The 121768-nt window shown below is 46.5% G+C and overlaps 20 non-coding genes across 20 annotated transcripts; 10 read left to right on the top strand and 10 right to left on the bottom strand.

Moving 5' to 3' along the window:
• Nucleotides 1–352: 352 nt before the first annotated feature.
• On the bottom strand, nucleotides 353–426 carry TRNAN-GUU (transfer RNA asparagine (anticodon GUU)). Its single transcript has one exon. It is a non-coding gene; the product is annotated as a tRNA-Asn (tRNA).
• A 4237-nt stretch (nucleotides 427–4663) lies between these two features.
• Nucleotides 4664–4827, bottom strand: LOC138390926 (U1 spliceosomal RNA). The gene has a single exon (XR_011234595.1). It is a non-coding gene; the product is annotated as a U1 spliceosomal RNA (small nuclear RNA).
• Nucleotides 4828–11656: 6829 nt separating this feature from the next.
• LOC138390925 (U1 spliceosomal RNA) lies at nucleotides 11657–11820 on the top strand. Its single transcript, XR_011234594.1, has one exon. It is a non-coding gene; the product is annotated as a U1 spliceosomal RNA (small nuclear RNA).
• A 5380-nt stretch (nucleotides 11821–17200) lies between these two features.
• LOC138390927 (U1 spliceosomal RNA) lies at nucleotides 17201–17364 on the top strand. Its single transcript, XR_011234596.1, has one exon. It is a non-coding gene; the product is annotated as a U1 spliceosomal RNA (small nuclear RNA).
• An 8105-nt stretch (nucleotides 17365–25469) lies between these two features.
• TRNAQ-CUG (transfer RNA glutamine (anticodon CUG)) lies at nucleotides 25470–25541 on the bottom strand. Its single transcript has one exon. It is a non-coding gene; the product is annotated as a tRNA-Gln (tRNA).
• An 8496-nt stretch (nucleotides 25542–34037) lies between these two features.
• Nucleotides 34038–34108, bottom strand: TRNAG-CCC (transfer RNA glycine (anticodon CCC)). Its single transcript has one exon. It is a non-coding gene; the product is annotated as a tRNA-Gly (tRNA).
• Nucleotides 34109–36864: 2756 nt separating this feature from the next.
• On the bottom strand, nucleotides 36865–36936 carry TRNAH-GUG (transfer RNA histidin (anticodon GUG)). The gene has a single exon. It is a non-coding gene; the product is annotated as a tRNA-His (tRNA).
• Nucleotides 36937–38012: 1076 nt separating this feature from the next.
• Nucleotides 38013–38086, top strand: TRNAN-GUU (transfer RNA asparagine (anticodon GUU)). The gene has a single exon. It is a non-coding gene; the product is annotated as a tRNA-Asn (tRNA).
• A 10827-nt stretch (nucleotides 38087–48913) lies between these two features.
• On the top strand, nucleotides 48914–48985 carry TRNAH-GUG (transfer RNA histidin (anticodon GUG)). Its single transcript has one exon. It is a non-coding gene; the product is annotated as a tRNA-His (tRNA).
• Nucleotides 48986–56998: 8013 nt separating this feature from the next.
• Nucleotides 56999–57070, top strand: TRNAE-UUC (transfer RNA glutamic acid (anticodon UUC)). The gene has a single exon. It is a non-coding gene; the product is annotated as a tRNA-Glu (tRNA).
• Nucleotides 57071–62463: 5393 nt separating this feature from the next.
• On the bottom strand, nucleotides 62464–62537 carry TRNAN-GUU (transfer RNA asparagine (anticodon GUU)). Its single transcript has one exon. It is a non-coding gene; the product is annotated as a tRNA-Asn (tRNA).
• Nucleotides 62538–68513: 5976 nt separating this feature from the next.
• Nucleotides 68514–68586, top strand: TRNAV-CAC (transfer RNA valine (anticodon CAC)). The gene has a single exon. It is a non-coding gene; the product is annotated as a tRNA-Val (tRNA).
• A 2287-nt stretch (nucleotides 68587–70873) lies between these two features.
• On the bottom strand, nucleotides 70874–70946 carry TRNAV-CAC (transfer RNA valine (anticodon CAC)). Its single transcript has one exon. It is a non-coding gene; the product is annotated as a tRNA-Val (tRNA).
• Nucleotides 70947–77264: 6318 nt separating this feature from the next.
• On the top strand, nucleotides 77265–77338 carry TRNAN-GUU (transfer RNA asparagine (anticodon GUU)). Its single transcript has one exon. It is a non-coding gene; the product is annotated as a tRNA-Asn (tRNA).
• Nucleotides 77339–82724: 5386 nt separating this feature from the next.
• On the bottom strand, nucleotides 82725–82796 carry TRNAE-UUC (transfer RNA glutamic acid (anticodon UUC)). The gene has a single exon. It is a non-coding gene; the product is annotated as a tRNA-Glu (tRNA).
• An 8007-nt stretch (nucleotides 82797–90803) lies between these two features.
• Nucleotides 90804–90875, bottom strand: TRNAH-GUG (transfer RNA histidin (anticodon GUG)). The gene has a single exon. It is a non-coding gene; the product is annotated as a tRNA-His (tRNA).
• Nucleotides 90876–102540: 11665 nt separating this feature from the next.
• On the bottom strand, nucleotides 102541–102614 carry TRNAN-GUU (transfer RNA asparagine (anticodon GUU)). The gene has a single exon. It is a non-coding gene; the product is annotated as a tRNA-Asn (tRNA).
• A 1076-nt stretch (nucleotides 102615–103690) lies between these two features.
• TRNAH-GUG (transfer RNA histidin (anticodon GUG)) lies at nucleotides 103691–103762 on the top strand. Its single transcript has one exon. It is a non-coding gene; the product is annotated as a tRNA-His (tRNA).
• Nucleotides 103763–106504: 2742 nt separating this feature from the next.
• On the top strand, nucleotides 106505–106575 carry TRNAG-CCC (transfer RNA glycine (anticodon CCC)). Its single transcript has one exon. It is a non-coding gene; the product is annotated as a tRNA-Gly (tRNA).
• Nucleotides 106576–115135: 8560 nt separating this feature from the next.
• Nucleotides 115136–115207, top strand: TRNAQ-CUG (transfer RNA glutamine (anticodon CUG)). Its single transcript has one exon. It is a non-coding gene; the product is annotated as a tRNA-Gln (tRNA).
• Nucleotides 115208–121768: the final 6561 nt, after the last annotated feature.

Genomic DNA, 121768 nt, shown 5'->3' with positions numbered 1-121768 from the left:
AGAATGAGTATTTCCACCCAGAACTTGAGGCACCACCACAAGACTGGGGTTATCTTATTTTCTATCCTTGGAATTTTCAGGTTTCCAGGGATGTACCAGTTTCTGGAAGTGGGGGAACATGTGCAGTGGTTCCGGGGGTAAGGTCTGAAACCCCAGACACGGGAACTATTGAAAAATCACTTCTGCTGAAATATTCCTCCTTTTAGGAAGTTTTGTGGAACTTGAGTCTTCACGCATCTTATTTTGGCATCTGATTTACAACCGACAGATGTCCAGAGGATTAAAGTCTTTAACAGAAAGCCTGAAGTTGCTTTTACGTAGCTAGAAAGGACCTTGAGCAAGTAAAAGGCCACGTCCCTGGGTGGGCTCGAACCACCAACCTTTCGGTTAACAGCCGAACGCGCTAACCGATTGCGCCACAGAGACGTCAAGACCTGCCGTATTTTACTCAATTGTCGATCCCATAAATTTATTTTTAGCCTCTGGCTGCAGATATCCTTATATCTTTGTGGCCTGTCCAACTCCGTGCCTTCGAGAGACCAGGGACGCGGAAGACACTGAGGCCAAGAGTCGTGTCGTTGGGCACGTTTGGATAATATATCGGGCCGGAGTCAGCTGGGGTACTCAGACAGCCAAACGCCAGAGCCACAGCCCTCCCCGCCACACCCCCCACCCCCCACAGGAGACAACCGACTGCAGCTTCTCCTGCCGAAGTCACTCACTTTCCCCTTCTTAGCTCCGCGTCACTCCTCGTGTTCACAGGTATTCTCCTAGGCCTGGGCAGGCGGACGCGCGTGGGAAGGACCAGAACTGGCGGTGCGGGCACCGCACCACCCTCGGGCCTTCTGAGGTCGGCTCCACCCCGCAGGAACCTGGGGTTTGCATATGGTGCAGGCAGCCCTTCACCCAGAGCCAGCCTCGCACCTAGTGGGTGTCCAGTAAACGCTCGATGAATGAAGCCATCCCACCGCAGGGTTTTAGGAGAACCAAGAATTCCAGGGTAGGCTTTAAGCTTCTGGTCCTACGAGGAACTCCAGAATGTGAAGACTTGAACTGTTGCTCAAAGGCAGCGGTTCTTGTATTCTCGAAGCTGACTTGGAATCCAGCAAAGGCCCCAATTTTGAACACATGAGCCCTGGGACCGAACTGAGCTCCCCACCCTGGCCAGGGCAGCAGCCTCAGCCTGGGGTCGTCGGTCCTTGGGGAGGGAGTGAACAGCGAAAGCTGAAGAGGAGGAGAGGAAAGTGGGTGGGAGTCGGGACAGCCTGGTGAGGGGGCAGGGCACGAGGTGGGTACTAAAAAGGCCGACAGAAAACGAACATGCCACGAGTCTCTTTTCGTTTAATAATTTCGATCAGGGCCGGGCGCGGTGGCTCACGCCTTTAACTCCAGCGCGTTGGGAGGCCAAGGCGGGAGATTTGCTTCAGCCGAGGAGTTCGAGATCAGCTTGGTTATAACGAGCTTGTCGCGCGTGATGGCGAGTGCCTGCATTCCCAGCTACTCGGGAGGCTGAGGCAGGAAGATTGAGCCCAGGAGTTTGAGCATGCAGTGAGCTATGATGACACCACTGCACTGCAGCCTGGGCGACAGAGCAGTCTCCAAAATAATAGTAATAATAATTTCCATCACTCTCCTTCAGCCTCCTGTCGGGCTCGCCGGATAATTATGTGTGATTGGTGCTCTAGAATCTGAAAACAGATGTTCCTCTTTTAAATGTTTAATTAAAGCTGGCAATGCCTTGAGATTCAGCCTTTGGATTTGCACCTGGCGACTGCCGGCATGCAGACCTGGGCCCGCGGGGTAGAAGGGGTGCACAGAACCTGCGCTTCAGCGGCGGGGAGAAAATACGATAAACCACTGACGGGGAGGGACTGGGGCGAGGGACTGCGACTCCGCCACAGCCCACGCCGCCACAGCCCTCCCCGCCCAGGAGCCGGCTGCGCCCTGTGCCTTACAGAGGACTGATGAAGACTGCGACTAATATGTTTGCATTGTCTCAAGTAGGTGCACTGTCGCTGCATCCGTAGCAGGTACTGACAAAGAATTCTGAAGAACTAGAACGGCAGTAAGCTTAATAGCATTACTGGCACAAATTGAGTAATGCTGTTTACTAAAAGTAGGATAATGTATAACAACCGTAGCTTTAATTCCATATAAATAGTTGAAAGTCCGTTATAGCCTTGGAGCTATTTTGATTTTTTCCCTCAATAATAAACTTGGCTGATTCTGTACTTATCAATATGCATGTCCTGTGGGCCTACTTTTCTTATCTTCTCAACAGCCTCCAGAGAAGAGGCAAAGAACTCGCGGGGCTTGCTTGAGGAAGGGAAGAGTGGAGGCACAGACTATGCTCTTGGGCCCCGTGAACTGTCACTTGTGCCTAATGACTGAAGAAAGGCACCCACAATTGTGGGAAGTTCGAAAATTTCAGTAGCAGGACTAAGCGCGTAGATCCATGGTAAATCTCAGTGGCACCTTTTAGGGTAGATTGAAAAAGACTCTTTTATCCTGGACATTCTTTCTTTCCATCGAAGTCTGGGGTTCTGTCTAGGTGGAAAGGAACACAGAGAGGCCAAGAGGCCTAGGAGAGAATAGAGTTTCTCCGCTAGCCAACCCCACCTCTGCGCAACAGTTTCTATCCACTACCCAGGTCTCTCTTACTGATCAAAAGTAGTACGATCAAGCCTGGGTTGCGTGGCTCACGGCTGGCACTCTGGGAGGCGGAGGCAGGAGGACTGCTGGAGGCCAGGAGTTCAAGACTAGCAAAAGTGAGACTCTGTCTGAACAAAATATGGAAAAATTAGCCCGGCTGGTGGCAAGCACCTGTAGTCTCAGCTACTTGGGAGGCTGAGGCAGGAGGATGGCTTGAGCCCAGGAGTTTGAGGCTGCAGTGAGCTATGATGAGGCCACTGCACTCTAGCCCAGGAGACAGAGAGAGACCCTGTCTAAAAAAGAAAAAAAGAAAGAAAGAAAAAGAAAGAAAAGAAAAAAGACAGACAGTAACACGTGTTGCTGAAGATGTGAAGAAATCAGAACCCTCATAAACTGGAATCTTATTTACAACAGATACAAAAATTCATATTGTAAAATACCTAGGAATATATTTAACCCAGGAAGTGAAAGATCTCCACAAGGAAAACTATAAAACACTGATGAAAGAAATTTCAGGTGACACAAATGGAAAAACATTTCATGCTCATGGATCAGCTGTAACACCATTAAAATGACCACACTGTCCAAAGCAATCTATAGGTTCAATGCAATCACTATAAAAATACCAATGTCATTTTTCACAGAGTTAGAAAAACCAATTCTAAAGTCCATATGGAACCAAAAAAGAGCACTCAAAGCCAAAGCAATTGTGAGCAAAAAGAACAAATCTGGAAGCATCACACTGCCTCACTTCAAATTATACTACAAGGCTATAGTAACCAAAACAGCATGGTACACATAGATCAATGACACATAGGTTAATGGAACAGGATAGAGAACCGAGAAATAAAACCATATACTTAGAGCCAACTGGGTTTTTTTTTTTTTTTTTTTTTGAGACAGTCTCACTCTGTTGCCCAGGCTAGAGTGCTGTGGTGTCAGCCTAGCTCACAGCAACTTCAAACCCCTGGGCTGAAGCGATCCTACTGCCTCAGCCTCCCGGGTAGCTGGGACTACAGGCATGTGCCACCATGCCTGGCTAATTTTTTCTATATATATTTTTAGTTGTCCAGCTAATTTCTTTCTATTTTTAGTAGAGACAGGGGTCTCACTCTTGCTCAGGCTGGTCTCGAACTCCTGAGCTCGAGCAATCCTCCCGCCTCGGCCTCCCAGAGTGTTAGGATTACAGGCGTGAGCCACTGCGCCCAGCCCCAACTGGTCTTTGACAAAATGAATAAGTACATACACTGGGGAAAGGACACCCTTTTCAATAAATGGTGCTGGGAAAATTGGAGTGCCATATGCTGAAAAATGAAACTGGATCCCTATCTCTCACCACATACAAACAGCTCAAAATAGATTAAAGACTTGAATGTGGGCTGGGCGTGGTGGCTCACGCCTGTAATCCTAGCACTCTGGGAGGCCGAGGCGGGTGGATCGTTTGAGCTCAGGGGTTAGAAAACAGCCTGAGCAAGAGCGAGACTCCCGTCTCTACTAAAAATAGAAAGAAATTATCTGGCCAACTAAAACTATATATAGAAAAAATTAGCCGGGCATGGTAGCGCATGCCTGTAGTCCCAGGTACTCGGGAGGCTGAGGCAGTAGGATGGCTTGAACCCGGGAGTTTGAGGTTGCTGTGAGCTGAGCTTACGCCACGCTACGGCACTCTAGTGGGGGCAACAGAGTGAGACTCTGTCTCAAAAAAAAATCCTACAAAATTAGCCAGGCATTATGGCTCAGAACCAGAAAATGAGGCCCTACTTTAAAAAATAAGAAAAGAAAAACCATAAACCGCAACAATAAATCACAGGTACAAGAAATATCCATTCTTACGAAACAAAAGACAAAACACAACTGAAGCGCCTCTACTAGTTGACAAAGACATCCCCCAAACAAAACAAATGGCAACAATGAGTTTTTCCACTTTAGTTATTTTCCAAGTTTCGTTTAACGGCAAAAGCTCGCGAGACTTTGTGCATAGCTGGAATCTGCTCTTAATACCAAAGACTGTCAGGGGAAAGCGCGAACGCAGTCCCCCACTACCACAAATTATGCAGTCGAGTTTCCCACATTTGGGGAAATCGCAGGGGTCAGCACATCCGGAGTGCAATGGATAAGCCTCGCCCTGGGAAAACCACCTTCGTGATCATGGTATCTCCTCTGCCAGGTAAGTATGAGCTGCTCGCCTTCCGCCACCACGCACCCTCACACGCCTCACACTGTACACACACGGTCACTTGCCTCCGCGCGCTCCCCCGGCCCTCCTTCCCCTGCCACACGCCCCCTACACTCGCTTCCCAGAAACGCTCCTGGACTCGCCCCCACACCACGGGAACCCGATCGCGTTTAAGCCGCAGGTGCCCACGCGGCAGCCCCCGCGCTGTCTCATCTGCATAGCATACGCTCCATCCGTGATGTCACACGGGCGGCCCTGCCTCCAGCCCTGGCCGGTCCCGGCGGCGCTCCTCCGCCCCACCCCCACGCCGCCCAGCGGGCCAACCGGCGCGCCGACAGTGGGGGAAGTGACGTCTGCCTCTCGCTCCTTCCCTCCCGCCGCACCGGGTTGGGGCGGTGCGCCCAGTCGGGGCCTGCTCTCGCCCAGCTAATTGAGTTCTTAAGCTGTGTCCCGCCCTGGACGCTTTTGGCGGCCTGCAGAAGCCCGTGTACCCCTCATGAAGTAAACGATTTTCTCACATAAAATAGAATGTTTAGCATGACAAAGGGAACCAGTGTTGGGGGGACAGTTTGCACCAGGTGAGACAGATTTTTTTAGACAACGTTTAGGATACAAAGAAGCATAAAGTTAATTTTACAATTTCTGTGAAGAAAAGGAGGGCACACAGCACCAGAAATAAGAGAGAGATGATGGGCTGAGACCAAATGACTCTGACTCTGACTATTAGGGCAGGCTGAGGGAGGAGTAGGGGGAAATTTATGATCATAGTCCAATTAGCAGAAGACTGCTGAGTAACTGTTGAGTTCATCCTCTTGTTTTTCACGTAGCAGATTGATAAGAGAAATTAGTTTTTTCTTTTTTCTTGATAGCAGGAGGCATCTGGTGTTTCCCCCTGACGAGGTGGGAAGCTTGTGTCTGTGTTGTCTGTCCAGGAACTCTCCGAGGCTGTTTAAACAAACTCAAAAAAACTTTTTACAGGCAGTGAATTTTAATGACAGTTGATCAGGTTGTTTACCTGTTTTTTCTCCTGAAGACTCTTCTCCCTTTTAGAATGTGAATTGACCAACTTTGGCGAATAGAAATGATGATTTATTCTCTTTTGTTTGTTCAGCTTTTTTAAATTGTTAGGTAAACATCTCTGTAGGAGAGATATTTATGTTACTAATGTTAGAGGCAGAGTTTGTATCACTCTAAAAAGACTGTCAGTTAGAAATTTATTTTTCTTGTTAGTATGTGTTAATGGAAAAAAAGCCAAACCCTGTAAAATAATTTTAAAGAGATTTATTCTGAGCCAATTTGAGGATCATGACCCAGAGCCACGCCCAAGAAGCACTGAGCAAGTGGACTCGCTGTGGCTGGGTTACAGTTTGGTTTTGTACATTTCAGGGAGACACGGGTTACAGGTAAAGTCATAAATCCATACATGGGAGGCATACATTGGTTTGGCCCGAAAAGGTGGGCCATCTCCAAGGGGGAAGGGAGCTTACAGGTTATAGGTGGGTTTAAAGATACTTTGACTTGTAATTGGTTAAAGACATGAAGCTTTGTCTAAAGGCTTGGAATGTTTTCACATAAGGAGCTCTTTATCGGGGATAAACCACTGAACATATATTTGTTGTGTAAATTGAGGACCTGCAGGTTTGTCTTGAATACCCTTATGCCTGTTAATGGGTTACAAAGGATGTCCCCAAGAAGGGAAATGGGCATGATGAGGCATGTCTGACCTCCCTCCTCCTGGCAGGCAATTTAGTTTTAGGACATTCCTTTGGTCATGAGGGGGTCCATTCAGTCAGCCGGTGTGTGTGTGGGGGGGGTGCCTTAAGATTTTATTTTAGTTCACATCTGTTAGCAAGACTGTCCTTTCAACTGGTTCCTTCCAAATATGGTTATCTTTATGAGGTGGCATTCCAATTAAAATTTGAAGCCATCCAATGTCAGAGAGAAAACACATTTATGAAAGGAGAGAGAAGGCTCAGTGAAAGGTGGCCTTGCTAATAACCAACCTAACAGAGAAAAACTATCAAACAGAAAGAAAGAGAAATAAACTCACAGCACATGATTGCCCCCTTGAAGAGAAAACTCGCAACACAACTACACTACCCCCTTTCTTTAATTAAAACACCTGTGGCCTAACTCATCTCTAAGTTTCCTTTTCTCAGCCTGAAGAGCTTTAAATGGACAATAGGGGCAGGAAGTCTCTGCTTCAGTTCTTCCCAGGACCAGATTCCAAGGACTCTGATAAGCCAGCCTCACAGAGAAAAGAGAGAAAGTAAAGAACACCTGCAACAGCTTTGCTGGGGCTTCTCTTATCAGTTTGCTAAAGCAGAGGGGGAAAAGCCATTTGTACCCTTCAAAACTCTAAATAGCTTTCCCTCAGCTGCTTGGCATTTCTATTTCTTCATTTGTGTGCCCTGGCTATTCACGCCCTCTGACTCTCTCTCTCTCTCTCTTTCTTTCTCGGGAAAATAAATAAACTTCTGTATATGCTGAACTCTGTGTGAGAAATCTTTCTCCACCTGCTGTGAGCACCTAGTGAATTTACACCCTTTCACTCAGATGACTGCAAACCAGCCATCCCTACTGGTTTTACCACTAGTGGTGTTATAGAGACTGTTATCTAATTTCATGAGTTTTATAATGTATACAGCATTATACAAAACTGCTGCCCCAGGAGAGATGATTGGACAACTCTCAGGCATGGTGTGGGACTTTGTCATCTCCTCCATGGCCATACCTTAGTGCTTACCTTATGTTAGCACTTTGTATTCTGCAAAGGCAGAAGCAAATCATCCAAATTTGACAAAAATATCTTGGGGAAATTTTATTTGAGGACTTAATGGATAAATAGATCACCTTCTTCTATCTATAACTATAATGCACAACACTGTGAAGGTAGAGCAAAATTGGGATCTCCAACTCAAAGACTATTTGAACATTTATAAGTAGATTATTTTGTTGCTCAAATCACAACATTTAATGGAGGGTTTTCCTTTGGAGACCATAAAGCAAAGGTCTGTGGCATAGTGGCCAGTTAGGCCATTGGAAGACATGGCAATCTATTGAAAATGAGAGATTAGGTGAAAGTGCAGCAACTGAATGCTGAATGTTTGTCGAGGTCCCATTTCCTTAATACTGACAGAGACTCATTGTCAGGTAGTAGTGGAGGAATACTTTCTGGAGAATCTGACCAGCTTGTGTGGAAAGACCTGGCATCATTCCGCAGAGATTGGACATTTGTTAAAAACAGGAGACATCCCTGGTAGTCTAGTGGTTAGGAAAAATAAAAATAAAATAAAACCAGGAGATATTTTATTCTATATACTGTAGTAGGAGTGAGAGATTTCAACATAGAACTGAGCTTAACTCCAAATATAGCAAAGAGAGCTGGGGATTTATAGATAATAGGCAGGATGAGGGTGTCAGTGGACAGAAATTACTAAGAGGAACTTGATTAGACATCAAAGGTTGGAGAATTCTTGCTAAAGTGGGCTCAACAGGATTCTTTGCTAAAACTGTACTTGGCAAGCCAAAGACTAGGCTTTATAGAGAAGAGGGCTCAAGGAAACTAAAGTTTGGTCAATGAGGAGTCCTTGTCAACTCTACATTGAAGCTTCTGCAAATAAAGGAAGGCCAACCAAGTGAAACAAGCAAAGGCTATTTACTCTGGGCTTGTGCTTTGGCAGTGATGGGACTCAGAAAACGGTACCTCAAAATGAAGGTCTCAGAAGCAAAAGTTCTTCTCTGAACTTTCCTTGTCCTCCTGCCTCTCAGCCCCATTCTTCCCTGAGGCTAGCCATAAAAATTAGAATCCCTCTTCCACAAGGCAGGTCATAAAAGCCAGAACCCCTTTTCCCAAAACCCATCCATGAAACCTGATTTTATTCTATGTAAGAACTGGCCATAAAGTGATTATCTGACCTACTTTGACTATAAGAACCCCATTCCAGAAAGGGCCATGCGCACACCCAGAAGGAAGAAATACACGCTCAGAGAGGCCAGGCAGAATCTAGACCAACAGGCCTTGCTGGGTTTTGCCACTCAGCCTGTTAGTGTTAGAGCATACCCTTTTTGTCCAATCATGTTTCTACATGGATGCCCATACATTGTTTAACCTAAGCATAAAAATGAACAATTTCCCCTGTATCTTTAGAGTTTTCATTCTGAAGACATCCATGTATACATATTAAAATAAATTTGTAACTTTTCCTATTAATCAATCAGGCTCATGTCCGTGATTTTTTTTTCAGTGAATCTTAGAGGGGCAAGAGGCTTGCTCCTTGTAGCAGAGACTGGAAGGCAGTCAGAGGGGTGAGAAAGTTTTACTGTGGGAAAAAGGGAAGGCTTCGGGTGTGCCCTGGTTGAAGGCTGTCAGCATAAGGTGTAGTCAGGCTAACCAGAAGTGTCAACCTAAAAGGAAGAATCTGAGGCAAAATTAATATGAGTAGAGAGTTTATTTGGCCCAGGCTTGAGTAATGAAACACAGGAGCATAGATTCAAGGGGCCCTGAATATACACTGATTAGCAACAGTTTCAAGTGGATTTTTTAAAGGCAAAAAAAGGGAGACAGGGAGTGGACTGACACAAAGCTCTTTGTCAGGAATTCTCAATGGTTGGCAGAAATAACACTGATTAGTGATTGGCTCTACATTAAGTTATAGGGTGCAAGTTATAGTGTCAGATGTAGCATTGTCAGGTTAATTTATTCAGCTACTCATGGCAATAACAAGCAGTTTCCATAGGTCAAGGAAGGAGTGTTACTGAACGGTGGGCTTGCTGCCCAATGCACATTAGAAGTCTATACTATTGAGGCAGGACATTAGGATAGGGAACACAGGTGGTGGAAGGAACTCAGGTAGCAAAGAACAACAGGAACAAAATTAGGGTTACTGGTCAATGAAAACAAAAGCTGTGATTGAGCTGCAATTGTACCCATTGTATTATAGATACATTTTGCTTGCTCCAGTTTGGGGAAAGTTCTATGGGAGGTGCCTGTGTAGATGGGGAACAAGAGTTTCCTCAGATGAATCTGACTTCATTTTACTGTCATTATCATAGGTTAGCATTGCAGCTTGCCTCCCTCCCCAGTGAGTTTTGGAAGCCATGACTTCCTGCAAGAAGGATGGGAGGTGATAACATTGTCATTGGCCAGAGAGACAGTAACACAAGAATCGGGAAGTCAGAAGAAAGAAAAGGAAAGACCCAATGAGACCCAAGTGTCACTGTCCACTGGGACTTATGCCCACTCCTACCCCTATTATGGAGTAAACTGTCACTTGCTAAATCTTTGTTGACACTGCCCACCCCCCATGTCTGGAGGTGTATACTTACTTAATAAATTTCTTTCCTTTTGCTCTGGTGCTTTGGTGTTTGCTTTGGAAAAGATGTCAAAGTCTGTAAAATAATTTAAAGAGGCTTATTCTGAGCCAAATTTGAGGACCATGGCTCAGAACCATGCCCAAGAAACCTTGAGCAAGTGGACTCACTGTGGTAGAGTTACAGTTTGGTTTTATATATTTCAGGGAAACAGGAATTTCACGTAAAGTCACAAATCAATACATTGGTTTAGCCCGAAAAGGTGTGACATTTCCAGGGGGAGGGTGTTTACAGGTTATAGGTGGGTTTAAAGACTCTTTCACTTGCAATGGGTTAAAAAATGAATCTTCTGTCTAAAGGCTTGAATGTTTATTAATCAGAGATGAGCTATGTATATATACTCGAGACATATGTTTGTTGTATAAATTGAGGACAGGCAGATTTGTCTTGTAGCGTTAGGCCTGTTAACTAGTTACAAAGGGTAAATCCAAGAAGGGAGGGGGGCATGATGAGGCATGTCTGACCTCCTTCCTCTTGGCTAGGAGGGGATCCATTCAGTCACCTGGTGTAGGGGGAAGCCTTAAGATTTTATTTTAGTTCACAGGTTTCAATTCTTTCTTGGCCAGGCTCGGTGGCTCATGACTGTAATCCTATCATTCTGGGAGGCCCAGGCGGGAGGAGGGCTTGAGGTCAGGAGTTGGAGACCAGCCTGAGTGAGACTCCCCATCTCTACTAAAAGTTGTTAAAATAGTCAAGTGTGGTGGTGCAGGCTTGTAGTCGCAGCTACAGTTACTCGGGAGGCTGAGGCAAGAGGATCGCTTGAGCCCGGGAGTTTGAGGTTGCTGTGAGCTAGGCTGACGCCAGGACACTCTAGCCCGGGTGACAGAGTAAGACTCTGTCTCAAAAAAAAAAAAAAAAAAACAAAAAAAACAAAAAACAATCAAAGATAAATACAGAATAGCACATCGAAAAGATAACCGTATTTGAAAGGAACCAGTTCCCTTTTTTTTCTACGAATGAGACGGCATTATTTCAAGAAAGCCTCCAAGAAGGCCTAGGTCAGGCCACAGCTTAAGAACTCAATTAGCTGGGTGAGACCAGGCCCAGGACTGGGCGCACCGCCCCAACCCGGTGCGGCGGGAGGGAAGGAGCTAGAGGCAGACGTCACTTCCCCCACTGCCGGCGCGCCGGTTGGCCCACTGGGCGGCGTGGGGGTGGGGCGGAGGAGCGCCGCGGGGACCCGCCAGGGCTGGAGGCAGGGCCACCCGTGTGACATCACGGATGGAGCGTATGCTATGCAGATGAGGCAGCGCAGGGGCTGCCGCGTGGGCACCTGCGGCTTAAACGCGATCGGGTTCCCGTGGTGTGGGGGCGAGTCCAGGAGCGTTTCTGGGAAGCGAGTGTAGGGGGCGTGTGGCAGGGGAAGGAGGGCCGGGGGAGCGCGCGGAGGCAAGTGACCGTGTGTGTACAGTGTGAGGCGTGTGAGGGTGCGTGGTGTCGGAAGGTGAGCAGCTCATACTTACCTGGCAGGGGAGATACCATGATCACGAAGGTGGTTTTCCCAGGGCGAGGCTTATCCATTGCACTCCGGATGTGCTGACCCCTGCGATTTCCCCAAATGTGGGAAACTCGACTGCATAATTTGTGGTAGTGGGGGACTGCGTTCGCGCTTTCCCCTGATTTTCTTGAAGTTAAATAGTAGATGTGTGCTATACGTGTTTGTGATTACAATAGCCGTTGTTTTCATGGTTAACAGGCTTATTGTTGACATTGTGAGAAAAAACATGCTGGGCTTGCGTTTTTCACGGTTTTTTTGTTGTTTTGCTTGGTAGCTGACCTTCAGTGTGGCTTTTAGGTGTCTTTGGAAATAAAATGCTTTCCTGCGTGTTGATAAAGGCTTTTTTCTGACACATGCTGTGCTAGCAAGCACCGCCTTCACGGGATAACTTTTTGTGCTGTTTTGGCGATACTTTGTACACTTTCATGGACCTAAGTAGTAATTTTGTCTGGAACTATTTAAGTTTTGTCTTGGGGAGAAACTATCGCTTCCTAGGGCTGTCGGTGTCCCCCACTCTGTTGTAGACGTAAACCGCTTACTTTCGTAGGGGGAACATCTTTGCTGATGGATTACCTGGTTGATCTTGCGCATATTCACCGAGGCCCCTCAGGTCAAAACCGCAGTCTCACGTAAGTCCTGGGGCCCTGCCCTGCCGGGCTCCCTGGAATGTGAAAAGGGAAGTCTTGTGAGGAGCGGGACCGGTTTCTCATCTGCCTCTCCCTCTTGCGGGAGGCTTGTACCAGGCCATTTCCCTACCTACCTTTTGCCATTTATTGAATCTTTCCTCAGACTTCCTTTCGAAAGTCACGGCTGCTTGATGTCTTGCATCCACATCCTACGTCCATTGCCAGAGAACTCTCGTGGTGTTTGTTTGTTTGTTTGTTTGAGACAGAGTCTCGCTCTGTTGCCCAGGCTAGAGTGCCGTGGCGTCAGCCTAGCTCACAGCAACCTCAAACTCCTAGGCTCAAGCAATCCTCCTGCCTCAGCCTCCCGAGTAGCTGGGACTACAGGCATGTGCCACCATGCCCGGCTAATTTTTTCTATATATATTTTTATCTGTCCAGATCATTTCTTTCTATTTTTAGTAGAGATGGGGGTCTCGCTCTTGCTCAGGCTAGTCTCAAACTCCTGACCTGGAGCGATCCACCCGCCTCGGCCTCCCAGAGTGTTAGGATTACAGGCGTGAGCCACCGCGCCCGGCCGCCAGCCAACTCTCCATACCACCCTGACCCATCCTTCTCACCCCAAAGCCGCGCCTTCACACTCTGGCTCTGTTTTCCTCCCCTCTGCCTTCCCTCAGACCCTCGCTCATCATCTTCATAGAAACACTACCTCGCTCTCAGCCTCTACTTTGCAGCTGACATGCCTCAGCAGCCTGTACCCCTACCAAATTAGGGGAACCCTTAATACCCTTCTCAGATGGCACTAGGAATGGCATCTCTTTTTAACTGCCAGAAGTACATAATTTGTGTTTTCCCCATCTGAAAATGCCCGAGTACTGAAGTACAGTTTAGAAGAAAGTCCCAGGTCTAGTGTTGACGGTTGCGGGCATTTTGCCAGCCTCGCCCCAGGTGTGTTGTTCTCTGACCCCACTCCAGCTTCTGAGCTGTAACGTCCTGGCCAATGGAAAAGGCAGGACTGTGGCGGGAAGACCATAGCGTTTTCTGGTGGCTGCCAGTCCCGGGGACGTCGCTCATCGATGCGCCTGGCCTCAGAAGCTTCCATGCCCAGGGTGGAGTAGGGGGCGGTGCCGCCGCGGACAGGTCCTCAGAAATCCCACAGGACGCCCAGCGAGTGTCCAGGAAATTGCAAGTAGAAGCCGTCCATCCTATGGACCGATCTAGTTTGATGAAGACGAGCCGTCTAGGTCTCCCCAGCAGCGGGAGGTTTCCTTGTTCAAATATAAACCATATGAACCAAGACCGAAGTCAACTTAGAGTGCCTCAGCCATGAGAAAACTCGGGTCTTTAGAGTGTTTAAGAAATGTCCTTGGTCTCATCACTAACTTACGCTCCGCGTCCCTGATCCAACAGACCAATGCAGTGGCTCAGAACTGCTTGGCTCTTGACTTCCATGCCTGTAAGACATACCGAGGTTATTCCAGAGACATTAGCTTCTGTCTGCCTTTGGGAAGGGCCTCGTCTCCATCCTGGCGCCACCGCCACCACGTGCCTTCTGTTTGACCCTTGGCCAGCTCCTTCAATTTGCCAGGCCTCAAATTTGCAAGTGTCATGGGAAAATAGTAATATTAAGTATTAAGTACTTCATAGAGCTGTTGCACAGATTAGATGAGAAAAGCTAATAATAACGCCTAGCATAGTGTGTGCCTTACATTAAGGATTTGCCTGTAGGGAACAATATCCAAGTTAAGTTTTTTCCCCTTATTATGAACTATAACAAAAAAAACTGTGTAGACTTCTGCTTCAGGCCTTTGTAACATTTGAATGAATTTCGTCTTTCTGGATGTAATATCCATTTACAGAGTAAGTTAGTATTAAAGAATAACAAATTTAAGGTGGACTTTTTAAAACATATGTCCACAAAAAGGACTTGTTCTTAGCAGACTTTGTTTATAATTGTTGCCAAACTGGAAATGAGTCAGATGTCCATAAAGAGGTGAATGGACATATTGTGACATATTCAGCTAATGGAATACTACTCTGCAATGAAATGGAACAAATTGCTGAAACACACAACAGCATGGATGAATCTTAAAAATGTCATGCTGAGTGATAGCAAGAGTACATGTAGTGTGGTGCCGAGAGGTGAATTTCTAGAACAGGCAAAACTATAGGTAGGTATGTTGACAGAAACCAGATCATTGATTAACTGGGACAGGGGGTAACAAGGGGATTGATGACAAAGGGTGCAAGAGGACGTTTTGGAGTAATAGACATGTTATAAAACTTGAAATGGATGCACTGTATGATTTTCAAATCATACCGTAATAAATTTCATTTTAAAGAGCAAGAAGGACACCATTTCAAATCTTGATGTCTTTAAATTAATTTAATTTGTTTTTAGCCTTTAGAATTCTCTTATTTATTTATTTATTTTTTTTTTTTTGAGCCAGGGTCTGGCTCTGTCACCCAGGCTAGAATGCAGTGGCCTGGTCATAGCTCACTGCAGCCTTGAACTCCTGGGCTGAAGCGATCCTCCTGCCTCAGCCTCCGGCATAGCTGGGGTTAGAGGCGTCAGCCACCACTCCCAGCTTATTTTTCATAATTATAAATGAAAAAACTGAATGACCTGGAAGTGAAAGAACAGAATAGACATGGAAGGGGTGTGGGGCAGGTGAGAGGAAAAGTAAAGGGGTGGACAGACCCAGTGCTGGCAGGAATTCTGTTTAAGTTGATGATTTGGGGGAGCAGTTGTTGGGATAAGGAGGATGCTGGGAGGCAGGAGGACCATGAAGATATTTAGGACAGTTTTATACCTGCCATATAATTCCTCCTGTGGTGTTTCTTCAAAAGACATATACAGACTCACATTTCTTTTCAAGCAATTTTTTTTTTTTTTTTTTTTTGAGACAGAGTCTCACTCTGTTGCCCGGGCTAGAGTACCATGGCATCAGCCTAGCTCACAGCAACCTCAAATTCCTGGGCTCAAGCGATCCTCCCACCTCAGCCTCCCCAGTAGCTGTGACTACAGGCATGCAGCACCATGCACAGCTAATTGTTTCTGTACATATTTTTAGTTGTCTACTAATGGTCAAGCATACATACATGTATGCTGTAATCCAGCAGTTCTACTTTTAGCTGTATCCCTTAGACCTGCAGCTATTGAACACTTGAAATATTGCTGATGTCACATGTTGTAATGATAATATTTTTTATGTATTCGGGTAAATAAAATGTTATTAAAATTAATTTCACTTCTTTTTCTTTACTTTCTAAATTATGTCTACTAGAAAATTAAAAATCACATATGTGGCTGGCGTTCTATTTCTAGGGGAATGTGCCACCCTAGAGAAATGTGTGAATATAGCCTGCCAGAACACACATGAAAGAATGTTCCTAGGGCTGGTGCCAGTGGCTCACGCCTGTATTCCCAACTCCTTGGGAGGCTGAAGCAGGAGGATCCTTTGGGCTCAGGAGTTCAAGGTGACGGTCAGCTATGATCGTGCCACTGTAATCCAGCCTGGGTGACAGAGCCAGACCCCGTCTCTAAAAAAATAAAAGAATAAATAAGTTGGGATATATGCATGCAAAGAAATACATACAGAAACAAAGAACTACATGAAATGCATGGATGAATCTGTAGACATACTGTGGAGTAAAAGAAAAACTTATGCCTCTCTCCTCCCAAAAAAACTCACTACATACTTCATGTTTCAATTTATATGAAAGTAAAGGACAGGGAAAACTAACGTATCCCAAAAGATTTGGAGGGGGGCGGTGGAAACTAAATCCGTGGAATATTGTCAGAATTCAGGGTTGTGTTCTTTGCATTAAAAGTCATTAGTTAAACACCTCAAACAAAATTTCCCCCAGATATTTTTGTTGAATTTGGACGATTTGTTTCTGTCTTTGCAGAACATAAAGCGCTAACATAAGGTAAGCACTAAGGTCTGGAGATGGCTATGGTGGAGATGACAAAGTCCTACACCATGCCTGAGAGTTGTCCAGTCATCTCTGCTGGGGTAGCAGTTTTGTATAATGCTATATTTGCAAACAAAAACAAAACAAAACCAAAACCAAAACCCCCAACAACAGCAACAAACAAACCTCCCCCTCCCCCAAACCCTAAAAGATTCATGAAATTAGGCAACGGTCTCTCTAACACCGCTAGTGGTAAAAAAAAAACAGCATGAATGGCTGGTTTGCAGTCACTGAGCATTCTCCCTAGTTTCATAAATGTGATTTCTCTCTGATACTGGATGGCTTCAAATTTTAACTGCAATGCCACATCACAAAGACAACCGTATTTGGAAGGAACCGATTCCCTTTGTATTGCTTTGTAAACGTTGTATTCTACGCGTGAAAAGCCACTATATTACGAAGAGTACACAGGCTTCTGCAGGCCGCCAGGAGGGTCCCAGGAGGGACACAGCTTAGTAACTCACTAAGCCAGGTGAGACCAGGCCCAGGACTGGGCGCACTGCCCCAACCCGGTGCGGCGGGAGGGAAGGAGCGAGAGGCAGACGTCACTTCCCCCACCCGCTGCCGGCGCGCCGGTTGGCCCGCTGGGCGGCGTGGGGGTGGGGCGGAGGAGCGCCGCGGGGACCGGCCAGGGCTGGAGGCAGGGCCGCCCGTGTGACATCACGGATGGAGCGTATGCTATGCAGATGAGGCAGCGCGGGGGCTGCCGCGTGGGCACCTGCGGCTTAAACGCGATCGGGTTCCCGTGGTGTGGGGGCGAGTCCAGGAGCGTTTCTGGGAAGCGAGTGTAGGGGGCGTGTGGCAGGGGAAGGAGGGCCGGGGGAGCGCGCGGAGGCAAGTGACCGTGTGTGTACAGTGTGAGGCGTGTGAGGGTGTGCGGTGGCGGAAGGCGAGCAGCTCATACTTACCTGGCAGGGGAGATACCATGATCACGAAGGTGGTTTTCCCAGGGCGAGGCTTATCCATTGCACTCCGGATGTGCTGACTCCTGCGATTTCCCCAAATGTGGGAAACTCGACTGCATAATTTGTGGTAGTGGGGGACTGCGTTCGCGCTTTCCCCTGATTTTGTGGTGTTTAAATGTCAGACGTTTTGGGCCTGTTTGTTTAGACGGGGGTACGTTATGTTTTTGGTTGCTGTTCTTATTACGCTGTATCACATTTCTAAAGCTGAGTAGTCTAAGGTTGTTGTTGTCATTAGTGTTATTCTTTTTCTTCCAGTTGTGTCGTTAAGTACGGCTCCTAAGCGTTCTCGCCCTTGAGCACCTTTTTGCGTACCGTGTTGGTAAGTGCAGGCTTAATCGGAAGCTTCCTGTTTTGTCTAGCGGGAGTTTGTACTGATATCATGCACCTAAGTGGAAATTTCATCCACAACTGATTAAGTTTTCTTCAGAGAGAAACTATTGTCTTTCACGGCTGTCGGTGTTCCCGTTCGGTTGTTACGTAAGCCGCTTACTTTGGTAGGGGAACGGCTCTGCTGATGCCATGGGGATCTTGCACATATTCACTGAGGCCCCGCAGGTGGCTCCCTGGAGTGTGAGATGGGACATCTTGTGAGGAGCCGGACCGGTTTCTCATCTGCTTCTCCCTCTTGCGGGAGGCTTGTACCAGGCGATTTCCCTACCTGCCCTTTGCCGTTTAACTATCGAATCTTTCCTCAGACTTCATTTCTTAAGTCATGGCTGCTTGATGTCTTGCTTCCACATCCTACATCCATTGCCAGCCAACTCTCCATACCACCCTGACCCATCCTTCTCACCCCAAAGCCGCGCCTTCACACTCTGGCTCTGTTTTCCTCCCCTCCGCCTTTCCTCAGACCCTCGCTCATCACCTTCGTAGACAGAAACACTAGCTCGCGCTCAGCCTCCACTTTACAGCTGACATGCCTCAGCAGCCTGTTCCCCTACCAAATTAGGGGAACCCTTAATACCCTTCTCAGATGGCACTAGGAATGGCATCTCTTTTTAACTGCCAGAAGTACATAATTTGTGTTTTTCCCTATCTGAAAATGCCCGAGTACTGAAGTACAGTTTAGAAGAAAGCCCCAGGTCTAGTGTTGGGGTTGTGGGCATTTTGCCAGCCTCGCCCCAGGTGTGTTGTTCTCTGACCCCACTCCAGCTTCTGAGCTGTAACGTCCTGGCCAATGGAAAAGGCAGGACCGTGGCGGGAAGACCATGGCGTCCCCTGGTGGCTGCCAGTCCCGGGGACGTCGCTCATCAATGCGCGTGGCCTCAGAAGCTTCCATACCCAGGGTGGAGTAGGGGACGGTGCCGCCGTGGGCAGGTCCTCAGAAATCCGACAGGACGCCCAGCGAGTGTCCAGGAAATTGCAAGTAGAAGCCGTCCATCCTATGGACCGATCTAGTTTGATGAAGACGAGCCGTCTAGGTCTCCCCAGCAGCGGGAGGTTTCCTTGTTCAAATATAAACCATATGAACCAAGACCGAAGTCAACTTAGAGTGCCTCAGCCATGAGAAAACTCGGGTCTTTAGAGTGTTTAAGAAATGTCCTTGGTCTAGGGGCTATCATCACTAACTTAAGCTCCATATCCCTGATCCAGGAGTTTCTGACCGAAAGCAGCAGACCGATGCAGTGGCCTGGAACTGCTTGGCTCTTGGCTTCCATGCCTATCAGCCATACCGAGGTTATTCCAGAGACATTAGCTTCTGACTGCCTTTGGGAAGGGCCTCGTCTCCATCCTGGCGCCACCGCGTGCCTTTGTTTGACCCTGGGCCAGCTCCTTCAATTTGCCAGGCCTCAATTTTGCAAGTGTCATAGGAAAATAGTAATATTAAGTACCTCATAGAGCTGTTGCACAGGTTAGGTAATAAAAGCTAATAATACACGTAGCACACTGTGTGCCTTACATTAAGGATTTACTGGTAGGGAACAATATCCAAGTTAAGTTTTTTTCTCTTAATTATGAACTATAACAAAGAAAACTGTGTAGACTTCTGCTTCAGGCCTTTGTAACATTTGAATGAATTTTGTACTTCTGGATGTAATACCCATTTACAGAGTAAGTTAGTATTAAAGAATAACAAATTTAAGATGGACTGTATAAAACATATGTCCACAAAAAGGACTTGTTCTTAGCAGCCTTTGTTTATAATAGTTGCCAAACTGGAAATGAGTTAAATGTCCATCAAGAGGTGAATGGACATATTGTGACATATTCAGCCCATGGAATACTACTCTGCACTGAAATGGAATAAATTGCTGAAACACACAACAGCACGGACCAATCTTAAAAACGTCATGCTGAGTGATAGAAAGAGTACATGCAGTGTGGTACTGAGAAGGTGATTTTCTAGAACAGGCAAAACTATAAGTATAATGACAGAAACTAGATCATTGATCGCCTAGGACAGTGGGTGGTCAGGGGATTGATGGCAAAGGGCACAAGAGGACATTCTGAAGTAATAGAAATGTCATGAAAATTGAAATGGAGGCATTGTACCATTTTGTAATGACACCTTAATAAATTTGATTTTAAAGAGCAAGAAGAAAACCACTTCAAATCTTGATGTCTTTTTTTTTTTTTTTTTTTTGAGACAGAGTCTCACTCTGTTGCCCAGGCTAGAGTGAGTGCCATGGCATCAGCCTAGCTCACAGCAACCTCAGACTCCTGAGCTCAAGCGATCCTCCTGTCTCAGCCTCCCGAGTAGCTGGGACTACAGGCATGCGCCACCATGCCCGGCTAATTTTTTCTATATAGATTTTTAGTTGTCCATATAATGTCTTTCTATTTTTAGTAGAGACGGGGTCTCACTCTTGCTCAGGCTGGTCTCGAACTCCTGACCTCGAGCGATCCACCCGCCTCGGCCTCCCAGAGTGCTAGGATTACAGGCGTGAGCCACCGCGCCCGGCCAATGTCTTTAATTTAATTTAATTTTAGCCTTAGAGGGTTCTTTTATTTACCTTGGTTTTGTTTTGTTTTGTTTTGTTTGAGACAGGGTCTGGCTCTGTCACTCAGGCTGGAATGCAGTGGCCTGGTCATAGCTCACTGCACCCTTGAGCTCCGAGGCTGAAGCGATCCTCCTGCCTCAGCCTCCAGCATAGCTGGGGTTAGAGGTGTCAGCCACCACTCCCAGCTTATTTTTCATAATTATGAATGAAAAAACTGAATGACCTGGAAGTGAAAGAACAGAATAGACATGGAAGGGGTGTGGGGCAGGTGAGAGGAAAAGCAAAGGGGTGGACAGACCCAGTGCTGGCAGGAATTCTGTTTAAGTTGATGATTTGGGGGAGCAGTTGTTGGGATAAGGAGGATGCTGGGAGGCAGGAGGACCATGAAGATATTTAGGACAGTTTTATACCTGCCATATAATTCCTCCTGTGGTGTTTCTTCAAAAGACATATACAGACTCACATTTCTTTTCAAGCATTTTTACCATATGTGTTTCTCTTTTAACAGCAGAGAAAGAGATGCAGAAACACAGAGACTCTGAGAATGTCTTCTGAAGCCAGGCTGCCTTAGGTTGAAATCCCTGCTTTCAAGTCCTGCTTCACTGAGGCCAAGTGTGGTGGCTCAGGCCTGTAATCCTGGCTCTCTGGGAGGCTGAGGAGGGAGGATTGCTAGAGCTCAGGTGTTTGAGACCAGCCTGAGCAACAGTGAGACCCTGTCTCTACTAAAAATAGAAAAATTAGCCAGGTGTGGTGGCGCACACCTGTGGTCCCAGCTACTCGCAGGCTGAAGCAAGAGGATCGCATGAGCCTAGAAGTTTGAGGTTGCTGTGAGCTAGGCTGCCACCGTGGTACTCAGGGCAACAGAATAAGACTCTGGCTAAAAAAAAAAAAAAGAAAAAAAAATCCTACTTCATTGGCTGAGTGACCATGGACTGGTTACTTAATGTCTCTGTGTCTTCGTTTCCTCATACGTAAAATGAGGATGATGGTAAGACATCACCCATAAACTCATCAATTCTGCCTGCCAGCTGGTACCTTCCATGTACTCATTGAGCATTAGCTCTTGTATTTTGGGTGCAACACTGCACAAAGACAGGATGTGATGAAAACTGATTTTATTTAAGTCACACCAGTGATGCTTCCCAGTGGCTGTGGACCCTCCCAGGGAGAGTGCAGTAATCCTCTGACCAGCGGTATAATCTGCTGGGCTGGGAGATCCCAGGAAAACCCCTCAATCTCCCACAGATTTGGTCCTCAAGGAGCTTCAGGGAATGACCTACAGAATCAGTTTTATCTGGGGGGAACTGGGAGTTCATTAGCTCACCTGTTCAGCTCATTAAAAGGGGAATAATCACTCAATTTCTTCCTTCACATCTACCCCAACAAAATTTTTAAAACTTTTTCCTTGGAAGACATTTTTACCATCCAAGTACTAACCAGATCCAACTCTGACTTAGCTTCGTGAGATCAGAGGACATCAGGCACGTTCAGGGTGGTATGGCAACAGGCTAATAGAGGACATTTCCCCAGGTAGGGGACAGAATATGTCTTTTCCTCACCCATCGTAGGTTCAGGCTGAGGCCCTATAACAAAAGACAGATTAAACAATAGAAAAGCAGTGGCATCATGATAGCTCACTGAGACCTCCAACTCCTGGGCTGAAGTGATTCTCCTGCCTCAGCCTCCCAAGTAGCTGGGACTACAGGCGCTCCTAGGACGATGGGCTAAATTTTTTTCTATTTTTAGTTAGTAGAGATGGGGTCTCACTCTTGCTCAGGCTGGTCAGGCTCCTGACCTCAAGCAATCCTCCCACCTTGGCCTCCCAGAGTGCTAGGATTACAGGCGTGAGCCACCACTTCTGTCCTATACACTTCTTTAAAATGAGCTTTACCTGACACAAAAGCCACCATAGGGAAATGAAGGTCTGAAGAAACAGTTAAACCTGCATCTTGCTTGCTTGCTTGCTTGCATTCTTTCTTTCTTTCCTTCCAGGTTTGTTTGTTTCTTTCTTTTCTTTCTTTCCTTCCTAATTTCTTTCTTTCCTTCTTTTCTTTTTCTTTCTCTTTTTTATAGTAGGCATCATTAAGAGTGGGTAGTCATGGAGAAATATGATAGCCCAAAAGGAGTATGATCTAATGGTAATGAACTGGGGGAAATACAGCGAGGCCTATTTGTTCAGGTTCTTCTCTGTGTCCTTGTGTCTTCAGACATAAGTGTGATGAAGCGCAGTACTCACTATAGTTTAATGAGCTTAAGGGAAGCCATCTTGTATGCAGGCTAGTGCAGCCATCTTGTGTACAGACTCACTGTTGTGTGAAGTAGAGAAGAATACATGAATAACAGAGAAAAAAAAATTTACAGTGATTAACTTGTAAGTGATTGTTTAAAATCATTGGGTGTGTATAGTTACATTGTACTACGCTTGGCAGTTCCTTGGAAAAATGTTCCTTGGATGTTCCTCAAGGAAATGTTCCTTGATTTAACAGATGCTATTTGCTTCTGTAAGGTTGCTTGCTTATGAATTATTGTAATCAACATGTTCTTAGCCATATGTGTATTGTTAGTATTGTTAGTGGTGAAGGTATATAACCCCTGCTCACTTTAAGATTGGGGCCATTCTCTGTCTCTGGACTTTCCCAGGACAGGGGTGGTCACTGGCCAGCTAATAAAGACTCCTAATTTGGCTCAATTTGGTCTTTAGGTGGTCATTTCTCTCATCTTAGGCTATAACAATAAGGATGCTCCCTTCCTCTGGCTATAGATAGAGAGGTCACCTCTCAGGTGGGGGTTTTATGACCTGCTTCAGGGTACAAGGAGGGGGAGAGGGAGGGTCACCTTTCTGCTTCTGTTGTTTTCTCAAATCCAGTCAGTTTAAAATGTTCAATATGCCAAGGTGTTATATTTTGGGGTGGCACGTCCTGAGCTCCATCATGCACATCACACATAGCCTAGAATCTTGAAAGAGTGATACTTATAACTACAAAATAGTTTACATTCAAAAGCAAATGATGAACTTAAAAAAATTCATATATACAAAGGAATTTCTTTTAATGCACCATACATTTTCATTAAAGTTACACGTGCCCAAAAACTTTTTATGAACAACAGTCCCCTGATCCCCTCCTACATTTCTCTTTGGGGATAACTGTTAGGCATAAAGAATTCACCCTCCCCAAACTTCCATCCAAACCACCTATAAAACCCACCTCTCTCCCCTTCCTAGGGGTGTATTAGGCACCTAGACTTTGCCAGGCTCCTAGGGAGATAAGGGAATGAAATGCAAAAGGGGAACTTACTTGCCTCATCCCTCCTGATAGGACTATGCTCATCCCTCCCGGTGGTTCCCTAGGAAGATAAAGGAAAGGAATGCAAGAGGGGAACTTACTTTCCTTATCCCTCCCGGTTGTTTGAAAAGAATTTATTTACTCCTCCCAGAAAAACCCTCTATAAAACCTAGGGCTCTGCCCTTTTGTCTCCTGGACGCCTTTTTCGGCCTCCACCCATCTGAACCCAGGTGCTCAAAATAAACAGCATTTTGCTACACATGAGGCTTCGTGTGTCTCTCTCGGCTCCGGACCTAACAATGACCACTTTCAGCTCATGCGGCCAGTTTGGCTATTTACCTCCTCTTCTCCAAATAAATACTGTTATTCCTTGATTTTCCAGTTTTCCATGCCAGGCCCTGCAGACCCGCCTGCAAGGGGAAAACCGGGCAGTGTGTGTGTTTCCCTGGCTGCCCTCAACTCCAAGGGAGCCCACAGGCGCCCGCCTTGGCTTCCACTCACTTGCAAACCGACTGGACCCGCGCCTCGGAACCGAACCGGAAAGGGAAACTTTGCAAGAACAAATGCCAGGCAAGCGTTCCGCGACATCCGTGCGGAACCGGGTCGTCGGGTGGATCGGTAAAGGACCGGAGCCCTCCGGAGTGAGGAGCTGCGGTCGCCCAAGCCCAGCGACTGAAGCTCTGCAGGGGACGCCCAGCCGCCCTCCCTTCCCTCCCCTGCGTTCTCCCTTCTGTCCTTCCTCTGCTGCTCCGTGTGTCGCCAGCCTCCTGGGCTATTCTCTCCGGCCCCACGCCTCTCTCTATTCGCGTCCTCCAAAGGGAGCTTCTCCGGTCCTTCTAACCGCTTTCAGTCCCAGAATATCAAAGCCGGAGAGATGCTCCTCAGCCTCTGGAGAACATTTTAACTTGCTGTGGGGATCCGCCATGGTCCCCGTCCTAAGTTTTCTGCCGAGCAGAAGAAAACATTTTCCCATCTGGTCGCGTCCTGAGGCGTCTTCTCCTTTGAGTGGACTCCGGGTGGGACGCAGGGGAGGCCCGCGGTCCCGGGTCGCCCTCGGAGCGGCCCGGCTCGGCCCCACCGGCCCCGAGGGGCCCGGCCTGGGCGGCCGCGGGTCGCGGAGCTCCGCGCTCCGGTCCGCGCGCTGCTCTTTCTGGCCGAGCCTCGGGCGACAGAGTGAGATTTGCTGCAGTCAGGCTGCAGAGCGTCGCGTGACCGCGACTTTCAGTGTCCGCAATCGAGACTGGGGAGCTAGAAAGTCTGAATAAAATCTCAACATGAAGAACAGAATAAATTAAAATTTGGAATAAAATCGGCCATTTGAATAAAACACGGTACTACTCCCAAGTGAGGTCTCAGGCCATGGACCCAAATCCAAGACGCAGTCCCCAATGACTGAGCTAATCCTGTCAAAAGTCTCATATTTATTAATACCTTTTAGGTACGGAAAAGACAACTGGTGCAATTACCGGATTCCCGGGGTGAAAGAAACCTCGGGGTTGAGGATTCGGGGCGGCAGCCCTTTTAGTGGAGGAAACCCGCCCCTCACCCAGGCCCGAGGGTGCCGCTGAGCAGAGGGTGGGGACCTGATGTGTCGCTGGGGACCTGATGTGTCGCTGGGCCCCTGGGCGGTGGAGCTGGGAGGACCGATTGCACGAGGCCAGGTGGGCTCGCCGAAGACGGGGACGCCCCAGGCTCTGTCGTCCCAACTCCATGTGGCAGCGATTCCCGTGTGGACTCGCCACTCTGAGAACCCGGTTTCTGGGATGCCAGCTCCGGAGGAAGGGGGGCGAAGCCCAGTCGGGAGGCGTAGCCAGGTGCAGAAGAGACGCGGGGACCTGGACTGAAAATTTTCTTTCCTGGTAACCAGGATGTGGAGGGGACGAGGAAGCCCAACCCACATTCCATTTAAGGGAGTTTTTTTTTTTTTTTTTTTTTTTTTTTTTTTTTTTAAGGAAAAGGTCTTCCCCATTAAAGAGAAAGGTCCCACCGAGATTTGAACTCGGATCGCTGGATTCAGAGTCCAGAGTGCTTACCATTACACCATGGAACCCCACTATATGTTGTTCCTTTACCCTGTCTAAACAGGGGACTACAGGAGGAGCCATCCTTCCCATCCACCAAGACCCCAGACATTCTTTTTAATCCCACAAGCAACACTCCAGGGAGTTTGACCACAGAGGTGGAGTCATCCATCTTCCTGTCTGTCTGCCTCTCTTCTTTGCTTTCATTGCCTTCTGTCATTTCATTGCCACTTTGGAAAATGAGGTAAAGTCCACTCTGGGCTTAGGGCCAGGGATGAGCCCTGTCAGCCTCTATCATAAACCACATACTCTGTCTCAGTTGACCAGAGTTTTCTGTCCTGAGGTGACATTTCTGCAAACATTAGTGTTATTTGCTTTTTCTTTGCCTTCACACTTGTCCCATTGCCCAGGGAGGCCAGATGGCTGTCAGGAAGGACTTGGGAAGGACTTCTTGGGTTCCTTGACCACATAGTACCTATCACACTCCAAAGCCACCACCACTTTCTACATGTACATATAAAGCTGTGACAGCAAGCCACTGACATCGGGAAGCAGGAGAACCTTCAATTTCTTCTTCACAGACTCATGTGTTTGTTTGTTTGGTGGGTCTGGGTAAGTTTTTCTTACAACAAACATATGTTTGTTAGATTTAAAATCAAAATCAATCAGCCGTGTTTTACATTTCTGTAGAACACTCAAACCAGACCATACTCATCTGCTGTGACTCAAAACAAACCATGTACTGTCGAGGCCCAAGGCGGGGCTCTGACACTGATCCAGGCACAGTGTGTTTCCTGAGAACTTGGCGAAGGTGATTCCATTCCAATTTCTCAACACATCATAACCCATAAATTGCACAGTTTTTAAAAAGTGTACATGTGTCAAGGCACCCAAGAGCACTCATTGCTGGCCTATAAGGTATGTGTACCCAATGACTCTTACAGTGTATACAGTATTTATGTTCACAAAATGCTGCCTCGCTAAATATTTCCATGTGTAATAGATGAAAATCCATATTATATCTCAAAATAATAATCTGTGTATTTTTCAGGAAAGTTTTGAAGGGTATTCTTAGATTGTTAAAAGATAAACCTAAGCATATTCAAATTTTGAAGACTTTATTAGTGAATTCAGTGATTCATGAATCAGGCAGATACAAAGTGGCTCAGGACTCTTCTGGGAGGGGTGAGAGAAGAAACTTTTCTAAAGTATTCACAAAAGCATGACAAAGAAAACATATTTAGCCGGGTGCAGTGGCTCACACCTGTAATCCTAGCACTCTGGGAGGCCAAAGCAGAAGAGTTGCTTGAGTCCAGGAGTTTGAGGTTGCTGTGAGCTTGGCTGATGCCACGGCACTCTAGCCCAGGCAACAGAGTGAGACACTGTCTCAAAAAAACCAAAAAAAAAAAAAAAAAAAAGGAAACATATTTGATCACATTTGATTGGTTAGAGTGAAAAGTCCTTAGTTAGAGGCTAGTTGGTGCTTTCTGATTGGTAAAGCCCCTAGTTTTGTTTTACGGTTTGCATTGGGCTTCAGTTTGCTTACATAGGAAGCTAAAGCCCTGGGCCTTCTCAGCCTCATAGCCTCCCAATTTAAAACGAAAACTTATTTCCTCCTTCTAGCCAGTCTCTCCTTGATGAGAGCTTCACCCAAACTTGGACATGAATGCCACTCTTTGTCACCACCATGGCTGGTTTGTCTTTATCAGCATGAAATTCATAGGCCACAAGATAAGGCATATTGCTGTTCAACTTGTTTTTCACAGTGAAACCATCTGGCATACTATTTGAGGCTGCGAATGTGCACTTAGAGCCTTGAGAGAATATAGGGTCTTGCTCTGTTTCCCTGGCTAGACTACAGTGATGTCATCATAGCTCACTGCAACCTCTAACTCCTGGGTTCAATGAATCCTCCCACTTCAGCCTCCCCAATAGCTAGGACTACAGACCTTTGCCAGCATGCCCAGCTAATTAAATGGTGTCTTGCTATGTTGCTCAGGCTGGTCTCGAATGCCTGGGCCTTCAGTGATCCTCCTGCCTCGGCCTCCTAAGTAGCTGTGATTACAAGTTCCAGCCACTGGACCCAGCCGAGAAAATAGATTCTTACTGAACTTATGCAAACAACTATATTGCCATGTGTTTTTGGGAAAATCCCAGAACAGTATAGAAAAGCTTCCCCGCCCCACCCCCCCAACCTGAGAGGGAGCTGAGAGATCAAAGAGTGACCAAGACAAGCCCAGCTTATTGAGTTAGATGAGTTTATTTGAGATTACTTACAAGGGAGCTTGCACCTGCACAGCACAGGAATTTCTTCCACAGGAGCTTCTTGCTAGTAAAATCTGCATCTGCCCACCCTGTTTTGTTGCTTTAAATCTCTTCCCAATGAGCAATGCAAAGTTTTTACAATGTATCTTCTTCAGTGAACAAGCATTCACAGTGAAACAAGTCAGGCAGGCACAGTACCATCATCATGTGTTGTCATGTAACCCGTGTTATGTTAATGATATAGTTTTTGTACTACAGTTAGCTAAAGGGCACTATAGGACAACCAAAGCAGCTCTAAAGCAGTCAGGGCCAGTTTGAGCCTGACATTTCAAGGCAAGAAAGTGCTGAGGCACTCATGAAAGTGGGGCGGAAGGCACTCTTCATATCCCCCTTAGTAATTATCTTGTACCTACTTAATCTGCTTTGTAACAGTTTCCCCAGCCCTCCAAGCCAGTATGATATTTCTGTCATGTGCTTTTTTCCCTTATCATGAAAGTAGGAATACCCAGGAATAGTTACCAAATTCTGAAAGGATCTGGGAGAGAAAAAAAGTAATTGTTTCATCTTTTTCCACAAAAGTATACTTTACCAAATTGCTATAAGCTATAGATAGCTTAAGAGAAAAGAAAAAGGTTTCCTTAAATCTGGAAAACAAGACATCAAGAACAAGGTATGTTTCAAACAAAAGGCCATAAAGAAACCATAATTCTTCTTCATCAGTTCTTTTAGTCCCACACAATTAGTTCTTGTGCTGCTTGATGTTGGATGAGCAGTTTTATGAAACAATCAGTTTCTTTCTTAGAATTCTGGATATTCTTACCCAGTTCAATGGTAGGATCTTAAAGTTAGAAACCTGTATTTGTCAGTTCTTTCCATGTATCTCCTCAAAGACGAAACAGTTCATGATTATAGCTACTTCCAAATGCTTTCAGGAAAGCATGAGAGCAAAACAATTCTGTCTGTGGATGACAAGACTCAAAATGGCCATGGTTGCAAATCTGATGAGAGTGCAGCAAAATAATGATGCAACTGACAAGGAAATTTGGTAACTTCTGTGGCATACAATATTGCAAGTAATTAGAACTATGACTAATACATTATATCAGGCTGTGAGAGGTTTCTAGGAGTTTCATACAATTTCTGGGACCCTCATTAATAACATATATCCATATACAAATATAACTTGAAGAAGGTAAAATGTCATTCTTATTTGACAATGTTTCCCATGCAAATTGAACATACCAAACAGGCCTAACAAGTTTAGTATCTCCCTTCTTAGAAGGAGAGAGAATAAACTCTCTTGAGATATTCCAGGGGCCCTCTGGAAGCTCTGAAAGTTAGGTTGAGATCAAAAAGGCTTAATTTAGAATTTGATTTTGGGAAGTTTATTAAAAACATCAAAGATAGTTTAGAGTACGTAATCAAAATAGGACCACAGGTCACTGTGAAACAAGTCATTCATTTAACCAGAGTGATAAATAAAAGACTTCAAAAGCAAATACAGAAAGTTACAAGCTGTGGCTTAGCTTTTTGAATAGAGAGGACTCAGTTTTTCTTTTCCTTCCATTATCTGCCAAAGATGAAATGTGTCAGTATTCGTCCTTCCATGGAGGGCTTTGTCATGCTTTGGACTTCAGTTGACCCTGTAGCCTTGCAACCCCAGCTCTGGTGGGCCCAAAACAGGTATGACTGTGCAGATCATACAGCTTTCTCTTGTTAGAGTGACAACAGCTTTCTACCTCTTAAACAGATATAGAATTACATATCTATTTTATGAAACCCTTATCTTCTCATGTATTTCTGGACTACTTTCGCTTCAGTATCCTATACAAAGTCTTTTAGCTGATCACTTCGAGGCCATGAGGGATAATGAGCACCTGGAAGATCCATGCAAATTAGCGTATACACTTGATGCAGAAGGGGAACCTGAGTACAGACCAACACTGAAACTTACAACTATCACCCATAACCCTAGTTGACTTTTTGTAATGGGGCTCTTCCTCCTCAGTTACTGTACTGACCTTTGTACAAGTTTCAGATTGGGCACATCTTATATTAGGTTTCTCAGAGGCAGTTAAGATTTGCTAGGATTCAAACTTACGGTTAAATATGGACTAACAGAGTGAAGATGACACTCTTGGCACAGAGAAAGGCAATAATACCTGGATACAACACATTCTTTATCAACCTCAGAACATTTGTCTCAATAAATATGGGAATGGGTCATTGAAATACTTCTTTCCCCAAGCAGGTGATGGGAAAAATTGGAAAAGTTGCCTTAGTTGTTCAAGTGATTGTGTACTCAGACTATAGTTGACGACACACAGTGCAACCTCCACTGGAAAATTTCTAAGGTCTGGATGGGGGTAGAGGACACAATTTTGGAACTCTATGTCTTTCCCACCCTCTTTTTTTTCTCCCCCTTTCCATTTTGCCTGATCTTGTGGTCCTAGGCCCAGACATCAATATACACACAACTACAGAAAGCATTTATTTTTCCCAAAGTTCTGGAAGCCAGAAGTCCAAGATCAAGGTGCTGGCAGGGTTGGTTTCTGGTGAGGCCTCTCTTCATGGCTTGGAGAAGGCTGTGTCCTCGCATGGCCTTTCCTCTGTGCCTGTGTGGAGGAAGAGAGAGAGACATCTGGACTTTCCTCTTCTTAGACGGACATCATTCCTACCTCATTATGACCTCATTAACCTTAATTACCTCCTTAAAGGCCCTATCTCCTAATGCAGTCACATTGGGGGTTAGGCTTTCAGCATGTGAATTTTGAAGAAGACAATTCAGTCCCTAACACCAAGCAACAGGGACAATCCTAAGATTCTTTACCTGTCAAATCCAGTGTCATTTGCCTGGTGGTGGGGCCAAGAGAAGTGTTAGTAAGGAAGGCTATGGTTATTGCTAGTTCTACGATTAGGAAAGCACACCTGAGCTGGAAAGCATAGCCATATGGGAAGGAGTGTAGGTCAAACAGGTGATACGTTGAAAGGGGGATGATGGTACCAAGCAAGAGCGGTGCTCATAAGTGGGTCATGATTCCAGGGAGGACTGTAGTTGTGCTATTTTGGAGAAAGAGCATTTGAGCAAAGGAATAACATTCTTAAATATCTTTTTCAGATCTGGTGCTGTCTAATGCTAGAAGAAAACTATGGACCTTCTTGTTCAAGACAGGAAAATGGAATTCCTGATGATTTCAGAACTCTGCCTAAAATCTTCTTAGGGGACTAGAACAGCCCTGCCTCGTAAATTTTGTCACGCCCTCTACTTGGCCCTTGTGCATATGCCTGGAAAGGCTGATTTTGAGGCTAGAGTCAAAGAACGGGCACAGAGATGTCTTGTAATTAAGGGATTTAGGTTTGAGACCCTGGGGTTTGAGTGAACCCAGGGTACTGAGTTGACTCAATCCTTTATGAGAAGAATTGCTTGTCCAAGTTCATAGACCAGAAAAAAGGAAGTTGTTAGATTTAAGTCCAGACAAGACTATTCAGGATAACATGAACTGTTTACAAATTGGATACAGGGTGTGAGAGGAAGATTGCCAGTAAAAGAAAGCTCTATGATTTTTGGACCGAGCATATGGAAAGATGGATTTTCCATCAACTAAGATGGAACTACTTCAGGTGCAGCAGGTTGCAGGGGTAAGAACAGAGACCGATTCAGGGCCCGGAAGCCTAGCCTGAAAGAGTTTCCCATTCACACTGTCTCCATTTCTGCATCCCCTTGAGTCCTTTTTGAGGTTGGACACAGAGGCGTTGGTGCTTGTCCCCTTCTCCCCCTGGGCACCTCCCCTCCCACCTCATCCTGACAACATTGTCCTGACAACCTCGTCCACTGCCCAGGCTCTGGTGACCATCTGTCACACATTGTCACCTTGCAAAGGTGTGTTTCAAGATCAGTTCTGCATTGTAGCCACAGAGAGGCCACCACTCCCTGACACGTGGGGACTTGGCGGCTTCAGGAGCATGCCACTGCTCCTCAGAGCACTAGGACTTTCATGTTGGACTCTTCTTTTGAAGAAAGCAGGGAGGCAAATAGGCTGTGGGGAAGGAAGATCTACCACATTCGGGCCTATATGATAGCTTTCAACACGTTTAAAAGAATAGAAATCATACAAAGGTTGTTCTCAGACCACAGTGGAACTCAAGGAGAAATCAGTAACACAAATATAGCTGGAAAACCCAAATTTGTAGATTAAAGAACACACTTCTAAATAACACAAGGGTCAAAGAAAAGCCTCAAGAGAAACTGCATATTTGAGCTAAATGAAAATGAAAATACAACTTATAAAAACTTGTGGATACAGCAAGAGCAGTGCTAAGAAAGAACTTCATAGCATTGAATGCATATATTAGCAAACAAAAAAGATCTAAACCAATAATCTAAGCTTACACTTTAAGAAACTCGAAAAAGAAGAGCAAATTAAATCCAAAGGAATCAGAAGAAAAGAAACCATAAAAATCAATGATATTGAAAACAGGAAACTAATAGACCAAATCAACAAAACCAAAAACTAGTTCTTTCAAACGATCAATAAAATGAATAAACCTCCATCTGGCTAACCAAGAAATATTCAGAGAAGATATAAATTACTAATATCAAAATGAAAAGAAGGGCCCTCACTACTGATCTCGTGGACATTAAAAGGATAATAGAGGACTATTATGAACAGTTCCCTACCCACAAATTTAATAACTTAGACGAAATGGCCCAAGTCCTTGTAAGAGACCAATCTACCAAAACTCACACAAGGAGAAATAGATCACTTAAATAGGACTGTATCTATTAAAGAAATTAATGGGATAATTAACAACCTTCCAAAATAAAGCACCAACCCTAGATGGTTTCGCTGGTGAGTTTTACCAAGCACTTAAGGAGGAAATGATGCCAATTCTCTTTGCAGTCTCTTCCAGAAATTAGGAGCTGAGGGAACAAGTCTGAACGCTGTTCCGAGGCAAGCTTTACCCTAATACCCAAACCAGACAGATGACCCAGGGTGTTGAACCAGTCTGGACTGCTGATCAGCTCTTCACAATTGACTCTGGAAGAATTCTAAAAGCCAGAAGGAAATATGGCTTACAGGAACTGTGAAAATTGTAAACTTCCACAGAGGTAGAAGGCTACTCTGTTATTTTTTGAGGAGAGGGGTCTAGCTATTGCCCAGACAGGGTTTGAGCTCCTGCGATCCTCCCTCCCTGGCCTCCCAAAGTCCTAGAATTACACACATCAGCCACCATTCCGGGCCGAAGGATATCTTGAACTGGCGTGTGTGGAAGCAGATGTTCACAGGTAGCAGAGAGAAAGAAGAAGACAGAGAAAAGCATTTTCGGTTTGCCTCTTGCCACTTGCGTTTCCTATCCCTCCAAGAAAGAAATTTATCAGTGGCACTTAATCCTCCGGTGTGCTGCAGCCGCCATGTGACACCTGGAACCCATATAAGCTTTGCTGAGGAAAAGAGTTTGTTGAGGAAGGCAGGTGTGGACAAATCAGATGATCCCTGGGCTTTCCTTTTCCAGAGTGTCCTCCCCCAAACCTCCAGAGCTAGTGAGTGTCATGGCCTCCTCCCCGTGCTGCTTAGCCATAAGCATGGAAAGTAATCTCCCGAAGGGAAGATTTTCCTCGTGGAGAATAAAAAAACAAGGGTGATAGAGACGATTTGGGGGGACGTGCTGCTCTCCACCTTAAGTTGGGGCTCATCCTTAATTTTACCAAGAGCACTGGGGCCTTCCTGGACAGGAAGGTCCGAAGGCCTCTCCCCGAAGCTCCCCTCACTTCCAGGCGGATTCCTCCCCCTTTCCCGAGGCCCCTGACGACTCCTCAGCAAGGTGTGTAGGGTACACCCACAGCTGCTCTCCTTTCAGGAATTTCATTACTTGATCCCCACTCCATAGTGACACATGGTCCAGTGGTCTGTCCAAGATCCAGGAAGTGAATCAGTGACCAGATAACTCTTTGGATTCCAGGAACCCACCTGCAGGGAGAATAAAAGTAACACTAGTTTGGGAATGAAATACGGAAGACTGCACAAGCCAAGCAGACACTTGCTGCTCCGGGAGAGAATGTCTCTGGGCAAAATCCCCGCTTAGAGAAATTCTTTAAAGTCTTCCGTTTTGGATATAATCCAGAAGGGTAGACAGTGGCTCCCTTTTTCTTGTCTTTATTGTGGCCAGGAGTTCCTGAAGGTCAGAACCTGAAAAGGACCTCACTTAGCTGAAGAGTAGGCACTGTAATGAATATAAAAGCACAAGTTGGGACGAACCACTGCATTGGCCGGGAATCGAACCCGGGTCTCCCGCGTGGGAGGCGAGAATTCTACCACTGAACCACCAATGCTGCCTGACCTAAGTCCATCTGCATGTCAATGGATGAAATTTAAGAAGGCCTTGGAAAAAGCAGCTTCATGATTTTCACTGTATTCTCTTTAGAAAATGTGACTAACAACAACAAAAAGGGCCCTACGCCAAAGGCTCGCATAGGAGATTTACGTCAGGCAACACTACAAAGTTACGGCTTTGGACAGAAAGATCTGACTTGAAAAAGCCGAATTCTGAAGTACACCGTGTACCAACTGCATAACAGACCTCGGGAGGAAAACAGCAGAAAGTCACCCAGTTTCTTGGCTCTGGCCCTGGATCTGGCCTGAGCCCCTGGAAAGTTCATTTCCTCACTTGCTGATATATTCTCTTTGCCTTCGCATCGCTTGGTACCTCCCAACCCTCAGACGAACACCACTTCTTTTCCCAAACAGGCCTTCAGAACCCAGGAGGACGGGTTGGGAAGCCAGACTGTTGGAGGTGGCCTGGCTTACTCCAGAAGATCTGGGTGACAATTGGGCTTCTCTCCGCCTAACACCTCTTTATCGTCCCTGGAAAGGGCCAGGGATCAAATGTTGCGTTTAAATTCTTACGCCTTACAGAGACCTACACAAGAGCCAATAAACAAACATTTCACTCCAAGATTTCTTTCCTTCACTGCACCCTTGTGGGCTACTCAAGGCGACCAGTTCAGGGAAAAACAATTCGATTTGATTCGATTCAATTCTGGGTAAATGCTAAGATATTACTCCGCTGTGTAATGTAAAGTGTTCTTTTGCCGTTTGCCTTTGTGGAATATTCGTGTTTTCGTTCTCCTTCTTTGGTTTACAATAGGCCTGGCACAGATTTGTACCGCTCTTAATATTTCACCCTTTTCTGTCTTATAAACTGCTATAGCTAGAATTTACTTTTATGTCCAGTCAGAAAGATTTCGATCCATTATAATTAGCAGCCATTAGTGTTATACTGGGGATTATTGGCATAACTACTCTCATTTCCACCACTTCATTGTGTGGGTTTTAGTGTTTTGTTTTGTTTTTAAAATCTCTTCCTGCCTTTCCTCACTAGACTGGTCTGCTTGAATACATTTTCTGTTTTCCTATAGTGTTTTTGAAATTCCATGCTCCCTGTTAGTTAATATATTGTCTTAGATCTCAGGTGTATAGGATGAAGGCATTCATGCCCCTTAGCTCACAACACACTCTAGTGGTGGCTCTGAGCATGGCCCTTGCTGTCTTTCACTATTTTCTCTGTTTATCACACTCCCATTCCCTTCCCCGCTTCCAGAAACAAGCACTCTGAGGAGGTTAGTATGTTATGCTCTTTTATCCCACATTTTGTCTGCAGATTTAAATAAGGAGATGTCTTTCAAAAATATACATTGGTCTTGGGAGGAGGAGGCTAAAACAATTTTAAGTGTGAGTTGGTCCACTCAAAATCCATTCCATCTGCTTTACTCCATTCTCTCTACTCTCTTCTCAACTTTTCTGTAAATCTAAATCTATTCTAATATAAAAAGTTTTCATAAAAAGTAAAAAACAAATTGACAACAATTAAAAGTGGACCAAACACTGAACAGTGTTTCTTCTCAAAAGAAGATTTCTTCATGGTCAAAAGGCATAAGAAAGGACTCTCAAGCTCATTACTCACTGAGGGAATGCAAATCTAAAGTACCAGGATACATCACTACACACCCATCCACACAGGTAAAATTTAAAAGACAGAGAAAACCATATACTTACAAGAATGCAGAGCAACTGTATATCTTCTTGCTGGTGAGAGAGTAAATAGTGCAATCATTCTGGAATAGTGTTTGATAGTCTCTAATAAGATTAAAACTACACTTACCACCTATGACATGACCCAGCTATTCCACAACTATGTTTATACTCAAAGGAAATGAATGAAAAAAGTCCACAAAAAGACCCATTCTAGAATGTTCATAGCCACCCTATTCACAATAGCCCAAACTGAAAATAGCCCACCCAACTGTCCGTCAAACATACTGTATTCACACACTGGAATAACACTCATCGATAACCCCAAGAAACTGATACATGCAACAAATAGGTCTCAAAAATATTACCTTATATTTTTAAGAAATGGACCCAAAAGTATAATCATTTATGTGAATTTTAAGAATCAGTAAAACTTTTCTACGGAGATTGAAATCAGACTGGTGATTGCCTAAGTGAGGAGGGGGTGGGGATTGATTGGAAAGGGCTCTAAGGACATTCTGGGCCGAGGGAAATTTTCTATAACTTGATCTAAGTGGTTACTTTTGTCAAAATTCATGGGCCATGTACTTAAGGTTTGTGCACTTTGGTCTATGCGAATTATTCTTGATTCATTTATTGTTAGCAAAATAATAATACTAATTGGGTGTTAAAGAATGTCATCAAGTTTAGATTTTATTATATTAGTTAGATTTTATTTAAAATAGTGCAGAACCTCATCTCAACTCATTCATTTCTGATTTGGTCTAAAAAGGCCCTCCAGATGTTTGCAATGTCTGAACCAGAAAGATAGGTACGGCCACACCATTTCGACAGTGGAAGATTCCTACAGGCCTGATCCAGAGGCAGCACCTCACTTTTTGCATGTTGCGCTTGCTCAGAGAGGGGGCGAGTCCAGCCTTCCAGGTAATCTGCCCGCGGGTGCGCACAGTAGGGATTGTTTCCATTGTCCTGACCTCACAGAGGTCCGGAGTCACAGGTGACAGGCAAATGCTGAAATTAGAGGGTAAAGGAAAAGACAAACCGCAATCTGAGAAGCTGCCGTGACTCGGATTCGAACCGAGGTTGCTGCGGCCACAACGCAGAGTACTAACCACTATACGATCACGGCGACCCACGGATAAGGCGACGAGCACCCAAGTCTTTGTCTAAGAGTTATGTTTCTCCTTTTTGATAGCGCTAAGGTCCTCACATTTTTCTGCTCTTTTTTGGGCTCTATTTTCCCCTCTTCTCTTCCCCATTCAGCTGCAATAAAACAAACAAAACATGTCTCCTTTCTCAAGGATCCGATCCTTATCATTGCACAAAGCTCCTGGCAAGTCTCCTCGCCGGCGTCCACGCCTCCCCGACTTCTTTCCCTCCTCTTCGCGGAACCCTTTTGGACCCGCCCCTCGGACGGCTCCGTCCCGGGGCCCCAACCCGCCGCCCAGCACCAGCCTGGTGGAGGCCCAGCGGCTCAGCCGCGCAGGGGGTGCACCGTAGCCCTTTCCCGTGTCCCGCCCCACGGATGCTGAGATATCATCCCGAATAACACCTTTTCAAAAGGAACTGGCCCTCTGAAAAAACTTTCATGATGTCCATTCTCAGGGTTCTTCAAAGGCCTGAAAGCTAAAGATGACGACGGATTAATTCAACGAGTCCTAATTGTGCGCCCTGGTGAGTACCAGACCCTGTTCTCGGCGAGGGGACCCGAGAGTGACCATCACCGCGATCCCTGCCCACTTGGAGCCCCGGTGCTGGACCCGGGATCCGAAGATGGCAGCGGAGGCGCCACAGCGGCCGCGAAAGCAACTCGGTGGACTGCGCCCAGGCTCATTGGTTGGGCGAAGGCGGCGCAAAGAACGGGAAGAGCCATCGCCTGAGCCCGCAGGGTGTTCAGCCTCCTTGGCGCTCTGCGGGGTCAGGCTCTAGGCGCGGACCCGGGCCTTTCCGGGGGCTTCTGAAGCAGGCGAGGGGCAAGGCTGGGCGAAGGCCATTCGGTTGCCCTTCTGGCTTCAGGCTCACGCAACGCCCGGGTTTCGAAGGTGAGGAACCCCACTACTCATCGCTCGAATCTGTGCGGTTTTCCAGGGCTTTGGAACGTGCACAGTCGTCCTGCAAGGCGGACCCCGGAGACAGACGGAGTAGGGAGGACGCGGGGGTTCAGACTAATCCCTTGTAAAAGAGCCAGAAATCCTTGTCCGCACCGTCTCTGTGGCGCAATCGGTTAGCGCGTTCGGCTGTTAACCGAAAGGTTGGTGGTTCGACCCCACCCAGGGACGCCAGCTGTAGCTTTTTAACCCCTTCTTGCCAGCTGTCAACTGCTGCGTGACAAACACGGCAAGAGGCCTCCACCACAGGTCCTACCCATTGATTCTTTTTTTTTTTTTTTTTTTGAGACAGAGTCTCGCTTTGTTGCCCGGGCTAGAGTGAGTGCCGTGGCGTCAGCCTAGCTCACAGCAACCTCAAACTCCTGGGCTCAAGCGATCCTATTGCCTCAGCCTCCCGAGTAGTTGGGACTACAGGCATGCGCCACCATGCCCGGCTAATTTTTTCTATATATATATTTTAGTTGGCCAGATAATTTCTTTCTATTTTGAGTAGAGACGGGGTCTCGCTCTTGCTCAGGCTTACCCATTCATTCTTTAACCCCTTCTTGCCAGCTGTCAACTGCTGCGTGACAAACACGGCAAGAGGCCTCCGCCACAGGTCCTACCCACTCATTCATGACTCATAAGCTGGCAGGTGCCACCCGACGTCCCGGACCCCATTTTCACAGACCATCTGCTGGGATGAGGGGCTTACAAACTCAGAAATTCCTGAAATAGAGGCCAAAGAACCCGCTTCTGCTGCCATGAAATCTTTATTCTGTCCTTTATAGGCTGGGAGGAGTAAGCTAGACTTTCAGGTGCCTCAATTTGTTTCATTTGTCATAGGAGGCCAATCCCCACGATGTGCCTCGATTCAGTGATTGCCCTATCAACCATGTTGACCAGTCGGATCATTCATCATTGTAAGTATTCTCTCCGTTATTTTCAAAAGAAAGCATTTCTTCCTAGGTTGTGTGTGATTTATTTAACCCTTTTCAAAATGTTTTTGAAATGAGGTTCCTCATGGATTCAGGATTACAAATAATGCTGCAATCATCTTCTTTGTACATAGAGCTTTGGTCACTGGGGCAGATATTTCTATAGTGTAGAGAACTGGATGTGCAATTGCTACATTATAGTGTTTATATGGTGCTTCTAATTTTAGTAAATTCTGCAAATTCACCCTCCACAGGAGGGGCCCCAAATCATTTTCCAGTTTATTTCCCAACTATATCAATGCCCCTTTCTTCATTTACTTGCCAGCATGACAAACTTTCTGTGCATATGTCTGTGATATTCTACTAAGGGGAGAGGTGCCCCGCTGGATTAATTAAGGGGGAGGTAGAACAGAAGGACATGGTGGACATCACACCCAAGTATTCTGATCCGTACGCTGGACATCTACACTTCTGAGATATTTTAAAATCCTCTAATACCTGGATTAGCTTTCTGTGGTGACCAAGTCACACAGGAGAGAAGTTGCACCAGAGAGACCTTTTTGATACCTTCCTGCCAAGTTGCTTATCCAAGAGGAGGAAAATCACAAAGGTCCCAGACATTTTTCCCTCCTTCCCTTTCCTCTTTTCTTTACAAATCTAGGTTTTGGTTTTATTTCATGAAAACAATCTAATGCCAGTTCTCCCTCCTCCGCCACACTCTATTAGCATGCAGATAACTGTTCTATAGCATTCCTGGACAGTTCTTTGCAGGCACTATGTTCATAAAACTTAGCCCAGCTGAAACACATCATTGGAGCCAACAGAATACTGCACTTGACAGCACCTCGTGCAGACCCGGACCCTTAGAGCTATTGGCTAATGTTCCCTTGATTCTCCTGTTGACCCTCATGTGCAGAAATTGAACTCTTTGGCTTTTACTTACTAAGTATCATTGTTGGACAATCCTCTCCCCCACCCCCTTTCTCTATCAATTTTGCATCATTGTTTTCTCCCATCAGTGACATCAGTGTGGGTTTCTGGTTCTGATGTGAAATACTGGGGACCATCTGTGTTGGGTGGTGGTTGACAGGGATTCATTCACTGATTGTTGGTACATGAAAGCTAATCTCATCTGTGAGGCTTGTTTGTTTGTTTATCATTCTGAGGATCTGGTATTTCCTGATATTTGAGACTGCAGCAATGAAAAGTGGTTCACATCTTGTCTTTCTAATGTTTCATAAAAATCTTATGGGCCTAATAGTTGTCAATATCTGCAAAGGTGGTGTATCTATGTTAAGGATGATCCTCATACACAGTGGTTCCCCCCACCACCCCCACTGTACGTGCGTTTGATAAATTGCTGTACCTGAAAGGGATCTTAGCACAGGAAGAAAACTGAATTTCTTGCATGCAAGGGGCAGCTTTCTTTGATTGGTATATTTGAGTTTCCAAACAGCTGGAAAAATTCATATAAATGTCCTTTAAAGACTTGTAAAATCACACTGCAGAAAGCATAGGAAAGTCATCTATATACTCTCAAATAGGCAATTGAATCAGCAATGTGAACACTTCTGATAACTGTACAAATCACGACCTAATAATTTCTGGGAATTGAAGCAAGTTCAGCCTTTAGTAAGAATGGATGAAAAGCAATGGCCTGTAAAATTGTCAGAATCAAAATGCAGTCACTTATGTCAAACCCTAACAAAATTCAGTCGGAGGACCGTAAAGGAGGTCTCGTGCACACGAGCCCATGATATGAACTATTACAAGGACTCTCTGGAAACTACACACAACCTTGCACAAAGGCCATGGCAGTATACGTCTTTGAGGACATCTTCCCAGCAACTGCCTATTGAACCTGGGACTGATGCCACCCACCCTCGTTCTTATTCCTGTGACCAATGATGGTCATTTCAAAACAGCTCATTGTAACCTTTCTCATTTTGCCTCTTAAAGTTTGGCCTTGTCTCAGCCTCCCGGGATGTGCCTATGATTCATCACAGTGTGCATATCCCAGATTGCTATCCCCTGTTTATTGCTGAATAGATTCATTTATTTGGAGAACCACTCTCTCTTTGCTGTTATTTTCAGTTGTTAACTTCATACTCTGGAAAAGAGAATATCCTGCCAGAATCAAAAGTGTGTCACAGAATTTCTGAGATTTCCAGCAATGAGGGCCCTCCCAAGATCTGATGGTGCTTAGGTGAGTATTGTTCACAGATACCCTGGCCTCTGTTTCCACCTTAAATGATGCTATTTACCACAATTGGATCCTTTAGAATGCCCACTATGTTGATGGATTTGTGTGTGTGTGTGTGTGTGTGTGTGTGTGTGTGTGTTGGGTGGGAGGGGGAGGTTCCTACGGCCCCTGGGTGGACTCTGTCAAGAGCCAAGAGCATTGACGGGCCGGGTGAACCTCCATGGGACGCGGGGTCCCGAAGCACGGGTGTGGTCCCCAGGGCCCTGGTTTCCCCGGTGGGCTCGGAACACTAAGCCCGGGGCCTATGGGAAGCCGCGGTCTTCTCGTCTGAGGGCTCCCTGGTGCTTCCTGGAGCCTTTCACCTGCACTTTGCTGCTGGCGGTCGGGATGTGGAAACGCAGCTGGATTTCATACATCGTGCGCAGCAATACACAGGAAGGCAGTGATTTTCCTGGTGAATCCCTCGACGGGCCGCATTCGGCTTGTTTACGTAGCGTAGCGGTTGGCGCGTTCGCTTCACACCGGGAAGGTTACTTTCATATTAAAATAGTTTTTAACAACGGAGTGGTGGGTGGGAAACTTAGCTGCATCGTGGATCGCAAGCCACCTGGGAAGAGTTCCGTTACCACCTCGTTTGCCTGCCGTGAGCCAGACTGGAGACGAGGGCGCCGGACCAGGCGGACTTCGTGTTGGGTTTCCGTCCGGAAATCCGCGACCTGCTTGTGGATCGCCCGGATCCTCTTTGCAGGCTGGCAGGACCTGCGTCTGTGAAGACCGAGGACTTCTTTCCTGCGAAGTCCCCTTGGCTTCCTCCCACCCCGAGCGCGGTTGCGGAACAGACTGACTCGCCCGACAGAACCAAAGAAAACGAACCCAAGTCTGCACCTGGAGCTCGAGCCAAAGGCGTGTGGATTACGTTTCGTGCGCTACTAATTGAGCCAGTCTGGGGACAAAAAGAAGCCCCGACACGTGTCATTACCAGGAGAGCCCCTTGAGCCAGTTCCGAGATAAGGAACCAGCGGGACTTGGTTCTGAGAGCCAAGCACGCACTGCACTGACAACGAAAGCGAGGCTCCAAAAGACAGTATGTGCCTGGCTGTGTCGCACACAGGGCTAAAGCTAGGCTAGAATGACACGCAGGTCCGTGTCATCGCGGCCTGGCTTCACAGCCCAAAGCACCGGCCAGGCAGGGAGAGGCGAGAGGTGCTGAGCAGCGGGGCGGTTAGTTGGCTGCGAGCCTTGCAGACCTGCCAGCAGCCCGGCCATGGGTCGCCAAATATCACCTCTACTTCTCCTCCCCCGCCTTGAAAAGTCAATCTTTGCTTTCAGAGTTTCCTCCCTTAGGGGAGAGATGACTCTCTCGACTCCCTGCTGGTCTAGTGGCTAAGATTCGGCGCTTTCAGCGCTGCGGCCCTGGTTCGAGTCCAGGCCAGGGAAGCCCTGTTGCAACATCTGGGCTCCTCCCCACAGGTGTGGCCTGGTGCGCGAGGCAAGGTCCGGAAGCAGAAGAACCTGGGCAGTGAACCCTTCCGCGAGACCCGGTCCCAGTGTAGCCGGCTAACCAGCCCCTTCACCCAACGAATCCAGAACGATGTGTGAAAACAACAAACGGTAGCATCCACCATGCAAATGTGGTGGGTGCCTTTGTGCTGCTATGGGCTGACAGGTAGACATCGGAGCAAAGGGAAAAGTCATGTTGTTTTCAGCTTTTCCAGGATGCTAGTTAGGTTGGTCCAAATGTTCAGAGCCCAGCTGAGCGTAAACTCACCCGGGAAAATCTGTCCCCAAAAGGGTAATTGTTGGCCAAAATACATTCCACAGCACGGTAAGGCGGTACTACTAGGCAGCGTTGCCAAGAGAGTAAAACTGCTAGAAACGTGACTCGCTACCTCTTCGCGGGGCAACTGGGCAGGAATTGGCAAAATTAGAAATAACCTAATGCTTTGATATGCCAATTCCATTCCCAGGGCTTTATCCTAGAGAAACACTCAGGTGAAGATGAATGAATGTCTGAGGATGTTCCTTGCAGCAGTTATTTGTAATAATAAACACTAGGGCCAACGTCGTGTCCATTAATTAGGGAATGTTTAAAGAAACCATGATCTGTCCATACCATAAAGGATATGAAATTATTTAAAAGAATAGTGTAGATAGCGGTGATCAAGCCCCTGATGATGACAGTAGTAATAATGGCTATTGCTTTTGGAGCATTTACCATTTATCAGGCCCTGGGTTCTATGTTTTATTTGCATGTCTCATTTATACTTGGGACAACCCACGTGGAAAGCATTCCTACCGGCCCCACTTTGCTATGTGGAAATGGAGGCACAGAAAACTTCAATGACTTGTTCAAAGTCACACCACCACCGCCACCCAGTGAGGCTTCCCACTCAAGTCTAGGGCTTCTCCGCAGAAGAGTCCGAGGTTATCATGTTCTTCTTGCTGGGGATGGTCGGCTTCTCAGAGATGCGCAGCCTTAAAAACCAGCTTGGGCTGGAGGGAGGGAAGGTGTGTGTATTGCCCATGAAATAGGTAGGTTCTGGAGCTCTGAACTGAGCTTTTGTTTTGCCTAAAACACACCGTCTGCAAATGGCTTTTATTTTTCAAACAACCCCTTAAGCATTCAGGCAAAATTTCCAGCATCTAATTTGAAGCAGAGGGACAACAGAGACTCCATATCCAGATTTGGAAAAGTGAAGATCAGAAAAGAAGAGAATGTAAGGTAATTACGTCCCTGAGGTGGATGGAATGACTAGTCTTTAGTTGTTCCCTGAGGCAATGCCCTAACTGCGCCACAAGTGCCAGGTGGCACCTGGAGGTCTTAGAACAGGTGACACGACACTTGTCTATTGTCAAATGCCCCCTATTCCCAGGCTGGACTTCTCCTCATTTCTTTGTGCCACTGCACCCGTTCAAGATGCCTAGGTGGCGAGGTGACATTGAGGCCAGAAGTCGTGTGGCTGGGCATGTTTGGGAGTTGACACCGGGGCCATGTGAGGGGGGCTCCCATGCAGGACCGCCAGATCCACAACCTTCCCTGCTGCCCCCACTGCCCCCTGCTCCTCTGTGCTTTGTCCCACTGCAGTAGTCCCACTGCAGCCGACGACGCAGCGTCTAGGTCCTGAGTCACCCATTTCCCCATTCTTCCCTATGCTGCAGTTGTTGTGCTCACTGCTAGGCCCCCTGAGCCCGGACCTCGGAGGCGCTGTGCGGAGGGCAGGAACCGGTGGTACTCCCACCGCACTGTCCCTTCTTGATGCCTCCAGATGTGGCTTCCTCGGGGCAGGGACCATGCACCTTCTCTCCATGCAGCATGTCACCTAGAGCAAGCCCTGGCACCTGGTCAGCACCTGATAAATGTTCAGTGAATGAAGGCATCCTAATTCAGGGTCCTGTGAGAGATCAAGAAATCTACTTTGGGCTTCAAGTTTTTCATCTTTTGAGTAATTGCGATACTGGGAAGGTAGGAAAAGGTTTTCCAGGTGGGCATTCTTTGGAATGTTTCCTCAGAGAGCTAATTGAGAATCAGGTAAGGCTCCCGATTTGGGGAAAGTCTTGAGGGAGCCATCTGGAATGAGCTTCCCACCCTGTAAGGTGCCCCAGACTCAGCCCGTGAGACTCCAAGGCAGAGAAGAGGTGATCCCGGGAAAGCTGAAGAAAGTGGGTAAGACTGGGGGCAGCCTGGAGTATGAGGGACAGAGACAGACAGACAGACACAGACCCACAGACACATATGGGGTGGGGTGTTGGGAGGTTGGGAGATTTGCCTGAGAACCGGATTTGGTGTGTAGAAGTCAGAGTTAAGTTTTACTCATGAGATTCAACGGAAGAGCCAAGGGAAAGTGAGTTCATCACTGTAAGGATATGGGTCTGCACAGGAGGCATTGTCAGGGGCAGGATGCAGTGGATCCAGCCATTGGTCTCAAGTAAGATAACTTTTTCGGGGGCGGGGACTCAGACACTATGGAGGAATAATATAGAGATGGGTATCAGCATGCTCATTCACCCTTGCATAGGAGGGGAAAAGTCGTTAGATGGTTTGCATCCAACTAAGGCAAGATGCTACTCATAAAGAACAGGGAAGAGGAACAAATGTCTCGGACTAGTGATTCTTTCCTCCCCTGTTTGATAAGTGGCCTGACAGGAAGCAATCCAGGGTCATTCTGGCCAGTTTTCTCTGGACTCGGTTAAATAGGTCACCAGAGAAAACAAGTACAATTACTGGAAGACTTTCTAAACATGTTGGAAGTTTAGCTGCAGAACATATGCAATGGGGTATCTCTGGGTAATGTCCACCATGCCTTTCTGTTGTACCTCCTGCTTGGTTAGGTCAGGAGGGCGCCACTCCCCTCATTGGCAGCTGGGATATGTATAGAAAGTTCGTTGTGCTGGCAAGAATATGAAGGAAGAGGCTCCCTTTGAGTTGGAAAAATACATTGGACTATAAATTGGCACCCTCTCCTATTGAAGTCAAACTAAGAACATACTAAGCGATGCCTTCAGCTTCTGGCAAAGGTGGAGTAACAGATACCCAATTTACTCTCCTGCCTGAAAGCTACCCCCGTCCTGCCCCAAAACAAAGAAACAGACAAAAATACATGATATTACAGTTTGAGACACTAGAAATCAGTCAAGAGAGGACAGCAACACGAGAGAAGAGAAACAAAGAAGGTGAGCCCTCCCACTGCCCCAGCTATGGCCTCTGGGGAGTTTCCAGGCCAGGCCCCAGGAGGGGAATCTGAGGCCAACCCCCTGGCTTGAGGAGATGAAGCTGATTGTCCGTGGAGAGCAAGGCAGCTAGAGTTCATGGGACGAAGCACCAGTGATGAGAGAGACGGAAAGAGAGAGAATCCAGGGATGTGGGAAGGGTCATCCTCAAGTATTCAGCAGGCTAGGACCAATCGGCACATGCTTGTGGAGAAACTGCCTGCGGCCAAGAAAGAAAGAAAGAAAGAAAGCTTCTGAAAGGGCTGTGGAACAGTGCCTGGTGTTCACGCAGGGCAGGAAATGGTACTTGCTCCCCCCAGCCAGAGTGGACTGCTCATAATTCACAGGACATTGGGTATAATCCTTAGAAAGGCCTTGCCTTACTAATGGGAATAATCAACCCTAGACTGACCTCCCTAAAAGAGATCATAAAAGCAAGACCCCAAAGGATTTTTTTTTTTTTTTTTTTTTTTTTTTTTTTTTTGAGACAGTGTCTCACTCTGTTGCCCGGGCTAGAGTGAGTGCCGTGGTGTCAGTCTAGCTCACAGCAACCTCAGACTCCTGGGCTTAAGCGATCCTACTGCCTCAGCCTCCCGAGTAGCTGGGACTACAGGCATGGTGGCGCATGCCCGGCTAATTTTTTTTGTATATATATATTTTAGTTGTCCATATAATTTCTTTCTATTTTTGGTAGAGACGGGTCTCACTTTTGCTCAGGCTGGTCTCAAACTCCTGACCTCGAGCGATCCATCCGCCTCAGCCTCCCAGAGTGCTAGGATTATAGGCGTGAGCCACCGCGCCCAGCTGACCCCAAAGGATTAATCTGATCCCAAGTCACTTAACTGGTCGTCTCAGAAAAAAGCCCTGGTATCTCAAGTTTTATAGGGATACCAAAATAGCCAGTAGACCAGAAGGTAAACTTTACAATGCCCGGCATCCAGTCGGAGAACAACAGGCACGCAAAGGGGCGGGAGACCATGACCCACAGTGAGAAGCAAAAGCAAACAATTGAAGCTGAACCAGAGCTCACACGATGTGAGAACTAGCACAGGGGACTTTAAAACAGTTACTCTGACGGTATTCCATAGGTCTAAAGAGTTACGTAGAAATGTGGAACATGTAAAAACTGGCCCAAATCAAACTTTAGAGATGAAAAACACAATATTAGAGATGATAAATTCGCTGGATGAGATTAATAGTAGATCAGGCAGTGTGGACGAAGTGATCAGGGAACACAAAGCCAGGAACAATCATAATCCAATGGCTCAGATCCAGCCAGAAGGAAAAGGGAAAAGACATCGTACACACAGGAACAAAGAGGAGTATTGCAGGAGATTTCTCTCCGCTCCTGGAGGACTCTACCAGAAGCAATGCAGGTGAGAGGACAGCAAAGCAACATCTTTAAAGTAATGAGGTGTGTGGGGGGCGGGGGTGGGTGGGTTGGAGGAGTTAACCTAGAAGTCTATGTCAGAAAAAAAAAAAAAATCTCTCAAAACTGTAAGTGAAACAAGAGCATTTCGAGACATAAAAAAGCAAAAAGCATTCACCCCCACCTGACCCACACTACAAGAAACGTCAAAAGAGTCCTCCCGGCAGCAGCAAACGGGTATCAAATGAAAATCCCGGTCTACACGAAGGAATGAAGGACATCTGAAATGGGTAAGTATATTGGTTATTTTCTTATTATTGAAATCTCTCTCTCTCTCTCTGTCTCTCAAAGATTTGACGGTTTAAACAAAAGTAATAACAATGGATTGTGGAGTTTATTTTGTAAAGGCAAAAAGCACGGCAAGAATAGCATCAAGGCCGGAAGGCGAGGCATAACACCACTTGAAGGTAGACTGTGGTGAGTTAAAGATGTATGCTCTAAACCCTAAAGCAATGACTAAAATAACAAAAGAAAGAGTTATAGCTAGTAAGCCAACGAAGGAGAGAAAACGGAAGGGTATAAAACCGGTGTAAACGCTATGTAGAGTAATTGCTCTTCCAGGACCTCTATCCTAGAGGAATAATACTTACACCAGTGGCCAGAGATATGTGTAGAAGAATGATGACTACAGCATTAGATGTAATCCTAAAATCATAGAACCAATCTAATTTCAAAACAGCATGGAAAGGGCAAAGTAAATGATAGTACAAGAAAAGAAATGGAAGGGACGCCTCTGTCAACAGGAATTCAGAGGTTGGTTAATGGTGATGGTTCTGCTCTTTCAAGGTATCAGTGTTCCCAGACACTTGGTTTCCTTCCTAGCTCTTTTGGGAGGATCGGAGAGGGCCTTGGTATGCGTGCTCATGTTGTACCCGAGACAAGGAGGAGAGGAGGGTAATGGAGATCACGCTGTCGTCTTTACGTGAAAGGATGGGCTAGATGGAAAAAGAAAAACCGAAAAAACGAAGACAGTTTGTCCCTTAAATACGCAAGGTTAAGACTTGAACCAGCAACCTTCGGGTTGAAGGACAGACACTCCAAGCAAGCAAGCCACAGAGACAAAGCTACCACCTGCACATCATCACAACAGAGGCAAGCGTGTCTTCAACGCTAGGCGGAGCCACTGCCCCTTGCAGGACAACTGTGCAGGCTCCAAAGCCTCGGAAAACCAGAGATTGAGCCTACGCGTCGCGCTCGCTACGATTGAAACCCGTGTGCTGGGCGATTCCCAAGCTAGAGGGGCGGTCTTCAGAAGCCGGCGTCCCGGGAGACGCCCAGGTCCGCGACTCCCCCTGCCGGAGCCGCGTGGGTCCCGAGGGAAGCTGAACCCCCGTGGGCTCCCGCGATGGGCTCGTCCGGTTCTTTGCTCCGCCTTCACCCGGCCGGCCGCGCGGCTTGCGCTGGCCTCGCTCATCTCGGCTGCGGTCGGTGGGGCGGGAGAGAAAGGGTCAGACCGGGAAATGCGAAGAGGCGGGAGAGGAGCAGGGGAGGCGTGGACGAGCACCACGCCACCTGCCAAGAGGCCCGCGCTAAGAAGCGCAGGCGGGATTAGCGGAAATGAGAACTGTTTTCCCGGTGCGTGCGAAGTGAGAGGAGGGGAGGGGAAAACCGAGAGCGGGCATGAAGGAGGCAAAAGCACGAGTACCTGTGGCTGTCCGGGATCAGGGCAGCGCGGGAACTGCAATGATTTTCCATCAAATATATCAGAGCAAGGTCAGCCTCCGCCACCAGGGTTGTGGCGCGCCGTGATCGTATAGTGGTTAGTACTCTGCGTTGTGGCCGCAGCAACCTCGGTTCGAATCCGAGTCACGGCACTGGCTGTCTCCCTCAGCTGGCCCGCCCCTTTTGCTCGCCACCCGGCGCCATGCGGCTCAGGAGAGGGAAAGAGACCTCCGCGCAGGTCTGCACTAACCTGGGCCGCAGGCAAACGGACACCCTGGGAGTGCTCCACTCTGTGTCTGACTACTGAGCGTTATGCAGGAAATAACCCGCTCGGCCCTCTTGGTGCCTTAACGCTAATGCTTACATTTCGGTGGGGGGCTATATTTTTTTTTTTCCTTTTTACACGAAAGGACAACAAGCTTTAAACGACTTTAAACTCCAAACTCTTTGTCATGCTCTACACCGGCTTGTCTCCATCCCCCTCTCCTCCCCTAACTTGTATGCTAACAGGAAATTATCGAGGCATGCTTCACATAGAGTAAAATGCACAAATCTTTACTGCAGTTTTCACAGATGTAATCCACACGCAGGTCAGGTTATCCCACCGAGGTCCTTAGCATCCCTTTGCAGGCAATGCTCACCCCCCCCCCCCTCGATTACTTCGCTATTCTGAGGTCTAGCCCATAGGTTAGTCTTACCTCTTCTTGAAATTCACATGCGTGGATGTGCATTATTATTTTTATTTTCGTGCCACGTTATGCTTTTGAGATATATCCGTGTCGCCACGTTTATCACTTCATAATTTGGGTGTTGCTGAGGAGTGTCATTCCAATGTGTGCATGAATTCGCCGCAGTTGATGCACAGTCGATTGGGTGAAGAAGTGCTTTGGCCCAGCGAAGTGCTGGGAAAGGCAGTCTTCCGCATGCAGTCTTTCCACCTCCACTCTGCCACGTAAGCAGGGGCCTTGGGCCTGGAACGCTTCCTTACCAAGAGGTAAAGAGTCCTCACCGCCTGTGCCGGACTTACCACTTGTGCGGGAATATCTTCCCCTGCGTGAGACTCAGTGTGTGCCTCTTGTTCTGCTTAAGCATGTGTATCAAATGGCACCTTGCCAACCCCACTGCTGTATCTGCCCCCTGCCGGGAGGGGAAGAGGTCCTTCCTTCTGTGTCTCAGGAGGGGTGTGTGCAGGCCACTGGGCCTTTTGCCAGAGGGACCTATTGTCCCCGGGGACCGACGCCCACTACCGAAGCTGATCCTGCTCTGTCTCTTCCCCATGGGAGGCAAGCGCTGTTCTTCCATCCAGTGCTTGACTGCACTGTATTTTGCTCCGACACTCTGACACCAAGCTGCGGGGCCCAGGAGCGCTCCGACTTCTACTCCTGGTGATGGGCAACAGATGCCACTCGCTCAACAAGGCAGCTGCTATGAATGAATATTCTCGTATGAGTCCTTTTGTGGACACGTGCATTCCTTTCCCTTGAGTACTGGACTTGCTGGGTCGTGGGGTAGGTGTGATTTTACCTTTGTCAGTTAACAGCCCAGAATGGTCTCTCCCCACCAAAGAGTGCTACAGTTGCCCGACAGTCTTGACGATGCCTGGTGCTTGCTGTCTTTTAAATAGTCCCATTGCGGTGGATGTAAAACGGCATCATAGGGTGGCTTAAATTTGTGTTTCCTTCATGAGTAAACTGTTCAGAAATCCTTCCTCATGAAGAGAAGCTATTGAATCATTTTTCCCAATTTAGTTGGCTTGGCTTTTTATTCCTGATTTCCAAAATGTACTCTATATATTCAAGATTTGAGTCATTTTCCACGTAAGCATAATGCGAATGCATTCTCCCAGTCTGTGGCTTGCCTTTTCACTTTCTCACAGTGATTTTTGTTGAACACAAGTGTATTTCTTTGGCGAAATTCTATTTAGCTTTATTTTTTCATGTCATTGTTAAGGCCTTTATCTGTTCTGGCAGAAATGTATTCTGCTACATGTTTTTCAATCGGTTTTTTTTGTTTGTTTGTTTGTTTTGAGATAGAGTCTTGCTTTGTTGCCCGGGCTAGAGTGAGTGCCATGGCGTCAGCCTAGCTCACAGCAACCTCAAACTCCTGGGCTTAAGTGATCCTACTGCCTCAGGCTCCTGCGTAGGGCTGGGACTACAGGCATGTGCCACCATGCCCAGCTAATTTTTTTCCCCTGTATATATTTTAGTTGGCCAGATAATTTCTTTCTATTTTTCATAGAGACGGGGTCTCATTCTTGCTCAGGCTGGTCTTGAACTCCTGACCTCGAGCGATCCACCTGCCTTGGCCTCCGAGAGTGCTAGGATTACAGGTATGACCCACCGCGCCCGGCCTTTTTGTTGTAGTTTGGTTTTGGTTTTGGTTTGGTGGGGTTTTTTGTTTGTTTGTTTTGGTTTTGGTTTGGTTTTTTTTTTTTTTTTTTTTTTTTTGAGACAGAGTCTTGTTCTGTGGCCTGGGCTAGAGTGCCATGGCGTCAGGCTAGCTCACAGCAACCTCAAACTCCTGGGCTCAAGCAATCCTTTTGCCTCAGCCTCCCAAGTACCTGGGACTACAGGCATGCGCCACCATGCCCGGCTAATGTTTTCCATATATTTTTAGTTGTCCAGCTCATTTCTTTCTATTTTTTAGTAGACACGGGGAGGGGTGTCTCACTCTTGCTCAGGCTGGTCTTGAAGTCCTGACCTTGAGCGATCCTCCTGCCACGACCTCCCAGAGGGCTAGGATTATAGGCTTGAGCCACCACGCCCAGCCTGCTGCATGTTTTTCTAAGAACACTTCTAAATCTATGAAATAGAAATTTATATGAACTTCATCTACTGACCACAGCAAGCTTGGCGGTTATCAGTGTCCTGGTCTCCGGAAATCTTCTCTGTATTGTAAACACATTGGCAATAGTTACAGCTCTGCTCTTGGACACCCACAGGCCCTGGGCCTCCCTCCATTTCTCCCCCACTTCTCTCTCCCTCTGTCTCCTTCTCTGTTATTCTGTGTCTCCTCCTGTGCAGCTGAGAATCCCAGAGACACCTGAAACAGAGAAGTAGACCGACCCCAGTCTAATCTGCGCACCAGAAGGCGGGCTCTGTGTTGGAATCTACTTCAGCCCTGGCGTGACCTTGGTTAAGTATCTTAAACTTTAGGTGCCTCAACAGTTTTACCTGCAAGATTGGGCCGCCACGAGAACTCTACTTCACACTGTGGTCATCAGATGTGCCTAGATGTAGTGACTACTCAATCAATAATGTTATAATCAGTAGGATCACCAAAATCATTGTCACTGTCTCCTGCCTTATCTGTGAACAATCACTCTCCAGACCGTTTCACTTTACCCGTGCTTCCTCTAGACCTTCATGTACATGGAATCATAGCACACGTACTCTTTTCTGCATGCTTCCTCCCCTTTGCATAGTATCTCTGGCTTTGTCCATTGTTGAGTATAGCAGGTGTTCTCTCCTCTTTTCTTGCTGAGCAGTATTCCATTGCAGGGATAGAGCACGGTTTGTCTACCATTCACCGGATAATGAGCATCTGGGCTGCTTCCAGCATTGGCTGTTGTGAATAAAGCTGCTTTGAACGTTCTTCCCACAGGAGATTTTGTAGACATCTGTTTTCACGGCTCTTGGGAAAAATCTAGGTAAAGAATTGCTGGTACCAGAGAGCGGTATATGTGTAACTTCATGAGTACTGCCGAAACGTTTTCCAAAGTCCTTGTACCATTTTACATTCCCACCAACCACGTGTGAGAGTTGTGGTTGTTCCACATCTTCACAAAGATTGGCTGTTCCCGCTCCTTATGTAAGAATTTTAGCCATGCATGCTACTGGGAGGAGTAGTGGTACCTCAGCGTGGTTTTAATCTCCATTTCCCTGATAGCTAATAATACTGAGCACTCTTTATGTGCTTTGTCGGCCATGTGTACATCTTCTTTTCTAGCATGTCTGTTCAAGTCTTTGTAATGCCATCAAAACGATGGTATGACAGTCACATCTCACAATTTCTACACTCTACCGACCCATCTAACAAACTGGAGTTGTTTGGTTTGCTTTTTACTGCCAGGTTGGAGGAGCCTATGATGCATTACAATTACAGGGCTTGGGGGGTCATATATGGTTTGTGAATATTTTCTCCCTATCTGTGGCTTGCTTTTTCACTTCCTAAATGGCGTCATGTGATGAGAAGATATGGTTAATGTTGATGAAGTCTAATTTATCATGTCTTTCTTTTATACATATTTTTCCTGTGTCCTGTTTAGTAAGTCTTTGCCTAGCACCCAGTCACAAAGCATCCTCCAAATGCTTTCTACCTTTAACTTTTAAGTTTTGGTCTATGATGCACCTCAAATTACTTTTGTGTGTAGTGTGAGGTAGAAATGATGCTGTTGGTTTCTCCTCCCCGCAATATGAACATCTGTTAATTGAAGGCATTTTCATTCCCCCACCAAACTGCTTTTATTGAAACCAATTGACCGTATAGCTGTGGTCACTTGCATATCTCCCAACTCAATCTGTTTATCTGTTTGTGTCTCCTGATGCCACTTGCACACCGCCTTGTCTATAATAGCTTATAGTAAGTTGTAAAGTCAGGTAGTGCAAGTCCTCTGGTTTGGTCTCTTTCACACAGCACAATGCATTTTCAAATAGGTGATAGCTCTTGTGACCATCAGGCACCTCAAGATAATGTTGTCACTTCATCCCTGTCATTCTGGTGTGGGACACATGCCCTCACTCACATAGGCTGGTTTGGCCCCTTGTGGACAAAGATCCCCTATTGTACCCTCTGGGGAGAATAAATCTCCAGTTGTCTGCAGGGAGGATGAACAGGCAAAACGTCCACAAGACTCAGCACAGAGTCTGGATTTTCGGTGAAAGAAAAACTGGCCCACTTTTCAGGCCTTTAATTCTAGGAATGTTTTTCTATTCCCGACCACGAATTGTACAAAGCTTTGGGTTATTTACTGTTTCTTCTTTTTTTCTGGGGAGAGTGCAATGGACTGGATGTTTGAGTCCCCTCAAAATGCACATGCTGAAATCCTAACCCCCTGACCAGGTACCGTGGCTCATGCACTTTGGGAGGCTGAGGTGGGAAGATCACTTTAGGCCAGGAGTTGGAGACCAGCCTGGGCAACATAGCAAGACCCCATCTCTACAGAAAATTTAAAAATTAGCCAATTGTGGTGGCACACACCTGTACTCCCAGCTACTTGGGAGACTGAGGCAGGAGGATCCCTGGAGCCCAGGAGTTTGAGGTTGCAGTGAGCTATGATGGTGCCACTGCATTCCAGCCTGGATGATGGAGTGAGACCGTGTCTCAAAAAGAAAAGAAAAGAAGGGAAGAGAAGAGAAGAGAAAAGAAAAGAAAGAAGAAAGGAAAAGGAAAGAAAAACAAACTAAATCTTAACCCCCAATGTGATAGTATTAGGAGGTGGGGTATTTGGGAGGTAATTAGGTCAGGAGGGTGGAGTCCTCCCTTATGGGATTAGTGCCTTTATAAAAGAGACCCCAGAGCGCTCCCTCACCCTTTCTGCCTCCTAAGGATACAATGAGAAGAGGGCAGTCTACAACTGGGAAGAGGTCCCTCACCCTAAGTTCAAGACCAAGGCTTTGATCTTGGACTTCCAGCCTCGAGAACTGTGAGAAATTCCTGTTGTGACCAAGCCACCCAGTTTGTTACTTTTTAATAAAAAGCAGCCCAAACTAAGACAGAGATGGAGTCCTGTGGAAGGCCTCTAATTTGTTAAGCTGGTCATTGGGTGGGATGTTGCAAATTGGAAACTGAGGAAGAGCTGCCTTTTTGTGCATGTGAAGGAAGATAGCAGAGAGGCAGTGATACAGAGTGGGCAAGAATAAGCTGGAACGAGAACATTGATTTTAGGGTCTGGCACTGGATGTCTGATTTTGGACAAAGAGAAGACACTGATGGACACATCCGGAGAAAAAGAACTTCACTGGAAACGGCAGTTATGTAAAAGCCATTTTATGACATTTTTCACTTGTTTCTGTATAATTCTTCTTTCCGATCTTTGTTTAAACGCGTCACAGGTGAGGTGGATGCATTTGTTAAATATGTTTTGGGAATGCCTGTTTAAATAAAAATAGCTACCATACTTCAAACATTAATCCATGAACCTCCTGGACTCCTCTTAGGTTCCACCAACTATGCATTGACAGTAAAACGGCCCGACCTGGGGACTCTTGCTGGGAAAGTGAAATTAAAATTAAGACGGTGATGGGTGGAGGGAAGAGGAGGGAGGTGGAAGTCTCAACAACAGTTCCTGTAGTGGCGTTGGTATGTGCTTCACACCAGATCCATATCCTTTCTTCAAATCAGAGCAGTTGGAAAATCAAAAAGTATTCAGTTGCGTCCTTGGCATCCAAGAAAATCTTGGGTAGGGAAGTTCGAGTACCACCAACTGGGAAGGCCGGGGATTACCTACTCACCGGTACCCGGGCCCATGGTCGTCTGCTCTGTCTACTTTGGCAAACTGGAGACTGGAACTCGACTCTCCTTCAGCAGCCACGGGAGGACCTGCGTCCAGAGGAGGTCCACTCGATGGTAACTTTAGATCCTGAAACCTCATAGGATTTTCCTCCTCTTCCCTTTGATCTCTCTGCCGCCTACCGAAAGAGGACAGGATTCGCCGCCTTTCTTTCCCATCAGGAGCCTTTCGGCATGGATCGCTTGTGCAAAGGACCGAAGTGGGCAGCTGTTTCCCCTACGTGTCCCTCCGGGCCTGGGCGTCTCGGGAGCTCAGGCTGACCCAGGGCGTAACTCAGGGCGAGTGGGACCCGGAGGAGCCGGGAAGGATGCGCGCATGGGGGCGGAGGTCGGGCGCCAGGAGTCCGGCACCACAATCAAATGCCATTCTTCACCCTGCACTGCGCACCTGCCGCCCGCCCCCGGGATGCCAAAAGACATGGCCCCTAAAGCTTCCCTGCAGGCTGAACCGAAAGGGGCGTGAAGTTCCGGAAGGGGCGAGAAGAACCTAGTTGAGCGAACCCAGCCCTTTTGCCTGCCTGGCTGGCTCTCCTGGACAAGGCTCAAAAGAGGCTGAAATCGGGGACGGAACCACAGAATAGACCTAAGGGCAGAAATTCCCGAGATCTCGAGATTAAAAGTCTCAAACGCTAACGCCCAAGCTAGCGGGGGAGGGAGTCCGGGGGAGGGGGGCCGCGAGGAGAATGGACACCTGAGCCTTTATCCGGAGAGTCATCTGCACAAGCTCAGAGAACAGCACTGTGGATGCACATCGATGGTTCTCAGTGGGGGGCGATTTTGCACTCTCCCTCTCCTCCCGCCCTCCTTCCCCCGCACCCCTGCTGGGACACTAGGCAAGGTCTGGAAACATTTTTGATGGTCACAACTGGGAGAAGGGGGGAGGGGAGAGTTGTCTCCTGCCATCTAGTCAGCAGAGGCGAGGGATGTTGCTAAGCATCTTCTAATCCACGGGAGGAGCCCTCCCGCAACGAATTATCCGATCCAAAATATCGGTACCATCGAGTTTCGAGGTTAAGAAACCCTGGCGTGGGTCAATGTGCCCACACTTGACCGAGGAGAAATCACGAGTTGGTGACTAGCTGGATATTGGATGCGAAGAAAACTCCAGAGTCAGACACAACTCTCAGATTTTTGGTCCAAGCGTGTGAAAGGATGGAGTTTATCAAACAAACCCTCAACTGAGATGGGAAAGTGGCAGGAGCAGCAGGTTGTAGGGGGAAGGTCGGAGATCAGTTCAGGGCGCCAGAGCTGTCCTCGAAAGTGTTTTCCGTCCAGGCGGTCTGCGTGCTTTATGATGTTGGCCATGCCGGGGGTTCTAGGTGTTCAACCCCCTTCTCACCCGGGCGCCTGCCCGCTTCCGCCTCTTCCCGGCAACCTCGTCCACTGCCCCGGCCCGGCCCCGGCCCCGGCCCCGGAGTCTCTCCACGCGCTGCCGCCTCGCAAACAGGCATCTCTAGGTCAGTTGTGACGAAGTAACTCGGTCCGGGACTTGTGGCCCTGGTGGGCCTCGCAGAGTGCTCGGGGAAAGCAGGGACGGAATGGCCTTAGGAGACGACTCCAGGAGCGTAGGGTGACCTCCACGAGGCTCCAAAGTTTCCAGAGCTCAGGAAACGAGTCATTGCAGATTGCACAAAGCAGATGCTCTCTCCCACAGCTCCCTGGTGGTCTAGTGGCTAGGATTCGGCGCTTTCACCGCCGCGGCCCGGGTTCGATTCCCGGTCAGGGAACTCCTTTTGCGCCATTAGGCACCCTCCAAGGGCCAGGTGTGGAGGAGCCGCCGCACCGACTGCCACGCTCCGCCCAAAGAAGGGCAAGTAATGGTAGGCTGCTTCTCAGGACACTCAGCACTTGCTTAGCTCCGCACAAGTGACTCTCCAGAGCTACTGAGCGTCTTGCACGGGCTTACACAACTGCGCGGCGATGCCAATCCACGTGGGGCTGCACCCGAGAACCCCACGCTTCTTGCCGCTGCCTCAGATCCCAATGACTAAGAGGGAGGCCAAGCCAAGTCCTGGCGTTTGTGCGCACCCTGGAAACCGCCGGGTCCCCTGAGCCTCCTGAGCAACTTTCACAGGTAAAATGCTTGTTAGGCCCTTCAACACAGGTGACTGCAGGCGATACCCGCGAGGGTGGGAGGGGGGTGAGCGGCGGATGAGGTCCTTGAGGGCTGTCCCCTTGGAGAGTGAGCGCCAGTAGGGAGGTGACGTTAACTGACCCAACAAAGGCAGCATGTGAAGTATGCACAAATGGAAAACTAGTACCAGGCCCGTAAGTGGAAGGTAGGTGTGAAAATCAACACCGGAACATCAAAACGATGGTATTACAGTCAATTCCCACAATTTCTACACTCTACCAAGCACATGCGCACGTTTTCCCTTTTCCATTCAATGCTCCGAAGAGGGGTTCGGATAAATCCTGCGTCCACTGTAAGTCAAGAGGAGAGCAAGAGTCAGGGAGGCGAACTGGACTGACTCGACGGAGGCAGCAGGTAGAAACAGGTAGATGAGACGGCTTGGTGGCTGCTGGTCTGGAGCCGCTGCTGAAAGGCGGTCTGGTTAGCCAGATGGTGGGTTGTCATGTGGGGGACTGTGGGTGGGATTCTTTGGCGGAGAGTCGTTTGGAAGAATGGCGACCCTGAGTATAGGGTGGGGGGATAGGAGGCTGTGCTGTGCCAGTAGGGCATGCACTGCTGGCAGGGAGGAGGGGCGAGGGGCAGGAGGGAGAGAGGGGGACCAGAGTCACGAAGGTGGTACTCCCTAGGCACTTGGGATGTGCTGACCCCTGTGATCTCCCCACATGCGGGGAAACTCGTCTGAGGTCTTTGTGCCAGTGGGCACCTGGGTTCACCGCAGACTTGCATAAGGTCACCAGAGATCCTTTGCGGCCCTCCTCCTAGAGATCTTGAGGGCGCTTCCTTGGTACTCTCACTGAACCTCACAAAAGTCAGATACGAGCTCTTTGTCTTTTACACAGCGAACACGGTTACTGGCAAAAAGCCCTGGCGCAAAGGTTGCATTTAAACAGAAGTGATAAAAATGATTGTAGGTTTTTTTTCCCCCAGTCATAGAAGTTATCACCCTTTTTTTTTTTTTTTTTTTTTTTTGCTGCTGTTGTTGTTCTTTTTGTGTTTTTTTTTTATTTTTTATGTTTATTTCAGGATACTATGAGAGTGCAAACATTTTGGTTACATTTTATGTCTCTGCCTCACCCAAGCGAGGATAGAGGCATACCCTTCCCCTCTACAATGCTCACCGCATCCATTACTTGTGAGTTTATCCCCCTCCCAACCCCCTAATCCCTGGAGAATATTACTACCGTGTGAGCACCATAGTGTTGATCAGTCAGTGCCAATTTGATGGTGAGTACATGTGGAGCCTATTCTTCCGATCTTGAGATACTACACTTCGGATAATGGGCTCAAGCTCTATCCAGGAAAACATAAGAGGTGCTAGATCTCTGTGGTTTCCTATAATTGAGTCATATTCCATTGTATACATATACCAAATTGTAATAATCCACTCATGAATCCACGGGCACTTGGGTTGTTTCCACATCCTTGCAATAGTGAATTGTGCTGCCATAAACATTTGGGTGCAGATGTGTTTATTATAGAATGTCTTTTGCTCTTTTGGGTAGATGCCTAATAGTGCTATTGCTGCATCGAATGGTATTCCTATTTTTAGCTCTTTGAGTTATCTCCAAATTCTTTTCCAGAGAGGTTGCGCTAATTTGCAATCTCAGGTTGTGGGTTTTTTTCTGGACAAATTCCTGGAAACGCACAACCTTCCAAGACTCAATCAGGAAGAAGTAGAACTCCTGAACAGACCGATGTGGAGCAGTGAGATTGAATCAGTAATAAAAAGTCTTACAACAACAATAACAACCACAAAGCTCCAGACCAGATGGATTCACAGCTGAATTCTACCAGTTCTACAAAGTAGAACTGGTACCCATACTGCAGAAATTATTCCATAACATTGAGAAGCAGGGAATCCTCCCCAACTCATTCTATGAAGCCATCATTACCTTGATACCAAAGCCAGGAAAGGACACAACAAAAAAAGAAAACCACAGATCAACATCCCTTATGAATATAGATGCAAAAATCCTCAATAAAATACCAGCAAACTGGAATTCAAGAACACATAAAAAAAAAAAAAAAGTCCACCATGACCAAGTGGGCTTCATCCCAGGGATGCAAGGATGCTTCAACATAAGTAAATCAATAAATGTGATTCACTACATAAACAGAAGCAAAAACAAAGACCACATGATCATCTCAATAGATGCAGAAAAAGCATTTGACAAAATCCAGCACCCTTTTATGACGGAAACCCTCAACAAACTAGGGATAGAAGGAACATGTCTCAAAATTATAAAAGCCATACATGACAAGCCCACAGCCAACACTCATTCTGAATGGGGAAAAGTTGACAGCATCCCCCCTAAGAACTGGAACAAGGCAAGGGTGCCCACTGTCATCACTTCTACTCAAGATAGTGCTGGAAGTCCTAGCCGGAGCAATCAGGCAAGAGAAAGAAAGAAAGAAAGCATATCCAAATCGGGAAAGAGGACGTCAAACTATTTCTTTTTTGCTGACGATATGATCTTGTGTCTAGAAAATCACAAAGGCTCTACCAAGACACTCCTGGAATTGATAAATACATTCAGCAAAGTCCCAGATTACAAAATCAATCTACACAAATCAGTAGCATTTCTATATACCAATAACAGCCAAGCTGAGAGTCAAATCAAAGACTCAATACCTTTTACAATAGCTACAAAGAAAATTAAATACCTAGGAATACACTTAACCAAGGAGGTCAAAGATCTCTACAAGGAGATCTACGAAACGCTGACGAAAGAAATCGCAGATGACCACAAACAATTGGAGAAACATATCATGCTCATGGATTGGCAGAATCAATATTGTTAAAATGTCCATACTAACCAAAAGTGAGTTACAGATTCAATGCAATCCCCATCAAAATACCAACGACATATTTCACAGATCTAGAAAAAAATAATCCTACACTTTGTTTGGAACCACAAAAGTGCCCAGATAGCCAAAGAAATCCTAAGTAAAAAAAAAAAAAAAAAAAAAGCTGGAGGCATCACATTACCAGACTTCAAACTATAGTACAAGGCTATAGTAATCCAAACAGCACAGTATTGGCACAACAATAGAGACATAGATCAATAGAACAGAATAGAGAACCCAGATATAAAACCATCTATCTACAGCCAAATGATCTTCAACAAAGCAGACAACAACGTACACTGGGGAAAAGAAGCCCTGTTCAATAAATGGTGCTGGGAAAATCGGATAGCCACACGCAGAAGAATGAAACAGGATCCCTATCTCTCACCACTCACGAAAATTAATTCAGGATGAATAAAAGACTTCAATGTAAGGCACGAAACCATAAGAATTCTAGAAGATTTGGTCCTCACCTGGAGAAAAAAAAAAAAACATTAAAAAAATTCTAGAAGAAAATGTAGGAAAAAGTCCTCTAGATATTAATCTAGGCAAAGGATTTATTTATGACTAAGACCCCAATGGCAATTACAGCAACAACAAAAATAAATAAATGGGACTTGATTAAATTACAAGGCTTCTGCACAGCTAAGGAAATATTCAACAGAATAGAAGGCCTACGGAATGGGAGAAAATATTCGCAATCTACACATTCGATACAGGGCTAACATCCAGAATCTACAAAAAATTCAAACAAATTGGCAAGAAACAACAGCGACAACAACCCCATTAAAAAGTGGGCAAAAGACATGAACAGAAGTTTTTCAAAAGAAGATAGATAAATGGCCAAGAAACTTACGAAAAAATGCTCAACATCACCAATCATCGGGGAAATGCAAATTAAAACCACAGTGAGATATCACCTTACTCCTTATAGAATGGCTTTTATTAAAACGTCCAAAAACAATAGATGCCGGCACTGATGCAGAGAGAAAGGAACGCTTGCTTATGCACTGTTGGCGGGACTGCAGATTAGTACAACCCCTATGGAAAACAGTATGGAGATTTCTCAAAGAACTCAAAGTAGACCTACCATTCAATCTAGCAATCCTACTACTGGGCATCTCCCCAGAGGAAAACAAGTCATTTTATTAAAAAGACACCTGCACTGTAATGTTTATAGCAGCACAATTCACAATTGCAAAGATCTGGAATCAACCCAAGTGCCCATCAATTCATGAGTGCATTAACAAAATGTGGTATATCTATGCCATGAAGTACTACTCCAGCCATAAAAAGGATGAATTAATGCCTTCTGGAGGACTTCGGAAGGAATTGGAGATCATTATCCTAAGTGAAGCATCTCAAGAATGGGAAAACAAACACCACATGTACTCTGATAAACTGGAACTAACCGATGGGCACACAGGTGCATAGAGGGAAGTAAAAGTCATTGGAAATCAAGCAGGGAGGAGGGGGAGAAAGGGAGGGGCAAAACCCCACCTAACCGGTAGGATGAACACTACTCAGGTGATGGGCATGTTTATATCCCTGACTCAAGCTGTGTGACAAAAACATTTGTACCTCCTTAGTATTTTGAAATAATAATAATAATACAACCCTAAAGCAATCACTAAGTAACAAAAGAAAGCATGATAGCTAATAAGCCAGCAAAGAAGAGTAAATGATACGATATGAAAACCATGCAAACAGTATGACCCAGCAATCGCTCTTCCAGGACTCTACCCTATAGAAATGCCTGCACAACTGGCCAAAGATATGTGTACAAGAATACTGTCTGCAGCATTGTTTGTAATAATAAAAGCAAGTGATCAAATTAATGTCAAAAGTGTATGGGGAAATGTAAGGAAATACGAGTAAAAACAACCGATGGAACTCTTGTCAGAAGTAAGGTAGAGGGTAATATCGATGTTCCTGGGTTTTCCTATTCTTGCAGGTTCCCACGCATACGCCTCGTTTGTTCTCAAGGGACCTCATCTTCTAGGAGGATCCGAAGGACTCTTATTTTGGGTTCTCTTGCCATGCACAAGATAGAGCGCGCTCGTGCGCTCTGTGCCTCTCTCTGTCTGCGCAGTTCTGTAGAGGCTTGGAAAGACTGCAAACATTTTAAAACATGTGCCACGTCCCTGGGTGGGCTCGAACCACCAACCTTTCGGTTAACAGCCGAACGCGCTAACCGACTGCGCCACAGAGACAACCACAGCAGGCTATTCTGGGCTATGTTACCAAATGAGTACTCACAAACTTCCCATCCCTCCGTCTTCAGGGTGCCCCTTGCAGGATGACTGGGCAAGTTCCAAAGGCTCAGAAAACCGGAGAGGCTCACTACATCATCTCTTGCAGACCCAGATTCTTAGAGTAAGGGGCCCGCGTTCCCCTAATTCTTTTGTTGAATCTCATGCGTAAAAAATGAGGTCTTTGGCTTTTATAGATTAAAGCTGGTTCTTGGACTTTATCTCTCTGTCATCTATCTTTCTACCTATCTCATTTATACACGGTCGATAATTTCCTCCCATCAGTGACATCAGTGTGGAAGGTTTGGGTTTTGGTTTAGTGAAATAAACCTCTTGTGATGAACTTGGGAGGTAGTTGACAGAGATCCATCCTCTGTTATAGTTTGTGACAGATGACAAACAACTCTGGCCAGTACGAGCTCCTCCAAGTCAGTACCCCTGTGCTATTGACATGCGTACATCTACATCAGGCTTTGGGCACTTCATTGCTTTATAGCACTGCTGAATTTTCCAGGACCTTTTTATTCTTTCCACATTCAGACCTGGAATTAGCCATTTCTCAAAATTCCTCGTTCATTCTAGTGGATGATGGTATTTAGAAACCGAGAGCTGTGCTCACTGATACTGCGGTATCATTGCCTCTCAGCAATAAAAACATCAAAAGGTCATATAGATATCTCTGATTCCAAACCGTTACCATAACACACAGCTCTTTCTTCCTTTCCCCATGACATATTTTATTTCCATCCTCTCACAATGACAACACTGATTACCACATTATCAGCATATTTACTCATTTGTTCTGTCTTACAATGAACTCAAAGGAGTTTCAGAATTGCTCCACAATAAAATTATCAACCCCAAACCTCAATTAAAGTACTGTACATGGTTTCTTTGAAGTCCCTAAAGAGCACTCCACTAAGAATGGGTAGGTAGAGCATTGCTTTTAAAAATGACCAGAGTTATCCTGATGTGGTGGTGTATGCCTGTAGTCCTAGATACTTAGGAGGCTGAGGCGGGAGGATGGCTTCAGCCCAGGAGTTCAAGATTGCAGTGAGCTATGATTGTACCACGTGACAGAGCAAGACCCTGTCTCATAAAAAAAAAAAAAAAAAATACCACAGGGATATTCAACTCCAATTACAGTGTAAAAAGTTGCAAGAGAGTATCGCTCCTGCTCTAACCATGAGAACACTCTAGATAAACAAAAAATAACAGTTTTTTAATCACTGGAAAGCTTAGGATGCAAAGAAACTAAAACGAACAGAATTCCAGGAAGTGACAAATCCATTTCACCAAAGAAGAGATCCATGGCCATTTTTATCGCATGTGAACTGGTCAGAGTAGGGGTCTACGATATATGTGAATAAAGTGCAGTTAATCCAAATCTTTCACAAATTTGTAACGGCAACATGTCGGTAACTGGGATGGATTAGACTCCCAAGGAGCGCTGGTCACAAATCTAGTGAGTACCCATCCAGATACTTTTGTCCACACTGCTATGGACTCAACTGTGTTCCCCCCAAACTCAAACGCTGAAGCTTTAACCCCCAAATAGCTGGAAATGTTGACTGTATTTGGAGACGGGGGCTTTAAAGAGGTAATTAAGTTAAATGAGGATGTTGAGGTGGGTTCTAGTCCAATCTGACTGGTGTTCTCCTAAGAAGAGGACATTAGGACACACAGAGGAAAACGCCAGAGATGTGCCTTGCACAGAAAAAAGGCCATGTGATGACACAGCAAGAAGGTGGCCACATGCAAGCCAAGGACAGAGGCCTCAGGAGAAACTAAACCCACCAACACCTTGATCTTGGACTTCTATCCTCCAGAACTGTGAGAAAATAAATTTCTGTTATTTAAGCCACCCACTTTGGTGATTTTTTTTTTTATGGCAACCCTAGCAAACTCATAGAGGTATCAACAAATTCAGGGTAGTACACTGAAAGCTGGAGGTGTTGCAAGAGGACCGTGTGTGTGTGTGTGTGTGTGTGTGAGAGAGAGAGAGAGAGAGAGAGAGAGACAGAGAGAGACAACTGCCAGGGGTCAAGGTGGTCATAACACAAGAAGCCAAACTGAAAGTAACAGTCAAGACTTTATGCACGTACCATGATAGTATAAGAAGAGGCTAAACAGAATGGGTGCCAGCTCTTTCGATGTTCCATTTTTCTCTATGGAATGGCACCAAGTAAGGGTCAGATGTATCAGTGACAATGGGGGGATGTCTCACTGCCAAGGAAGCCTTGAACAAAAGACTCCTGTCATTTTATGGATCCAGGGGCCACAGGGAGAGAGAGAGGTATGGGTTAGGAATAGGAAAGTACTAAGTGCTGAGTCTGGGTTGATAAAAGTGTCTTTAAGTCCCCCTGATAAGATCATCTCCTCAGAGGCACCTGAGCAGTATTTCAGCTAAGTCCACCCGCACCCCACCCTATAAAGAATCCTCTGAAGAGAGGCCCCGGAGAGAGGGGCCTTAGTCCTTAACTGCAACTACCTCCAGAGACTGCAAAGCACTGGCTAGTCACCAAATGTGGCAGGGGAGGGGAGGACAGCTTCCCCTCCTTAGGCCTACCTGGTAAAGCCTTTTAATTGCCTGTGGTGGGGCCTGAAAAATCACACATAGGATTTTGGCCTGGAGCTGGACTCAGACTGAAAATAATCCCCTCCCTCGCATGTACTTCCCAGAGTGCAAGTCAACAGCCTGGCAAATGCTGGGAACCAATAAATTTGCTGTGAGAGACAACAGTGGAATCTCGTCCAAATATAAGGCAGATACCTTCCCCACGTGCTGAGCAGAAGACCACCGAAGGCAGGCACAGGGCAAAGAAGCCGAGAGGTCACCCCCAGGCACATAGGGCTTTCCCTGAGTGCCTAGCTTTGGACTGCTGAAGACTTAGTCGGGCAGGATTGCAGAGAACAAAACCACCAGGAACTTGGGGTCTTCACTGAGTACACTTCAGTAGCCCTCCAAAGGCTGGGCAGGGGGTGAGGATAGTAAATATGAAATATATCCTTCTGAGGCACGACGGGACTTTACCTTAGACCCCGAAGTCATCCACTGGAGCCTAGAAGCAAGGAAGCAGGGTGAAAAAAAAAGCATCATTGGAAGCTTGCAGCAGGGATAGAGAGCAAAGGGGGTTCTATGAGCCAAAAAGCTAGCAGCCAGACATAAAAGCAAAAGAAAGCTGGCCTCTGGGCTGTACTGCATAAAGAAATGTCCATAGTCTCACCGACGCTGAGCTCCCCATCTCTAATGAAGGAAGAGTTGTAATCCCACACCCAAATAGTTGAAGCCAGTGGCAGACTGAATCTAATTTAGATGTCACAAAACCTACACCCAGCTCAAGTACAGATTAGGTTGGCTCAAGGCTCTAAACTAGAGGCCTGAAAGAAAAATAGGCAAGTCCATAATTGGGAGTAAATATTATTTCCTTCAATTTCTACTGTTCTTTTGCACACACTGTTTGACACATATTAAAAATTATAAGATACATAATTAAACAACAAAGAGGCACATAATAAAGAGAAAATAGAGTCCATAAAAGTATAGCCCCAGAGGAGGTAGATGTTGGACTATATTAAACAAGGACTTATGGAATATAGTCTTGAAAAACAAAAAGGTAAACATGTGGTCAAAAGAGAAATGGAAACTGAAAAGGAACAAAATGGAAATTCTAGAAATAACAAATGTAATATGAGAAATGAAGGATGCACTCAAAGGGGTTAACAAGAGCCTTTGCATAGTGGAGAAAGGAAAGGTAGCTGCACCTTTCATCCTTTCGTCCCGCGTGAAAATCTTCCTGCCCCACAAGAGCTTCCACACCAAGGTAGCCACCACCTGCAGACCTCAAAATTGGGTGAGGTGGAGGTGGGGTTGAGCCCAGCAGTGTGACTTGTTTTTGATGAAAGCTTCCAGCTTTAGCCAGACTTATTAACATGCAGAGGTGAAGAAAATCAGAGGAATTCCAAAATCTCTATGTATGAATCAGGGAGGAGATCAGCAGGAATAAATCACTTATGAGTAACGAGCAATCAAGGGAAGGGTAAAAGAATAGAATGGAAACCTGTTGGATGACTCTGCAGGGAGGGGGCTCTAGGTGGATGGGATTACTACTTATTAGGTTAAGAGCCAAGCCTGCCGATGGGGAGCACAACCAAAGCACCTAGCCCTCTAACTCTCAGTTTCACAGCATGGTTGCTAAAGGCTGGTTCTAGTAGCTTCTGGAAGCCTACGAGCCTGAGCATAAAAATCCTATGAATTGGCACCTTCTGCCCTACAGTGGAAACCTGGCCAGGAACAGGACAGCAAATCCAGGTACTGGTTCTCTGGGGAATCCACTGACCCGAACCTATGGAAAGTTTATTTCTTCAGTGGTTGGTGCAATCTCTTTGTCCTCCCACTGCTTGGTGCCTCGAGAACCAGTTTCTCTCGAGCTAGAGATGGCCACTAGCTCTTCTTGCAAGAAGGTGTTCAGGGCCCAGTGACAGTTCAGGAGGCTAAACATACTCAAACTGCTCCAGAAAAATCTGTGTGATATCTGAACTTTTCTTGTCTGATGCCTCTGGTGAGTCCCTGGTACAGGCCAAGTCCTGAAGGATCCTTCTTTTAGTCTCTTGTGTCTTACAGAGACATAGAGCAAATAAGTGAAAGTTTATTCCAAGACTTCTTCCCTTTACTACACTCTTGACCACACCCTTTGGCCATGGAAGGAGGCCAGGCCAGTGCAAAACAATTTGACTACATTTGAGGTGGACACAAGACCCTTACTCCTCTATCCTTTAAAGCTTTTTGCCCTCTACCTTTGTCTAAGAATCATATTCTCACTCTTTGTTTTGTTTATGGTTAGCCGGATACAGATTTGTACTACTCTTAATATGTAAACCTTTTTCTGGCTGATACACTACTATAACTAACTATCATGTATTTTCATACAAAATCTGAGAAGACCTGTACCCATTATAATTAGCGGCACTTTTTATTTCAGAATATTACAGGGGTACAAATGTTTTGGTTACATGAATTGTTTTTGTACAGTTTGAGTCAAAGGTATAAGTGTACCCCTCCCCCAGATATTGTGCATTGTACCTATTAGGTGTGAATTTACCCAGTCCCTCCTCCCCCCCCCCCAACTGTTTGGTTTCCATTGAGTTTTACTTCCACATGTGCACATGAGTGTTGATCTATTAGTTCTAATTTAGTAGTGAGTACAAGTGGTGTTTGTTTTTCCATTCTTCGGATACTTCACTTAGAATAATGGTCTCCAGTTCCTTCCAGGTTGTTAACAAAAGGCAACCATTTTTTTTTAATAGCTTAGTAGTACTCCATGGTATACATATACGACATTTTATTAATCCACTCGTGTATTGATGGGCACTTGGGTTGATTCCACATCTTTACGATTGTGAGTTGTGCTGCAATAAATATTCGGGTGCAAGTGCCTTTTTGATAAAATGACTTTTTTTCCTTTGGGTAAATCGCCAATAGTGCGATTTGCTGGATCAAATAATGGCAGGTCTACTTTTAGTTCTTTGAGGTATCTCCGTGCTACTCTACATAGATGGTGTACCAGTTTGCAGTCTCACCAACAGTGCGTAAGCGCTCATAAACCGCCGCCTCCTGCAGCTTCTGGGAGCCAGAGAGTCAGCCTGGGGAGATGGCACAGTGGCGCTTAGTTCTGGATCTGGAACCTGCGTGAGATGCGGGATTCCCTAGCCAGATTGTGGGTCCCCAGAGTCTTGGCCTCGGGGGTAGGCGCGAAACCTTAAGCCCAGACCTATGGGAGCTACAGTGTCTCTGAGGGATCGCTGGTATTTCCGGGGGTCTTTTTCACTTGAATTTTGAAGTACAGTTGGATTTCTTATGTTGCAAACTGTATAATAATGTAAATCGCAGATGCTGAGCTTTCCAGACTTTTACCTCACACCAGAAGTCAGCATGCGGTTTCCGTAGTGTAGTGGCTATCACGTTCGCCTCACACGCGAAAGGTCCCCGGTCCGAAACCGGGCGGAAACAGTGCCCTTTTCCTGAACGTCAATCCTTTCTCAACAGGGGCGGGGGAAAGGGGTCAGCTCGACGGGGCTCGGGTGCTGAGCGAGTGTAGTAAGTAGGGAGGCAAATGCGTAGGTAGCTGCATCTTTGAGTCGCAGGACATACGAGTGAAATTGTCATTACTACCACCCAGCCGATATACTGGCTACCAATCCACACCTCATTTTTCTCCTCCTATCCCTTCTGGAGAGGAGGCCACAGATGTCACCGGCTCCCACGAAGGGACGTGGGGGCACACGACAATCACCTCTTCAGGAGACCAGGAAATCCCTTAAGTGATTGTGTCCCTGAAAGCTCAGGAAGTATTTCTGAGGGGTCCTGGGTGGCTTCTCTCCATCTGGGAGCACAGGTGCAGAACAGGTTCACTTGCCTGAGAGAAAACCAATCCAAATCCGCTTCTGGATCTCAGCCTGAGGCTGTATACAGTCCACCTTCCACAGTCACACCAATTAAAAGTCTATATATTTTATATTAGAATTGCATACGTTCCTCTACTCTAAATAATCTCCAGAAAACTGTTAGGGTCCGAACCACCGTCCGGACGTTCAGGCAAACAACAATTTTAATAGCTACAATTCCCGATGTGTGGTGTCCGGATCCCGGAAGGCTCTCACCCCCTGGCCCGCCCTTCTCTACTGCTTTGTCCCTGCACCTTGGCAGCTCTGCCTTGACGGGTTTGGGGCCGCTGTGCCCTGCCAAACTAGAATCTTTAGTGATTTTTTTCCTCTTCCCTAGGTTCAGTGTCTGGCCAAAGCATGTAGTTGTTTTTCTTCTTTTCTCACTGTCAACTAAACCTCGGTTATTATCTCTGCTGGAGTATTTGTTATTCAGGTAAGCCTGGTCTATGCAGAGATGCAGCAGCCAGGAGCAGGGCTTCTGTCAGCTGAGGAAATGAGGGAAAGAAAAATCCCACTGGCGTTTTTTGCGGAATAAGATGCTAATGACTTTGTCTACTTACCGACTTGGCTGACTTGGGGGCGGGATTGTGATACTACAGCAATCAGGGCTTGGCCTGAGGTGCAGCAACCGCCCTCCAGGCCCCGCCTTCCAGCGTGGGGGGTGTGTTCTGGTGCCGTTCTGCGCATAGAACAGAACATTTGGAACTAATAACCTTGTCACACTCCCCTACACTCTTGGCGGATCCATGAAGTCCAGGCAGAGAATCATAAAGTCACTGCTGATCCATGCTATCAGTGCTGGGCCTGGGCAGAAACTAAACCTCCAGGAAGCAGTGTAGCTCTGCAGCTGTACGGAGAGCTCAACCGTGGTGAATCTTTAGAGGCCATGGCTGTAGGGACCAAGGAAGGACGAGGCTTGTGGGCAAAAGCCCTAGTACCGCTGCCAGGAAGCCGTGGGGAGAGCGGCTGGGCCTTTCGCCTGGGTAAAGGGCAGATTCCTGAGGATGCGGGAGCCTCGGCCTGCAGCTACACCAGTGGTGGCCACTCAGCAGGCCCAAGCAGCGGCCTGTGGCACCACGATGCCTAAGCGCTCCCTCCAGAGAACGGAGGGCACAGCAAGCGCTGGGCGCAGCGGCCCCAAACCCGTCAAGGCAGAGCTGCCAAGGTGCAGGGACAAAGCAGTAGAGAAGGGCGGGCCAGGGAGTGAGAGCCTTCCGGGATCCGGACACCACACATCGGGAATTGTAGCTATTAAAATTGTTGTTTGCCTGAACGTCCGGACGGTGGTTCGGACCCTAACAGTTTTCTGGAGATTATTTAGAGTAGAGGAACGTATGCAATTCTAATATAAAATATATAGACTTTTAATTGGTGTGACTGTGGAAGGTGGACTGTATACAGCCTCAGGCTGAGATCCAGAAGCGGATTTGGATTGGTTTTCTCTCAGGCAAGTGAACCTGTTCTGCACCTGTGCTCCCAGATGGAGAGAAGCCACCCAGGACCCCTCAGAAATACTTCCTGAGCTTTCAGGGACACAATCACTTAAGGGATTTCCTGGTCTCCTGAAGAGGTGATTGTCGTGTGCCCCCACGTCCCTTCGTGGGAGCCGGTGACATCTGTGGCCTCCTCTCCAGAAGGGATAGGAGGAGAAAAATGAGGTGTGGATTGGTAGCCAGTATATCGGCTGGGTGGTAGTAATGACAATTTCACTCGTATGTCCTGCGACTCAAAGATGCAGCTACCTACGCATTTGCCTCCCTACTTACTACACTCGCTCAGCACCCGAGCCCCGTCGAGGTGACCCCTTTCCCCCGCCCCTGTTGAGAAAGGATTGACGTTCAGGAAAAGGGCACTGTTTCCGCCCGGTTTCGAACCGGGGACCTTTCGCGTGTGAGGCGAACGTGATAGCCACTACACTACGGAAACCGCATGCTGACTTCTGGTGTGAGGTAAAAGTCTGGAAAGCTCAGCATCTGCGATTTACATTATTATACAGTTTGCAACATAAGAAATCCAACTGTACTTCAAAATTCAAGTGAAAAAGACCCCCGGAAATACCAGCGATCCCTCAGAGACACTGTAGCTCCCATAGGTCTGGGCTTAAGGTTTCGCGCCTACCCCCGAGGCCAAGACCCTGGGGACCCACAATCTGGCTAGGGAATCCCGCATCTCACGCAGGTTCCAGATCCAGAACTAAGCGCCACTGTGCCATCTCCCCAGGCTGACTCTCCGGCTCCCAGAAGCTGCAGGAGGCGGCGGTTTATGAGCGCTTACGCACTGTTGGTGAGACTGCAAACTGGTACACCATCTATGTAGAGTAGCACGGAGATACCTCAAAGAACTAAAAGTAGACCTGCCATTATGTGATCCAGCAAATCGCACTATTGGCGATTTACCCAAAGGAAAAAAAGTCATTTTATCAAAAAGGCACTTGCACCCGAATATTTATTGCAGCACAACTCACAATCGTAAAGATGTGGAATCAACCCAAGTGCCCATCAATACACGAGTGGATTAATAAAATGTCGTATATGTATACCATGGAGTACTACTAAGCTATTAAAAAAAAAAAAATGGTTGCCTTTTGTTAACAACCTGGAAGGAACTGGAGACCATTATTCTAAGTGAAGTATCCGAAGAATGGAAAAACAAACACCACTTGTACTCACTACTAAATTAGAACTAATAGATCAACACTCATGTGCACATGTGGAAGTAAAACTCAAGGAAACCAAACAGTTGGGGGTGGGGGGAGGGACTGGGTAAATTCACACCTAGTAGGTACAATGCACAATATCTGGGGGAGGGGTACACTTATACCTTTGACTCAAACTGTACAAAAACAATTCATGTAACCAAAACATTTGTACCCCTGTAATATTCTGAAATAAAAAGTGCCGCTAATTATAATGGGTACAGGTCTTCTCAGATTTTGTATGAAAATACATGATAGTTAGTTATAGTAGTGTATCAGCCAGAAAAAGGTTTACATATTAAGAGTAGTACAAATCTGTATCCGGCTAACCATAAACAAAACAAAGAGTGAGAATATGATTCTTAGACAAAGGTAGAGGGCAAAAAGCTTTAAAGGATAGAGGAGTAAGGGTCTTGTGTCCACCTCAAATGTAGTCAAATTGTTTTGCTCTGGCCTGGCCTCCTTCCATGGCCAAAGGGTGTGGTCAAGAGTGTAGTAAAGGGAAGAAGTCTTGGAATAAACTTTCACTTATTTGCTCTATGTCTCTGTAAGACACAAGAGAGTAAAAGAAGGATCCTTCAGGACTTGGCCTGTACCAGGGACTCACCAGAGGTATCAGACAAGAAAAGTTCAGATATCACACAGATTTTTCTGGAGCAGTTTGAGTATGTTTAGCCTCCTGAACTGTCACTGGGCCCTGAACACCTTCTTGCAAGAAGAGCTAGTGGCCATCTCTAGCTCGGGAGAAACTGGTTCTTGAGGCACCAAGCAGTGGGAGGACAAAGAGATTGCACCAACCACTGAAGAAATAAACTTTCCATAGGTTCAGATCAGTGGATTCCCCAGAGAACCAGTACCTGGATTTGCTGTCCTGTTCCTGGCCAGGTTTCCACTGTAGGGCAGAAGGTGCCAATTCATAGGATTTTTATGCTCAGGCTCGTTGGCTTCCAGAAGCTACTAGAACCAGCCTTTAGCAACCATGCTGTGAAACTGAGAGTTAGAGGGCTAGGTGCTTTGGTTGTGCTCCCCATCGGCAGGCTTGGCTCTTAACCTAATAAGTAGTAATCCCATCCACCCAGAGCCCCCTCCCTGCAGAGTCAGCCAACAGGTTTCCATTCTATTCTTTTACCCTTCCCTTGATTGCTCGTTACTCATAAGTGATTTATTCCTGCTGATCTCCTCCCTGATTCATACATAGAGATTTTGGAATTCCTCTGATTTTCTTCACCTCTGCATGTTAATAAGTCTGGCTAAAGCTGGAAGCTTTCATCAAAAACAAGTCACACTGCTGGGCTCAACCCCACCTCCACCTCATCCAATTTTGAGGTCTGCAGGTGGTGACTACCTTGGTGTGGAAGCTCTCGTGGGGCAGGAAGATTTTCACGCGGGACGAAAGGATGAAAGGTGCAGCTACCTTTCCTTTCTCCACTATGCAAAGGCCCTTGTTAATCCCATTGAGTGCATCCTTCATTTCTCATATTACATTTGTTATTTCTAGAATTTCCATTTTGTTCTTTTTCAGTTTCCATTTCTCTTTTGACCACATGTTTACCTTTTTGTTTTTCAAGACTATATTCCATAAGTCCTTGTTTAATATAGTCCAACATCTACCTCCTCTGGGGCTATACTTTTATGGACTCTATTTTCTCTTTATTATGTGCCTCTTTGTTGTTTAATGATGCATCTTATAATTTTTAATATGTGTCAAACAGTGTGTGCAAAAGAACAGTAGAAATTGAAGGAAATAATATTTACTCCCAATTATGGACTTGCCTATTTTTCTTTCAGGCCTGTAGTTTAGAGCCTTGAGCCAACCTAATCTGTACTTGAGCTGGGTGTAGGTTTTGTGACATCTAAATTAGATTCAGTCTGCCACTGGCTTCAAATATTTGGGTGTGGGATTACAACTCTTCCTTCATTAGAGATGGGGAGCTCAGCGTCGGTGAGACTATGGACATTTCTTTATGCAGTACAGCCCAGAGGCCAGCTTTCTTTTGCTTTTATGTCTGGCTGCTAGCTTTTTGGCTCATAGAACCCCCTTTGCTCTCTATCCCTGCTGCAAGCTTCCAATGATGCTTTTTTTTCACCCTGCTTCCTTGCTTCTAGGCTCCAGTGGATGACTTCGGGGTCTAAGGTAAAGTCTCGTCGTGCCTCAGAAGGATATATTTCATATTTACTATCCTCACCCCCTGCCCAGCCTTTGGAGGGCTACTGAAGTGTACTCAGTGAAGACCCCAAGTTCCTGGTGGTTTTGTTCTCTGCAATCCTGCCCGACTAAGTCTTCAGCAGTCCAAAGCTAGGCACTCAGGGAAAGCCCTATGTGCCTGGGGGTGACCGCTCGGCTCCTTTGCCCTGTGCCTGCCTTCGGTGGTCTTCTGCTCAGCACGTGGGGAAGGTATCTGCCTTATATTTGGATGAGATTCCACTGTTGTCTCTCACAGCAAATTTATTGGTTCCCAGCATTTGCCAGGCTGTTGACTTGCACTCTGGGAAGTACATGCGAGGGAGGGGATTATTTTCGGTCTGAGTCCAGCTCCAGGCCAAAATCCTATGTGTGATTTTTCAGGCCCCACCACAGGCAATTAAAAGGCTTTACCAGGTAGGCCTAAGGAGGGGAAGCTGCCCTCCTCTCCCCTGCCACATTTGGTGACTAGCCAGTGCTTTGCGGTCTCTGGAGGTAGTTGCAGTTAAGGACTAAGGCCCCTCCCTCCGGGGCCTCTCTTCAGAGGATTCTTTATAGGGTGGGGTGCGGGTGGACTTAGCTGAAATACTGCTCAGGTGCCTCTGAGGAGATGATCTTATCAGGGGGACTTAAAGACACTTTTATCAACCCAGACTCAGCACTTAGTACTTTCCTATTCCTAACCCATACCTCTCTCTCTCCCTGTGGCCCCTGGATCCATAAAATGGCAGGAGTCTTTTGTTCAAGGCTTCCTTGGCAGTGAGACATCCCCCCATTGTCACTGAGACATCTGACCCTTACTTGGTGCCATTCCATAGAGAAAAATGGAACATCGAAAGAGCTGGCACCCATTCTGTTTAGCCTCTTCTTATACTATCATGGTACGTGCATAAAGTCTTGACTGTTACTTTCAGTTTGGCTTCTTGTGTTATGACCACCTTGACCCCTGGCAGTTGTCTCTCTCTGTCTCTCTCTCTCTCTCTCTCTCTCACACACACACACACACACACACACATGGTCCTCTTGCAATACCTCCAGCTTTCAGTGTACTACCCTGAATTTGTTGATACCTCTATGAGTTTGCTAGGGTTGCCATAAAAAAAAAAAAATCACCAAAGTGGGTGGCTTAAATAACAGAAATTTATTTTCTCTCAGTTCTGGAGGATAGAAGTCCAAGATCAAGGTGTTGGTGGGTTTAGTTTCTCCTGAGGCCTCTCTCCTTGGCTTGCATGTGGCTACCTTCTTGCTGTGTCATCACATGGCCTTTTTTCTGTGCAAGGCACATCTCTGGTGTTTTCCTCTGTGTGTCCTAATGTCCTCTTCTTAGGAGAACACCAGTCAGATTGGACTGGAACCCACCTCAACATCCTCATTTAACTTAATTACCTCTTTAAAGCCCCCGTCTCCAAATACAGTCAACATTTCCAGCTATTTGGGGGTTACAGCTTCAGCGTTTGAGTTTGGGGGGAACACAGTTGAGTCCATAACAGTGTGGACAAAAGTATCTGGATGGGTACTCACTAGATTTGTGACCAGCACTCCTTGGGATTCTAATCCATCCCAGTTACCGACATGTTGCCGTTACAAATTTGTGAAAGATTTGGATTAACTGGACTTCATTCACATATATCGTAGACCCCTACTCTGACCAGTTCACATGTGATAAAAATGGCCATGGATCTCTTCTTTGGTGAAATGGATTTGTCACTTCCTGGAATTCAGTTCGTTTTAGTTTCTTTGCATCCTAAGCTTTCCAGTGATTAAAAAAACTGTTATTTTTTGTTTATCTAGAGTGTTCTCATGGTTAGAGCAGGAGCGATACTCTCTTGCAACTTTTTACACTGTAATTGGAGTTGAATGTCCCTGTGGTATTTTTTTTTTTTTTATGAGACAGGGTCTTGCTCTGTCACGTGGTACAATCATAGCTCACTGCAACCTTGAACTCCTGGGCTGAAGCCATCCTCCCGTCTCAGCCTCCTAGGTATCTAGGACTACAGGCATACACCACCACATCAGGATAACTCTGGTCATTTTTAAAAGCAATGCTCTACCTACCCATTCTTTTTTTTTTTTTTTTTTTTTGAGACAGAGTCTCACTCTGTTCCCCAGGCTAGAGTGAGTGCCGTGGCGTCAGCCTAGCTCACAGCAACCTCAAACTCCTGAGCTCAAGCGATCCTCCTGTCTCAGCCTCCCGAGTAGCTGGGACTACAGGCATGCACCACCATGCTCGGCTAATTTTTTCTATATATATTTTTAGCTGTCCATATAATGTCTTTCTATTTTTAGTAGAGATGGGGTCTCGCTCTTGCTCAGGCTGGTCTCGAACTCCTGAGCTCAAATGATCCGCCCACCTCGGCCTCCCAGAGTGCTAGGATTACAGGCGTGAGCCACCGCGCCCGGCCTCTACCTACCCATTCTTAGTGGAGTGCTCTTTAGGGACTTCAAAGAAACCATGTACAGTACTTTAATTGGGGTTTGGGGTTGCTAATTTTATTGTGGAGCAATTCTGAAACTCCTTTGAGTTCATTGTAAGGCAGAACAAATGAGTAAATATGCTGATAATGTGGTAATCAGTGTTGTCATTGTAGAGGATGGAAATAAAATATGTCATGGGGAAAGGAAGAAAGAGCTGTGTGTTATGGTAACGGTTTGGAATCAGAGATATCTATATGACCTTTTGATGTTTTTATTGCTGAGAGGCAATGATACCGCAGTATCAGTGAGCACAGCTCTCGGTTTCTAAATACCATCATCCACTAGAATGAACGAGGAATTTTGAGAAATGGCTAATTCCAGGTCTGAATGTGGAAAGAATAAAAAGGTCCTGGAAAATTCAGCAGTGCTATAAAGCAATGAAGTGCCCAAAGCCTGATGTGGATGTACACATGTCAATAGCACAGGGGTACTGACTTGGAGGAGCTCATACTGGCCAGAGTTGTTTGTCATCTATCACAAACTATAACAGAGGATGGATCTCTGTCAACCACCTCCCAAGTTCATCACAAGAGGTTTATTTCACTAAACCAAAACCCAAACCTTCCACACTGATGTCACTGATGGAAGGAAATTATCGACCATGTATAAATGAGATAGGTAGAAAGATAGATGACAGAGAGATAAAGTCCAAGAACCAGGTTTAACCTATACAAGCCAAAGACCTCATTTTTTTACTCATGAGATTCAACAAAAGAACCAGGGGAACGCGGGCCCATTTCTCGAAGAATCTGGGTCTGCAAGAGATGATGTAATGAGCCTCTCCGGTTTTCTGAGCCTTTGGAACTTGCCCAGTCGTCCTGCAAGGGGCGGAGGGATGGGAAGTTTGTGAGTACTCATTTGATAACATAGCCCAGAATGGCCTCCTGTGGTCGTCTCTGTGGCGCAATCGGTTAGCGCGTTCGGCTGTTAACCGAAAGGTTGGTGGTTCGAGCCCACCCAGGGACGTGGCATATGTTTTAAAATGTTTGCAGTCTTTCCAAGCCTCTACCGAACTGCGCAGACAGAGAGAGAGCACAGCGCGCAGGAGCGCGCTCTATCTTGTGCATGGCAAGAGAACCCAAAATAAGAGTCCTTCGGATCCTCCTAGAAGATGAGGTCCCTTGAGAACAAACTAGGCGTATACGTGGGAACCTGTAAGAATAGGAAAACCCAGGAACATCGATATTATCCTCTACCTTACTTCTGACAAGAGTTCCATCGGTTGTTTTTACTCGTATTTGGTTACATTTTCCCATATACTTTTGACATTAATTTGATCACTTGCTTTTATTATTACAAACAATGCTGCAGACAGTATTCTTGTACACATATCTTTGGCCAGTTGTGCAGGTATTTCTATAGGGTAGAGTCCTGGAAGAGCGATTGCTGGGTCATACTGTTTGCATGGTTTTCATATCGTATCATTTACTCTTCTTTGCTGGCTTATTAGCTATCATGCTTTCTTTTGTTACTTAGTGATTGCTTTAGGGTTTTATTCTTCTTCTTATTATTATTTCAAAATACTAAGGGGGTACAAATGTTTTTGTCACACAGCTTGAGTCAGGGCTATAAACATGCCATCACCTGAGTAGTGTTCATCCTACCGGTTAGGTGGGGTTTTGCCCCTCCCTTTCTCCCCCTCCTCCCTGCTTGATTTCCAATGACTTTTACTTCCCTCTATGCACCTGTGTGCCCATCGGTTAGTTCCAGTTTATCGGAGTACATGTGGTGTTTGTTTTCCCATTCTTGAGATGCTTCACTTAGGATAATGATCTCCAATTCCTTCCGAAGTCCTCCAGAAGGCATTAATTCATCCTTTTTATGGCTGGAGTAGTACTTCATGGCATAGATAGATATACCACATTTTGTTAATGCACTCATGAATTGATGGGCACTTGGGTTGATTCCAGATCTTTGCAATTGTGAATTGTGCTGCTATAAACATTACAGTGCAGGTGTCTTTTTAATAAAATGACTTGTTTTCCTCTGGGGAGATGCCCAGTAGTAGGATTGCTGGATTGAATGGTAGGTCTACTTTGAGTTCTTTGAGAAATCTCCATACTGTTTTCCAAAGGGGTTGTACTAATCTGGAGTCCCGCCAACAGTGCATAAGCAAGCGTTCCTTTCTCTCTGCATCAGTGCCGGCATCTATTGCTTTTGGACTTTTTAATAAAAGCCATTCTATAAGGAGTAAGGTGATATCTCACTGTGGTTTTAATTTGCATTTCCCCGATGATTGGTGATGTTGAGCATTTTTTCGTAAGTTTCTTGGCCATTTATCTATCTTCTTTTGAAAAACTTCTGTTCATGTCTTTTGCCCACTTTTTAATGGGGTGGTTGTCGCTGTTGTTTCTTGCCAATTTGTTTGAATTTTTTGTAGATTCTGGATGTTAGCCCTGTATCGAATGTGTAGATTGTGAATATTTTCTCCCATTCCGTAGGCTGTCTATTCTGTTGAATATTTCCTTAGCTGTGCAGAAGCCTTGTAATTTAATCAAGTCTCATTTATTTATTTTTGTTGTTGCTGTAATTGCCATTGGGGTCTTAGTCATAAATAAATCCTTTGCCTAGACTAATATCTAGAGGACTTTTTCCTACATTTTCTTCTAGAATTTTTTTAATGTTTTTTTTTTTTTTTCTCCAGGTGAGGACCAAATCTTCTAGAATTCTTATGGTTTCATGCCTTACATTGAAGTCTTTTATTCATATTGAATTAATTTTCGTGAGTGGTGAGAGATAGGGATCCTGTTTCATTCTTCTGCATGTGCTTATCCGATTTTCCCAGCACCATTTATTGAACAGGGCTTCTTTTCCCCAGTGTACGTTGTTGTCTGCTTTGTTGAAGATCATTTGGCTGTAGATAGATGGTTTTATATTTGGGTTCTCTATTCTGTTCTATTGATCTATGTCTCTATTGTTGTGCCAATACTGTGCTGTTTGGATTACTATAGCCTTGTACTATAGTTTGAAGTCTGGTAATGTGATGCCTCCAGCTTTTTTTTTTTTTTTTTTTTTTTTGCTTAGGATTTCTTTGGCTATCTGGGCACTTTTGTGGTTCCAAACAAAGTGTAGAATTATTTTTTTCTAGATCTGTGAAATATGCCATTGGTATTTTGATGGGGATTGCATTGAATCTGTAACTCACTTTTGGTTAGTATGGACATTTTAACAATATTGATTCTGCCAATCCATGAGCATGATATGTTTCTCCAATTGTTTGTGTCATCTGCGATTTCTTTCTTCAGCGTTTTGTAGATCTCCTTGTAGAGATCTTTGACCTCCTTGGTTAAGTATATTCCTAGGTATTTTATTTTCTTTGTAGCTATTGTAAAAGGTATTGAGTCTTTGATTTGACTCTCAGCTTGGCTGTTATTGGTATATAGAAATGCTACTGATTTGTGTAGATTGATTTTATAACCTGGGACTTTGCTGAATGTATTTATCAATTCCAGGAGTGTCTTGGTAGAGCCTTTGTGGTTTTGTAGACACAAGATCATATCGTCAGCAAAAAAGAAATAGTTTGACCTCCTCTTTCCCGATTTGGATATGCTTTCTTTCTTTCTTTCTCTTGCCTGATTGCTCTGGCTAGGACTTCCAGCACTATCTTGAGTAGAAGTGATGACAGTGGGCACCCTTGCCTTGTTCCAGTTCTTAGGGGGGATGCTGTCAACTTTTCCCCATTCAGAATGAGTGTTGGCTGTGGGCTTGTCATGTATGGCTTTTATAATTTTGAGATATGTTCCTTCTATCCCTAGTTTGTTGAGGGTTTCCGTCATAAAAGGTGCTGGATTTTGTCAAATGCTTTTTCTGCATCTATTGAGATGATCATGTGGTCTTTGTTTTTGCTTCTGTTTATGTAGTGAATCACATTTATTGATTTACTTATGTTGAAGCATCCTTGCATCCCTGAGATGAAGCCCACTTGGTCATGGTGGACTTTTTTTTTTATGTGTTGTTGAATCCCTGTTTGCTGGTATTTTATTGAGGATTTTTGCATCTATATTCATAAGGGATGTTGGTCTGTGGTTTTCTTTTTTTTGTTGTGTCCTTTCCTGGCTTTGGTATCAAGGTAATGATGGCTTCATAGAATGAGTTGGGGAGGATTCCCTGCTTCTCAGTGTTATGGAATAATTTCTGCAGTATGGGTACCAGTTCTACTTTGTAGAACTGGTAGAATTCAGCTGTGAATCCATCTGGTCTGGAGCTTTGTGGTTGTTGTTGCTGTTGTAAGACTTTTTATTACTGATTCAATCTCACTGCTCCTCATCGGTCTGTTCAGGAGTTCTATTTCTTCCTGATTGAGTCTTGGAAGGTTGTGCGTTTCCAGGAATTTGTCCAGAAAAAAACCCACAGGCTGGGATTGCAAATTAGTGCAACCTCTGTGGAAAAGAATTTGGAGATACCTCAAAGAGCTAAAAATAGAAATACCATTCGATGCAGCAATAGCACTATTAGGCATCTACCCAAAAGAGCAAAAGACATTCTATAATAAACACATCGGCACCCGAATGTTTACGGCAGCACAATTCACTATTGCAAGGATGTGGAAACAACCCAAGTGCCCGTCGGTTCATGAGTGGATTATTACAATTTGGTATATGTATACAATGGAATATGACTCAATTATAAGAAACAACAGTGATCTAGCACCTCTTATGTTTTCCTGGATAGAGCTTGAGCCCATTATCCGAAGTGTAGTGTCTCAAGATCGGAAGAATAGGCTCCACATGTACTCACCATCAAATTGGCACTGACTGATCAACACTATGGTGCTCACACGGTAGTAATATTCTCCAGGGATTAGGGGGTTGGGCGGGGGATAAACTCACAAGTAATGGATGCGGTGAGCATTGTAGAGGGGAAGGGCATGCCTCTAATCCTCGCTTGGGTGAGGCAGAGACATAAAATGTAACCAAAATGTTTGCACCCTCATACTATCCTGAAATAAAAATAAAAAATAAAAAAACACAAAAAGGACAACAACAATATCAGGAAAAAAAAAAGTGATAACTTCTATGACTAGGGGAAAAAAAACCCACAATCATTTTTATCACTTCTGTTTAAACGCAACCTTTGGGCCAGGGCTTTTTGCCAGTAACCGTGTTCGCTGTGTAAAAGACAAAGAGCTCATATCTGACTGTTCGTGAGGTTCAGTGAGAGTACCAAGGAAGCGCCCTCAAGATCTCTAGGAGGAGGGCCACAAAGGATCTCTGGTGACCTTATGCAAGTCTGAGGTGAACCCAGGTGCCCACTGGCACAAAGACCTCAGACGAGTTTCCCGCATGTGGGGAGATCACAGGGGTCAGCACATCCCAAGTGCCTAGGGAGTACCACCTTCGTGACTCTGGTCCCCCTCTCTCCCTCCTGCCCCTCGCCCCTCCTCCCTGCCAGCAGTGCATGCCCTACTGGCACAGCACAGCCTCCTATCCCCCCACCCTATACTCAGGGTCGCCATTCTTCCAAACGACTCTCCGCCAAAGAATCCCACCGACAGTCCCCCACATGACAACCCACCATCTGGCTAACCAGACCGCCTTTCAGCAGCGGCTCCAGACCAGCAGCCACCAAGCCGTCTCATCTACCTGTTTCTACCTGCTGCCTCCGTCGAGTCAGTCCAGTTCGCCTCCCTGACTCTTGCTCTCCTCTTGACTTACAGTGGACGCAGGATTTATCCGAACCCCTCTTCGGAGCATTGAATGGAAAAGGGAAAACGTGCGCATATGCTTGGTAGAGTGTAGAAATTGTGGGAATTGACTGTAATACCATCGTTTTGATGTTCCGGTGTTGATTTTCACACCTACCTTCCGCTTACGGGCCTGGTACGAGTTTTCCATTTGTGCATACTTCACATGCTGCCTTTGTTGGGTCAGTTAACGTCACCTCCCTACTGGCGCTCACTCTCCAAGGGGACAGCCCTCAAGGACCTCATCCGCCGCTCACCCCCCTCCCACCCTCGCGGGTATCGCCTCCAGTCACCTGTGTTGAAGGGCCTAACAAGCGTTTTACCTGTGAAAGTTGCTCAGGAGGCTCAGCTGACCCGGCGGTTTCCAGGTGCGCACAAACGCCAGGACTTGGCTTGGCCTCCCTCTTAGTCATTGGGATCTGAGGCAGCGGCAAGAAGCGTGGGGTTCTCGGGTGCAGCCCCACGTGGATTGGCGTCGCCGCGCAGTTGTGTAAGCCCGTGCAAGACGCTCAGTAGTTCTGGAGAGTCACTTGTGCGGAGCTAAGCAAGTGCTGAGTGTCCTGAGAAGCAGCCTACCATTACTTGCCCTTCTTTGGGCGGAGCGTGGCAGTCGGTGCGGCGGCTTCTCCACACCTGGCCCTTGGAGGGTGCCAGATGGCGCAAAAGGAGTTCCCTGACCGGGAATCGAACCCGGGCCGCGGCGGTGAAAGCGCCGAATCCTAGCCACTAGACCACCAGGGAGCTGTGGGAGATTGCATCTGCTTTGTGCAATCTGCAATGACTCGTTTCCTGAGCTCTGGAAACTTTGGAGCCTCGTGGAGGTCACCCGACGCTCCAGGAGTCGTCTCCTAAGGCCATTCCGTCCCTGCTTTCCCCGAGCACTCTGCGAGGCCCACCAGGGCCACAAGTCCCGGACCGAGTTACTTCGTCACAACTGACCTAGAGATGCCTGTTTGCGAGGCGGCAGCGCGTGGAGAGACTCCAGGGCCGGGGCCGGGGCCGGGGCAGTGGACGAGGTTGCCGGGAAGAGGCGGAAGCGGGCAGGCGCCCGGGTGAGAAGGGGGTTGAACACCTAGAACCCCCGGCATGGCAACATCATAAAGCACGCAGACCGCCTGGACGGAAAACACTTTCGAGGACAGCTCTGGGGCCCTGACCTGATCTCCGACCTTCCCCCTACAACCTGCTGCTCCTGCCACTTTCCCATCTCAGTTGAGGGTTTGTTTGATAAACTCCATCCTTTCATACGCTTGGACCAAAAATCTGAGAGTTATGTCTGACTCTGGAGTTTTCTTCGCATCCAATATCCAGCTAGTCACCAACTCGTGATTTCTCCTCGGTCAAGTGTGGGCACATTGACCCACGCCAGGGTTTCTTAACCTCGAAACTCGATGGTACCGATATTTTGGATCGGATAATTCGTTGCGGGAGGGCTCCTCCCGTGGATTAGAAGATGCTTAGCAACATCCCTCGCCTCTGCTGACTAGATGGCAGGAGACAACTCTCCCCTCCCCCCTTCTCCCAGTTGTGACCATCAAAAATGTTTCCAGACCTTGCCTAGTGTCCCAGCAGGGGTGCGGGGGAAGGAGGGCGGGAGGAGGGGGAGAGTGCAAAATCGCCCCCCACTGAGAACCATCGATGTGCATGCATAGTGCTGTTCTCTGAGCTTGTGCAGATGACTCTCCGGATAAAGGCTCAGGTGTCCATTCTACTCGCGGCCCCCCCTTCCCCGGACTCCCTCCCCTGCTAGCTTGGGCGTTAGCGTTTGAGACTTTTAATTTCGAGATCTCGGGAATTTCTGCCCTTAGGTCTATTCTGTGGTTCCGTCCCCGATTTCAGCCTCTTTTGAGCCTTGTCCAGGAGAGCCAGCCAGGCAGGCAAAAGGGCTGGGTTCGCTCAACGAGGTTCTTCTCGCCCCTTCCGGAACTTCACGCCCCTTTCGGTTCAGCCTGCAGAGAAGCTTTAGGGGCCATGTCTTTTGGCATCCCGGGGGTGGGCGGCAGGTGCGCAGTGCAGGGTGAAGAATGGCATTTGATTGTGGTGCCGGACTCCTGGCGCCCGACCTCCGCCCCCATACGCGCATCCTTCCCGGCTCCTCCGGGTCCCACTCGCCCTGAGTTACGCCCTGGGTCAGCCTGAGCTCCCGAGACGCCCAGGCCCGGAGGGACACGTAGGGGAAACAGCTGCCCACTTCGGTCCTTTGCACAAGCGATCCATGCCGAAAGGCTCCTGATGGGAAAGAAAGGCGGCGAATCCTGTCCTCTTTGGGTAGGACAGAGGCAGAGAGATCAAAGGGAAGAGGAGGAAAATCCTATGAGGTTTCAGGATCTAAAGTTACCATCGAGTGGACCTCCTCTGGACGCAGGTCCTCCCGTGGCTGCTGAAGGAGAGTCGAGTTCCCGTCTCCAGTTTGCCAAAGTAGACAGAGCAGACGACCATGGGCCCGGGTACCGGTGAGTAGGTAATCCCCGGCCTTCCCAGTTGGTGGTACTCGAACTTCCCTACCCAAGATTTTCTTGGATGCCAAGGACGCAACTGAATACTTTTTGATTTTCCAACTGCTCTGATTTGAAGAAAGGATATGGATCTGGTGTGAAGCACATACCAACGCCACTACAGCAACTGTTGTTGAGACTTCCACCTCCCTCCCCTTCCCTCCACCCATCACCGTCTTAATTTTAATTTCACTTTCCCAGCAAGAGTCCCCAGGTCGGGCCGTTTTACTGTCAATGCACAGTTGGTGGAACCTAAGAGGAGTCCAGGAGGTTCATGGATGAATGTTTGAAGTATGGTAGCTATTTTTATTTAAACGGGCATTCCCAAAACATATTTAACAAATGCATCCACCTCACCTGTGACGCGTTTAAACAAAGATGGGAAAGAAGAATTATATAGAAACAAGTGAAAAATGTCATAAAATGGCTTTTACATAACTGCCATTTCCAGTGAAGTTCTTTTTCTCTGGACGTGTCCATCAGTGTCTTCTCTTTGTCCAAAATCAGACATCCAGTGCCAGACCCTAAAATCAATGTTCTCGTTCCAGCTTATTCTTGCCCACTCTGTATCACTGCCTCTCTGCTATCTTCCTTCACATGCACAAAAAGGCAGCTCTTCCTCAGTTTCCAATTTGCAACATCCCACCCAATGACCAGCTTAGCAAATTAGAGGCCTTCCACAGGACTCCATCTCTGTCTTAGTTTGGGTTGCTTTTTATTAAAAAGTAACAAACTGGGTGGCTTGGTCACAACAGGAATTTCTCACAGTTCTAGAGGCTGGAAGTCCAAGATCAAAGCCTTGATCTTGAACTTACGGTGAGGGACCTCTTCCCAGTTGTAGACTGCCCTGTTCTCATTGTATCCTTAGGAGGCAGAAAGGGTGAGGGAGCGCTCTGGGGTCTCTTTTATAAAGGCACTAATCCCATAAGGGAGGACTCCACCCTCCTGACCTAATTACCTCCCAAATACCCCACCTCCTAATACTATCACATTGGGGGTTAAGATTTAGTTTGTTTTTCTTTCCTTTTCCTTTCTTCTTTCTTTTCTTTTCTCTTCTCTTCCCTTCTTTTCTTTTCTTTTTGAGACAGGGTCTCACTCCATCATCCAGGCTGGAGTGCAGTGGCACCATCATAGCTCACTGCAACCTCAAACTCCTGGGCTCCAGGGATCCTCCTGCCTCAGTCTCCCAAGTAGCTGGGAGTACAGATGCGTGCCACCACAATTGGCTAATTTTTAAATTTTCTGTAGAGATTGGGTCTTGCTATGTTGCCCAGGCTGGTCTCCAACTCCTGGCCTAAAGTGATCTTCCCACCTCAGCCTCCCAAAGTGCATGAGCCACGGTACCTGGTCAGGGGGTTAGGATTTCAGCATGTGCATTTTGAGGGGACTCAAACATCCAGTCCATTGCACTCTCCCCAGAAAAAAAGAAGAAATAGTAAATAACCCAAAGCTTTGTACAATTCGTGGTCGGGAATAGAAAAACATTCCTAGGATGAAAGGCCTGAAAAGTGGGCCAGTTTTTCTTTCAACGAAAATCCAGACTCCGTGCTGAGTCTTGTGGACATTTTGCTTGTTCATCATCCCTGCAGACAACTGGAGATTCATTCTCCCCAGAGGGTACGATAGGGGATCTTTGTCCACAAGGGGCCAAACCAGCCTATGTGAGTGAGGGCATGTGTCCCACACCAGAATGACAGGGATGAAGTGACAACATTATCTTGAGGTGTCTGATGGTCACAAGAGTTATCACCTATTTGAAAATGCATTGTGCTGTGTGAAAGAGACCAAACCAGAGGACTTGCACTACCTGACTTTACAACTTACTATAAGCTATTAAAGACAAGGCAGTGTGCAAGCGGCATCAGGAGACACAAACAGATAAACAGATTGAGTTGGGAGATATGCAAGTGACCACAGCTATACGGTCAATTGGTTTCAATAAAAGCAGTTCGGTGGGGGAATGAAAATGCCTTCAATTAACAGATGTTCATATTGCGGGGAGGAGAAACCAACAGCATCATTTCTACCTCACGCTACACACAAAAGTAATTTGAGGTGCATCATAGACCAAAACTTAAAAGTTAAAGGTAGAAAGCATTCAGAGGATGCTTTGTGACTGGGTGCTAGGCAAAGACTTACTAAACAGGACACAGGAAAAATATGTATAAAAGAAAGACATGATAAATTAGACTTCATCAACATTAACCATATCTTCTCATCACATGACGCCATTTAGGAGGTGAAAAAGCAAGCCACAGATAGGGAGAAAATATTCACAAACCATATGTGACCCCCAAGCCCTGTAATTGTAATGCATCATAGGCTCCTCCAACCTGGCAGTAAAAAGCAAACCAAACAACTCCAGTTTGTTAGATGAGTCGGTAGAGTGTAGAAATTGTGAGATGTGACTGTCATACCATCGTTTTGATGGCATTACAAAGACTTGAACAGACATGCTAGAAAAGAAGATGTACACATGGCCGACAAAGCACATAAAAGAGTGCTCAGTATTATTAGCTATCAGGGAAATGGAGATTAAAACCACGCTGAGGTACCACTACTCCTCCCAGTAGCATGCATGGCTAAAATTCTTACATAAGGAGCGGGAACAGCCAATCTTCGTGAAGATGTGGAACAACCACAACTCTCACACGTGGTTGGTGGGAATGTAAAATGGTACAAGGACTTTGGAAAACGTTTTGGCAGTACTCATGAAGTTACACATATACCGCTCTCTGGTACCAGCAATTCTTTACCTAGGTTTTTCCCAAGAGCCGTGAAAACAGATGTCTACAAAATCTCCTGTGGGAAGAACGTTCAAAGCAGCTTTATTCACAACAGCCAATGCTGGAAGCAGCCCAGATGCTCATTATCCTGTGAATGGTAGACAAACCGTGCTCTATCCCTGCAATGGAATACTACTCAGCAAGAAAAGAGGAGAGAACACCTGCTATACTCAACAATGGACAAAGCCAGAGATACTATGCAAAGGGGAGGAAGCATGCAGAAAAGAGTACGTGTGCTATGATTCCATGTACATGAAGGTCTAGAGGAAGCACGGGTAAAGTGAAACGGTCTGGAGAGTGATTGTTCACAGATAAGGCAGGAGACAGTGACAATGATTTTGGTGATTCTACTGATTATAACATTATTGATTGAGTAGTCACTACATCTAGGCACATCTGATGACCACAGTGTGAAGTAGAGTTCTCGAGGCGGCCCAATCTTGCAGGTAAAACTGTTGAGGCACCTAAAGTTTAAGATACTTAACCAAGGTCACGCCAGGGCTGAAGTAGATTCCAACACAGAGCCCACCTTCTGGTGCGCAGATTAGACTGGGGTCGGTCTACTTCTCTGTTTCAGGTGTCTCTGGGATTCTCAGCTGCACAGAAGGAGACACAATAACAGAGAAGGAGACAGAGGGAGAGAGAAGTGGGGGAGAAATGGAGGGAGGCACAGGGCCTGTGGATGTCCAAGAGCAGAGCTGTAACTATTGCCAATGTGTTTACAATACAGAGAAGATTTCCGGAGACCAGGACACTGATAACCGCCACGCTTGCTGTGGTCAGTAGATGAAGTTCATATAAATTTCTATTTCATAGATTTAGAAGTGTTCTTAGAAAAACATGCAGCAGGCTGGGCGTGGTGGCTCAAGTCTGTAATCCTAGCACTCTGGGAGGCCGTGGCAGGAGGATCACTCAAGGTCAGGAGTTCAAGACCAGCCTGAGCAAGAGTGAGACACCCCTCCCCGTGTCTACTAAAAAATAGAAAGAAATGAGCTGGACAACTAAAAATATATAGAAAACATTAGCCGGGCATGGTGGCGCATGCCTGTAGTCCCAGCTACTTGGGAGGCTGAGGCAAAAGGATTGCTTGAGCCCAGGAGTTTGAGGTTCCTGTGAGCTAGCCTGATGCCTATGGCACTCTAGCCCAGGCCACAGAACAAGACTCTGTCAAAAAAAAAAAAAAAAAAAAAAAAACCAAACCAAAAAAACAATACAACAAAACCAAAACCAAACTACAACCCAGATGCTGGGTGCGGTGGCTCACACCTGTAATCCTAGCACTCTGGGAGGCCGAGGCGGGTGAATCGCTGGAGATCAAGAGTTCAAGATCAGCCTGAGCAAGAGCGAGACCCCGTCTCTACTAAAAATAGAAAGAAATTATCTGGCCAGCTAAAATATATATAGAAAAATTAGCTGGTCATGGGTGGCACATGCCTGTAGTCCCAGCCCTACGCGGGAGCCTGAGGCAGTAGGATCGCTTAAGCCCAGGAGTTTGAGGTTGCTGTGAGCTAGGCTGACGCCACGGCACTCACTCTAGCCGGGGCAACAAAGGAAGACTCTGTCTCAAAACAAACAAACAAAAAAACCGATTGAAAAACATGTAGCAGAATACATTTCTGCCAGAACAGATAAAGGCCTTAACAATGACATGAAAAAATAAAGCTAAATAGAATTTTGCCAAAGAAATAAACTTGTGTTCAACAAAAATCACTGTGAGAAAGTGAAAAGGCAAGCCCCAGACTGGGGGAATGCATTTGCACTATGCTTACGTGGAAAATGACTCAAATCTTGAATACATAGAGTATATTTGGAAATCAGGAATAAAAAGCCAAGCCAACTAAATTGGGAAAAATGATTCAATAGCTTCTCTTCATGAGGAAGGATTTCTGAACAGTAGGTGAAAAGGCATAAGTAAATATGCTCAGCATCATTACTCATGAAGGAAACACAAATTTAAGCCACCCTATGATACCGTTTTACATCCACCGGAATGGGAATATTTAAAAGACAGCAAGCACCAGGCATCGTCAAGACTGTCGGGCAACTGTAGCACTCTTTGGTGGGGAGAGACCATTCTAGAAGAAGCTATTGGGCTGTTAACTGACAAAGGTAAAATCACACCTACCCCACGACCCAGCAAGTCCAGTACTCAAGGGAAAGGAATGCACGTGTCCACAAAAGGACTCATACGAGAATATTCATTCATAGCAGCTGCCTTGTTGAGCGAGTGGCATCTGTTGCCCATCACCAGGAGTAGAAGTCGGAACGCTCCTGGGCCCCGCAGCTTGGTGTCAGAGTGTCGCAGCAAAATACAGTGCAGTCAAGCACTGGATGGAAGAACAGCGCTTGCCTCCCATGGGGAAGAGACAGAGCAGGATCAGCTTCGGTAGTGGGCGTCGGTCCCCCGGGGACAACAGGTCCCTCTGGCAAAAGGCCCAGTGGCCTGCACACACCCCTCCTGAGACACAGAAGGAAGGACCTCTTCCCCTCCCGGCAGGAGGCAGATACAGCAGTGGGGTTGGCAAGGTGCCATTTGATACACATGCTTAAGCAGAACAAGAGGCACACGCTGAGTCTCACGCAGGGGAAGATATTCCCGCACAAGTGGTAAGTCCGGCACAGGCGGTGAGGACTCTCTACCTCTTGGTAAGGAAGCGTTCCAGGTCCAAGGCCCCTGCTTACGTGGCAGAGTGGAGGTGGAAAGACTGCATGCGGGAGACTGCCTTTCCCAGCACTTCGCTGGGCCAAAGCACTTCTTCACCCAATCGACTGTGCATCAACTGCGGCGAATTCATACACACATTGGAATGACACTCCTCAGCAACACGCAAATTATGAAGTGATAAACGTGGCGACACGGATATACCTCAAAAGCATAATGTGGCACGAAAATAAAAATAATAACGCACATCCATGCATGTGAATTTCAAGAAGAGGTAAGACTAACCTATGGGCTAGACCTCAGAATAGCGAAGTAATCGAGGGAGGGTGGGCACTGCCTGCAAAGGGGTGCTAAGGACCTCGGTGGGATAACCTGACCTGCGTGTGGATTACATCTGTGAAAACTGCAGTAAAGATTTGTGCATTTTACTCTATGTGAAGCATGCCTCGATAATTTCCTGTTAGCATACAAGTTAGGGGAGGCGAGGGGGATGGAGACAAGCCGGTGTAGAGCATGACAAAGAGTTTAGAGTTTAAAGTCGTTTAAAGCTTGTGTAAAAAGGAAAAAAAAAAAAAAAAGCCCCCCACCGAAATGTAAGCATTAGCGTTAAGGCACCAAGAGGGCAGAGCGGGTTATTTTCTGTATAACGCTCAGTAGTCAGACACAGAGTGGAGCACTCCCAGGGTGTCCGTTTGCCTGCGGCCCAGGTTAGTGCAGACCTGCGCGGAGGTCTCTTTCCCCCTCCTGAGCCGCATGGCGCCGGGTGGCGAGCAAAAGGGGCGGGCCAGCTGAGGGAGACAGCCTGTGCCGTGACTCGGATTCGAACCGAGGTTGCTGCGGCCACAACGCAGAGTACTAACCACTATACGATCACGGCGCGCCACAACCCTGGTGGCGGAGGCTGACCTTGCTCTGATATATTTGATGGAAAATCATTGCAGTTCCCGCGCTGCCCTGATCCCGGACAGACACAGGTACTCGTGCTTTTCCCTCCTTCATGCCCGCTCTCGGTTTTCCCTTCCCCTCCTCTCACTTCGCACGCACGGGGAAAACAGTTCTCATTTCCGCTAATCCCGCCTGCGCTTCTTCGCGCGGGCCTCTTGGCAGGCGGCGTGGTGCTCGTCCACGCCTCCCCCGCTCCTCTCCCGCCTCTTCGCATTTCCCGGTCTGACCCTTTCTCTCCCGCCCCACCGACCGCAGCCGAGATGAGCGAGGCCAGCGCAAGCCGCGCGGCCGGCCGGGTGAAGGCGGAGCAAAGAACCGGACGAGCCCATCGCGGGAGCCCACGGGGGTTCAGCTTCCCTCGGGACCCACGCGGCTCCGGCAGGGGGAGTCGCGGACCTGGGCGTCTCCCGGGACGCCGGCTTCTGAAGACCGCCCCTCTAGCTTGGGAATCGCCCAGCACACGGGTTTCAATCGTAGCGAGCGCGACGGGTAGGCTCAATCTCTGGTTTTCCGAGGCTTTGGAGCCTGCACAGTTGTCCTGCAAGGGGCAGTGGCTCCGCCTAGCGTTGAAGACAGGCTTGCCTCTGTTGTGATGACGTGCAGGTGGTAGCTTTGTCTCTGTGGCTCGGTTGCTTGGAGTGTCTGTCCTTCAACCCGAAGGTTGCTGGTTCAAGTCTTAACCTTGCGTATTTAAGGGACAAACTGTCTTCGTTTTTTCGGTTTTTCTTTTTCCATCTAGCCCATCCTTTCACGTAAAGACGACAGCGTGATCTCCATTACCCTCCTCTCCTCCTTGTCTCGGGTACAACATGAGCACGCATACCAAGGCCCTCTCCGATCCTCCCAAAAGAGCTAGGAAGGAAACCAAGTGTCTGGGAACACTGATACCTTGAAAGAGCAGAACCATCACCATTAACCAACCTCTGAATTCCTGTTGACAGAGGCGTCCCTTCCATTTCTTTTCTTGTACTATCATTTACTTTGCCCTTTCCATGCTGTTTTGAAATTAGATTGGTTCTATGATTTTAGGATTACATCTAATGCTGTAGTCATCATTCTTCTACACATATCTCTGGCCACTGGTGTAAGTATTATTCCTCTAGGATAGAGGTCCTGGAAGAGCAATTACTCTACATAGCGTTTACACCGGTTTTATACCCTTCCGTTTTCTCTCCTTCGTTGGCTTACTAGCTATAACTCTTTCTTTTGTTATTTTAGTCATTGCTTTAGGGTTTAGAGCATACATCTTTAACTCACCACAGTCTACCTTCAAGTGGTGTTATGCCTCGCCTTCCGGCCTTGATGCTATTCTTGCCGTGCTTTTTGCCTTTGCAAAATAAACTCCACAATCCATTGTTATTACTTTTGTTTAAACCGTCAAATCTTTGAGAGACAGAGAGAGAGAGAGAGATTTCAATAATAAGAAAATAACCAATATACTTACCCATTTCAGATGTCCTTCATTCCTTCGTGTAGACCGGGATTTTCATTTGATACCCGTTTGCTGCTGCCGGGAGGACTCTTTTGACGTTTCTTGTAGTGTGGGTCAGGTGGGGGTGAATGCTTTTTGCTTTTTTATGTCTCGAAATGCCCTTGTTTCACTTACAGTTTTGAGAGATTTTTTTTTTTTTTTCTGACATAGACTTCTAGGTTAACTCCTCCAACCCACCCACCCCCGCCCCCCACACACCTCATTACTTTAAAGATGTTGCTTTGCTGTCCTCTCACCTGCATTGCTTCTGGTAGAGTCCTCCAGGAGCGGAGAGAAATCTCCTGCAATACTCCTCTTTGTTCCTGTGTGTACAATGTCTTTTCCCTTTTCCTTCTGGCTGGATCTGAGCCATTGGATTATGATTGTTCCTGGCTTTGTGTTCCCTGATCACTTCGTCCACACTGCCTGATCTACTATTAATCTCATCCAGCGAATTTATCATCTCTAATATTGTGTTTTTCATCTCTAAAGTTTGATTTGGGCCAGTTTTTACATGTTCCACATTTCTACGTAACTCTTTAGACCTATGGAATACCGTCAGAGTAACTGTTTTAAAGTTCCCTGTGCTAATTCTCACATCGTGTGAGCTCTGGTTCAGCTTCAATTGTTTGCTTTTGCTTCTCACTGTGGGTCATGGTCTCCCGCCCCTTTGCGTGCCTGTTGTTCTCCGACTGGATGCCGGGCATTGTAAAGTTTACCTTCTGGTCTACTGGCTATTTTGGTATCCCTATAAAACTTGAGATACCAGGGCTTTTTTCTGAGACGACCAGTTAAGTGACTTGGGATCAGATTAATCCTTTGGGGTCAGCTGGGCGCGGTGGCTCACGCCTATAATCCTAGCACTCTGGGAGGCTGAGGCGGATGGATCGCTCGAGGTCAGGAGTTTGAGACCAGCCTGAGCAAAAGTGAGACCCCGTCTCTACCAAAAATAGAAAGAAATTATATGGACAACTAAAATATATATATACAAAAAAAATTAGCCGGGCATGCGCCACCATGCCTTTAGTCCCAGCTACTCGGGAGGCTGAGGCAGTAGGATCGCTTAAGCCCAGGAGTCTGAGGTTGCTGTGAGCTAGACTGACACCACGGCACTCACTCTACCCGGGCAACAGAGTGAGACTCTGTCTCAAAAAAAAAAAAAAAAAAAAAAATCCTTTGGGGTCTTGCTTTTATTATCTCTTTTAGGGAGGTCAGTCTAGGGTTGATTATTCCCATTAGTAAGGCAAGGCCTTTCTAAGGATTATACCCAATGTCCTGTGAATTATGAGCAGTCCACTCTGGCTGGGGGGAGCAAGTACCATTTCCTGCCCTGCGTGAACACCAGGCACTGTTCCACAGCCCTTTCAGAAGCTTTCTTTCTTTCTTTCTTTCTTGGCCGCAGGCAGTTTCTCCACAAGCATGTGCCGATTGGTCCTAGCCTGCTGAATACTTGAGGATGACCCTTCCCACATCCCTGGATTCTCTCTCTTTCCGTCTCTCTCATCACTGGGGCTTCGTCCCATGAACTCTAGCTGCCTGGCTCTCCACGGACAATCAGCTTCATCTCCTCAAGCCAGGGGGTTGGCCTCAGATTCCCCTCCTGGGGCCTGGCCCGGAAACTCTCCAGAGGCCATAGCTGGGGCAGTGGGAGGGCTCACCTTCTTTGTTTCTCTTCTCTCGTGTTGCTGTCCTCTCTTGACTGATTTCTAGTGTCTCAAACTGTAATATCATGTATTTTTGTCTGTTTCTTTTTTGGGGGGGCAGGACGGGGGTAGCTTTCAGGCAGGAGAGTAAATTGGGTATCTGTTACTCCACCTTTGCCAGAAGCTGAAGGCATCGCTTAGTATGCTCCTAGTTTGACTTCAATAGGAGAGGGTGCCAATTTATAGTCCAATGTATTTTTCCAACTCAAAGGGGGCCTCTTCCTTCGTATTCTTGCCAGCACAACGAACTTTCTATACATCAACCCATCTGCCAATGAGGGGAGTGGTGCCCTCCTGACCTAACCAAGCAGGAGGTAAACAGAAAGGCATGGTGGACATTACCCAGAGATACCCCATTGCATATGTTCTGCAGCTAAACTTCCAACATGTTTAGAAAGTCTTCCAGTAATTGTACTTGTTTTCTCTGGTGACCTATTTAACCGAGTCCAGAGAAAACTGGCCAGAATGACCCTGGATTGCTTCCTGTCAGGCCACTTATCAAACAGGGGAGGAAAGAATCACTAGTCCGAGACATTTGTTCCTCTTCCCTGTTCTTTATGAGTAGCATCTTGCCTTAGTTGGATGCAAACCATCTAATGACTTTTCCCCTCCTATCCAAGGGTGAACGAGCATGCTGATACCCATCTCTATACTATTCCTCCACAGTGTCTGAGTCCCCGCCCCCGAAAAAGTTATCTTACTTGAGACCAATGGCTGGATCCACTGCATCCTGCCCCTGACAATGCCTCCTGTGCAGACCCATATCCTTACAGTTATGAACTCACTTTCCCTTGGCTCTTCCATTGAATCTCGTGAGTAAAACTTAACTCTTTGACTTCTACACGCCAAATCCGGTTCTCGGGCATATCTCCCAACCTCCCAACACCCCACCCCATCTGTGTCTGTGGGTCTGTGTCTGTCTGTCTGTCTCTGTCCCTCATACTCCAGGCTGCCCCCAATCTTACCCACTTTCTTCAGCTTTCCCGGGATCACCTCTTCTCTGCCTTGGAGTCTCACGGGCTGAGTCTGGGGCACCTTACAGGGTGGGAAGCTCATTCCAGATGGCTCCCTCAAGACTTTCCCCAAATCGGGAGCCTTACCTGATTCTCAATTAGCTCTCTGAGGAAACATTCCAAAGAATGCCCACCTGGAAAACCTTTTCCTACCTTCCCAGTATCGCAATTACTCAAAAGATGAAAAACTTGAAGCCCAAAGTAGATTTCTTGATCTCTCACAGGACCCTGAATTAGGATGCCTTCATTCACTGAACATTTATCAGGTGCTGACCAGGTGCCAGGGCTTGCTCTAGGTGACATGCTGCATGGAGAGAAGGTGCATGGTCCCTGCCCCGAGGAAGCCACATCTGGAGGCATCAAGAAGGGACAGTGCGGTGGGAGTACCACCGGTTCCTGCCCTCCGCACAGCGCCTCCGAGGTCCGGGCTCAGGGGGCCTAGCAGTGAGCACAACAACTGCAGCATAGGGAAGAGTGGGGAAATGGGTGACTCAGGACCTAGACGCTGCGTCGTCGGCTGCAGTGGGACTACTGCAGTGGGACAAAGCACAGAGGAGCAGCGGGCACTGGGGGCAGCAGGGAAGGTTGTGGATCTGGCGGTCCTGCGTGGGAGCCCCCCTCACATGGCCCCGGTGTCAACTCCCAAACATGCCCAGCCACACGACTTCTGGCCTCAATGTCACCTCACCACCTAGGCATCTTGAACGGGTGCAGTAGCACAAAGAAATGAGAAGAAGTCCAGCCTGGGAATAGGAGGCATTTGACAATAGACAAGTGTCATGTCACCTGTTCTAAGACCTCCAGGTGCCACCTGGCACTTGTGGCGCAGTTAGGGCATTGCCTCAGGGAACAACTAAAGACTAGTCATTCCATCCACCTCAGGGACGTAATTACCTTACATTCTCTTCTTTTCTGATCTTCACTTTTCCAAATCTGGATATGGAGTCTCTGTTGTCCCTCTGCTTCAAATTAGATGCTGGAAATTTTGCCTGAATGCTTAAGGGGTTGTTTGAAAAATAAAAGCCATTTGCAGACGGTGTGTTTTAGGCAAAACAAAAGCTCAGTTCAGAGCTCCAGAACCTACCTATTTCATGGGCAATACACACACCTTCCCTCCCTCCAGCCCCAGCTGGATTTTAAGGCTGCGCATCTCTGAGAAGCTGACCATCCCCAGCAAGAAGAACATGATAACCTCGGACTCTTCTGCGGAGAAGCCCTAGACTTGAGTGGGAAGCCTCACTGGGTGGCGGTGGTGGTGTGACTTTGAACAAGTCACTGAAGTTTTCTGTGCCTCCATTTCCACATAGCAAAGTGGGGCCAGTAGGAATGCTTTCCACGTGGGTTGTCCCAAGTATAAATGAGACATGCAAATAAAACATAGAACCGAGGGCCTGACAAATGGTAAATGCTCCAAAAGCAGTAGCCATTATTACTACTGTCATCATCAGGGGCTTGATCACCGCTATCTATACTATCCTTTTAAATAATTTCATATCCTTTATGCTATGGACAGATCATGGTTTCTTTTTTTTTTTTTTTTTTTTTTTTTTTTTTGAGACAGAGTCTCACTCTGTTGCCCAGGCTAGAGTGAGTGCCGTGGCGTCAGCCTAGCTCACAGCAACCTCAAACTCCTGAGCTCAAGCGATCCTCCTGTCTCAGCCTCCCGAGTAGCTGGGACTACAGGCATGCACCACCATGCCCGGCTAATTTTTTCTATATATATTTTTAGCTGTCCATATAATTTCTTTCTATTTTTAGTAGAGATGGGGTCTCGCTCTTGCTCAGGCTGGTCTCGAACTCCTGAGCTCAAATGATCCGCCCACCTCGGCCTCCCAGAGTGCTAGGATTACAGGCGTGAGCCACCGCGCCCGGCCGAGATCATGGTTTCTTTAAACATTCCCTAATTAATGGACACGACGTTGGCCCCAGTGCTTATTATTACAAATAACTGCTGCAAGGAACATCCTCATACATTCATTCATCTTCACCTGTGTGTTTCTCTAGGATAAAGCCCTGGGAATGGAATTGGCATATCAAAGCATTAGGTTATTTCTAATTTTGCCAATTCCTGCCCAGTTGCCCCGCAAAGAGGAGGTAGCGAGTCACGTTTCTAGCAGTTTTACTCTCTTGGCAACGCTGCCTAGTAGTACCGCCTTACCGTGCTGTGGAATGTATTTTGGCCAACAATTACCCTTTTGGGGACAGATTTTCCCGGGTGAGTTTACGCTCAGCTGGGCTCTGAACATTGGGACCAACCTAACTAGCATCCTGGAAAAGCTGAAAACAACATGACTTTTCCCTTTGCTCCGATGTCTACCTGTCAGCCCATAGCAGCACAAAGGCACCCACCACATTTGCATGGTGGATGCTACCGTTTGTTGTTTTCACACATCGTTCTGGATTCGTTGGGTGAAGGGGCTGGTTAGCTGGCTACACTGGGACCGGGTCTCGCGGAAGGGTTCACTGCCCAGGTTCTTCTGCTTCCGGACCTTGCCTCGCGCACCAGGCCACACCTGTGGGGAGGAGCCCAGACGTTGCAAAAGGGCTTCCTTGGCCGGGACTCGAACCCGGGCCTCGGCGCTGAAAGCGCCGAATAATAGTCACTAGACCAGCAGGGAGTCGAGAGAGCCATTTCTCCCCTAAGGGAGGAAATTCTGAAAGCAAAGATTGACTTTCCAAGGCGGGGGAGCAGAAGTGGAGGTGATACTTGGCGACCCATGGCCGAGCTGCTGGCAGGTCTGCAAGGCTCGCAGCCAACTAACCGCCCCGCTGCTCAGCACCTCTCGCCTCTCTCTGCCTAGCGGGTGCTTTGGGCTGTGAGGCCAGGCTTCGAGGACACGGACCTGTGTGTCATTCTAGCCTAGCTTTAGCCCTGTGTGCGACACAGCCAGGCACATACTGTCTTTTGGAGCCTCGCTTTCTTTGTCAGTGCAGTGCGTGCTTGGCTCTCAGAACCAAGTCCCGCTGGTTCCTTATCTCGGAACTGGCTCAAGGGGCTCTCCTGGTAATGACACGTGTAGGGGCTTCTTTTTGTCCCCAGACTGGCTCAATTAGTAGCGCACGAAACGTAATCCACACGCCTTTGGCTCGAGCTCCAGGTGCAGACTTGGGTTCGTTTTCTTTGGTTCTGTCGGGCGAGTCAGTCTGTTCCGCAACCGTGCTCGGGGTGGGAGGAAGCCAAGGGGGCTTCGCAGGAAAGAACTCCTCGGTCTTCACAGACGCAGGTCCTGCCAGCCTGCAAAGAGGATCCGGGCGATCGACAAGCAGGTCGCGGATTTCCGGACGGAAAGCCAACACGAAGTCCGCCTGGTCCGGCGCCCTCGTCTCCAGTCTGGCTCACGGCAGGCAAACGAGGTAGTAACGGAACTCCTCCCAGGTGGCTTGCGATCCACGATGCAGCTAGGTTTCCCACCCACCACTCCGTTGTTAAAAACTATTTTAATATGAAAGTAACCTTCCCGATGTGAAGCGAACGCGCCAACCGCTGCGCTACGTAAACAAGCCGAATGCGGCCCGTCGAGGGATTCACCAGGAAAATCTCAGTCGCTGCCTTCCTGTGTATTGCTGCGCACGATGTATGAAATCCAGCTGCGTTTCCACATCCCGACCGCCAGCAGCAAAGTGCAGGTGAAAGGCTCCAGGAAGCACCAGGGAGCCCTCAGACGAGAAGACCGCGGCTTCCCATAGGCCCCGGGCTTAGTGTTCTGAGCCCACCGGGGAAACCAGGGCCCTGGGGACCACACCCGTGCTTCGGGACCCCGCGTCCCACGGAGGTTCACCCGGCCCGTCAATGCTCTTGGCTCTTGACAGAGTCCACCCAGGGGCCGTAGGAACCTCCCCCTCCCACCCAAAACACACACACACACACACACACACACACACAAATGCATCAACATAGTGGGCATTCTAAACGATCCAATTGTGGTAAATAGCATCATTTAAGGTGGAAACAGAGGCCAGGGTATCTGTGAACAATACTCACCTAAGCACCATCAGATCTTGGGAGGGCCCTCATTGCTGGAAATCTCAGAAATTCTGTGACACACTTTTGAGTCTGGCAGGATATTCTCTTTTCCAGAGTATGAAGTTAACAACTGAAAATAACAGCAAAGAGAGAGTGGTTCTCCAAATAAATGAATCTATTCAGCAATAAACAGGGGATAGCAATCTGGGATATGCACACTGTGATGAATCATAGGCACATCCCGGGAGGCTGAGACAAGGCGAACTTTAAGAGGCAAAATGAGAAAGGTTACCATGAGCTGTTTTGAAATGACCATCATCGGTCACAGGAATAAGAACGAGGGTGGGTGGCATCAGTCCCAGGTTCAATAGGCAGTTGCTGGGAAGATGTCCTCAAAGACGTATACTGCCATGGCCTTTGTGCAAGGTTGTGTGTAGTTTCCAGAGAGTCCTTGTAATAGTTCATATCATGGGCTCGTGTGCACGAGACCTCCTTTACGGTCCTCCGACTCAATTTTGTTAGGGTTTGACATAAGTGACTGCATTTTGATTCTGACAATTTTACAGGCCATTGCTTTTCATCCATTCTTATTAAAGGCTGAACTTGCTTCAATTCCCAGAAATTGTTAGGTCGTGATTTGTACAGTTATCAGAAGTGTTCACATTGCTGATTCAATTGCCTATTTGAGATTATATAGATGACTTTCCTATGCTTTCTGCAGTGTGATTTTACAAGTCTTTAAAGGACATTTATTTGAATTTTTCCAGCTGTTTGGAAACTCAAATATACCAATCAAAGAAAGCTGCCCCTTGCATGCAAGAAATTCAGTTTTCTTCCTGTGCTAAGATCCCTTTCAGGTACAGCAATTTATCAAATGCATGTACAGTGGTGGTGGTGGTGGGGGAACCACTGTGTATGAGGATCATCCTTAACATAGATACACCACCTTTGCAGATATTGACAACTATTAGGCCCATAAGATTTTTACGAAACATTAGAAAGACAAGATGTGAACCACTTTTCATTGCTGCAGTCTCAAATATCAGGAAATACCAGATCCTCAGAATGATAAACAAACAAACAAACAAACAAGCCTCACAGACGAGATTAGCTTTCATGTACCAACAATCAGTGAATGAATCCCTGTCAACCACCACCCAACACAGATGGTCCCCAGTATTTCACATCAGAACCAGAAAGCCACACTGATGTCACTGATGGGAGAAAACAATGATGCAAAACTGATAGAGAAAGGGGGTGGGGGAGAGGATTGTCCAACAATGATACTTAGTAAGTAAAAGCCAAAGAGTTCAATTTCTGCACATGAGGGTCAACAGGAGAATCAAGGGAACATTAGCCAAAAGCTCTAAGGGTCCGGGTCTGCACGAGGTGCTGTCAAGTGCAGTATTCTGTTGGCTCCAATGATGTGTTTCAGCTGGGCTAAGTTTTATGAACATAGTGCCTGCAAAGAACTGTCCAGGAATGCTATAGAACAGTTATCTGCATGCTAATAGAGTGTGGCGGAGGAGGGAGAACTGGCATTAGATTGTTTTCATGAAATAAAACCAAAACCTAGATTTGTAAAGAAAAGAGGAAAGGGAAGGAGGGAAAAATGTCTGGGACCTTTGTGATTTTCCTCCTCTTGGATAAGCAACTTGGCAGAAAGGTATCAAAAAGGTCTCTCTGGTGCAACTTTTCTCCTGTGTGACTTGGTCACCACAGAAAGCTAATCCAGGTATTAGAGGATTTTAAAATATCTCAGAAATGTAGATGTCCAGCGTATGGATCAGAATACTTGGGTGTGATGTCCACCATGTCCTTCTGTTCTACCTCCCCCTTAGTTAATCCAGCGGGGCACCTCTCCCCTTAGTAGAATATCACAGAGATATGCACAGAAAGTTTGTCATGATGGCAAGTAAATGAAGAAAGGGGCATTGATATAGTTGGGAAATAAACTGGAAAATGATTTGGGGCCCCTCCTGTGGAGGGTGAATTTGCAGAATTTACTAAAATTAGAAGCACTATTTAAACACTATAATGTAGCAATTGCACATCCAGTTCTCTACACTATAGAAATATCTGCCCCAGTGACCAAAGCTCTATGTACAAAGAAGATGATTGCAGCATTATTTGTAATCCTGAATCCATGAGGAACCTCATTTCAAAAACATTTTGAAAAGGGTTAAATAAATCACGCACAACCTAGGAAGAAATGCTTTCTTTTGAAAATAACGGGCCGGGCGCGGTGGCTCACGCCTGTAATCCTAGCACTCTGGGAGGCCGAGGCGGGTGGATTGCTCAAGGTCAGGAGTTCGAGACCAGCCTGAGCGAGACCCCGTCTCTACTAAAAAATAGAAAGACATTATATGGACAACTAAAAAAATCTATATAGAAAAAATTAGCCGGGCATAGTGGCGCATGCCTGTAGTCCCAGCTACTCGGGAGGCTGAGGCAGTAGGATCGCTTAAGCCTAGGAGTCTGAGGTTGCTGTGAGCTAAGCTGACGCCACGGCACTCACTCTAGCCTGGGCAACAAAGTGAGACTCTGTCTCAACAAAAAAAAAAAAAAAAAGAAAAAAAAAAAAAAGAAAAGAAAATAACGGAGAGAATACTTACGATGATGAATGATCCGACTGGTCAACATGGTTGATAGGGCAATCACTGAATCGAGGCACATCGTGGGGATTGGCCTCCTATGACAAATGAAACAAATTGAGGCACCTGAAAGTCTAGCTTACTCCTCCCAGCCTATAAAGGGCAGAATAAAGATTTCATGGCAGCAGAAGCGGGTTCTTTGGCCTCTATGTCAGGAATTTCTGAGTTTGTAAGCCCCTCATCCCAGCAGATGGTCTGTGAAAATGGGGTCCGGGACGTCGGGTGGCACCTGCCAGCTTATGAGTCATGAATGAGTGGGTAGGACCTGTGGCGGAGGCCTCTTGCCGTGTTTGTCACGCAGCAGTTGACAGCTGGCAAGAAGGGGTTAAAGAATGAATGGGTAAGCCTGAGCAAGAGCAAGATCCCGTCTCTACTCAAAATAGAAAGAAATTATCTGGCCAACTAAAATATATATATAGAAAAAATTAGCCGGACATGGTGGCGCATGCCTGTAGTCCCAACTACTCGGGAGGCTGAGGCAGTAGGATCGCTTGAGCCCAGGAGTTTTTTTTTTTTTTTGAGACAGAGTCTCGCTCTGTTGCCCGGGCTAGAGTGAGTGCCGTGGCGTCAGCCTAGCTCACAGCAACCTCAAAGGAGCCCAGGAGTTTGAGGTTGCTGTGAGCTAGGCTGATGCCAGGGCACTCACTCTAGCCCGGGCAACAAAGCGAGACTCTGTCTCAAAAAAAAAAAAAAAAAAGAATCAATGGGTAGGAGCTGTGGTGGAGGCCTCTTGCCGTGTTTGTCACGCAGCAGTTGACAGCTGTCAAGAAGGAGTTAAAAAGCTACAGCTGGCGTCCCTGGGTGGGGTCGAACCACCAACCTTTCGGTTAACAGCCGAACGCGCTAACCGATTGCGCCACAGAGACGGTGCTGACAGAGATTTCTGGCTCTTTTACAAGGGATTAGTCTGAACCCCCGCGTCCTCCCTACTCCGTCTGTCTCCGGGGTCAGCCTTGCAGGACGACTGTGCACGTTCCAAAGCCCTGGAAAACCGGACAGATTCGAGCGATGAGTAATGGGGTTCCTCACCTTCGAAACCCGGGCGTTGCGTGAGCCTGAAGCCAGAAGGGCAGCCGAATGGCCTTCGCCCAGCCTTGCCCCTCGCCTGCTTCAGAAGCCCCCGGAAAGGCCCGGGTCCGCGCCTAGAGCCTGACCCCGCAGAGCGCCAAGGAGGCTGAACACCCTGCGGGCTCAGGCGATGGCTCTTCCCGTTCTTTGCGCCGCCTTCACCCAACCAATGAGCCTGGGCGCAGTCCACCGAGTTGCTTTCGCGGCCACTGTGGCGCCTCCGCTGCCATCTTCGGATCCCGGGTCCAGCACGGGGCTCCAAGTGGGCAGTGATCGTGGTGATGGTCACTCTCGGGTCCCCTCGCCGAGAACAGGGTCTGGTACTCACCAGGGCGCACAATTAGGACTCGTTGAATTAATCCGTCCTCATCTTTAGCTTTCAGGCCTTTGAAGAACCCTGAGAATGGACATCATGAAAGTTTTTTCAGAAGGGCCAGTTCCTTTTGAAAAGGTGTTATTCGGGATGATTTCTCAGCATCCGTGGGGCGGGACACGGGAAAGGGCTACGGTGCACCCCCTGCGCGGCTGAGCCCCTGGGCCTCCACCAGGCTGGTGCTGGGCGGCCGGTTGGGGCCCCGGGACGGAGCCGTCCGAGGGGCGGGTCCAAAAGGGTTCCGCGAAGAGGAGGGAAAGAAGTCGGGGAGGCGTGGACGCCGGCGAGGAGACTTGCCAGGAGCTTTGTGCAATGATAAGGATCGGATCCTTGAGAAAGGAGACATGTTTTGTTTGTTTTATTGCAGCTGAATGGGGAAGAGAAGAGGGGAAAATAGAGCCCAAAAAAGAGCAGAAAAATGTGAGGACCTTAGCGCTATCAAAAAGGAGAAACATAACTCTTAGACAAAGACTTGGGTGCTCGTCACCTTATCCATGGGTCGCCGTGATCGTATAGTGGTTAGTACTCTGCGTTGTGGCCGCAGCAACCTCGGTTCGAATCCGAGTCACGGCAGCTTCTCAGATTGCGGTTTGTCTTTTCCTTTACCCTCTAATTTCAGCATTGGCCTGTCACCTGTGGCTCCGGACCTCTGTGAGGTCAGGACAATGGAAACAATCCCTACTGTGCGCACCCGCGGGCAGATTACCTGGAAGGCTGGACTCGCCCCCTCTCTGAGCAAGCGCAACATGCAAAAGGTGAGGTGCTGCCTCGCATCAGCCCTGTAGGAATCTTCCACTGTCGAAATGGTGTGGCCGTACCTATCTTTCTGGTTCAGACATTGCAAACATCTGGGGGGCCTTTTTAGACCAAATCAGAAATGAATGAGTTGAGATGAGGTTCTGCACTATTTTAAATAAAATCTAACTAATATAATAAAATCTAAACTTGATGACATTCTTTAACCCCCAATTAGTATTTTGCTAACAATAAATGAATCAAGAATAATTCGCATAGACCAAAGTGCACAAACCTTAAGTACATGGCCCACGAATTTTGACAAAAGTAACCACTTAGATCAAGTTATAGAAAATTTCCCTCAGCCCAGAATGTCCTTAGAGCCCTTTCCAATCAATCCCCACCCCCTCCTCACTTAGGCAATCACCAGTCTGATTTCAATCTCCGTAGAAAAGTTTTACTGATTCTTAAAATTCACATAAATGATTATACTTTTGGGTCCATTTCTTAAAAATATAAGGTAATATTTTTGAGACCTATTTGTTGCATGTATCAGTTTCTTGGGGTTATCGATGAGTGTTATTCCAGTGTGTGAATACAGTATGTTTGACAGACAGTTGGGTGGGCTATTTTCAGTTTGGGGTATTGTGAATAGGGTGACTATGAACATTCTAGAATGGGTCTTTTTGTGGACTTTTTTCATTCATTTCCTTTGAGTATAAACATAGTTGTGGAATAGCTGGGTCATGTCATAGGTGGTAAGTGTAGTTTTAATCTTATTAGAGACTATCAAACACTATTCCAGAATGATTGCACTATTTACTCTCTCACCAGCAAGAAGATATACAGTTGCTCTGCATTCTTGTAAGTATATGGTTTTCTCTGTCTTTTAAATTTTACCTGTGTGGATGGGTGTGTAGTGATGTATCCTGGTACTTTAGATTTGCATTCCCTCAGTGAGTAATGAGGTTGAGAGTCCTTTCTTATGCCTTTTGACCATGAAGAAATCCTCTTTTGAGAAGAAACACTGTTCAGTGTTTGGTCCACTTTTAATTGTTGTCAATTTGTTTTTTACTTTTTATGAAAACTTTTTATATTAGAATAGATTTAGATTTACAGAAAAGTTGAGAAGATAGTAGAGAGAATGGAGTAAAGCAGATGGAATGGATTTTGAGTGGACCAACTCACACTTAAAATTGTTTTAGCTCCCTCCTCCCAAGACCAATGTATATTTTTGAAAGACATCTCCTTATTTAAATCTGCAGACAAAATGTGGGATAAAAGAGCATAACATACAACCTCCTCAGAGTGCTTGTTTCTGGAAGCAGGGAAGGGAACAGGAGTGTGATAAACAGAGAAAATAGTGAAAGACAGCAAGGGCCATGCTCAGAGCCACCACTAGAGTGTGTCACGAGCTAAGGGGCATGAATCCTTCATCCTATACACCTGAGCTCTAAGACAATATATTAACTAACAGGGAGCATGGAATTTCAAAAACACTATAGGAAAACAGAAAATGTATTCAAGCAGACCAGTCTAGTGAGGAAAGGCAGGAAGAGATTTTAAAAACAAAACAAAACACTAGAACCCACACAATGAAGTGGTGGAAATGAGAGTAGTTATGCCAATAATCCCCAGTACAACACTAATGGCTGCTAATTATAATGGATCGAAATCTCTCTGACTAGACATAATTCTAGCTATAGCAGTTTATAAGACAGAAAAGGGTGAAATATTAAGAGCAGTACAAATCTGTGCCAGGCCTATTATAAACCAAAGAAGGAGAATGAAAACACGAATATCCCACAAAGGCAAATGGCAAAAGAACACTTTACATTACACAGAGGAGTAATATCTTAGCATTTACCCAGAATTGAATCGAATCAAATTGAATTGTTTTTCCCTGAACTGGTTGCCTTGAGTGGCCTACAAGGGTGCAGTGAAGGAAAGAAATCTTGGAGTGAAATGTTTGTTTATTGGCTCTTGTGTAGGTCTCTGTAAGGCGTAAGAATTTAAACGCAACATTTGATCCCCGGCCCTTTCCAGGGACTCTAAAGAGGTGTTAGGCGGAGAGAAGCCCAATTATCACCCAGATCTTCTGGAGTAAGCCAGGCACACCTCCAACAGTCCGGCTTCCCAACCCGTCCTCACTGGGTTCTGAAGGCCTGTTTGGGAAAAGAAGTGGTGTTCGCCTGAGGGTTGGGAGGTACCAAGCGATGCGAAGGCAAAGAGAATATATCAGCAAGTGAGGAAATGAACTTTCCAGGGGCTCAGGCCAGATCCAGGGCCAGAGCCAAGAAACTGGGTGACTTTCTGCTGTTTTCCTCCCGAGGTCTGTTATGCGGTTGGTACACGGTGTACTTCAGAACTCGGCTTTTTCAAGTCAGATCTTTCTGTCCAAAGCCGTAACTTTGTAGTGTTGCCTGACGTAAATCTCCTATGCGAGCCTTTGGTGTGGGGGCCTTTTTGTTGTTGTTAGTGACGTTTTCTAAAGAGAATACAGCGAAAATCATGAAGCTGCTTTTTCCAAGGCCTTCTTAAAGTCCATCCATTGATATGCAGATGGACTTAGGTCAGGCAGCATTGGTGGTTCAGTGGTAGAATTCTCGCCTCCCACGCGGGAGACCCGGGTTCGATTCCCGGCCAATGCAGTGGTTCGTCCCATCTCGTGCTTTTATACTCATTACAGTGCCTAGTCTTCAGCTAAGTGAGGTCCCTTTCAGGTTCTGACCTTCAGGAACTCCTGGCCACAATAAAGACAAGAAAAAGGGAGCCACTGTCTACCCTTCTGGATTATATCCAAAACGGAAGACTTTAAAGAATTTCTCTAAGCGGGGATTTTGCCCAGAGACATTCTCTCCCGGAGCAGCAAGTGTCTGCTTGGTTTGTGCAGTCTTCCGTATTTCATTCCCAAACCAGTGTTACTTTTATTCTCCCTCCAGGTGGGTCCCTGGAATCCAAAGAGTTATCTGGTCACTGATTCACTTCCTGGATCTTGGACAGACCACTGGACCATGTGTCACTATGGAGTGGGGATCAAGTAATGAAATTCCTGAAAGGAGAGCAGCTGTGGGTGTACCCTACACACCTTGCTGGGGAGTTGTCAGGGGCCTCGGGAAAGGGGGAGGAATCCGCCTGGAAGTGAGGGGAGCTTCGGGGAGAGGCCTTCGGACCTTCCTGTCCAGGAAGGCCCCAGTGGTCTTGATAAAATTAAGGATGAGCCCCAACTTAAGGTGGAGAGCAGCACGTCCCCCCAGATCGTCTCTATCACCCTTGTTTTTTTATTCTCCACCAGGAAAATCTTCCCTTCGGGAGATTACTTTCCATGCTTATGGCTAAGCAGCATGGGGAGGAGGCCATGACACTCACTAGCTCTGGAGGTTTGGGGGAGGACACTCTGGAAAAGGAAAGCCCAGGGATCATCTGATTTGTCCACACTTGCCTTCCTCAACAAACTCTTTTCCTCAGCAAAGCTTATATGGGTTCCAGGTGTCACATGGCGGCTGCAGCACACCGGAGGATTAAGTGCCACTGATAAATTTCTTTCTTGAAGGGATAGGAAACGCAAGTGGCAAGAGGCAAACCGAAAATGCTTTTCTCTGTCTTCTTTCTCTCTGCTACCTGTGAACATCTGCTTCCACACACGCCAGTTCAAGATATCCTTCGGCCCGGCATGGTGGCTGACGTGTGTAACTCTAGGACTTTGGGAGGCCAGGGAGGGAGGATCGCAGGAGCTCAAACCCTGTCTGGGCAATAGCTAGACCCCTCTCCTCAAAAAATAACAGAGTAGCCTTCTACCTCTGTGGAAGTTTACAATTTTTCACAGTTCCTGTAAGCCATATTTCCTTCTGGCTTTTAGAATTCTTCCAGAGTCAATTGTGAGGAGCTGGTCAGCAGTCCAGACTGGTTCAACACCCTGGGTCATCTGTCTGGTTTGGGTATTAGGGTAAAGCTTGCCTCGGAACAGTGTTCAGACATGTTCCCTCAGCTCCTAATTTCTGGAAGAGATTGCAAAGAGAATTGGCATCATTTCTTCCTTAAGTGCTTGGTAAAACTCACCAGCGAAACCATCTAGGGTTGGTGCTTTATTTTGGAAGGTTGTTAATTATCCCATTAATTTCTTTAATAGATACAGTCCTATTTAAGTGATCTATTTCTCCTTGTGTGAGTTTTGGTAGATTGGTCTCTTACAAGGACTTGGGCCATTTCGTCTAAGTTATCAAATTTGTGGGTAGGGAACTGTTCATAATAGTCCTCTATTATCCTTTTAATGTCCACGAGATCAGTAGTGAGGGCCCTTCTTTTCATTTTGATATTAGTAATTTGTATCTTCTCTGAATATTTCTTGGTTAGCCAGATGGAGGTTTATTCATTTTATTGATCGTTTGAAAGAACTAGTTTTTGGTTTTGTTGATTTGGTCTATTAGTTTCCTGTTTTCAATATCATTGATTTTTATGGTTTCTTTTCTTCTGATTCCTTTGGATTTAATTTGCTCTTCTTTTTCGAGTTTCTTAAAGTGTAAGCTTAGATTATTGGTTTAGATCTTTTTTGTTTGCTAATATATGCATTCAATGCTATGAAGTTCTTTCTTAGCACTGCTCTTGCTGTATCCACAAATTTTTATAAGTTGTATTTTCATTTTCATTTGGCTCAAATATGCAGTTTCTCTTGAGGCTTTTCTTTGACCCTTGTGTTATTTAGAAGTGTGTTGTTTAATCTACAAATTTGGGTTTTCCAGCTATATTTGTGTCACTGATTTCTCCTTGAGTTCCACTCTGGTCTGAGAACAACCTTTGTATGATTTCTATTCTTTTAAACGTGTTGAAAGCTATCATATGGGCCCGAATGTGGTAGATCTTCCTTCCCCACAGCCTATTTGCCTCCCTGCTTTCTTCAAAAGAAGAGTCCAACATGAAAGTCCTAGTGCTCTGAGGAGCAGTGGCATGCTCCTGAACCCGCCAAGTCCCCACGTGTCAGGGAGTGGTGGCCTCTCTGTGGCTACAATGCAGAACTGATCTTGAAACACACCTTTGCAAGGTGACAATGTGTGAGAGATGGTCACCAGAGCCTGGGCAGTGGACGAGGTTGTCAGGACAATGTTGTCAGGATGAGGTGGGAGGGGAGGTGCCCAAGGGGAGAAGGGGACAAGCACCAACGCCTCTGTGTCCAACCTCAAAAAGGACTCAAGGGGATGCAGAAATAGAGACAGTGTGAATGGGAAACTCTTTCAGGCTAGGCTTCCAGGCCCTGAACCGGTCTCTGTTCTTACCCCTACAACCTGCTGCACATTGAAGTAGTTCCATCTTAGTTGATGGAAAATCCATCTTTCCATATGCTCGGTCCAAAAATCATAGAGCTTTCTTTTACTGGCAATCTTCCTCTCACACCCTGTATCCAATTTGTAAACAGTTCATGTTATCCTGAATAGTCATGTCTGGACTTAAATCTAACAGCCTCCTTTTTTCTGGTCTATGAACTTGGGCAAGCAATTCTTCTCATAAAGGATTGAGTCAACACAGTACCCTGGGTTCACTCAAACCCCAGGGTCTCAAACCTAAATCCCTTAATTACAAGACATCTCTGTGTCTATTCTTTGACTCTAGCCTCAAAATCAGCCTTTCCAGGCATATGCACAAGGGCCAAGTAGAGGGCGTGACAAATTTTACGAGGCAGGGCTGTTCTAGTCCCCTAAGAAGATTTTAGGCAGAGTTCTGAAATCATCAGGAATTCCATTTTCCTGTCTTGGATGAGAAGGTCCGTAGTTTTCTCCTAGTACTAGACAGCACCAGATCTGAAAAAGATATCTAATGCTCTAATGCTCAAATGCTCTTTTTCCAAAATAGCACAACTACAGTCCTCCCTGGAATCATGAACCATTTATGAGCACCGCTGTTGCTTGCTACCATCATCCCCCTTTCAATGTATCACCTGTTTGACCTACACTCCTTCCCATATGGCTATGCTTTCCAGCTCAGGTGTGCTTTCCTAATCGTAGAACTAGCAATAACCACAGCCTTGGTAACTAATGCTTCTCTTGGCCCCACCACCAGGCAAATGTCACTGGATTTGACAGGTAAAGAATCTTAGGATTGTCCCTGTTGCTTGGTGTTAGGGACTGAATTGTCTTCTCCAAAATTCACATGCTGAAAGCCTAACCCCCAATGTGACTGCATTAGGAGATAGGGCCTTTAAGGAGGTAATTAAGGTTAATGAGGTCATAATGAGGTAGGAATGATGTCCGTCTAAGAAGAGGAAAGCCAGAGGTCTCTCTCTCTCTTTCTCCACACAGGCACAGAGGAAAGGCCATGCGAGGACACAGCAAGAAGGCAACCTTCTCCAAGCCATAAGGAGAGGCCTCACCAGAAACCAACCCTGCCAGCACCTTGATCTTGGACTTCTGGCTTCCAGAACTTTGAGAAAAATAAATGCTTTCAGTAGTTGTGTGTATATTGATGTCTGGGCCTAGGACCACAAGATCAGGCAAAATGGAAAGGGGGAGAAAAAAAAAAGAAGGTGGGAAAGACATAAAGTTCCAGAATTGCATCCTCTACTCACATCCAGACCTTAGAAACTTTTCCAGTGGAGGCTGCACCTTGTGTGTCGTCAACTATAGTCTGAGTACACAATCACTTGAACAACTAAGGCAACTTTTCCAATTTTTCCCATCACCTGCTTGGGGAAAGAAGTATTTCAATGACCCATTCCCATATTTATTGAGACAAATGTTCTGAGGTTGATAAAGAATGTGATGTATCCAGGTATTATTGCCTTTCTCTGTGCCAAGAGTGTCATCTTCACTCTGCTAGTCCATATTTGACCATAAATTGGAATCCCAGCAAATCTTAACTGCCTCTGAGAAACCTAATATAAGATGTGCCCAATCTCAAACTTGTACAAAGATCAGTATGGTAATTGAGGAGAAAGAGCCCCATTACAAAAAGTCAACTAGGGCTATGGGTGATAGTTGTAAGTTTCAGTGCTGGTCTGTACCCAGGTTCCCCTTCTGCTTCAAGTGTATAGGCTAATTTGCATGGATCTTCCAGGTGCTCCTTATCCCTACCTCATGGCCTCAAAAGAAGTGATCAGCTAAAAGAATTTGTGTAGGGTATTGAAGGGAAAGGTAGTCCAGAAATACATGAGAAGATAAGGGTTTCATAAAATAGACATGTAACCCTACATCTGTTTAAGAGGTAGAAAGCTGTGGTCACTCTAACAAGAGAAAGCTGTATGATCTGCACAGTCATACCTGTTTTGGGCCCACCAGAGAGCTGAGGTTGCAAGGCTACAGGGTCAACTGAAGTCCAAAGCATGACAAAGCCCTCCATGGAGGGACAAATACATGAAACATTTCATCTTTGGCAGATAATGGAAGGAAAAGAAAAACTGAATCCTCTCTATTCAAAAGGCTAAGTCTCAGCTTGTAACTTTCTGTATTTGCTTTTGAAGTCTTTTACTTATCACTCTGGTTAAATGAATGACTTGTTTTACAGTGACCTGTGGTCCTACTTTGATCAAGTACTCTAAACTATGTTTGATATTTTTAATAAAATCCCCAAACCAAATTCTAAATTAAGCCTTTTTGATCTCAAACTAACTTTGGGAGCTTACAGAGGGGCCCCTGGAATATCTCAAGAGAGTTTATTCTCTCTCATTCTAAGAAGGGGGATATTAAACTAGTTAGGCCTGTTTGATATGTTCAATTTGCATGGGGACCATTGTCAAATAAGAATGATGTTTTACCTTCTTCAAATTCTATTTGTATATGGATACATGATATTAATGAGTGTCCCAGAAATTGTATGAAAATCCTATAAACCTAATACAGCCTGATATAATGTATTAATCATAGTTCTAATTATTATCTTGTCATATTGTATGCCACAGAAGTTACCAAATTTCCTTGTCAGCTGCATCATTATTTTGCTGCACTCTCATCAGATTTGTAACCATGGCCATTTTGAGTCTTGTCATCCACAGACAGAATTGTTTTGCTCTGATGCTTTCCTGAAACCATTTGCAAGTAACTATAATCTTGAACTGTTTTTGTCTTTGAGGAGATACATGGAAAGAACTGACAAGTACAGGTTTCCAACTTTAAGATCCTACGATTGGACAGGCTAAGAATATCCAGAACTCTAAGAAAGAAACTGATTGGTTCATAAAACTGCTCATTCAAGATCAAGCAGCACAAGAACTAATTGTGTGGGACTAAAAGAACTGATGAAGAAGAATTATGGTTTCTCTATGGCCTTTTGTTTGAAACATACCTTGTTCTTAATGTCTTGTTTTCCAGATTTAAGGAAACCTTTTTCCTTTCTCTTAAGCTATCTATTGCTTATAGCAATTGGGTAACGTATACCTTTGTGAAAAAAGATTAAACAATTACTTTTTTTCTCTCCCAGATCCTTTCAGAATTTGGTAACTATTCTTGGATATTCTTATATTCATGGCTAGGAGAAAATGCAAGTTCCCCACCACAGAATAGAAACATTGTAGTAGCGTGGAGGGCTGGGCAAACTGTTACAAAGTAGATTAAGCAAGTAGCAAGATAATTAGTAAGGGGGATATGAAGAGTGCCTCCCGCCGCACTTTCATGGGTGCCTCCCGCCCCACTTTCATGAGTGCCTCAGCCCTTTCTTGCCTTGAAATGTCAGGCTCAAACTGGCCCTGACAGCTTTAGAGCTGCTTTGGTTGTCCTATAGTGCCCTTTAGCGAACTGTAATACAAAAACTATAATATCATTAACATAACATGGGTTACATGACAACATATGATGATGGTACTGTGCCTGCCTGATTTGTTTCACTGTGAATGCTTGTTCAGTGAAGAGGATATATTGTAAAAACTGCATTGCTCATTGGGAAGAGATTTAAAGCAACAGCACAAGGTGGGCAGATGCAGATTTTACTAGCAAGAAGCTCCTGTGGAAGAAATTCCTGTGCTGTGCAGATGCAAGCACCCTCAAAGTAACCTCATTTAAGTAACCTCAAATAAATTCATCTAACTCGACAAGCTGGGCTTGTCTTAGTCATTCTTTGGTCCCTCAGCTCCCTCTCAGGTTGGGGGTGGGGTGGTGCAGATTTTCTCTACTGTTCTGGGATTTTTCCCCAAAGCACATGTCAATATAGTTATTTGCATAAGTTCAGTAAGAATCTTGTTTTCTCATCTGAGTCCAGTGGCTGGAACTTGTAAACACAGCTACTTAGGAGGCTGAGGCAGGAGGATCATTAGAGGCCCAGGCATTCAAGACCTGCCTGAGCAACATAGCGAGACGCCATTAAATTAGCTGGGCATGCTGGCAAAGGTCTGTAGTCCCAGCTATTGGGGAGGCTGAAGCGGGAGTATCCATTGAACCCAGGAGTTAGAGGTTGCAGTGAGCTATGATGACACCACTGCAGTCTAGCCCGGGCAACAGACTGAGACCGTATATTCTCTCAAGGGTCTAAGTGCACATTCACAGCCTCGAACAGTATGCCAGATGGTTTCACTGTGAAAAACAAGTTGAACAGCAATGAGCCTGATCTTGTGACCTCTGAGTTCCACGCTGATAAAGACAAACCAGCCATGGTGGTGACAGAGAGTGGAATTCATGCCCAAGTTTGGGTCAAGCTCTCATCAAGGAGAGACTGGCTAAAAGGAGAAAATTGTTAAAAATAATTTTTCTTTTTAAATTGGGAGGCTATGAGGCTGAGAAGGCCCAGGGCTTTAGGTTCCTATATAAGCAAACTGAAGCCCAATGCAAACAGTAAAACAAAACTAGGGGCTTCACCAATCAGAAAGCACCAACTAGCCTCTAACTAAGGACTTTCCACTCTAACCAATCAAATATGATCAAATATGTTTCCGTTTTTGTTTTTTTTAACAGAGTCTCACTCTGTTGCCTGGGCTACAGTGCCGTGGTATCAGCCAAGCTCACAGCAACCTCAAACTCCTGGGCTCAAGCAACCCTCCTGCTTTGGCCTCCCAGAGTGCTAGGATTACAGGTGTTAGCCACTGCACCCGGCTAAATATGTTTTCTTTGTCATGCTTTTGTGAATACTTTATAAAAGTTTCTTCTCTCACCGCTCCCAGAAGAGTTCTGAGCCACTTTGTATCTGCCTGATTCATGAATCACTGAATTCACTAATAAAGTCTACAAAATTTGAATATGCCTAGGTTTATCTTTTAACAATCTAAGACCACCCTTGAAAACTTTCCTGAAAAATACACAGATTATTATTTTGAGATATAATATGGATTTTCATCTATTACACATGGAAATATTTAGCGAGGCAGCATTTTATGAACATAAATACTGTATACACTGTAAGAGTCCTTGGGTACACATACCTTATGGGCCAGCAATGAGTGCTCTTGGGTGCCTTGACACTTTTTAAAAACTGTGCAATTTATGGGTTATGATGTGTTGAGAAATTGGAATGGAATCACCTTCGCCAAGTTCTCAGGAAACACACTGTGCCTGGATCAGTGTCAGAGCCCTGCCTTGGGCCTCGACAGTACATGGTTTGTTTTGAGTCACAGCAGGTGAGTATGGTCTGGTTTGAGTGTTCTACAGAAATGTAAAATACGGCTGATTGATTTTGATTTTAAATCTAACAAACATATGTTTGTTGTAAGAAAAACTTACCCAAACCCACCAAACAAACAAACATATAAGTCTATGAAGAAGAAATTGAAGGTTTCCCTGCTTCCCGATGTCAGTGGCTTGCTGTCACAGCTTTATATGTGACATGTAGAAAGTGGTGGTGGCTTTGGAGTGTGATAGGTACTATGTGGTCAAGGAACCCAAGAAGTCCTTCCCAAGTCCTTCCTGACAACCATCTGGCCTCCCTGGGCAATGGGACAAGTGTGAAGGCAAAGAAAAAGCAAATAACACTAATGTTTGCAGAAATGTCACCTCAGGACAGAAAACTCTGGTCAACTGAGACAGAGTATGTGGTTTATGATAGAGGCTGACAGGGCTCATCCCTGGCCCTAAGCCCAGAGTGGACTTTACCTCATTTTCCAAAGTGGCAATGAAATGACAGAAGGCAATGAAAGCAAAGAATAGAGGCAGACAGACAGGAAGATGGATGACTCCACCTCTGTGGTCAAACTCCCTGGAGTGTTGCTTGTGGAGTTAAAAAGAATGTCTGGGGTCTTGATGGTTGGGAAGGATGGCTCCTCCAGTGGTCCAGCATCTGACAGATTAAGGGATCTATGTATGGAAGGGTTCCATGGTGTAATGGTGAGCACTCTGGACTCTGAATCCAGCGATCCGAGTTCAAATCTCGGTGGGACCTTTTTCTTTAATTGGGAAGACCTTTTCAAAAAAGAAAAAAAATTCCCTTAAATGGAATGTGATTTTAGCTTCCTGGACCCCTCCACGTCCTGGTTCCCGGGAAAGAAAATTTTCAATCCAAGTCCCCGCGTCCCGTCTGCACCTGGCTACGCCTCCCAACTGGGCTTCCCCCCCCCTTCCTCCGGAGCTGGGGTCCCAGAAACCGGGTTCTCAGAGTGGCGAGTCCACACGGTGATCGCCGCCACATGGAGTTGGGACGACAGAGCCTGGGGCGTCCCCGTCTTCGGCGAGCCCACCTGGCCTCGTGCAATCGGTCCTCCCAGCTCCACCGCCCAGGGGCCCAGCGACACATCAGGTCCCCAGCGACACATCAGGTCCCCACCCTCTGCTCAGCGGCACCCTCGGGCCTGGGTGAGGGGCGGGTTTCCTCCACTAAAAGGGCTGCCGCCCCGAATCCTCAACCCCGAGGTTTCTTTCACCCCGGGAATCCGGTAATTGCACCAATTGTCTTTTCCGTACCTAAAAGGTATTAATAAATATGAGACTTTTGACAGGATTAGCTCAGTCATTGGGGACTGCGTCTTGGATTTGGGTCCATGGTCTGAGACCTCACTTGGGAGCAGTACCGTGTTTTATTCAAATGGCCGATTTTATTCCAAATTTTAATTTATTCTGTTCTTCATGTTGAGATTTTATTCAGACTTTCTAGCTCCCCAGTCTCGATTGCGGACACTGAAAGTCGCTGTTACGCGACGCTCTGCAGCCTGACTGCAGCAAATCTCACTCTGTCGCCCGAGGCTCGGCCAGAAAGAGCAGCGCGCGGACCGTGAGCGCGGAGCTCCGCGACCCGCGGCCGCCCAGGCCGGGCCCCTCGGGGCCGGTGGGGCCGAGCCGGGCCGCTCCGAGGGCGACCCGGGACCGCGGGCCTCCCCTGCGTCCCACCCGGAGTCCACTCAAAGGAGAAGACCCCTCAGGACGCGACCAGATGGGAAAATGTTTTCTTCTGCTCGGCAGAAAACTTAGGACGGGGACCATGGCGGATCCTCACAGCAAGTTAAAATGTTCTCCAGAGGCTGAGGAGCATCTCTCCGGCTTTGATATTCTGGGACTGAAAGCGGTTAGAAGGACCGGAGAAGCTCCCTTTGGAGGACGCGAATAGAGAGAGGCGTGGGGCCGGAGAGAATAGCCCAGGAGGCTGGCGACACACGGAGCAGCAGAGGAAGGACAGAAGGGAGAACGCAGGGGAGGGAAGGGGGGGCGGCTGGGCGTCCCCCGCAGAGCTTCAGTCGCTGGGCTTGGGCGACCGCAGCTCCTCACTCCGGAGGGCTCCGGTCCTTTACCGATCCACCCGACGACCCGGTTCCGCACGGATGTCGCGGAACGCTTGCCTGGCATTTGTTCTTGCAAAGTTTCCCTTTCCGGTTCGGTTCCGAGGGGCGGGTCCAGTCGGTTTGCAAGTGAGTGGAAGCCAAGGCGGGCGCCTGTGGGCTCCCTTGGAGTTGAGGGCAGCCAGGGAAACACACACACTGCCCGGTTTTCCCCTTGCAGGCGGGTCTGCAGGGCCCGGCATGGAAAACTGGAAAATCAAGGAATAACAGCATTTATTTGGAGAAGAGGAGGTAAATAGCCAAACTGGCCGCATGAGCTGAAAGTGGTCATTGTTAGATCCGGAGCCGAGAGAGACACACGAAGCCTCATGTGTAGCAAAATGCTGTTTATTTTGAGCATCTGGGTTCAGATGGGTGGAGGCCGAAAAAGGCGTCCAGGAGACAAAAGGGCAGAGCCCTAGGTTTTATAGAGGGTTTTTCTGGGAGGAGTAAATAAATTCTTTTCAAACAACCGGGAGGGATAAGGAAAGTAAGTTCCCCTCTTGCATTCCTTTCCTTTATCTTCCTAGGGAACCACCGGGAGGGATGAGCATAGTCCTATCAGGAGGGATGAGGAAAGTAAGTTCCCCTTTTGCATTTCATTCCCTTATCTCCCTAGGAGCCTGGCAAAGTCTACGGGCCTAATACACCCCTAGGAAGGGGAGAGAGGTGGGTTTTATAGGTGGTTTGGATGGAAGTTTGGGGAGGGTGAATTCTTTATGCCTAACAGTTATCCCCAAAGAGAAATGTAGGAGGGGATCAGGGGACTGTTGTTCATAAAAACTTTTTGGGCACGTGTAACTTTAATGAAAATGTATGGTGCATTAAAAAAAATTCCTTTGTATATATGAATTTTTTTAAGTTCATCATTTGCTTTTGAATGTAAACTATTTTGTAGTTATAAGTATCACTCTTTCAAGATTCTGGGCTTTGTGTGATGTGCATGAAGCTCAGGACGTGCCACCCCAAAATGTAATACCTTGGCATATCAAACATTTTAAGCTGACTGGATTTGAGAAAACAACAGAAGCAGAAAGGTGACCCTCTCTCTCCCCCTCCTTGTACCCTGAAGCAGGTCATAAGACCCTCACCTGAGAGGTGACCTCTCTGTCTATAGCCAGGGGAAGGGAGCATCCTTATTTCTGAAGACACAAGGACACAGAGAAGAACCTGAACAAATAGGCCTCGCTGTATTTCCCCCAGTTCGTTACCATTGGATCATACTCCTTTTGGGCTATCATATTTCTCCATGACTACCCACTCTTAATGATGCCTACTATAAAAAAGAGAAAGAAAAAGAAAAGAAGGAAAGAAAGAAATTAGGAAGGAAAGAAAGAAAAGAAAGAAACAAACAAACCTGGAAGGAAAGAAAGAAAGAATGCAAGCAAGCAAGCAAGCAAGCAAGATGCAGGTTTAACTGTTTCTTCAGACCTTCATTTCCCTATGGTGGCTTTTATGTCAGGTAAAACTCATTTTCAAGAAGTGTATAGGACAGAAGTGGTGGCTCACGCCTGTAATCCTAGCACTCTGGGAGGCCAAGGTGGAAGGATTGCTTGAGGTCAGGAGCCTGACCAGACTGAGCAAGAGTGAGACCCCATCTCTACTAACTAAAAGTAGAAAAAAAAATTAGCCCATCATCCTAGGAGCGCCTGTAGTCCCAGCTACTTGGGAGGCTGAGGCAGGAGAATCACTTCAGCCCAGGAGTTGGAGGTCCCAGTGGGCTATCATGATGCCACTACACTAGCCCCAGGGCAACAGAGTGAGACTCTGTCTCAAAACAAACAGAAACGGAAACGGACCACCCTTCTCCCTTACCCCTTCGAAAAAATTAAATTTAATTTTTAAGAAAGTGTATACTTTTCTATTGTTTAATCTGTCTTTTGTTATAGGGCCTCAGCCTGAACCTATGATGGGTGAGGAAAAGACATATTCCGTCCCCTATCTGGAGAAATGTCCTCTATTATCCTGTGGCCATAACACCCTGAACGTGCCTGATCTCCTCTGATCTCACGAAGCTAAGTCAGAGTTGGATCTGGTTAGTACTTGGATGGTAAAAATGTCTTCCAAGGAAAAAGTATAAAAAATTTTGTTGGGGTAGATGAGAAGGAAGAAATTGAGTGATTATTCCCCTTTTAATGAGCTGAACAGGTGAGCTAATGAACTCCCAGTTCCTCCCAGATAAAACTGATTCTCTAGGTCATTGCCTGAAGCTCCTTAGGACCAAATCTGTGGGAGATTGAGGGGTTTTCCTGGGATCTCCCAGCCCAGCAGATTACCGCTGGTCAGAGGATTACTGCACTCTCCCTGGGAGGGTCCACAGCCACTGGGAAGCATCACTGGTGTGACTTAAATAAAATCAGTTTTCATCACATCCTGTCTTTGTGCAGTGTTGCACCCAAAATACAAGAGCTAATGCTCAATGAGTACATGGAAGGTACCAGCTGGCAGGCAGAATTGATGAGTTTATGGGTGATGTCTTACCATCATCCTCATTTTACGTATGAGGAAACGAAGACACAGAGACATTAAGTAACCAGTCCATGGTCACTCAGCCAGTGAAGTAGGATTTTTTTTTTTTTTTTTTTTTTGCCAGAGTCTCATTCTGTTGCCCTGAGTACGATGGTGGCAGCCTAGCTCACAGCAACCTCAAACTTCTAGGCTCGGCTGGGCGCGGTGGCTCACGCCTGTAATCCTAGCACTCTGGGAGGCCGAGGTGGGCAGATCGTTTGAGCTCAGGAGTTCGAGACCAGCCTGAGCAAGAGCGAAACCCCATCTCTACTAAAAATAGAAAGAAATTATATGGACAGCTAAAAATATATATAGAAAAAATTAGCCGGGCATAGTGGCGCATGCCTGTAGTCCCAGCTATTCGGGAGGCTGAGGCAGGAGGATCGCTTGAGCTCAGGAGTTTGAGGTTGCTGTGAGCTAGGCTGATGCCACGGCACTCACTCTAGCCTGGGCAACAGAGAGAGACTCTGTCTCAAAAAAAAAAAAAAAAAAAACAAAAACTTCTAGGCTCATGCTATCCTCTTGCTTCAGCCTCTGAGTAGCTGGGACCACAGGTGTGCGCCACCACACCTGGCTAATTTTTCTATTTTTAGTAGAGACAGGGTCTCACTGTTGCTCAGGCTGGTCTCAAACACCTGAGCTCTAGCAATCCTCCCTCCTCAGCCTCCCAGAGAGCCAGGATTACAGGCCTGAGCCACCACACTTGGCCTCAGTGAAGCAGGACTTGAAAGCAGGGATTTCGACCTAAGGCAGCCTGGCTCCAGAAGACATTCTCAGAGTCTCTGTGTTTCTGCATCTCTTTCTCTGCTGATAAAAGAGAAACACATATGGTAAAAATGCTTGAAAAGAAATGTAAGTCTGTATATATCTTTTGAAGAAACACCACAGGAGGAATTATATGGCAGGTATAAAACTGTCCTAAATATCTTCATGGTCCTCCTGCCTCCCAGCATCCTCCTTATCCCAACAACTGCTCCCCCCAAATCATCACTTAAACAGAATTCCTGCCAGCACTGGGTCTGTCCACCCCTTTACTTTTCCTCTCACCTGCCCCACACCCCTTCCACGTCTATTCTGTTCTTTCACTTCCAGGTCATTCAGTTTTTTCATTCATAATTATGAAAAATAAGCTGGGAGTGGTGGCTGACGCCTCTAACCCCAGCTATGCTGGAGGCTGAGGCAGGAGGATCGCTTCAGCCCAGGAGCTCAAGGCTGCAGTGAGCTATGACCAGGCCACTGCATTCCAGCCTGAGTGACAGAGCCAGACCCTGTCTCAAGCAAAACAAAACAAAACTCAGGTAAATAAAAGAACCCTCTAAGGCTAAAATTAAATTAAATTAAAGACATCAAGATTTGAAGTGGTTTTCTTCTTGCTCTTTAAAATCAAATTTATTAAGGTGTCATTACAAAATGGTACAATGCCTCCATTTCAATTTTGATGACATTTCTATTACTTCAGAATGTCCTCTTGTGCCCTTTGCCATCAATCCCCTGACCACCTACTGTCCCAGGCAATCAATGATCTATTTTCTGTCATTATACCTATAGTTTTGCCTGTTCTAGAAAATCACCTTCTCAGTACCACACTGCATGTACTCTTTCTATCACTCAGCATGACGTTTTTAAGATTTGTCCGTGCTGTTGTGTGTTTCAGCAATTTGTTCCATTTCAGTGCAGAGTAGTATTCCATGGGCTGAATATGTCACAATATGTCCGTTCACCTCTTGATGGACATCTGACTCATTTCCAGTTTGGAAACAATTATAAACAAAGGCTGCTAAGAACAAGTCCTGTTTGTGGACATATGTTTTAAATAGCCCATCTTAAATTTGTTATTCTTTAATACTAACTTACTCTGTAAATGGGTATTACATCCAGAAGTACAAAATTCATTCAAATGTTACAAAGGCCTGAAGCAGAAGTCTACACAGTTTTCTTTGTTATAGTTCATAATTAAGGGGAAAAAACTTAACTTGGATATTGTTCCCTACCAGTAAATCCCTAATGTAAGGCACACAGTGTGCTACGTGTATTATTAGCTTTTATTACCTAACCTGTGCAACAGCTCTATGAGGTACTTAATGTTACTATTTTCCTATGACACTTGCAAAATTGAGGCCTGGCAAATTGAAGGAGCTGGCCCAGGGTCAAACAAAGGCACGCGGTGGTGCCAGGATGGAGACGAGGCCCTTCCCAAAGGCAGACAGAAGCTAATGTCTCTGGAATAACCTCGGTATGTCTGATAGGCATGGAAGCCAAGAGCCAAGCAGTTCCGGGCCACTGCATCGGTCTGCTGCTTTCGGTCAGAAACTCCTGGATCAGGGATATGGAGCTTAAGTTAGTGATGACAGCCCCTAGACCAAGGACATTTCTTAAACACTCTAAAGACCCGAGTTTTCTCATGGGTGAGGCACTCTAAGTTGACTTCGGTCTTGGTTCATACAGTTTATATTTGAACAAGGAAACCTCCCGCTGCTGGGGAGACCTAGACGGCTCGTCTTTCATCAAACTAGATCGGTCCATAGGACGGACGGCTTCTACTTGCAATTTCCTGGACACTCGCCGGGGGTCCTGTGGGATTTCTGAGGACCTGTCCACGGCGGCACCGCCCCCTACTCCACCCTGGGCATGGAAGCTTCTGAGGCCAGGCGCATCGATGAGCGAAGTCCCCAGGACTGGCAGCCACC

The sequence above is a fragment of the Eulemur rufifrons genome, chromosome 8 (genome assembly GCF_041146395.1).
Source record: "Eulemur rufifrons isolate Redbay chromosome 8, OSU_ERuf_1, whole genome shotgun sequence".
Lineage (NCBI taxonomy): Eukaryota > Metazoa > Chordata > Mammalia > Primates > Lemuridae > Eulemur > Eulemur rufifrons.
Note: the sequence above shows the minus strand (reverse complement) of the source record. Positions and strands in the feature narration are given on the sequence as shown.